The 122,450-nt window shown below is 36.9% G+C and overlaps 14 protein-coding genes, 3 long non-coding RNA genes and 1 pseudogene across 95 annotated transcripts; 12 read left to right on the top strand and 6 right to left on the bottom strand.

Moving 5' to 3' along the window:
* The first annotated feature begins 5,424 nt into the window (after positions 1 to 5,424).
* LOC137718099 (Mannose-binding lectin superfamily protein) lies at positions 5,425 to 8,777 on the top strand. The gene is made up of 7 exons (XM_068457609.2): positions 5,425 to 5,593; positions 5,818 to 6,033; positions 6,215 to 6,715; positions 6,799 to 7,026; positions 7,131 to 7,652; positions 7,737 to 7,958; positions 8,133 to 8,777. The coding sequence occupies exons 1-7, from the start codon at positions 5,591 to 5,593 to the stop codon at positions 8,430 to 8,432; spliced, it is 1,992 nt and encodes a 663-aa protein (XP_068313710.1). The 5' UTR covers positions 5,425 to 5,590; the 3' UTR covers positions 8,433 to 8,777.
* Positions 8,778 to 9,361: 584 nt separating this feature from the next.
* On the top strand, positions 9,362 to 12,623 carry LOC137718098 (pentatricopeptide repeat-containing protein At1g19720). The gene has a single exon (XM_068457608.2). It carries the CDS (start codon positions 9,474 to 9,476, stop codon positions 12,141 to 12,143), a length of 2,670 nt encoding a protein of 889 aa, XP_068313709.2. The 5' UTR covers positions 9,362 to 9,473; the 3' UTR covers positions 12,144 to 12,623.
* Positions 12,624 to 23,325: 10,702 nt separating this feature from the next.
* Positions 23,326 to 30,080, top strand: LOC137718349 (cytokinin dehydrogenase 5). The gene is made up of 5 exons (XM_068457878.2): positions 23,326 to 24,522; positions 25,641 to 25,768; positions 26,445 to 26,720; positions 27,919 to 28,181; positions 29,571 to 30,080. The coding sequence occupies exons 1-5, from the start codon at positions 23,931 to 23,933 to the stop codon at positions 29,926 to 29,928; spliced, it is 1,617 nt and encodes a 538-aa protein (XP_068313979.1). The 5' UTR covers positions 23,326 to 23,930; the 3' UTR covers positions 29,929 to 30,080.
* A 552-nt stretch (positions 30,081 to 30,632) lies between these two features.
* Positions 30,633 to 34,230, bottom strand: LOC137718743 (uncharacterized; annotated as a pseudogene). Its single transcript, XR_015965114.1, has 9 exons — positions 34,102 to 34,230; positions 33,885 to 33,942; positions 33,700 to 33,788; positions 33,490 to 33,618; positions 32,959 to 33,067; positions 32,713 to 32,857; positions 31,961 to 32,003; positions 31,053 to 31,226; positions 30,633 to 30,888 (listed from the first exon to the last, which is right to left on the bottom strand). The product of XR_015965114.1 is annotated as an uncharacterized LOC137718743 (transcript).
* A 1,881-nt stretch (positions 34,231 to 36,111) lies between these two features.
* On the bottom strand, positions 36,112 to 38,630 carry LOC137718340 (putative ubiquitin-conjugating enzyme E2 18). Its single transcript, XM_068457870.2, has 6 exons — positions 38,317 to 38,630; positions 38,143 to 38,246; positions 37,942 to 38,044; positions 37,606 to 37,669; positions 36,381 to 36,469; positions 36,112 to 36,277 (listed from the first exon to the last, which is right to left on the bottom strand). Exons 1-6 carry the CDS (start codon positions 38,344 to 38,346, stop codon positions 36,182 to 36,184), a joined length of 486 nt encoding a protein of 161 aa, XP_068313971.1. The 5' UTR covers positions 38,347 to 38,630; the 3' UTR covers positions 36,112 to 36,181.
* Positions 38,631 to 42,323: 3,693 nt separating this feature from the next.
* Positions 42,324 to 45,875, top strand: LOC137718009 (BEL1-like homeodomain protein 3). Its single transcript, XM_068457535.2, has 5 exons — positions 42,324 to 42,796; positions 43,133 to 44,132; positions 44,237 to 44,613; positions 44,711 to 44,771; positions 45,058 to 45,875. Exons 2-5 carry the CDS (start codon positions 43,263 to 43,265, stop codon positions 45,520 to 45,522), a joined length of 1,773 nt encoding a protein of 590 aa, XP_068313636.1. The 5' UTR covers positions 42,324 to 42,796; positions 43,133 to 43,262; the 3' UTR covers positions 45,523 to 45,875.
* Positions 45,876 to 48,007: 2,132 nt separating this feature from the next.
* Positions 48,008 to 50,464, top strand: LOC137718010 (BEL1-like homeodomain protein 11). Its single transcript, XM_068457536.2, has 4 exons — positions 48,008 to 49,343; positions 49,515 to 49,894; positions 49,975 to 50,035; positions 50,136 to 50,464. The coding sequence occupies exons 1-4, from the start codon at positions 48,621 to 48,623 to the stop codon at positions 50,289 to 50,291; spliced, it is 1,320 nt and encodes a 439-aa protein (XP_068313637.2). The 5' UTR covers positions 48,008 to 48,620; the 3' UTR covers positions 50,292 to 50,464.
* Positions 50,465 to 51,167: 703 nt separating this feature from the next.
* LOC148695369 (uncharacterized) lies at positions 51,168 to 54,054 on the top strand. Its single transcript, XM_088698909.1, has one exon. The coding sequence runs from the start codon at positions 51,674 to 51,676 to the stop codon at positions 52,802 to 52,804; it is 1,131 nt and encodes a 376-aa protein (XP_088555035.1). The 5' UTR covers positions 51,168 to 51,673; the 3' UTR covers positions 52,805 to 54,054.
* An 11,619-nt stretch (positions 54,055 to 65,673) lies between these two features.
* Positions 65,674 to 66,645, top strand: LOC137718048 (uncharacterized). Its single transcript, XR_015964980.1, has 3 exons — positions 65,674 to 66,097; positions 66,195 to 66,388; positions 66,523 to 66,645. It is a non-coding gene; the product is annotated as an uncharacterized LOC137718048 (long non-coding RNA).
* Positions 66,646 to 66,880: 235 nt separating this feature from the next.
* On the top strand, positions 66,881 to 72,522 carry LOC137717988 (uncharacterized). Of its 25 annotated transcripts, none has more exons than XM_088698971.1 (10): positions 66,905 to 67,986; positions 69,048 to 69,116; positions 69,370 to 69,460; positions 69,601 to 69,697; positions 69,987 to 70,072; positions 70,567 to 70,712; positions 70,826 to 70,960; positions 71,156 to 71,261; positions 71,452 to 71,509; positions 72,144 to 72,522. In XM_088698971.1, exons 3-6 carry the CDS (start codon positions 69,413 to 69,415, stop codon positions 70,585 to 70,587), a joined length of 252 nt encoding a protein of 83 aa, XP_088555097.1. In that variant the 5' UTR covers positions 66,905 to 67,986; positions 69,048 to 69,116; positions 69,370 to 69,412; the 3' UTR covers positions 70,588 to 70,712; positions 70,826 to 70,960; positions 71,156 to 71,261; positions 71,452 to 71,509; positions 72,144 to 72,522. The 25 variants fall into 25 exon arrangements, 16 of the variants coding, with proteins under 16 accessions (XP_088555092.1, XP_088555091.1, XP_088555093.1 ...); XR_015965604.1 differs by having other exon boundaries at positions 66,946 to 67,986; positions 69,601 to 69,655; XR_015965608.1 differs by having other exon boundaries at positions 67,399 to 67,986; positions 69,601 to 69,702.
* Positions 72,487 to 75,043, bottom strand: LOC137717987 (TRAM, LAG1 and CLN8 (TLC) lipid-sensing domain containing protein). 3 transcript variants are annotated; one of them, XM_088698955.1, is made up of 6 exons: positions 74,675 to 75,043; positions 74,342 to 74,356; positions 74,216 to 74,252; positions 73,188 to 73,307; positions 72,951 to 73,033; positions 72,487 to 72,849 (listed from the first exon to the last, which is right to left on the bottom strand). In XM_088698955.1, the coding sequence occupies exons 1-6, from the start codon at positions 74,891 to 74,893 to the stop codon at positions 72,715 to 72,717; spliced, it is 609 nt and encodes a 202-aa protein (XP_088555081.1). In that variant the 5' UTR covers positions 74,894 to 75,043; the 3' UTR covers positions 72,487 to 72,714. The 3 variants fall into 3 exon arrangements, with proteins under 3 accessions (XP_088555081.1, XP_088555082.1, XP_068313618.2); XM_088698956.1 differs by lacking the exon at positions 74,342 to 74,356; XM_068457517.2 differs by having other exon boundaries at positions 72,951 to 73,046; positions 74,216 to 74,356; positions 74,675 to 75,017.
* Positions 75,044 to 79,070: 4,027 nt separating this feature from the next.
* On the top strand, positions 79,071 to 81,439 carry LOC137718690 (NAD(P)-binding Rossmann-fold superfamily protein). 2 transcript variants are annotated; one of them, XM_068458237.2, is made up of 8 exons: positions 79,071 to 79,308; positions 79,410 to 79,505; positions 79,599 to 79,677; positions 79,909 to 79,987; positions 80,249 to 80,288; positions 80,381 to 80,515; positions 80,724 to 80,861; positions 80,978 to 81,439. In XM_068458237.2, the coding sequence occupies exons 1-8, from the start codon at positions 79,139 to 79,141 to the stop codon at positions 81,270 to 81,272; spliced, it is 1,032 nt and encodes a 343-aa protein (XP_068314338.2). In that variant the 5' UTR covers positions 79,071 to 79,138; the 3' UTR covers positions 81,273 to 81,439. The 2 variants fall into 2 exon arrangements, with proteins under 2 accessions (XP_068314338.2, XP_088554348.1); XM_088698222.1 differs by lacking the exon at positions 80,249 to 80,288 and having other exon boundaries at positions 79,909 to 79,991.
* Positions 81,440 to 82,055: 616 nt separating this feature from the next.
* On the top strand, positions 82,056 to 83,942 carry LOC137718414 (protein TIC 20-I, chloroplastic-like). The gene is made up of 3 exons (XM_068457956.2): positions 82,056 to 82,525; positions 82,778 to 82,950; positions 83,164 to 83,942. Exons 2-3 carry the CDS (start codon positions 82,788 to 82,790, stop codon positions 83,799 to 83,801), a joined length of 801 nt encoding a protein of 266 aa, XP_068314057.2. The 5' UTR covers positions 82,056 to 82,525; positions 82,778 to 82,787; the 3' UTR covers positions 83,802 to 83,942.
* A 3,273-nt stretch (positions 83,943 to 87,215) lies between these two features.
* Positions 87,216 to 93,019, bottom strand: LOC148695368 (uncharacterized). Of its 2 annotated transcripts, XM_088699279.1 has the most exons (3): positions 91,409 to 92,562; positions 89,452 to 91,126; positions 87,216 to 87,828 (listed from the first exon to the last, which is right to left on the bottom strand). In XM_088699279.1, the coding sequence occupies exons 1-3, from the start codon at positions 92,534 to 92,536 to the stop codon at positions 87,428 to 87,430; spliced, it is 3,204 nt and encodes a 1,067-aa protein (XP_088555405.1). In that variant the 5' UTR covers positions 92,537 to 92,562; the 3' UTR covers positions 87,216 to 87,427. The 2 variants fall into 2 exon arrangements, with proteins under 2 accessions (XP_088555405.1, XP_088555404.1); XM_088699278.1 differs by having other exon boundaries at positions 89,452 to 93,019.
* Positions 87,857 to 94,921, top strand: LOC148695367 (uncharacterized). The gene is made up of 3 exons (XR_015965775.1): positions 87,857 to 88,355; positions 88,582 to 88,675; positions 94,373 to 94,921. It is a non-coding gene; the product is annotated as an uncharacterized LOC148695367 (long non-coding RNA).
* Positions 94,922 to 96,153: 1,232 nt separating this feature from the next.
* Positions 96,154 to 103,628, bottom strand: LOC148695366 (uncharacterized). 50 transcript variants are annotated; one of them, XR_015965579.1, is made up of 16 exons: positions 103,170 to 103,457; positions 102,574 to 102,635; positions 102,240 to 102,357; positions 102,033 to 102,100; positions 101,226 to 101,283; positions 100,947 to 101,006; positions 100,794 to 100,862; positions 100,313 to 100,386; positions 100,121 to 100,170; positions 99,946 to 99,988; positions 99,762 to 99,855; positions 99,050 to 99,106; positions 98,664 to 98,796; positions 98,434 to 98,523; positions 98,216 to 98,281; positions 96,154 to 97,910 (listed from the first exon to the last, which is right to left on the bottom strand). XR_015965579.1 is itself a non-coding variant. In XM_088698907.1 (15 exons), exons 6-10 carry the CDS (start codon positions 100,957 to 100,959, stop codon positions 99,779 to 99,781), a joined length of 252 nt encoding a protein of 83 aa, XP_088555033.1. In that variant the 5' UTR covers positions 100,960 to 101,006; positions 101,226 to 101,283; positions 102,033 to 102,103; positions 102,240 to 102,357; positions 102,574 to 102,635; positions 103,170 to 103,628; the 3' UTR covers positions 96,154 to 97,910; positions 98,216 to 98,281; positions 98,434 to 98,523; positions 98,664 to 98,796; positions 99,050 to 99,159; positions 99,762 to 99,778. The 50 variants fall into 50 exon arrangements, 1 of the variants encoding a protein (XP_088555033.1); XR_015965560.1 differs by having other exon boundaries at positions 100,794 to 101,006; positions 103,170 to 103,439; XR_015965577.1 differs by lacking the exon at positions 100,794 to 100,862 and having other exon boundaries at positions 101,226 to 101,288; positions 102,033 to 102,103; positions 103,170 to 103,325.
* Positions 103,629 to 111,438: 7,810 nt separating this feature from the next.
* Positions 111,439 to 114,146, top strand: LOC148695365 (uncharacterized). The gene is made up of 3 exons (XR_015965149.1): positions 111,439 to 111,852; positions 112,539 to 112,597; positions 113,944 to 114,146. It is a non-coding gene; the product is annotated as an uncharacterized LOC148695365 (long non-coding RNA).
* Positions 114,147 to 118,733: 4,587 nt separating this feature from the next.
* LOC137717654 (bZIP transcription factor 44) lies at positions 118,734 to 120,248 on the bottom strand. The gene is made up of 2 exons (XM_068457078.2): positions 119,812 to 120,248; positions 118,734 to 119,669 (listed from the first exon to the last, which is right to left on the bottom strand). Exon 2 carries the CDS (start codon positions 119,649 to 119,651, stop codon positions 119,178 to 119,180), a length of 474 nt encoding a protein of 157 aa, XP_068313179.2. The 5' UTR covers positions 119,652 to 119,669; positions 119,812 to 120,248; the 3' UTR covers positions 118,734 to 119,177.
* Positions 120,249 to 122,450: the final 2,202 nt, after the last annotated feature.

The raw sequence follows: 122,450 nt of genomic DNA, 5'->3' as shown, positions 1-122,450 counted from the left end.
AACGGAAATTTGCATTCACACATAACACTTTGTCCTTTACATATTAATGTCACTATAGCATTTTTTTATTTTAACAATATGATATTATGCAAAAAGAAATCTATATATGACATTATAACATTAGATAAGGACGACATGGTGTAAACACGTTTTATCAAAGTCTTTCTTCATAAACTCGTGACAGGGAATTGATAAACAAAAAAAATGTGAAAGAGAGTAGTTCTGGTGTATCACCAAATAAATTATATTCCTATATCTCTAATCAGTGATGAGAAATAATAACACACGAATATATACATTTGTTAAGATTCGCCAATAGCAACTCTAACTTACGCCCGTGCATATATGCACCATCACCAAGGCAAATGGGACAGGTTTAATTCCCATCGATCTTCTTTTGCTCTAACAACTAACTATTTAACGCATTAACATTATTGTTTGTTAAAAAACTACATATAATAATAATGTTTAACGTAGTATAAATTCTGCCCCATTTTATTTTCTACCTGTCTCCCATATATTCAGAAGAGAAATAAAGGAGGTTGGATGGAGACGGAAATCGAAGAAGGTGCGAGAAGACTGAGCCCGTGGGCGGGGCCATTAATGCTGATCGAACATTGTGAATATTTTCTTTCTTTCTTCGACAGTGGTCCAACCCTTTGACTCTTCACTCGCTTTCTCTGTAATAAAAATCCTAAACATCATTCTGTTTTGGTTTTTTAGCTAAAAATGTTTGAGATAGATATAATTTCATACTTTTGAAAACAATCCTTGTAAAAATATTAGTAAATCCTAAAAAAACACTTAAAGTGTTTCATAGAAGAAGCATATAATTGGTGTTTTTTTATAGAAAGCACTTAAAGTGCTTTTGAAACTCAAAAATATTTTCTCTAAAAGTGCTTTCAGTTATTTTAAAAACACATGACACACCACGACCCGGAAAGTCCACTTGAACTCCAAATCGAGTTGTGCTGGCAGACACCAAGAGGGTGACGAAACCATAAAATATAGTGATGTAGGAAAATGTTAATAAATTTAAATTTAAAAGTGCCTAAATACGAGAGTGCGCTATGAGCGGAAATGAACTTATTTCACACGTGATGTCAGAGCATAAGTAAAGTACAATAGAGCCTTATATGTATATTCTCATCTTTATCTAGCACGAGGCTTTTTGGGAACTTACTGGCTTCGGGTTCCATCGGAACTCCGAAGTTAAGTGAGTTCGGGTGAGAGCATTCCCAAGATAGGTGATCCACTAGGAAGTTCTCGTGTTAGTTCCTTGAAACAAAACCGTGAGGGTGTGGTCGGGACCCAAAATGGATAATATTGTGCTACGGTAGAGTTGAGCCAGGATGTGGTGGGGGCCCGGGCCGGGATGTGACACACATCCAAACGAGCCCATAGTCTCTGAGTTTGTCTGTCATAAATCATTTTGATCATTTCGTGAAAAATTCTATTAAATAAGAATCAAAATAACAAATATACCATCAGTTTAATAAATAATAGACCGTAATGATATGACAAAAATTGATCGTATTATTGTAATTTTATTCTTGTTTAATTGAAAATTTTGACGAAATGACCAAAATAATTCATAGTTGACAAACTCCTCTACCAATTCTATTGATTTTTAATATCAGGAACTAACGTAAGGAGTTATGTCAATCTCAATGACCAACTAAAAAACCTTCTATTTTTATTATTTATTTTTTATTTTAGGCATGCCGATTTAACTTCATTTTCACTCTTTTGGAACTTTATTTAATACAATTGTGATTAATGTTGGAATTTAGAATCCGTAAACTAATGTATTATGTTTTTCTATAAACGTTAAACTTTAAGGTGATGGAGAGTCAATAAAGAATCACACTTTGAGAAAATATCTTTATCTTTTATCTTACATAGAATATTTAACCTTACTAGTAATAAAAGTCCTATCAATTGACGATCAAAATATATATATAAAACCCGAGTTCTATCAAAAACTTGCTTGTAAAATTGGTTTACCTTTTCTTTTGTGAATATACTATTTGTTATAAGTGGTACTAAAAGGAAAAGATACCGACACAAAACTTACAATGTGCAGATAAACGCTGTTAATTAATCACTTGACTTACAAACTTTTATCTGCCGTGTGAATACAATTGTAGTCAAACACGTCCGTATGACCTTTTACATGCAGATATGATTAAAGTTTGATGATTGATCATGCTACACCTAATAATTAAGTAGGGTTTCGATACCTTCAAATCAAACTAAACCATCACCATAATTTCAAATTAGCACTTTGAAAAAAAGATAGAACCAGCTGTCTACTCTAAATCAAAAGAAGTACGAAAAGGAATAAAATCACTGATTTATTAAAAATAAAAATAAAAATAAAATAAAAGAAAATAAGCAAATGCTTTTTATTGTAAGGGAATAACGTAATTATATTGACATGCGGATTCGAGCTCATTTTTCCCTTATAAACAACTAATAATTTAACTCACGCTATAATTAAAAAAAAAAACAAAAGATTGATAGAATTAAGGTGCACCCGAGAGTGGTGGATCTCAATTTCTTATTGCCCTTTTTTTTTGGGTTGGAAATTAACAATTTCTTTGAAGCGTGTAACCGGGGAACCGTTGACGGCCGTTTGTCTGCATGTGGAAGTTGGTCCAGCGCGCCATATCTCCGTTCCGTTTTCGTCGGTGCGACCCTTCATTCAGCTGTCGTACACTTTGGTTTATCCCGGATAATAACCTGTTCTGGACAAACAGGATTAGAAGGACTTTAATACAAGAAAATACAAAAAATTGTTTCATCGTCATTGTCACGTGTTGTTACTAATATTTGTATTAAAATATGCAATATACTATATAGTTGGTATTTCATAAACTTTTGATGTAATTTAGATATTGTAATACGAGTAAATTAATAAAATTATGTGAAAATGTGTTAGCAAGATACGATACCAATTATCCCACTTAAAAAGTTACTACGGAGAGCCTGGGTGTCTTGGCACAAATTTTTCCATGGATTGTGTTTGGTGATAGCTGAAGAAATAGAAAAGAGAGTAGGGGTGTGATATCCACACACCCTATTTTACTTCTCACACATCTTTTTAATTTTCGATCGTCGGATCAGATGAATTGAAGAAAATCAACGGACATAAATTATCAAGGGGTGTGTGAGAAGTAAAATGGGGTGTGTGGATAGCACACCCCAAGAGAGTATTTGTAGAGCACCTCTCGCAAAAGTATGAGATCATGTATTTCGGTCTTATTTGATCTCATGTTAATTGCACTCAGTGCGGGATATGTCGTAATTAAGCAAACCTATCAAAATTTCTCTCATTGCGCGTATCTTTGCGTGGTGGTGCCAACTGAAAGAATAGGAAAGAGATCATTAGTAAGGGTGTTACACAAAAGCAAGAGATGTCATGTATTTTAGTTCTACTTGACTCATACAGAAAAGTAGGAAAGGAATCATTGGGCTACAATTGGCTCTCTTGTTAAGGCTTGAAGCCCAAGTTGTATATGGGCTGGACTCACATAAGTGTTCATTCGGGCTCAAATTTGTATGTCTGTTCAGCCATTTGGGTCGGCCCATATTTCATAATTTGATCTCAAGGTTGCAAATACGATTTCAACACTGTTGGGAATTAATTTCATCAATGAAATTATTTACTTTGTATGTACTTATAAAAGGTTGAGCTACTCCCCATATTGCCAATTGGTTTTACGGTGGTTAGGGATGACAATTATAACCGTTAAACCCAATAACTGTGGATAACCGCCTGAATGGATTGGATTTGGATATGAAAATTTGGGTATGGTATGGATATGGGGAAAAACCATAAACTTTATTCGGTTATGGTTTTGGATATGGTTATAGGGGTCCCCAATTCGTATATGTCCTTGAATCCGACCCAAATATATATATATATATATATATATATATATTTGATATATAATATAATTTTATTCAATTTACCGAACCCTCCCTATACTAATTCACTATGCATGCATCAAACCCTATACTATCTTTATTATGCACCAAACATCATGCATGAGGCATACCAACAACCTCATCAATTCAATAATCTTATTGTTATACTCAACCAAATTAATTCATTGAATCATTTTATATATCAATTATCAAATATTACAAGTTTATCATATTCATCTCTCTTCAAGAGTCTCACTGTCAAGAAATTGGTGCATGTTATCATGAACAACTTCAAATATTTGTTAGTTTTTTGTAATTGGATGTTGCTATTTAATGACGGAATTAGTATCTACTAAAATTTATAATGCATCAATTGGATAAATATATATATATATATATATATATTTTTTTTTTTTTTTTTTGACGAAGATGGATATAACCGATAACTGATTGAAAATTTGTTACCCGGTGGATATGGTTATGGATAATCTCCGTTGGTTAATTTGCGGTTATGGATATGATTAATTTTCGTGGTTATGGGGATGGATATAGCATTTCCGTCCCCAAACCAAACTGTTGCCATTCCTAACGGTGTGCCTCAACTTCTTCGCACCCTACCCCCTCCTCCCCCATTGCTTTCTCAACTTTCTTCACACCCTACCCCCTCCTCCCCAATTGCTTTCTGCCCGCCACCCTGTGGGTGGACTCCATCACTGTGGTCGCGTCTCTACCTGCGGTGCTTTTCCAGCCTCCCCTCCGATCCGATATTTACCATTTTTGCTCTCTTTTTTTTTTCTGCAGAAAGGACAGAAATTGACCAAACAAATTTTCCCGGGGCAGAAACAGAAATGAAGGTGATAAAAAAAAGGATTCTGAGTATCTTAGTAGTAAAAAGCAAAAAACCAGAATTACCAGCAAAGAAGAACATCCCTGTCTGAATTCTGAGGAAATAAACAATGATTGGGAAATGTACGTACGTCTCTAAAAGTTTGACTGACATACGGACGTGTCCAATCGACCACGATGTGCCATGCATATATGAAGAGCTTCCCATATATTACAAATTTCCAAGGAATCCGAATAAAGCAGTGCTCTTTTGCGTTACTGCGTAATCTTCTGTCCTCCAAATGCTCAGTGAGAAAACTTTGCACAGGGAAAATTCTAGACCCTGTAAAATGCTCTCTAGCTAGCTAAAGATAGTACTCTTTCTTTTATGGCGAACAACTCATATGAAATGAGTCCAGGTCATCATCATGTGGCTTTCCAATTCGATATGCAATGACATGTAACGAGAAACTTACGCATAATATTATATTATTAGATTGGAATGCCACGATGATGGTAAATTCCATTCCATGTAAAGTCTTTATTCTTGATCTGAGGTCAGAACTCAGAAGTGATGGGAACAATTGTTTGATTCCTTTTGCTTTAGAAGCCATTAGCTCCGTAGTGGAGAGAATAATTATCTTCTTCCACACAGTTGTAAGGTGTAGATATAAACTATTGTCTTAATTCATGAATCCACGCACGCTTTGTGTTCCATATAAATGCGTAGCTCAGCCGTATCATTCTTCAGAGTGCAGCGTTCAAGTATTCAATCAACTGCATTCACAATCTCACCCCATCTACATCTCTTTCCTTTGGTCACTGATCCAAAATGGTAAGTAGATAACTATTTGTTTTGAAGATATTTTATGTGTTCCGTATAAACGCATATTTATAAATGTGTCGATAGCATGTTGGTAAATTTTGTTGGGGTGAATAATATTGATGAAATATTGGCGGCCCGTCGTTGTTGTGTGATTTCTTGTATTTTGATCGGAACTTAAACCCCAGTTAATTATATATGACTGACTAATTTGAGGTGAATGTTAACGATGGCAGGATACTTTTGAGGGATCCGACAACAAACCCGTGTCAGTTGGGCCATGGGGAAGCCACAACGGGCTCGTTTGGGACGACGGAGTTTACTCAACTGTGAAGCAGTTGGTGATAGCTCATGGTGCTGCCATTGATTCCATCCAGATTGAGTATGATGAGAAAGGGAACTCATTTTGGTCAGACAGGCACGGTGGCAATGGAGGCTGGAAAACTGACATGGTGAGTTAATTTAGTCCACGTTAAATATTCTCACAAAAGCATGTGAGACTTGTTTTAGTTAGGCAGCCCTATCGAATTTCTTCTCCTCCTCTTCAATTCATCCCAAAGTACATGACATAAAAGTCAGCTAGTCACGGTGTTATACAAATTAATTGTGTATATATATGTCATGCTGCTGCAGGTGAAGCTTGCTTCTCCAGAAGAATTTTTAACATCAATTGAGGGTTATTACGGTAAGATAAGCGAATGGGGACCGGTCACAGTTCGATCTCTTACTTTCAAGAGCAACAGAACAACTTATGGACCGTTTGGGATCGAACAAGGAACCTATTTTTCACTCCCGGAGACAGCTGTGAATAGTAAGATTGTTGGGTTCCATGGCATGTCTGGCTGGTATCTTGATTCAATAGGCGCTTACCTAAAGCCCCTTGATCGGAATGAACAAAACCAACACGCGAAAACTCTGCTTCAGACACAGTTCAATTACCTGACTGTTGATACTGATCAGAACCTTGCTGGCTACTCATTAATCCAAAACTGTGATGTGTTTTTCGCTATAAGACCGAAGGACAACTCCACTACTAAACCAGCTGCAGTACCAGCACCAGCACCAGTACCCAAAATGCTCTCAGGGCAGTTTTCTGATTCCGAATTAAGTGATGCAGGAACCAAACGTAAGCTGGTAAGGAAAATTTCACCTTTTCCGTTTCCTTTTCGGGTTCAATTTGAAAATACGCCATATTAACAAGTAGTTATTTATTTCAGATGACGAATATTGAGAAGTTTCCCTCGAAAGTTGAAGGGGTGGTAGCATATGGTCCCTTCGGAGGAACGGGTGGTACTGTATTTGATGATGGAATTTATACGGGGATTAGACAAATCAAGTTATCAAGAAACATCGGAGTTGTATACATTAAGGTTCAGTATGACCGCAATGGTGAAGCGGTTTGGGGAGGCAGACGTGGAGGGACTGGAGGATATAAAAGTGACAAGGTGAACAATTAGTACTTAAACAAACTTGTCTTACAGGTTAAGTGTATTTACACTATATATTACGGTGTTTTTGAAATTATAATGTTCTGTACATGTATTTGCAGATAGTTTTTGACTATCCGAACGAGATCTTGACGCATATAACAGGAACATTCGCGCCTACAATGGTGATGGGGCCTAGTGTCATCAAGTCCCTCACTTTCCACACCACGAAGAAGCAGCACGGGCCATATGGAGAAGAACAAGGAGCCTGTTTCACCACCAAGCTTAAAGAAGGGAAAATCGTCGGAATTCATGGGAGGAGCGGTCTGTTCTTGGATGCTCTTGGGGTCCATGCCATAGAAGGAAAGGTCCATGTTGTAGAGACAAAGGCACCAACTGTCACAAATACTCCCAATGTTCCTAACGGCCACACTGACCACAGAAATAAGACCCCAACTGCCACAAATACTCCTAATATTCGTAACGGTCACAGTGACCTCAAAAGTAAGACACCAACTGTCACAAATACTCCTAATACTAGCACTGCAATGGTCCCAAAGGCGCCTGCAGGGGCAATTACTGAGATAGATAATCCTCACTGGACAAATAAACTACTGATGACAAACAGAGGAAAAGTCGAAGAGGTAGTAAGTTCAATCCGATTCCGTTGGTAGATAAGACAATATTGTGCATGTACTAACTGTATTAGTAATTCTGTGTTTGGCCAGGTTGCTTGTGGGGTGATAAAAGAACCAGCTCCGTGTGGACCGGGACCTTGGGGCGGAGACGGAGGTAGACCATGGGATGATGGAGTGTTTTCCGGGATTAGGCAGATTCATTTGACAAGAGCAGCAGAAGGCATTTGCTCAGTGCAGATTGAGTATGATCGAAACGGTCAATTTATCTGGTCTGCTAAGCATGGAGGCGATGGAGGAACTTCCCCACATAGAGTACTAATGCTTAATCAACATCTTCATCAATTTGATTATTTTTTCGCGATATCATAAACAACTATAATCTTAGTAATCTACGGGAAGAAGATTTGAACCTTTGTGCAAGTGGGCGGACATACTGCCTTGACTGACTGGTTTTCTACTTACCGTTTTCATTTGTATATTCTGCAGATAAAATTGGAGTACCCTCATGAAGTGATCACCTGCGTATCTGGATATTATGGTTGCGTAAGCAATGACGAGGGACATAAAATCATGAAGTCGCTGAGTTTTTATACAAGCAGAGGGAAGTACGGTCCGTTTGGAGAAGAAGTTGGGACATTCTTCACTTCGACCGCGACGGAGGGTAAGGTGGTGGGCTTCCATGGGAGGAGCAGCCTGTATTTGGACGCCATCGGAGTTCACATGCAGCATTGGCTGGGAAGTGGTCAGAAAACAAGCTTCAAGCCCTCCTTCTTCAAGAAGTATTGATCAAACGTCTCAAGCAATAATCGGAGTTCATACAGCTGGGAAAATAAATAGTTTTTCACTCGTGAATAATATTGTTTGATTAAAAAGCACAAGAGAAGCTTTCTGATTGTTTTGGGTCATTTTCTTATGTGGTTTAGTTGGTCTTGTCATTTAAGTGAGTCGAACCTTAGATTATCTTAATCGAACTATGGTCGTGCCATTTTGTGGAAATTCTGGAGTCATCCTCGTCCTCCTTTGTGGAAAAATAAGAAAGTGACAGTATATGATGATTATTTTGGAGTTGTTAACATTTTTATTGTAATTATATGATTATTTGACGTAATAGATTGTTTTTTAAGTTGCTTATTCTTACTATTAAAAATAACCAAACATTCGCAGTTTTCTCTATTATTTTTATGTTGCACGCATTGACATTGTTGCATAAGTGAAAAACTTCAGTCATACCATATAACGATCTTGTTAGTTCAATTTGTTAATAAGATTATATCGCGTCATTAGTCATTTTCTAATAAAACTTTCATCAACAAGTATATCGACAACTGTGTACAGAAATGTGATATCGGTAATATCAACGACACATCGATAGTTGATAATGTATTCCTACACTTGTTAATATTAGATAGTTGGAAAGGGAATTGGATCCTCTCCGAACCTTAGTGTCCGGAGCCGAAGAATCGAATCAACTGGGCTACTGATTGGTGTGTAAAAGAAATAAGAGCGGTTAGTTTTGTGTGGTAGGCTAGGAAAATAAATTAATAAGGACCGTTAGATTCAATTTGTGTGGCCTAAATGAATTGATCCCCAGGCTCCGGACACTAAGGTTAAAAGGGGATCCAATTCCGTTGGAAAGGCCGTGCTTCTACGTGGCGCAATATCATTGGCTAAATCCATTGCAATTTGCAATGCGCGCGGGTTCCACTTCCAACGGACACAACAAACTCTGCAATCTTCTATCCGCGCTTTCCACCTCATCTTCCAGCCATGAACTAAAACAAATAGCGCCCAGAAAAACCCAATCCTTCAAGCTTCGAGCTTTCAGCAATGGAGAATTTTACAATCCCCTGCAAATCAAACCCTCCAACAGCCATCATTCCCCCCAAATTTAGCAACCCATCTGAATTCTCACCACGACAAACCAAACCGACAATCTCTTTTTCCAGAAAAACCCTCCCAAAATCCACAGACTCTCACTTGAATTACCTCTGCAAGAATGGTGAGCTCACCAAGGCCGTCACGGTTCTTGAATCCATTGCCAAAAGTGGGTCGAAGGTAACTTCCACTACCTACATGAATTTACTTCAATCTTGCATTGACACCAATTCTATTCAACTGGGTCGGAAGATCCATGAGCGTATTGATGTAGTTGAGGAATTGAACCCTTTTGTTGAAACGAAGTTGGTGAGTATGTATGCGAAATGCGGGTTTTTGGATGATGCGCGCAAGGTATTCTACGCAATGCGTGAGAGAAATTTGTACTCTTGGTCTGCCATGATTGGTGCGTGTCTCAGAGACCAGAGGTGGAAAGAGGTGGTGGAGCTTTTTTACTCAATGATGAGAGATGGGGTTTTGCCGGATTACTTTCTGTTTCCTAAGATATTGCAGGCTTGTGGGAATTGTAGGAATTTAGAGACCACAAAATTGATACATTCCATTGTGGTTCGGTGTAACTTGAGTAGTTGTATTCAAGTGAACAATTCGATACTGGCTGTGTACGCAAAGTGTGGAAAATTGAAGTGGGCAAGGAGGTTTTTCGACAACATGGATGAGAAGGATGGGGTGAGTTGGAATGCAATTATATCTGGTTATTGCCACAAAGGTGAGACTGAAGAAGCTCAGAGACTGTTTGATGCGATGAGCAAAGAAGGGATTGAACCGGGGTTGGTAACTTGGAATACATTGATTGCTAGTCATAACCAGTTAGGGCATTGTGATGTCGCTATGGAACTGATGAGGAGGATGGAGAGCTGTGGGATAACTCCTGATGTATATACTTGGACTTCTATGATTTCGGGGTTTGCTCAAAACAACAGGAAAAATCAGTCTTTGGATTTGTTGAAGAAGATGCTTTTGGCAGGGGTACAACCAAATGGGATTACAATCACTAGTGCAATCTCAGCTTGCACATCTTTAAAATCACTCAACAAGGGGTTGGAAATCTATTCTATTGCTATAAAGATGGGTTTCATTGATGACGTACTGGTCGGAAATGCACTCATTGGTATGTTTTCAAAATGTGGGGAACTGGAAGCTGCTCAGAAGGTCTTTGTTAGGATCCCAGAGAAAGATGTCTATACCTGGAACTCAATGATAGGAGGATATTGCCAAGCTAGATACTGTGGTAAGGCCTATGAACTGTTCATGAAGATGCAGGAATCAGATGTGCATCCCAATGCTGTGACCTGGAATGTGATGATCACAGGATACATGCAGAGCGGAGATGCAGATCAAGCAATGGACCTCTTCCAAGGGATGGAAAAAGACGGGAAAGTTAAACGAAATACGGCATCTTGGAACTCTCTTGTCTCTGGCTACCTGCAACTTGGGGAGAAAGACAAGGCACTTGGGGTATTCAGGCAGATGCAGGCCTACTGTGTTAATCCCAATTCTGTTACTATATTGAGTGTCCTGCCTGCTTGTGCGAATTTAGTTGCCACGAAAAAGGTGAAAGAGATCCATGGTAGTGTATTGCGTAGGAATTTGGAGTCCGTAGTCCCTGTTGCAAATTCCTTGATAGACACCTATGCCAAATCGGGAAATATAGCATATTCAAGATTCATATTTGATAGAATGCCATCCAAAGATATCATCACTTGGAACTCGCTAATTTCTGGTTATGTCTTGCATGGTCTTTCAGACATTGCACTTGACCTTTTTGATCAGCTGAAGAAGTCGGGCTTTAAACGAAATAGAGGTACCTTTGCAAGTATCATATATGCATACAGTCTTGCTGGAATGGTAGACGAGGGGAGACAAGCTTTTTACAGCATCACTGAAGACTATCAAATCATACCAGGTCTAGAACATTATTCAGCTATGATAGATCTTTTTGGGCGTTCAGGTAGGCTTCAAGAAGCAATGCAGTTTGTTGAAGATATGCCCATAGAACCAGACTCCTCTATTTGGGCTGCCTTATTTACAGCATGTAGGATTCATGGAAATCTTGCCTTGGCAGTTCGTGTGGGGGAGCATTTACTCGACTTGGAACCAGGGAATATTTTGATTCAACAGTTACTGTTACAGGCATATGCTCTATGTGGGATATCTGAGGATACTTCAAAATTGAGAAAGTTTGGTCGAGATGCCACAATAAAGAAATTTACTGGGCAGTGCTGGATTGAGTTCAAGAACTCAGTGCATACGTACACTGCAGGTGACAGGTCGAAGTTATGCTCAAACTTTCTAAATTCATGGTTACAAAACATAGACGAAAAAGCAAAGAGACCTGATTTTTGTAATGAGCTTTGTGTTGAGGAAGAAGAGGGGGGTATTAGCTGGGTCCATAGTGAAAAACTTGCATTTGCTTTTGCTCTCATTGGCTCCCCGAGTGTACCCCGAAGTATTAGGATGGTGAAAAATCTGAGAATGTGTGGAGACTGCCACAGGACAGCCAAGTATATATCTATGGCTTTTGGGTGTGATATATATTTGAGTGACCCGAAGTCGTTTCACCATTTTAGTAATGGTCATTGTTCTTGTGGTGACTATTGGTAGAGAGGCCATCAAGGAAAATCATCAAAGGCCAAAATTGAAAGATCAGGTGCAGCGAAACAGGGCTTGATAAAGGCACGACTGCAGCTAACATTCTGTTAAAGGCACGACTGCAGCTAACATTCAACTTCATTTTGTATAGTCACATCAACTCCAATCCGTCAACATTTTTTAGTTTGAAGCCAAACTTAGGATTCGATGTAGCTCTGTGACTCGGCCGCAAGAGCAGATTCAATACCAATGTTTAGAGAGAAGCCTTCGATCCTCTTCGTTTTCATTGTGCAGAACTCAACCTGCTCCAATTTGACCAGGCTCACCTCTGAACATTTAGGAGGGGGAAGCCAATCAAGGAGCACAGTTTCCCTAGAAGATTTGTAAGACTGTTTTGGGTTTAGGTGAGGGCCCTTTTTTCTTTCTGAAATTCTTTGTATACAAAATAAATAAATAAACATTATTTAATTAGCATTAAGCATTGCTTGGACATGTTTCACATTTTCCCTCCCCATGTAACAACTCATTCATACTGAAATGACCAATCAATGTGAAGCGTGTAGATAAACGTATGTGTCAGCTCGTGATTTGCAGGTTAGAGAAACGACCGGCTATACTGCCCTGAAAAGCACGGCATGGGCTCCTCGTAAGCCCTCCTACGCCAAGGCCGAGCTACTCATTGACTGGTTTGGATCTGTTTTGTTCTTCTATTGGGTCAACTTCTCATGAAGTCCGTGACAAACAGCATAGTATCCACAAACAACAAACTTTTTCCCCAGAATAAAGTTAATTTCTGCGTATGATCTCTGCTCAGATTAGGTTCCCTCTCCTTTTTTTGGTCACTGTTGGAGCTTGGAATCAGATTTCATTCCTGTATAAACCCACTTAATCTTTTTACGGCGTACATGCGTCGTTAATCTGCTATCGCCAGTCCACTCCAGTCCAATCCAGTCCAATCCTAACCTTCGCTCGACCTACCTTATTTGCCTTGGATTTTAATTTGATCATTGATAGATTACTGCATTTATCCTTGTTGCTGGTTGAAAGTTGAAAGCAGGCCTCTGAAGATTTGGAATGCTGAAGAAGCTTTGAAATATACATCCCAAAAACTCAAATCACCACCTGTCACAAGTTACTTGCATGGCAAGCATCCGGATGAAGATTGCCGAGGACATTGCAGAGATGGATCATCCAATTTGGTTTATGCCGAAAACGTTAACAGAAAAATTCAGATTAATCAGAAGAAAATAATGTACAAATTGTATTGGTGATCCTGTGTTTGTCCAGGTTGGTTATGGGGTGGTAAAAGAGCTAGACGGGCACTTGTGTGGACCCGTACCTTGGGGCGGAGGTGGCGGCAGATCATGGGATGACGGAGTGTTTTCTGGGATCAGCAGATTCATTTGACAAGAACAGCAGACGGTGTTTGCTCAATCCACATCGAGTACGATCGAAACGGCCAATTCATCTGGTCTGTTAGGCATGGAGGCAATGGAGGAAATTCCTCACATCGTGTAATAATCCTTAATCTATCTTCCTTCTATTTCGTTTGATTTTTTACGGGCCTAATTAACAATCCTTAATTAAGGTGATGGCTATGGAGACCTTAGGTTATTAATGGGCCAAGTTCTCTTAAAGAACTTTGGTTCAGTCGTGTCGATATTTAGCAAGGTATGTTGAAAGACAAAAAAAGAAAAAAGAATTGTATCCACTTTGAAGGTTAAAAAGCGGATTAACATATAAGGAAACTCACCTTTTCCTCATCATCAGAAAAATAGTAGGATTGAAAGATATATGTTTCATCATGTCTAATCTCCTTCTAATAATCGACAAAAAATAATTCACGTCTTCAACATACATTGAGTTTTATGCACTGAACAAGCTCTTAATAAGTAATCTAATCCAATTATAGAATTGAATGGTAATGTATAACTCATTATTCAAGTTGCACACCAATTTTCATTCGTGACGTAATCCACCATTCCTTAAATATAATAAGTTATCAAATTCAATCCAATCATACATGACAAAAGAGACATAATCGCGTCGTTGTTTTGGAAAAGTATGAATGGATTTAGCCAGCTAACCTAACATTTCAAGAAAAAGTAATGCTGATGGTGAGAATTTCAGGTAAAGTTGATTTAGAGAATGACATATTAGTGAAAGTTTGCTGCTGTTGCTGTACATTCATCAGCTCGATGCCATACACAGTTGTAAAGCCAAACTTTAATCAGAAACCATGCATGCATGTATATGATGTCAAACTGCACCACCATCACCACCACCATCAGTGTCATCACCCAACGAGTGACGCAATGCAATTGGGAGAATAATATAAATAGAAAGAAACAAATTTGAGTAGATCAACTGCTTTTGATTAATTAATTAATTAAACATTTTTTTAGGTAAGTACTTGAAGTAATTATTTATCAAAATATTTTTTTTGTTTTTTTCTTTATCAAGTGCTTTAATATTATCTTTCTTAGATTTTATACTTACATATGAAGATAAAGAGATTAAAAAAATTATAGAACTTTGGAAACCTAGCTAGAAGGTTTTCCATTTTGTGCAATAAACTATTAGGTTTGTTATAACTTCTTCCACTTGAAATTTATATATAATAGATATATGAGTCCACTACTCAACTGCTTTAAATAATAAACACCCTTTTAACAAAGCAATCAGCTTCCCGAACTATAGCACGAAAAAAAAAAAATATATATTATTATAATTAGAGTAATGTTCATTTAGACACGAGAAATTGATATACTCCCTAATACAGGTAGACCTCACATAAAATGATAATGTTCATCATCTAACTAAAAATGTACTTGTCAGACAATTTCGTGTTTCTAAATAACATTATTTGTATTTCACTTCCAACTCTTTCTCTTCATCTTAGGTTGACGGATCTTCTCCATTCAAAGATCCTCTAGATCATACACATTCCAATTGACCGACTAATTCTAATTGTGAGAGTTCCAAGTGAGAGACCTCCCTAGAATCTAAGAGTGAGCTACATGTGAAAGATACATGTAAAATGTGGTTGTGTGCATGAGCTGATCAATAACAGCTTATAGCTGACATGAAAATGAAGCGTCACTTAATTTGGTAGACCTAAGTGAATAATTAGGGTTAGGTATCGGATTATATGGCATAATTAGTATTAAAAAATGCCAATAAATATAAAGAAAAATATAAGATGATGCCAATCGAGAAGAAATGGATTTATGGAGAATTGGAGATGCATGGGACCTATGACCTATATATGTTGTGCCATATGGATAATTGATATGCCACTTGTTGTGGGAAATTCCAGAACAAGTGATGTCAGATGGCAAACTAATAATTAAATTGGATCTGGCAATCTGCTACTATGTATAACCCCCGAATGATGGACACCAAGATTCTGTGCTAGATTTTATCCTCGTAGCTGAGCTTTTTGCATGGGGCAATGCAGTTATGCACGTTGATGCAAAATGCTATGTCGACGTAGCCATTAATTATTAGAGAACTTTAATGAAAAACTCTCGATGCAGTTCATTTTAACGAAAAATTACGTTTTTACACTAAAAAGTCAATCTTGGTACTATTCACTTTACCTTTTATTTTGTTTTTATCGTTAAAACTTAAAGTTTTCAAGTTATTTTCATTAGTTTTCTTTAACTATTAATGTTCATGACCACGAAAAGAAAATTATACATAGCAACCTTTCAGGATTGCTGAAGGTCGCAGGCTCACACAGAGATGATGAATGAACAATGCTGCAAATTAACAGGCTGCATCTTCTTCCACCGACAAATAAATAGCCCCATTTTAATTGGTTTGTACCGTATCTAGGGGATAACGTCTTGCCTAGTTATTGACGTGGCTCCGCGTATATGTTGTGGTTTTAATGTGGCTTCGCTTGCTAGCGATCGTTTGAGGTAGTCTTACTTGTGTGGCGGTGACATTATATGTGCTTTCGTATAAATCTGTTGAGTTTGCCATCTTCATTTCAGATTTGTTCCGGAAGTGCTTGTGCTAGTGTGTGTGCGCCAATTAGGAGATTATTACTATTGCTTGTGTGCACGAACTACCTCCAAATCAAATATTTCTTCATTGAGGATTGTACCCATGTAGCAACCCTTATAATTGTTATCGTTCAGTACGTAATAAAAAACTGCTATCATTTCTTGTGAAAATAAAGAACTTCAATTCACTAGATAAAAGACGCTCATAGGTATGGTACTACAAATGATGAAATGGGTAATTTGTTTGTTTTTCATATATATATATATATATATATATATATATATATATATAACATAGAGGTTAAAGTTTATACATATATGGGAACTGCCTGTCTTCTTGTAAAAATTTAGAATCACTAATTGTATATGTATAGGCTACAGCCTGTAATATATAGTCGCGCGATAATTTGAAATTTCATCCATATGCATGCTATATATACATAAAAAGCAAGGCCCTTGCATAATGCGTTTATATTTTGGTCTTGTTGGTTTCTCTCATAAGGAAGTTCATGTATGCATACCTTATTTCTTTCTCGTTCAATGAAATTGTTTGGACACATAAAACTGACACAAAGTCTTTTAATACAAGTACGCTCTTTCATTATATATGAGTTTTGGCTATATTATAGATTATGTCAGTAAGCATCAACTTCGCGTGTTCAAATAGCCAATGGCGAAGCCAACTAGGGTCATTGACTGCTCATGACCCCACTTGCTTCATAGCCCCAAAGGAATATTTATATAAAAAATTGAGTCAAAAACACTAAATTACGACCTGCTACTTCTTTTGTGCAACCCTATGCATAGTTATTTGTAGCTTTTCTTATTTCTTTGTTTTGTCTTTCTACTAGTATTTCTTGCGTGCGACCTTATGGTTTGAAACAAGTGTTTGATTAAATGCTTCACTTTACAGGGCTCAACAGAAATCGATAAAATGTGCCATAACTCACCAGGTACCCACTAGGAGCTCAACGAAATGATCTAATAAAATTTTTTTAGCTTGTAACTTCATTGTTATAAAATTTTAGCTCCTTCACTACAAATAGCATCACACTTTCCAATATTTTCCACCTATTTCATATGCATTGAGTTACAAGCACTTTCATTTCATTTCATTTCATGTGTAAATTATTGGGGTATTATTTGTGCTGTTTGATGCCATGCATGCATTGATTCAAAAACCATTTACTTCATTTCTATCAATGTGTTTCGGGTAGTTGCATCTAATCACTCACTCTCTCTCTCTCTCTCTCTCTCTCTATATATATATATATATATATATATATATATATATATATATAGCATAGGCAATTATGCATAATGCCAATGCTTATCCATATCTCACTATTCGATATGCGACTTTAAGCTCCCTATTGCTAGCTAGCTATCTTGCTAGTATTGTATAATTTGTATTACACAAAGGAGACACACGTAAGAAGCAATCAGCCGTGATGGACGCCTTAATAATGTCTTGTTAGTATCTGTTTACATTTTGCGCCCTCATCAGTCATCACTGATGTGAAATGTTAATTATTATGTTATCGTTCAATCCAGGTACGAATTCGCGTACGTCGTGTAATTTTGGTAGGGAAAATGGGATTTGAATTCAAATTGTGGGAATTCTAGGGATCTTTCTATCTTAATCATTCATTATGTATCGTGTAATCATAAATCATTTAATTTTTTTATTTAAAATTAAACAAAAATAGTACGTAATGAAAATTGACCACACGATATCCGATAAACTACTAAAATGTGAGAATCTTTATTATCCCGACAAAGTGGATCCAAAGAGGATCCTCTTCCGAGGAAAATGAGTCATTTCCTTTTCTCCACTCTCGGAAACCCCCTGCATCATGGTTTTCTATACTGCACTTATGTTTACGTGTTAACTTCTTAGTGAAACTATATAATGTAGCTGACCACGTGTCAGCTCCATCGAAGTTCCTCTTCGATACGCATACAGCCTGCAAGAGTAGCATAAATCTGTTGAACAAAAAATTAAAGGGGCATATAGCATGACCACCTAAATTGGTAGCTCAGCCGTGAATAGTTAAACTATCGCAGAATGCATGTGCAAGCAAAACATGAACACCTTGGTAGCTTGGCCGTGAAGGGTAAAACTGTCGCAGAATGCATGTGCAATTTATTGAGTACACTATTTGCATGCAATGAAACGAAATGAATGGTTACAAAATTAGGTTAGCTTTGGACCTTGGCCAGCTCGTACGTACTCTGTACCATACATTAATTATCTTTTGTGTATTTTGTGAACTAGAATTGTCTCTCTACATATTGATAGATACGTTTCAATACTGAGTCAACTATAAAACTAATTGACACTATGTAGAGTAGTTTAAATTTTTATAAACACTTACAACTTCTCTTTTTTTTTGGATGTTGGATTTACTCTCTAATTTATGATGAATACACCATCACGAAGTAGTCAATACAATGATATTATCTATTCCGCTCCATGTACAGTGCAAGGGGATTCCTCTGGAAAAGACTTAACCTTTGCCCGCATGATTCAAGAAGAAATTACAAATATTTAATTTAATATAATACTATATGGTTTTAAAAAGGGACTAATTAAGCTAGTTTGCATGCACCTGCATGGTGCTTGGCAGCTTTCTCTCGTTTATAATATGGTAAAGAAAAATGGGGAACCAATAATGATAATGAAAACAATAGGGAATGAATGAGCTGTTCATCATGTAATTAAAATCATCAAGACCCGAGGAAAGCAAAATTTTTCTCACTTCTGACATGCATTCTAATCACGGTTTTAATTGCAATTAGGGTTTTAATACGCAATATAATCTGTGATTTAGCTCCCTTTAATTATAATTTTTTGAAGAAAAAAGTTTAAGAATCTAATCTAGGGAACAATTGGTGTCAGGAAGGAAAAGAGGCTGCTATGTTATAAACTAACACAAAAGCAATTGTGTTTGCTTTCTTGAGCACAGCTTTGCCTGTAAAGTGACCCTTGTGTAGGACCTTTGTTGCCTCATTGCTCTGCACTTTGAGGGAGAAAAAAAAACTTTTTGTTGTAAATTAAAGACGAGTTTAAACTCAAAAGCAAAAACAACATGAACGAATCATAAAGCAAATAGACAAAATGGCTTTCTCCTTTTTTAGACGCACAAAAGATAGAAGAAGAAAAGAGATAGAGAGCCCCCACTTCCACTTATTTGCCAAACTTTTGTTGAAAAGAGCAATTACAGCTTACAAACGAACTCCTATCGATTAATATTATTAATTTTATCATTGTCACTTTAGTTGGTGTTTAAAACTGCACTAATCGTTCTTATAGTTTAATCCCAATTGATTATATTGAAGGAGCGAGGAGAGGAATGACCAAAATGGTAAACCAGATCTCATTGAGGATTTGAGATTCCTTTTTCCTTTTGGTAAAGTGGGATTAAGTGTTACCTAAAAAATAAAGTGGATTTTTTACACAATAATGTTTAAGAAAAGAGTATAAGTTCATATATATTTTGTTTTTTTTTATTCAGCATGTTAATAGAATCACAATTCGAGCAGTTAAATTTATATAGTATTTGATGCATATCATTGAGGCTTAGATAAGTTAAGATACTAGAAGATTAAGGATGAACGTCCATAGTTTAGATTAGAAGAAAATGAGAGGATGACTGTCAATTTGCTCTATTTGCATGATTGTTTTGTTTTTGTTATTTAGTTTCCGGTTGCTTGATAATTTACATTCCTTATAAAATATTGGCGATTATATTTATAAATTTGGTTTTATTTCTAATGTTAAGATAATTGGTCATAGTTAACTCTCATTATTTATAAATTAATGGGGTCCTACTCATGCATATATATCTACGTACAGTCCAAATTGGTTGCTGACTTAAACAATTGGGCATTAAAATTGTTAGTACACAAGTTTGTTTGTGTTGGTCTTAGGACAGGACTCGTGTTGCAATCCCAAGTCTGAAGGACATTGGCACTGTTAACACACCTCTTCTTGTCGACAGATTAAACGTGGATTACTTCATTAAGCCAAATTATTTAATGATAATTGTACAACCAAAGCTTCTCATATCTAATCCGGTTGGATTTGGCTACCCGACAGAGACAAGACTTCTTGTCAAGACTCAATCTTGTGAACAGAAAAGGGCAAGTGTTGATTTGGATTTAACAATGGGAATAATTTGGAAGTATTTTCCTCGTTTACGACATTGATCTGACAAATGGTCATCAACTTCAAATGGAGGTCAAATTTCATATACAAGTTCTTTAATTTGTATAAAAATACGACAGTGTCATACATATACTTTTTTTTTTTTTTTTTTTATATCTTGTTCAACTTTTTGTTGTTTTTATTTTATTTTTTGTTATATTAGATATTAGATTAGTCATCGATGAGACTTGAATCCATGTCATTATGCAAGAGCTCAACACCTTTTTATCACTGTGATAAATAATCACTTGCCAACTTTTTATTGTTAGATTAAATAAATTTTAAAAAATTTAATAATAAAAATTAATAAAAGTATGTAAAAATTAAAATTGAGTTTGTAACTATACTACAAATATTATTATGGGAGGTTTCACAAAAGCACTGCTAGTATTGTTCATTTTTAACTAAAAACTATATTTATACATTTCTATGATACTATTCACTTTACTTTTAAAAAATACTTTTTATAGAAAGAGAAGTTTTTTTGGAGTTTTAGTTAGTTTTCCTTATTATAAAAGCAAGCAAGGTAGCTGGGTCCAACCATTCACACCAAGAAAGAAAATGAATACATGCGTCCCCATTTCATGTGGGCTTGTTTAGTGGAAGAAAATGAGATAGATTATAGGCACCACTTGATTTTATATTGTCAATGTCATTCTCAACAAAACCCCAATTTTTTGACTCGCAGAAAAATGATTTCTACGTATATCCATGTTGATTTATATATTTTTATTCAGGGTCCATATGTCACATCCCGGCCCGGGGCGGATCACTTCTCGGGCTTGCTCCACCACCGTAGCACGATATTGTCCGCTTTGGGCTTACCATTCCCTCATGGTTTTGTTTTTGGGAACTCACGAGCAACTTCCCAGTGGGTCACCCATCATGGGATCGCTCTAGCCCCCTTCTCGCTTAACTTCGGAGTTCCTACGGAACCTGAAGCCAGTGAGCTCCCAAAAGGCCTCGTGCTAGGTAGGGATGGGAATATACATTTAATGATCACTTCCCTGGACGATGTGGGATGTCACACCGTATATGGTATCTTATTGAAAAATAAGGTATTAGTATAATTTGAACGTTGAAATTATAAAGTTGAACTCAAAGTTGTACCATTTAATTTTCTTTGTACTATTTTTCTGACTCATACAAAAGAAAATTTCTACGCACTATTTTTTTCTTTATTATTTAATTCAAATTTTAGAAATGAAGAAAGGTATTAAGGTAGAAAATGAGGGTGTTTACTTATCAGAAATAGGAATTAAAATCATTTTGATTCTTGATTTCCCAATGTTACTAAATTATGGATAAGAGAATCATTCCACTCCTTAATTTTTTTCCTACTTTTACGTACACATAAGAAATTAGAAAAGTGAAAATTTCTCCCTAAAATCTGTAATAAAATACCAAAAAATAAAAAATCAAATCGACTGGAGGTGATTAGTTGTTTTGATTCACATTCCTTATTTCTTCTAATTTTAAGCTTTCCGATTCATTTTTTCATTTTTGTTGAGTAAACATATTAGACCTCGACCCACACGTATTTCCAACACCATATTTCCGTGTGCTCGGGTTATATTTTCACCATTGACCTAGTTTAATTATTATGAACCCTAATTATTCCTTACTGGCGAATGCCCATTCACGTCTGTAATAAAAGACAAGTGAATTAGACTAGCTATTATTACGTGGTCCAACAAGTGTCTATCTGTATCAAAGCTCAAAATATGCACTCACTGATTGGATAATCATTTTCATTCCTAGACAAAGGTGGAAGAGTTGTCAATTTGCAGAAAGCCCTCCTAAACAGTGACTTCTTTAACCAAACAATGGTTTTACACCGTAACTATTTCATTTCTTTGTTATCTATGGAGGTTTTTAGGTTGTTAATAGCGTAACTTGAATACTTGAACATATATATATATATATATTCAGATTTGGGTTTCAACCAATTAGCTAAAACAGTATGCACTCTCCACTACTTTCAAAGTTGAATCTTCCTTCACATAGTTTAAATAAAACTTAGTATTGAATATCATTTGGTATTAAAAAATAAAAGAAAAATAGAAACTACAATCTTGGTATGAGAATCGTATTCTTATCCAAGAAGCTGGGTAGGTGTTCCTAAACTGCAAAGACTTGACTAATATAAGGGCCACATCCATTAAATTCTTATATTTATAACCAACTAATTATTTGCGAAGACTTGATACCAATCTAAGAAAAATCCAGAAGTGGGTGCCAACAATACCCACTTGGGAAATTGACATCGATCTAGCTATGTCATCACTTATAAATTAACCTAGAAGACTGACTAATTTCCAAACACCCACTTGTTGTTTTATGAATGTTTTTAGTTTGGAAGGCATGAAAAACCATAATTAAGTCCATAATTAGTCATTTGTAATCTAAGCTTTAGATTCTGCGATTTTCCTAGAATTAATTTAATTGATTAAACATCTGGTTGTGTTGTGTAGTGTTGGTTTGATATGGATTGAGAGGGAGGGAGGGAGGCTTTCACAAAGGCCTAGAGAAACCCTAGCAGCTAAAAAGAAAGGGAAGGGAAGGGAAGGGAGAGAGAATCTTCAAATCTTTATTGGTTGCTGCATTAAGCTGAATCGAACACCGTCGCAGTGGTGCTGCACCCATGTGAAGGTTCCCTCCCTCGTGTCCCCACACAGATCCTCCGTATCCACATGTGGGCCCCCACCATCCCTTCCCTTCCCTTCCCTTCCCTTCCCTTCCCTTCCTTTCTTCCTCATCAAAGCAGGATCCCTGGGCAGTGCATTGGGTAATATGGTAATGGGTCATGAGAAAAAATCTTGGCTAGGGTTATACTTTTTTACCAAACAAAAAAAATTATTACGTACACGTGTTCTGAACTCTCTCACTTGAACAGACACGTGTCCTCGGACCCCACACCCCGCTCCACTCTCTCATAGAGTCCCTTGTCCTTTAAATTGAGGACCTGCATGTTATATCCTAGACACAAAAGAAAGAGATACAGTCAGAAACTCTATATAATTTGTTGTTTGTTGCCTCGGAAAATTGTAGAGTGAGAGAAGAAATATTAGCATACATATATTACCTGCAGTTATCTGCTAAAATATTATGCAGTATAAATATATGTATGTGAGTGTACTTGCGGTCTTGTAACGTGAAGAAATCGAGTTCTGGAAAAGAACGAAAGAAAGGGAAGCTGAGCGAATCTGTTCATGTTGCGTACAAAATCTTTAAAGCGAAATCAGCCTTACGTTATCTCCAGGACTACCCACATCCCCCTCCTTCCCTCTGCCACAAAGATTTTGTTCCTTCTCATCTTTTGCTTAATAATTTCCCACAATTTTCGTTAATTATTTCCTCTCGCTCTGTCCCTCACTATATATATAGCTAGGGTACGTATAGCTAGCTGCCACCACCGCCACCAACTTCTCTCCGCCGTTGTCCTCAGTTTTCTAATCCTTCATCCTTCTAGCCGCCGCCTCCTCCTCCATTATGTAGCCCTATACCTAATTCATCATTTTAAACCAAACAAAGAAAATCAAGATCAAGAACAAGAATAGTAACGTACTCGAATATATGGCCACTACCAAGCTTGTTTTATTAACATTCGCAATCTGTCGACTTATTGTCACGGTTGGTTTAACCGTGGACCCAACGGAGCTTCTCCGCCTCGTCGTCGAAGGACAGCTGAGCTTAGACCCGTCCGACGTGGATACCGCTTCGAAAGATTTCGGCCTGATGAGCAGAGCGGAGCCCTTGGCAGTTTTACACCCAGCCTCCGCCCAAGACGTCGTGGGACTGGTGCGGGCCGCCTACTCTTCACCGCTTGGGTTCACGGTCTCGGCCAGAGGCCACGGGCACTCCATCAACGGGCAGGCGCAGACCAATAACGGTGTCGTGATTCAGATGAGCGGGGGATCGTCAAGATCGGGGACGCCGGGTCAGGCGGCTCGGGTGTCGGAGAAGGGTATGTATGTGGATGCGTGGGGTGGGGAGTTGTGGATAGATGTGCTAAGGAGCACGCTTGAGTATGGACTCGCACCGAAGTCGTGGACTGATTATTTGTACTTATCAGTTGGCGGAACCCTTTCCAACGCCGGAATCAGTGGCCAAGCTTTCAATTATGGACCTCAGATTAGTAATGTTCATGAGCTCGACGTTGTTACAGGTTTGGATTATATATTTATCACTCATTTCTGGTATTTTATTTCTCATGGTGCGTTTAATTTTCCTTCTTACCAATATCCAATTGAATATGCAAAGGTTTATTAGTAGAATAAAGTTAGTTCCTACCACATTTAGGACTCTAAAGTGGACTCTATCTATATATACGAAATTCGACTGTCTCGTATAACAGAAATTGTCGAACACTATATTTAATAAATATGATTCAAATAGCATCACTTGTATTTTTTATCGTAGCATCACTTGTTTTAAGATAATTTGTTTATATGAACAGTTGAGCAGAACATTGTTTTAGTAAGTAATATAGGTAGCTCAGTATTTATTTATAGTTCTTAATCATTTTCCTAATTGGTGTTTGCAGATTTTATTGAATTCTAAGATTGCCCATTTTACACTTCTGGTCATCTTCTTATGTCATGAAGGATGTTTTCAGTTTCAGTTTAAACTGTACACATGACCACATGAATATCTCTTTAAAATGGTTGTTTTTATATTGTTTCATCAGCATCACGCAGAAATTGTGGTATTTTATTTTGTTCATTAGTTATTTTGTGCAAATAAATTATACCACTATTTCATCAAATGTTTGTTTTCATATGGGTTCATTTAAAAGCACTTTTAAAATGACTATAAGCGTTTTTTAGGAAAATATTTTTGGACTCCAAAAACACTTAAAAGTGCTTCTTGCATGAAGCACTTCAAGTGTTTTTTTAGGATTTACTTGTATTTTTACTAAGAATTGTTCCAAAAAAATTAGCATAAAAAACGTTTTTGATCATTCTAAAAGCACTAACAAACGATTCCCATAGAAGACTCGAAATGGTTAGAAAGGTAGTTTAATTAGTTATAAGTTAGTCTCCTTATTTAGCATATTAAACTTAATTATTATATAATTTTACGCCGTTCACATGGCCTCTTTTGTTATGTCTGTTGTAGTGACGATCTAACAATATTCTCACATTATTAGGTTGTTGTCGTTGTTGCCAATGAAACTGCTTGTCTTATATGATCTCATCATGCATGATCAATATATGGTAAATCTTCGAGTACATATATAATTGATGTATTGAAGTGATCAATATATGTCTGGTTTAACAACAGGCAAAGGCGAGCTATTGACATGTTCAGAAGAGCAAAACTCAGAGCTGTTCCACGCTGTTCTTGGTGGGCTAGGCCAATTTGGAATCATCACTAGGGCTAGAATTGCTCTTGAACCATCCCCCCAAAGGGTATATATCTCCCTTTCACATCAAGTCAATAATGATGTTTAGACACTTGTGTTTCAGCAAGTATGTTTGTTCTATGTGTCTAAATAGCATTAATCGTTTCTGCTTAATGGGTTTGAAAGTTTTGGTTGGTTTCACCTTACACTGTGTGAGTGGAGGAAAGACTTGTATTAAAAATCATTATCAAATATGCTAGTTTTGAATGTCCAAATAATGTTACTCTCAACTGCTTTGGTCGGTTTCCACCTTCCAAAGTGAGGAACTATTTCAGTGCCAGGAATACAGTCAGGTACAACAATTGTCATAATATACAATTGGTTGAAATTTTTTTTTCAGGTTTTAAACTAATTAATTGTATGATTACACTTGGTTTCGGGTTGTTCTCAATACATTGAAAAATCTCTCCAAAATGGGAGTGGGGGCACATACCTTGCAAAACTTTCCTAGTATTTGTTAATGACAAAACCTAAAAAAGCAAGGTATCATCTATCATGCATGACCTAATTAAGGGTTTTAAGTCCATGAATTGGAGCTTTTTTAACCACATTCAAACGGCTGTTCTATAGCTGGCAATGTTGTTGACGTGTCCTTTTGCTTCTTTAACGTGGTCTCTTTCCTATATCTTTTTGTTGCTACTTTATTAAAGAAAATAAAAAATTATTGTCGTTCTTGTCAATAGGTGAGGTGGATCCGAGTACTGTATTCCAATTTTTCGTCTTTTACCAAAGACCAGGAATTCCTCATCTCTCTGCATGGGCAACCCACCAGCCAGAAATTCGACTATGTTGAGGGTTTCGTTATTGTCGATGAAGGCCTCATCAACAACTGGAGGTCATCCTTCTTCTCCCCGAGCAACCCTGTCAAGATCACCTCCATTAATTCTGAGGGTGGTGTTTTATATTGCTTGGAGATTACGAAAAACTACGACGAATCGACCTCCGTTACAATTGACCAGGTATAATTATACTCGTATTTACACTCTAATATGGTTTTATTAGGCGGTCGGTGATGTATTAATTAATCTGGGTTATTAAAAAGTTGCAAGTCCAATATAGTCGTAAAGTTTAGGCATGCAAGCCTAACTAATTGAAATGGAAAGAAAGAAAGAAAGAAAAGAAAGACCTATAGAATACATAACTTAAGAGTGTTGAAAATACAAGAGTCATATATCGAAAATTTGAAGAAGTAAAATACAATATATATTAAATAGTTCTACTTATATACTTATTCATGTTGTGTAAGTGGTAAAATACAGATTATCTAAGTAGTTAGTAATGAGTCGTCTGCCGTTGATAAGAAAAATTAATATGGAGTAACAAATATGAAATATATAAAAGTAATGCGTCAGGCCATTGTGTCGTGCATGTGAGAGATTTTTTAATATGCCTGAACACAAGGCAAAACGCCATGTCTTATACAGTTAGAGGATACTTGAAAAAGAAAACTTTCCTCCAATTGTAAGAGGTGGTGTTCAGCCCCGTGATTCGGGCACACAAAGATCTCTCCGTGTATGGAGTATGTAATATGCTAAAGCAACACACCAACTTCTAGTAAATATATATTACATTAGAATAAACAGTAAGAGCGATAATTGGTTGGCACACTCGGACTTTAGAGACTAATTAAAATCGTTTATGTGGTTGTTTAAAGTGCTTGTTTAGAGTAGCTTCCAAATTCCAACCCTATCATATTGCACATACTAAAATTTAAAACCAATTAGAGTTATGCTCTGCTAGATTGATTAATTTACAAGGGTGTTCCACTAAACCATAGATTATATGATTGAGATGATTAGTGTCTAAGTGTCTAAGTGTACATAATAATTAAAGCTTGTATAAAATATAACCAGACATTCGCAAGAAAACATGGAAGATCTGTTATCTATTATCCTATTCAAACATAAGATCGAATACACCTTTATTTTTCTAATTTGTTACTAATTGTATATTACTAAATCTAAGCCACGCACCCACCAAATATTCCTCTTGTTAATTAGAGATTTAAACAGAATAATGGAACTTATCCTGACAAAAGTAACAGTTCGGTAGCAGCTTTCTTTTAAGCAGACTGTGATTTTTTTTTAATAATAATACGTGCATTTAAAACAACAAATAATTAAAAACTGTGCGTTGGGAATATTTTTCTTATCGCAGGAAATAGAGGATTTGTTGGAAAAACTGGATTTTGTACCGATGTCAGTCTTCACGACTGATCTTCCATACATGGATTTTCTGGACCGGGTTCACAAGGCCGAGTTGAAGCTCCGATCCAAGGGTTTGTGGGACGTCCCCCATCCATGGCTTAACCTTTTTGTCCCCAAATCAAGGATTTCTGACTTCGACGAAGGAGTGTTCAAGGGCATTTTGGGAAATAAGACAAGCGGACCCATTCTGATTTACCCCATGAACAAAGACAAGTGAGTTCCACAGCCTCATATGCGTACATATATGCACACGCGCGCGCACACACAAAAAACTATTATAATTATACAATGTTCTTTCCGCTGCATGCATCATGCATGCATGCCTCTAAATATAACGACATAGCTGTTTCATGCAACATGCTAGCATTCTGTTGCGGATTTAATCTTCACCGATCTTCCTGTCTTTCAATATTTAACTATTTAATCTACTAATGCTATTGTTTAAGTAAAAAAGAAGATGCTTTTAAGACATTGTTAATCTTCCTAATAAACAATACTAAAGTGTGAATCTAGGTTGTTGCATTTATTGAGCCTAGCTCTAAACAGTGGTAATTATACTATAAAGGCAAGTAGAATCTCTTGTGACAGCAGCTGCGCACCTCCTCAATAATTGAGAAAGAATGACCGGAGACTATGTAGATGATACCATAGTCTTGAGGATAAAATCCTCCAGATCGTAAAGGTTATTAGGGTTGCTGTTAGGTAGGTTGGTAGAGATGCCATTATCTATATGTGGAGGAAAATTTAGGCAGAGCAATTTGGCTGGATCGTCGTGCACTTTTTCAAAGATACATGTCCCGCTGTATTTGGATGTCATCTTCTTGTGTAGGTACTGCTGCCGATGCACACACTTTTTTGAGAGTGACGTGACAAACTAGCTGATCGAGTTGCTCTACTGACTATTTTCTCTTACAAGATTTGGATAATTTAGCATTTAATCTCCATGTCTTTTTGCTTGAGTTGAGTGCAATTTTGGACATGAAAACGTATATAATTACCTATAGATTACAGTTGGACTTGGTCCAGGATCACAGGGCTGGTTTCTGACCAAAAAAACATAGTGCTGGTTTTGTTTTATGGAAAGAGTTCTCTCGGATTCATTTTACCTAATTCTTCTTATTAAATAATCTTGACATTTAAAATTTGATCAAACGGTTATAAACAGGGACTCACTCTAAAAGTTATAATAGTTTTAGCCGTTGAATCAAATCTTAAGAGTCCGGATTGTTTGATGAGTAGGATTAGATAGAAGGGATCTTGAGGATCCTATAATCGTGACGGTTCATCGTAGATTGTGCTGTCAGTTTTCATTAGATACTATTTATATTTATTTTTAAATTTTAAATTTTAAAATACTTTTATACGATGAACGATTACGATCATATGATCCATACGATCCCAAAAAAAGAATCCGACGAGAATTCCTCTCCAAACGTAAAGATTCCCATGTTGGGAGTTTTACTGATGGGATGTCCATTGTCGTTTTAGAAGCTCAGTTCGAGAAACTTTGACGTTAGTTATCAAAGTACAATATTAACACAGCCGTTAATTCCCAAAACATGTTTCGCTAATTGTCGTTTGTATGGTTTTGATTCTGTGTAGGTGGGACCAGAGTAGCTCGGTGGTGACTCCCGATGAGGACGTTTTTTACCTTGTGGCGCTGCTAAGGTCGGCCTTGGATACCGGGGACGAGACCCGCACCTTGGAGCACTTGACCAATCAGAACCGTCAGATCCTCAGATTCTGCGATGATGCCGGGATCGAGGTGAAACAGTACCTCCCGCACTACACTACGCCGGAGGAGTGGATGGACCACTTTGGAGATAAGTGGGACCGGTTTTACCAGAGGAAGATGGAGTTCGACCCCCGGCGCATTTTAGCCACCGGCCAACGTATTTTTAGCCCTTTATCGGGTTCTTCTAGTCTTGGGGTTGGTGGTGATAAATTGTCAGTTTATTGATGAACGAAACGCACAGCTTTTAGGGTTAGTCTTGTACATGTAAATACTTTTGGATGAATTTTTTTTTAGGGAGTTTTAACGTTGAACTTCCGGTATTGTTTATTTTTAACGAAAAATCATATTTTTATCTATCAACTACATATTTATTGTCATTTCTCATTAAAACTAAATTTTTTTTTGAACTTTTCGTTAATTTTTCTACTTTTTTATGATCAAATGGGTACTTGTCGTTAGAAAGAAAACGAGAGGAATTTTTTGGAGTTGTTTAGTCTAGATGCCCGGATCACGTGATTTTCTGACCGAGGAGGGACTAGAGAGGGTGGATGGGGCTGGAATATAGTGGTGGGACTGAATGAAATGTTTTTGTGTCTTTGGTTGTAGAGGTGAGGTGGCACCACCATCCGTACTTAAGAATTTCTCGTCTTTTACGGTTGTTCATCGAGGGCGAGAAGCGAATAGTGGGCCCGGGCGGGGTCCAGGACCACAATCTGCTTGTCATGTGTTGCATGCAGCGCCCGTGATCGCGACAGCCCAGTCCGGTTTTGTTCAAGGACTTGGAAGTCTTTGTCCTCAACCTCTTCCACATAAGCTCGTTCCTGTTCCATGGCTCCATCATCCTTCATGGTTTGTAAAATTACAGTTATACCCTTCTTAGAGAGGTCTCTATGCAGAAGTAGAAGAAAACATGAAGTACAGCCTTGCAATTAGAGAAAATCAAATTTAGTATAAATTAAATTTCAGTATACAGAAATGTGAATGCAGTACACGTTAAGTGAAATCTACTCGCAAAATACGTGGTCCGGCGGTCTGCCATTAACATATAAGGTTTCACTCCTCTAGCTGTGGCTTGCATGGATCTGCATCACTCTGTGAACCAGGTTGCTTCCCGAATTGTTTCAATGCGATTGAATATATTGTTTTCCTCCGAACTGATGTCCCGTCGGCCACTAATTTGACAGCCTACATATGTACATAAGAGTTGTCAAAACCCTCAACCGCTCAACAGTTCATGATCAACAAACGGAAGAAAAGATAAATTCTTCGTAATCTTTCAAAACTTGGAAAAGGCATACACACTTCTGTGAAATAGACTAATATCCGATGACGGAAATAGGAGTCATTACCGTAGAAAGACCGTGCCCACTTGAGATCAAATCTCTTAACTCATCCTCAAGCTGGGACTCTGAAGGAGCTACAACCGGAGAATTTTCCTTTCCTTCAATTCATACTGTAATTTCACCTTTTGGCTGGTGAGTGGAATACGCTTCTGCAGCTTCCCCCAATGTACCCCGCCAAAACTGACAAGGCATCAAAATTCGACGCACATCGTAAAATAAGTCAAGATCACAAGACGAAATCAACAGAATAGCAATTATTTGTGAAAGAACATGCTAGCATTTGAAAAATTAAAAACAAAAATATCAACAGAATAGCAACTTTATCACTGAATTTGAACTTAATAGGAAGACGGCAAATAATATACGCATATCGAATTAAGTACATTCATACAAGTTGTCCAACTGACTTGTTGAGTTATTCCCCAATGGGATCTGGGTTCCGAGAGGTTCAAATCACATTGCCAAAACATTAGTCAAGTGCGATCGTCCTGTGCCTAAAATGTCGGACGAGCAATGCAGAGCCCAAAAGAAATTACAGAAACAGTCTGCTTGGGCAGAGCAAAAGAAACTGAGGCTGTAGTCTAACACATAAAGAAAGCCAAATGTGTAGAGTCTGAAACTTAGCCTAAAGACAATCTTGAGCAACAAGTTTCTACTGGCATTGGCCAGTCATGCAATTTTTTACAGAGACATTGTCCATATGATCAGTTACTAGTCTTCGGTATGCAAAAATTTAAGAAGTTATATCATCAGAAAGAAGACTTAAATACTACTCATAAATTAGTTCAATTTTCGTTTCTTGATAAATTACGTAGTGGGATTTTAAAATAGTTAATCGCATGAGATTCTTCACAAATGAAATGAGGAAAATAATGTATAACAGATATAAATAAGAGACATCACCATAAACCTACCTCTTCATGAATTTTTGTAATTTCACGAGCTATGACACATTTTCTGAAACACAATCACAAAATCACCAAATCAGTTTTTTTGTAAAACCACTAAATCAGTAAAAGTGCATAAACCTATAAATGGAAGTTCAATTTGTAACTCACCATAACAAAAACTAAAAGTTCAATTTGTAACTCATCATGACAAAAACTAATAAACAATCATATCAATGAGTTAGTGAGGGATAAAAGTATGGAGTATAGGACCTTTTAGTTTAAATACTAATTCTACAAAAAACTTTTGGCTAAAATACCATGTTTTCAGTTTAGGTACCAATAGAAAAGTTGACCAAAACAATTCTGTAAATAATACTATAACTCAAAATAATTACATGAGTGCCACTCAATCCTACCATGTTTTTTTGACCGGCCAACCTTTTCCTATAACCGGTTAATCAAATTTTCTGGCAACTGACCGATCAAATTTTCCGGTCTCATTGTCACTGTCCAACAGTGACCTTCAAAAAAACATGTTAAATAATGAATTTTCTCATAAGTTCTCTAACTTTATTGTTTGTATACATGTGAAAAAAACAATAAACTCAAACATCAAAACATAATGGGGAGAAATGCTTATAGGTGTATTTTCTCACAATTTGTGGTTTAATCCAAATAGAATGGGAAGGGATTGGAAGTTTTTATTGAAGTTGGTATTTTTTTCTTAAAACCTTTATTAAAATTGATTTTTAATCAGAAGCCTTCAAAGTATTTACCTTGAAACACCAAAAACTGAAGAAGTCTCTTCAAGAAACTGCTGAAGTTTGTGGGGAGGCACATAGAATATTTGGGTCGTCCCCTCATTTGCTGAAACCGTCAACCTCTCTCTTCTAGATCCAGCATGTTTAGAGAGAAATCCAACTGCAGAAGTATAATCAGTTCAGAGTTCTATATACATCTTGTCCCTCAAGCCACATCCACCAAGAAGAATATCTGCAACATCATTTCCATGGAAAACTTACCAAACGTAAGCTCATCCGTGGACAGGCCAGAGGCAGAGAGAGCAGCCACAAAAGCGGACGGCCCAGGTATAGGAATAACAGGGATGTTTTCATCCACACACAGCTTCGCCTGCAGCAAAACTTGATATCAATTGCACCGCTACATGATACATATATATCTAAACCATATCCGCAATAATATACACTACATTACTCCAAATTCATATTGTCCCGAATGACTAAACAATTGACAAAATCAATTCAAGCTGATACATGATGAATTGCTTGGTGTAAAAGTAAAGAAAACTAAAGAAGATGGGGAAGCACCTCACCAATTCCGTACCAGGATCACTGATGCCCGGCATCCCAGCATCGCTTATGAGCACCACAATTTCACCTTCCTTCAACCGCTTCAACACTGTACACTACATTACTCCAAATTCATATTGTCCCGAATGACTAAACAATTGACAAAATCAATTCAAGCTGATACATGATGAATTGCTTGCTGTAAAAGTAAAGAAAACTAATGAACATGGGGAAGCACCTCACCAATTCCGTACCAGGATCACTGATGCCCGGCATCCCAGCATCGCTTATGAGCGCCACAATTTCGCCTTCCTTCAACCGCTTCAACACTGTTTGTCCCCTTTGAGCTTCATTGAATTTGTGATAGCTCAGCTGTAATCTAGAAGCATAAATTAAAACCACTAAATCTAAAAGCCAACCAAAATTACCCCCAAAAACTCCCAATTCACTTACAAGGGGAGTTTTGATGCTGTAATGGTGGAGCAGCTTCCCCGAATGCCGAGTGTCTTCAGAAAGTATTACATGAGCTGATCCGGAGAGCCCTGCATTGTCGAAATTCGATTCGATATCAAATTAAAAAGTGAAGAGAAAAGGAAAACATTGTTTTGTCACTTTATATGTAGAAATTGAGGGAGCACCGTAGAGTGATATCTTCCGAGGTTTCCGATCGGAGTTTCGACTAGATACAGACCGGGTTCAAGAGGACCCTGCAACCGAAACAGCATTCAAAAAACAGAAACTTCACGGAAAAGAAGCAAAATCATGCATTTTCATCAACCAAAAAGGAAAAATTACTGATTGAATTCTGCAAAAGCCAAGAAATTGAAAATTAAATTGAAGGGGAAGGACGGTTACTTGTTTCGACGGCGGTTGGGGGATTGAGTCGGTGAGTTCGGCGGAGATTTGAGGGCTGGAAGAACAGAAGGGGATTATGCTAACTTTATTAGGGCAAACGGAGAGCGAGTGGTGAGACGGCTGCGCCATCGGAGCCATCTGGGTAGGGAAGAAGTTCGAGAGTCCGGGGCGCCGCCATGAGAAGGAAACCGCCGTGAAAGGAAGTCGTCGCGATAGCATTTGTTCCCCAAACTAAACCTCTCGCTCGTCTTTCTTAGCGGAGGGAAAACACAGCTGAAGCGAACCGTTTTGGGATATTTTAGAAACGACAAGTGAACAATGACGCTGATTCAAAGAACGAATAAGAGAATAAGAAACGATATTCAACACTAATCTACTTAATTAAGGTTGATGCAAAAAGTTTTCAAGTTTTAAAGAATTTGTAGCTCAATTGATTAACAGTAGTAAAATGCCGCCACCTTGTATCAAAAAATAGTTAACTCAGTGCGATTGCCGCCATCCCGATGTATTAAAACAATTGACTCGAGACTGATAACATACTTGAGATTTTTTTAGAATAATCAAAAGTAGACCTGACATTTCAAACCCGACCCGACCCGTCCCGTTAAAATGAGTATTTGGGTGAGTGTTTAACGGGTCGGGTGGTTAACTGGTCATTTTGGGTGAACCCGCGAAACTCGTTAACACCCATTATTAAGGGCTTTTGTGTAATTTCAATAGTCAATAATGAATCCGTCACTCTGAGTCTTTGTCTCGCATTGCACAGTCAAAAGCCCTTTTGAAACCATCTACCATAAAAACTTAGGGGCCGTTTGATAACCATTTCATTTTTAGTTTTTAATTTTTCTTTTCGCTTTGAAAACTGAAAACAAAATGATTATCAAACGATTGCTTTGTAATCTTATTAGGACCAAAACGACACAAGTCTAATTGATCAACCAAACGGAGCTCACTATTTGTATAAACAAGGATGGAGACATGATATTTGACACAAGGCCAGAGCTAGAATTTTTTTCTTTAGTGGACTAGTTGAAAATAGTATCATAAAATCATATGTTTATTTTTTTGCTTATATAAAATTATATAACAATCAATATAAAAGAACAACAATATAATATAAACTATTCTCAAAATCAAAACCCTAACCGATAAATTCAAGGACCACATAAATAATCAACGTACTAATTAAATCAAGAATAAGTAAATAAAGAGATTAAGAACGTACCAAATGTGACATTCATTCGAAAATCGCAACTAAAAGTAAGGAATTGCGGAGATGGGGATTTAATTGTGGATAAAAAATTATTTTTCTTTTCCTAAGTAAGAAGCACAAAAGCTAAATTACATAGGATAAATGGTCCTTTTCTCTAAATAATAAGATAAAAGGGGACTAGAGATAGAACTAATTTATCATTTTTAGCATAAAACGTATTATTTACTACCTACCCTTTACTAAATATACATTAAATAATAATCTGTATTAAAATTGAGTAGGTTACAAGCATGAGTTTACAAAAGAATAGTTCTATTCACAAACCTATTTTTACCTCCAACATAGCCTTATTAATTTTTTGTTAGTGATCATCTTCAATTCATTCAATCCAAACAATTGAAAAATTGAGAGAGGCGTGTGAGAAGTAAAAATAAATGCATAGATAACACTACCCTTACAGAAAACCTCATTGGGCTACAACCCACCTTAGCCTTGTGGGTGGCTACGTCATTGAATTCCGATAGTATTCATAGTTGCAGGTACACAATCTAATTCATATTTCACCTCACTTGATATACATACACACTCTGTTAATTTTTATCATTTAATTCCCTTTCGACGGTCGAAAATTGAAAATGTATGCGAAAGGTAAAAAAAAATATGCCGACAACACCACCCTGTATTATTCTAAGCAATGGCAAACAAATATGTTTAAAGAGTTGGGGAACATGTTCCCTGCCAGCCGGCCGCCTCCTCCCTTCCCTCCCTCTCCCTCTCCCTCTCAATAACAACATTGATTAAATAGTACTCCAAATCAAACCCCCTTTTTTATATAAATAGTTAATAAACATTTGTTAGGTCATTATATTACACTTTGTCATCATGGAACCACCATCTCGTCTCCTTGGGAGATCTGCCGTTCCTGCAGTTCTTCACGTATCGATCGTTATCCGCCGGGCATTGCTGCACAATGGTAAATTGCACGAATGAGGGTTGTGAGTTTGCTTTACCGAATTAATGTAGGGTGAAGTAAGATCATCAAAATCTATGAATTCAACCACCATACCTTCTCCGTGGAACTCGATAACATGGACAGAATGCTGATACAGATTGAACTAACCGTCATGGCTGGGGACCATGAATCATATAGAATGTCTGCAAAGAAAAACACAATCCGTTACCGAAAAATGAGTTAGCTGGTGCTCATTTCATCCTAATAATCAGAACCATCAGGTACGTAACAGTTTTGTATTTCATCAACAATAAATTCAAAATAATGTCTCGAATTGATCGAACTGATCAAACTGTGATCACCTTAGCCGTGCATTTCACAGTGAATCAAAAACCAAAGCTTTAAAAGCTCAAAACAGCAATAACAAGAATAGATGCAAACATCAGGGATGCCAAATGACTCCCAGCAGGCAGCACCTAGAAGATTCTATCCGGTGACCAAAGCCTCACAACTTCAGCTGTGAGCTTGGCAGTACCTCACGCGACCATGCCTCTGGACTCATTATTGTCGCTTACAGTAACCAAATAGGAGTTGAAACTGGAATTTGAGCTCCAACTACGAGCTATCCTATTCCTGGTCCTTTCTTTATAAATTCATTTCTAGTTTATTTTCTTGTCAATCTTCATATCAAGCCAATTCAGAATATCACAACCTCCAACCAGGCACGTCCCAAGATCAAGTGTACTCACTACAGTAAGCACCAGAGGCTTGTGGGTGTGGATCAACAAAATATATTACTCTACTTCTTTTAACTCGAATCCTGATCTGTTTTTTCGGGTTATGGTTGACCGGCATTGGACTGTACTCTCCAACATTTGATGCTAATGAAAAAATTGCATGTCATGAGACATTAGATTTCTATCACAGAACGCAAAATGAAACGTTCCAAAGGGCTAGTGCTATGATCAAAACGTTAGGTGACGTTTGCCTCAAGCATAGTTGCATAGAGAAGGATACTCTCCAAGGCAAGGCCAAATTCTAACGGTCTGAAAATTCAATAGAATTCAATTAAGCTTATTATAAAGTTGCCTAACTTGCAAGCAAACATTGCGATGTAACGTTTGACCAACTTAACAACTAGTCATCATTTTGATAGAATGAAACTAACGATCGCACAGGTCAAAGCAATGACTCGAATAATATAACAACCATCTAATTGTCTACTTCCGTAAGAACAAAGTACGAATTCACGCCAAGACTTTAGTTCCATACCGGCCCAATACTGAAAACTAAAGATAGTGGAAAATACTAAAACAAAGTTAAAAGACAAGAACGGTACCTAAACAAATATGGCCATTGCTATAAATGTGAGGATGCAGAGGAGCCGGAGAGACAAAAATCACCTGAACACCGAAACAAACAATATAGAAACTACAAACCAGTCATTTAAGCGAAAAGTTTCAAATATAAATCGAACATTGTGCGCTACTAAGTTGCTAATCGTTCTGTATTCGCCAATTTTTTGAAACCCTGATAACTACACAACCACCAAACGATATGTATAAGTACTTAAACAACTTAAACCTAATAGTCAATCTTCGGTTTCGAAATAATTTTCTTGGCAGCCAAACAGCATTAAGAGAAAAGCAAACATTAAAGTCTGAATCTTATGGACCTGTGGTGCTTCCATGGGGTAATGCTCGGGGAAATCAACTTGGAGCTGATACAATTCGTTAGCGTATAGAGTTCCCGGAGCTCCGGTGACTTCGATTACCCATCTTAACACAAAATTTCAAGGAAATAAACACTAATCACATGATTAATCGCAAAACAAAGGAGATTAACACTTTAAATTTAAAGAAATTGGAAATGGAACCTCTGAAGATTATCAGTGACTTTGTGACTAAAACCTGCCGGAGCATTCACCTGCCACTCCACCAGCTCTTTCTGCAGACGATTGCAGGCGATCTTGCTTAAAGCCTACGCACCCAAAAAATTCCATTAAAAATAAATAAATAAATATTTAAATTGTAGAGAGAGAGAAGTAAACCTTGCGTGAAGTGGAGGAGGAGCTAGTCATCGTTTCCGGAGAAAGTGGACACAGAGGCGGACGACGACGGCTGATTCGAGTTCTCCTCCCTACTCTCCTTCCTCAGCTAGCATTTGCTCTCAATTTTCTCTGAAAAAAATTCAGAAAAAGTATTTTACTTTATATGACTGGTCAAATTCGGGATCACAAAATTTCCAAAAAAATAAAAATTAAACTATATTTTATCAAAAAGGTGGTCACGCGTGCGAGCAACCGCCACTCTCAACAGAACTATCTCCGGCGGAAACAATTTTTGAATGAATCAAAAACACGACAATAGATATAACAAGTATCATTAGAATTTTAGGAAAGGGATCCGGAGATGATCTCTTTCCACTAAATCCATCAAATTTGAAATCTAAATCGTTGAAATTTGATCTAACCGTTGCAACAGAACTATCTCTAGTGAAAACAATTTTTTAATGTGCCTAGTATCATTAGAATTTTAGGAAAGAGATTCGGAGATGGTCTCTTTTCATTAATTCCACCAAGTTTGGAATCCGAATCGTTGAAATTTGATTCAACGGTTACAAACAGAAGCTCTGTTAAAAATTATAATAACTGTAACCGTTAGATCAAATTTCAATTATCCGAACTTTGAACTTAATGAATTTGATGGAAAGGAACCGAAGAATATCTCCTTCCAGAATTTTAGTCGACTACTTGTATATAATATTTATATTTCGAATTATAGTTCCGTTACACAAAAAAATTTCTTCTTCGGCAGGACCCACTGATTACTGGAAGTTTTTGAGGTTTGGTTTTGCCACGCTGATAATATTGGATTGCGTAATCCGCGTGGTCGTTTATATATATATTTATATTTTTTTTTTTTTGTGTTGGTGCAGGTCGTTACCTTTATTTAATTTTAATTTCTATGGAACCAAAAGATATTCTTCTAATATAATTTCGATATAGAAAAGTCGCACCAAATCGAACACGTGGTCGTCTAATCTAAGCATATAATTATAGAATTAATAGTTTCTTTTGTTTCGGTGGGAAGTTTAACGAAAAGTTTTAGGTGTTGTTCACTTTAATCAAAAATCATATTTTTACATTAAAAAGTCAATTCTAATATTATTCATTTTATCTTTTATTTTGTCCTTATCATTAAAACTCAAAGTTTTCAAACCATTTTTATTAATTTTCTTTTACTATAATCATTAATTAGTTTCTTGTTTTAAGAAATATGATTACTGGTTTTCAAATGTTTGGATATGAACAATTGGGTCATTAATCTAAATTATAATTAGGTCCATTTGGTGGAGTAATATATTTGGATTATATTTCTGGTGGAAACAGTTTGGTTGGCAATTTTGAGACGAGGTTTTGAAGAGAAATAAATATATTGATGATAAGAGTGGAATTTTAAAAACAGTTATAATAAAATGATTAGACGAGACGAACTACAAATAAAGACTTGATCATTGGCCTATTAAAGTAGCCTTACCCTCCTTCCACCGGCACAAATGGTGAAAATCAAGACCCCAAAGTTTGGTCATTGAACCACCAAGCAACCTAATTCCTTCATCTAACAGTTAGTTGGTGCCGATAGGCCTCGTACCAGACTATTATAGCGTCTCCGAAAAGACTTTCTAGATTATTTTTCTAATCTCTTATTAAATTCGCCATTTGTTGGTGAATGGTGAGCATGTATCTTTTTTTAGAGTTGAATTTTTCAAACTTTTTTGTCAAGACAATTTAATTAAACTTAGAAAGCATTTATAAACAACTTAATTGCTCAAACTGAATTCAAAATTAATTTTCTCATTTCTTAAGTATAAGGTCCTTTTAAAAAAAGAAGAAGTAAAAGGTCCCAAATTTATGTTATGGCATTTATGATGGTTACCTTGAATTAGGGGTAAGCAAAAACGCTTTATAATTTAAGGGTTTTTTTTTTAGCCAAAATAGTCTATAAAATTATTATGACTCCTCATTTTGGTTCATGATATTTAAGATCGATATAATTAGTTTTTGAGATTGTTCACCGTCAATTATTTTGGTCATTCTATGAAAAATTTGTGTTAAATTGAAGAAACCTCTAATTCTATGGAAGAAAATGATTTGATGAAAATACCCTTAACTTAACAGAGATTTCTCACGGAATGATCAAAATAATTGACATTAAACAATCTTAAGACCACAATTTTAAATTTCAAGAACTAAAATAAGAAGTTATACCAATCTCAGAATTATTTTTCATAAAAAGCCTAATATAAGCTTTTTTAGGTTTGCAAAATCCCTAAGTAGTTGCCAAAACAGGTAAAACTGTACCTTCATATGCGCGTTATGGCGGGACCGCCAAAACAGGTAAAACTGTACCTTCGGTCGTTAATGTTTGGACCTAAACGCACCGTACTATTCGTCCGACACGAGAGCCAAGCAACCGACTACAAGGCCTTCGACTACATCTACACCACACACGGGAGTTTGCCACTTCCACGTTTTCCACCCACAACCTTTTATTGCATAATACCCCCTTGTATTTTCTATTTTTGTGCAATTGACATTTGCTCTAAATAATTCACAATCAACCACTTGTACTTCATGCATTTTGACAATTTGGTACCTTCGTCCGGTATCACTCATATTTTTATCAAATAATGATCATGTGGCATTCAAGAAGACCTTTTTCAAGAACATCCTTGCGCGCGTGTAAGGTACGAGGATAACTAAGCCTATATCTCCAATGGGAGTTTAAAATCTCAAAACCTTAAAAGCTTGCCCCTAAACTTTCTCTAATACATGTAGTTTAGGGGGCTAAAAAGTTAGATTTTGAGTTTAGTGGAGGGTTTTTGAGCTGGGATTGACCCTGGTGAAGAAATATGTAATGGAAACATGTTAGATGCGCCTCGTGCTAGCCGTTGCATCTACTGTGATTTAGTGCATTGTGTATTACAACAATGTGACGGTTCAACGGTATGGATTATATTACCTTTGTAATCCAACCATGGAAATCAAGATTTGTCGCATGCTCACTAAAAATCTAGTGGTGCGTTGGTCTCGGCCTAGGCGAGTCTCGTGTGTGATAGTTTGACCCGGATTAAGCATATAGTTCCCTTCCTGGTCTGGGTTAGTTTTACGAGTCCATCCTTACTCCTCTTCGTATCCAAAATATCGAGTACCTGAGGGCCATGATCTAGTGTGGCGCATTATAAAGTTGTGGGCTCAAATGATGAGTATCCTACCATTGGAGGAAAAAACTAATCGATCCCACACGTATAGGTGATACTCTAAGAATTTAAATTTGTGAAGAGAAAACAACCTCATTAGCACACAAATTGCCCCCATTTTAGTGCATGTTGGAAAATGTTGATACCAATTCCAATCAAGGCCGAATAAATTGGCCGAGAAGCGATGTGCAAACTTGATCGTTTCAAAGAACTCGACTGATACGTGAATAGTGTGAAGCAAACCTCCCACGCAACTAAGTAAAGACAAAACTTAAAAAGTCACATGGCTGGAGTTGAAAGACAAGAAACGGTCACAATTTACCTTGAGGTGGTGCATTTCATTATTGGCTTACTACTCATCACATTGATATTGTTAATAAGTCGCATTTAACTACCTATATGAACAACATTTGTGTGTTTTATAAATAAATAAATAAAAAACACCTCGATACAATTAATAGTTTAACCATCTCATTATACATTGTATTTTGTTTCGTCAAGTTTCCGACGTTGAATTCTCACATACTTACAACACTACACTGTCACACAACCTAAAGTTTAGATGATTAATTGTAAAATTAAAAAAAATCTATACCAGTTGAAATTTTCACAAACGTAGAAAAGTCTTAAGTCATAAACTTGCAATTTTCAAAAAAATAAAAATAAAAATAAATGAAGAAAGAAAATTGGACGACATTTACTTAACTCACCAACTGGTGGTTAGTTGGCCGTTAGCGTAATAACGTTTGATTGAACTCTCTTAAGCAAACAACCACCACCACCACCCGTCACCCTTCACCCATCACCACCACCCACATTCCGCTCCCCTGCTCTCTCTCTCTCTCTCTCTCTCTCTCTCTCTCTCTCTCTCTCTCCATCGCTCTCTCTCTCTCTCTCCAAGAACTTTCTGCCTCTGTTTTCTCTTGGTTAGCGTATACATATTGCCAAACCAATATCCCCATTAAAATAATACACAAAAACAGAGCATTTGAATTTTAAATTTCTTCCGGGGATTAAAAAATTCAAGTTGGTGTTGATATTCGAATTCTTCGATTATTCAATTGGGCATTAAAATATAAATATACTCGGCCGAAGTAGGTGCCTTTGTTCCAATGATAAGGAGGTTGGTCTTCTTCGGGAAACATAACTCTCGGGATTCGTGTCCGTCTTCGATTCCGGAGAGTCGAAGAAGATAGCTCGACTTTTCTTCTTCCTCCCTTTTCTGCAACTCCCTTCAATTCTTCAAAGTTTCTCCATTTTTTTTTCTGGTAATTTCAGTTTCTTACTTCCCCTGCTGCTTCAGTTCTGACCCTTTTCTCTGTTTTCGATTTTAATTAATTATGTTGATTACGTTAGTATTTTGGCTATGAAATCAGTATTAGTTTCGGGTTTTTAGCATTAATCTCCACTGGTTTAATTAACCTTGGATTACTTGATTTTTGGGTTGGATTTTGCTTGTGTTCTGGTATGACTACTTGATTTTTGAGTTGGACTTTGCTTGTGTTCTGGTATGACCACTCTGCTTGCATACTTTCTGAATTGGGTTTTTGCTTTTGGTAATTTTTGTTTGGTAAATTTGATGAATTTCTTGTTTTTCTTGGTAGGAGTCGGTAATTTGGTTAAATGGGTGTCACCAATTCGATTGGTTTTTGGTAAATTTTGGTTTCCGTCCCTCAATATTTACTCAAAGATTTGGAGAGACAGAGGAAGAAGAAGATACTAGGCTATTAAGCCATGGCTACGTATTTCCAAAATTTGAGTAATCAAAACTTACTGAACCCTTATCAAGGGGACGAGAAACTTCCCTCGTACCCCGAACCACCCGGAAACATGATGATGTATCTGAATCAGACTTCGTATGCCGCCGGATCCTACTCCGAGGTCTTGTCCGGTGGCAACTTCTCCCCTCAGAAATATGCTGACTCTGATGGGGGCAGGAGTGAAATGATGTTTATTCCGCCAACGAGTGATCCAGTCAGGGACTGTAACGTTGGCGGCGAGTCCTTGATTGGGAAACATAGTATGCAGGATCATGGATTGTCTCTTAGCCTTTCCACCCAAATTCCGCAACCAGTTTCTCTGCCTTCGTTTCAGTACCAATATCCGAATTCAAGTCTCTCTTCGGTTTTGAGCAATGCTCCAATGATAGGGAAGGGTGAGGAGTACAATCAGAGCGAGGAGTTTAGAAACTTCGAAAGCTTGGCATCGGGGTTATATGGAGGCGGCCATGAGGCTGTCAAAACACAGGCTTTCTACAATCCGATGTGTTCATCGGGATCCAAAGAAATGCATTCGGAATATGTGTATGACTCGCTAGGTTCCACGAACGCTATGTTAAGCTCTAAGTACCTCAAGGCCGCACAACAGTTGCTTGATGAAGTGGTCAATGTAAAAAAGGCTTTGAAGCAATCTCGATTGGACAAGAACCAAAGCTTTAAGCGTAGTGGATCAGATGGTTCCAAAGAGACTGATGGGAATGATCAACATTTACCGAGGTCATCAGATCCTGGTGAATCGAGCACCATTTCTTCTGTCGAGTTATCAGCAGCAGAACGGCAGGATTTGCAGAACAAGAAGACCAAACTTTTAACCATGTTGGATGAGGTAAATAAGCGCAATTCGTAGAAACTTTTGTTAATGATTTAGTCGGAGGTCCTTTTTATGTTACTTATTTTGCAACGTCATCAATGGATATGCCGTTATTGCAGGTAGATAGAAGATACAAACAATATTACCATCAAATGCAAGCTGTGGTGTCATTTTTTGACAAGGTGGCTGGGAACGGGGCTGCTGGACCGTACACTGCACTTGCTCTCCAAGCAATTTCCCGTCACTTTCGCAGTTTGCGTGATGCAATCAAGGGCCAAATTCAAGTGACGCGGAAAAGACTGGGAGAGCAAGATAATTCATCGGATGGTCAAGGATCAGTAATACCCCGCCTCCGCTACGTGGACCAGCAACTCAGACAACAGAGGGCATTTCAGCAGCTTGGTGGATTGCAGCATGCTTGGAGGCCTCAAAGAGGACTTCCGGAAAGCTCTGTTTCAATCCTTCGTGCTTGGCTGTTCGAACATTTCCTTCTTCCGTATGTACTTGAGCACCTTTTTGCCTTAATTGAAAATCATACTTGCCAATCTTTTGTGAATTCACTGATTCTTTTGTGGTTTTTGGTGTCCCTCCAGCTACCCAAAGGATTCAGAAAAGATTATGCTTGCAAGGCAGACAGGATTAACCAGAAACCAGGTAAGATGACTTATAGTCTTCTTCCTGTTGCATCGCCGTTTATTTTTTCCGTTATGGTTTCTTAACGTGCACGGTTTTGAATTGGGATTCAACTCTCAGTCAGTTCAAAATATGAACGTTAATACTTGGTCCTTTCTTTTCAATGCCATCAACATGACTACTCAATGTTGTAATTTCTTCGTCATCATTTGAATCTCGTAGCTTACCTTGAAATATTACATCACCAAGGCCATATGGACCCTTGTTTTGTTTGCATAGTGTCGTAACTAACATTGTTCGTTATCAGGTTGCCAACTGGTTTATCAATGCAAGGGTACGGCTTTGGAAGCCCATGATTGAGGAAATGTACAAAGAAGAATTCGGTGATTTGGACACGGATGCGAAATCTTCACCAGAAAATGCACTCAAAGAAGCAGCAAGAGTTGATCTCTCAGCATCTGAGGACAGGAAAGAGGAGTTGCACGAAAGCCTGATATCCACAACTGCTGACAGCATCGAACCAGGGCAAATGCATGACTCGAAGTCGGGTCACAGTTCCACATATGACATGCCAGGGTTGGATCATTTCGCAGTTGGCAACGACGTGTCACTTGCATTGGAGTTGCGGCATTGCGAAGAGCACGATGGATTTCCTCCATCAACCGGATCCCATGTAACAGTTAGCGATGCGGCAGCTTCTTTGGATTGTCACTATGAGGATCCGGAGCAGCAACATTTGATTCAGGTTTGGCAATACCCACGCGTTACTTGATTTTGTAGTCCGAGAGGATTATAGCCTCCAAGTTTTGGGTGGTAAGCGGTCTCAGGCAATGATCGTCGAGAAACAGAATGCTTGTTTTGATGCTGTAGCAAAGGGGGTGTAGATGTAGATGTGTGTATGATACTGATACCAACTTGTAATATAACAGAGATTGGTGGAAGAAGAAGAAGAAGAAGAAGAAGAAGAAGAAGAAGCCTTAGGCATATTTGTAAACTAGTTTTGTAAAGATAAAAGGTGAAGGAATATCTTGTGCATTCATTGAATAAGGAACCTGGAAACTCTATAAGTGTGACATCAAAATAATCTCATTTGGGAAATTAGTCTGATACAAGATTTACATGAAATCGGGTGTATAATCCAAAGTATTTGTTTATATTCTCATGTGACGTGTCAAGAGAGTGTTTTTTTTATAAGATGAAAATGTAGTGTATAATCAGTGTATCACGTGTTTGTGCAACTACACATACAAAAGTGAGACTGTTTGTTTTTTTATATCAACCATGTGTATCCGTAAAAGAATGTTGCATATAGCTGGTCGTACACAATAACACATTCATATGCGTGATATTTCAAAAGAGAGTAAGATATAATAAAATTTGTGTCTCTTGTCACGTGATGTTCGATAAGAAACAAATCTAAAGAGATGTATATTGGCTTGTATGATAGTCTCTCTCATGGGACTATGAAGAAGCATATACTTATCCAAGCATTCGATTTTTCTGATGGTCTTGGAAGGAGATCGGATTGGAGGGTGGATATCCCAAAGCAAAATGATCACGGGAACAATTTTTTCTGGCAGAAATTGTTGGCATTTGAAAATTACTGGGAGGGGAAGGAGTGGGATGGGTTTTCACTGTTCAGGTTTTGCAGATAGGGCAGAGACAACTTTAATCTATAGGGTTGTGGGCCCTAGACTTTAGAGGGGAGGGGTGTGTCCTATTATTTTATAAAGTTACAAAAGTTAGAAACGAGTGTAAGAGAGTGACAAGTGGAGGAGGCCAAAGGAACAAAGATGGCAATCATTACTAAAGCATCCGATCAGACCACCCCAAAATACCCAGCAAACCAACGCCCTACTTCAACCTCAAGATAAAATTTGCAGTGTGCCGGAAATATATCGGTATACTAAGTGTAATTATATAAATAGTTGGATATTTAAAAAAAAAAATTTAAACCATTTATATAATGATACTTCGTATATCAAGTTGTGATTCTGGCATACTGAAATTTTTTTTCACCCTCAATTAATATTGACTACCTCTTTCTCAAAAACCTTGTGTAGTAAGAGCATTCAGGTCGCGTCGTATGTAGATTATTTCATAAAAACATAGCCTACTTGTATTTAGTCTCATTCGACTTCACGTTAGTTCTATTAAATGTGAGAATCGCCCCAATTAATTAGCGCTACACAAATTTTTCTTAGCGCTCTAGAAAACTTGGTATATTGGCATCGATACCGCTTCATTTGTTGGTCATCTATTAGAAAACATGGGACTCAATGCATTTTTACTCGTCTGACCACAAGCTTATGTGCTTAGTGGGAGTTTTGCCCAAATTAGTCGACCCTACACAAATTTTTCTTTCTTAATACAATGAGAAACTTATTTGCATCGAAAATGCTGCTGATTTGAATGAGAGTTCAAAATTAACTATGATTATTACCAAAATGACATCTCGTATTATCCTCATCAAAATCACATGAACGATGAACTCGTTTACATTTTCTATTCAATACTTGAAAGATTGTGAAATCAGTGTCCTTTCAACATCTCTCCCTCTCTTTCTCTCTCTCTCTATATCTCTCAATCGCAGAGTTGGATTCTCTTCCGTCATTTTTCCCTTCTCTCCTCTCTTTTTCCTCTTTTTTTTCTCTCTCTCTACTGAGAAGGTTAAAACAAGATAATGATGTGGCTTCGAATAAGAGGAGAGGGAGGGGAGGAAAAAATGGAAGCAGAGAGAATCCAGATCCATCAATCTCCATATGCATGAAGCATGAATACGATACCTAACATGAAAAGGTGAGATATTCCCATATGCTTAGAGGCTCAGAAGCTGACAATCTTAGAACTGGGAGTGTGCAAAAGACACCCCACTTTTTCCCTCCTCCTCTCCTCTCCCTCCTTTTATTACAGTCCTCCACAGCAAACCCAGCAGCACTGCATACGAATAGAACAATTTAACGTGCTGAACTAGCTGAGACCAGCTGCTGTCCTTCTGCCTTTCACAACAAGAGAGAGAAAGTGAGGAGAGAGAAAGAGACAGCGACATACACACTGTTTAGAGAGAGAGAGAGAGAGAGAGGAAAGAAAGTTAGATTTGATAGTCCAAAAGAAATGTGACTGCAGACACTAAAGCTGGAGGCTTGGATGCTTTTTGGCTGTTGGTTTTTTTAAAGTCAGGGAAAATTGGGACCATCTTTTCTCTTGTCATTTTCTCTGTGTTTACTTGCCCAATTAACCTGCCTTCGTTAAGGATCCAGCACAAGTCTATGGTTCTAGCTTTCTGCTCCGAGTAATACTAAATAGATTAACTTTTTAGATCGTATTTATAAATTGTTATATAATTTACAAAATATAATTTAAATAAATGGTACCTAGCATTACCCTTCCGCTGCTGCTTACATTTAGATAAGGCCTGTTCCCTCTGTAACACACGGAGGAGAGAGAGAGAGAAGAGAGAGGAGAGAGAGAACCATTTCTTCATTAAAGGTAGGATTTGAAACCCAAACCACGGATTGGTTCTTGCTCTTTGTTTTGCCATTTCAAGGGGTCATCATAGCTCAAATTCTCAGGTTTACATTCACCAAATTGGGTTTTTCTTCCTCTTGTCAAAAGTGCTTTTCTTTTAAGCCATTTTATGACAACAAATTCACCAAAGATTCTGAGATGGCCTTCTGCCTCAATAGCCAAGTCCTATTTATATCTGGGCTGATCAAGCTATACTTGCATTGCTTTTTTCCTTGACATACCCATCTCCCCATCTCTCTCTCCCTCTCTCTCCCCCTCTCTCCCTCCTATGATCATGAATTAGATTTTTCAGTTTGGTTTTCTCCCTTTGAAAGTTTTGAGATTTTCAACTTCTTGTTTGCAATGGTGTCACAAGACTCACCCCCAAATCCCTCCTCAAGCATTTTCCACCAGTTCATAATCTCAGACTCCATTTCTGCTCAAAACCATCATCTGGAAACCCAGCACCTTGACGCTTATCCGCCTTCGTTTCAAACTAGTACCGCAGTTCCACAAGCTCTCGGAGTCCTCCCCGGCATTCACGCCCTCGGCGAAAGGATGTCCCGCTCAGTAGACCTTGTTCAAGCTCCTACTGGCGCATCAGTGGAGAACCAAGCACAGCGGCTTTCGCTCTCCCTCGGTTCCCGCATGCTTGTTCCTTCTGTCCAGTACCGGTACAACAACTTCCTCATTGGGGAAGAATCAGGGGAGGCTTGCAACCCGGGAGTTGAGCACGTAGGCGATGAGTACTGCTTCATGGGCGGCGCACTTGCTTCGCATTCAAGGGCGCTGAATAGATCCTGCTCCACTTCTTATGGAGCAGAATCTGTAGCCGCTGTCATTGCGAATTCGAAATATCTTAAACCGGCTCAGTCCCTCTTGGATGAGATTGTTAATATTGGCGGAAAATTGATTGACATTAGCAATGAGAAACATGTTGGGAAATTGTACGGAGAAGGGCGGCGAGGCGGTATGGGGCTCTCCTCTGAGCTAAGAGCAGAGCTGTCTTGCAATGCCGGGCTCATGAACGCCGACAAACACGAATTGCAAGCTAGACTTGCAAACCTCATCACATTGTTGGAACAGGTACAATCTTGATGCTTAGTTTAAGTTTTTAAACAAGACGGTATTCTAAACTAGTTTAATCTACGGGAATGGGGGGATTAGAACATAGGTATAAGGCGTCGGACACACTGCCTTAGGGTTTAGGGAACAAATTTTGTTTTTTAAAGACTTAATTTGTTTGATGTTTTTAAGGTTGAGGACAGATGTGGGAAGTACTACCATCAAATGGAACAAGTGATATCATCATTTGAGATGGTGGTAGGGGAAGGAGCAGCCAAGTCCTACACAGCTCTGGCACTCAAGGCCATGTCAAGGCATTTTTGCAGCTTGAGAGATGCCATAGTTTCACATATCTACACTGAGAAGCGAAAGCTGCTGCAAGATGTTCCGAAAATCAGCAGCGGGTTATCGCAACTGCACTTGTTTGATAAAGAGTGCAGGCACAAAAGAATGTCCCTTCAACAGCTCGGCATTTTCCAGAGCCAACGCCAAGCTTTCAGACCAATTCGTGGATTGCCAGAGACCTCTGTTGCGATTCTTCGCACTTGGCTTTTCGAACACTTCCTCCACCCGTAAGCAATCCAAGAACTAATCAACCCTTCATTGGGATTAATCCGAATTAATTGTGTCTAACTTGGTTTTGATCATACAGTTACCCGAATGACAATGAAAAGCTGCTGTTGGCATCACAAACAGGGCTGTCCAAGAACCAAGTAAGTTCCAACAACTTGATTATGTCCTAATTAGTTTCATATGCTGTAGGTCATATGTAACGGTCCGATTTTCTGATGATCCATGTTGTCTCTGTTTCAGGTTGCGAATTGGTTCATAAACGCGCGTGTCCGGCTGTGGAAACCTATGATTGAAGAAATGTACAAGGAAGAGTTTGGGGAGTCTTCAGAGGACTCTAACTCTTTAGCCGCCGGTTCCATGACCGGCGAAGGCAGCACAGATCAGACAGAGGATTAATCGCTTGCAGTAGAAGGCATTTCAATTCTTTTGAGTTTGATGGTAAAAATTGCCGGTAGAAGTTTAACGACTGAAGTTGTAAAGATTCTCAATTTCTCAAGTCTAACATATGCAACTGTTGGTTTTGGTTTTGTGAGAGTAAATGGAAATCAGGTCTTAGAATTTCTCTTTGATTTCGGAGCATATAGCATCGCGAAATACAGAATCTCGGAAAAGCAAAACGATTTAAGATGAATGCTAGTAAGAATTTTTCACATCCTGCTCACATCTTTTCTTTGATTAGCAAATCCTTTCCTATGCGCGTCTTCTTTCTTTCGGGTGTGGTTTGTCAAACTGAATCTCCCTTGTATCACGTCTTATTTCATCCAAGGCTCGAATTTCAGAAATAATCTGTCTCCAATGTTGCACGTAAACAGAAGCTTCAGTTTTGTGGTCGAAATGCTTTACGTTGTAAACTTACACCCAACAAATGGCAGTGTTGAAACCAGAAAACCACTCTGGTCACTGTAACACAGAGCTGGAAGCCATAACATCCTCAACTCATCAGGGCCTACTCTTCAAAAAATAGGTCGTCTGCATCAGCGTCAAAACTACTTCTCGGACTCCTCCTGGACCTGACCATCTGCAAAGTGAACATGTCCAAATGACATCGTTAAATCAGCTCAATTGACCATATGCAGAATCCACTAAATTAATGCAAAAGCATCTCTCGAGTTTCTGACCAGCAAGAGTGATTTCCAAGTTTGCTTGAGCATCTGTCTTGGAGTTTCGTTCCCTTGAAGGTACACACGAACATGTCAGAATATTATAAGCAGCCTTCGTGAGGCGGTATAATACAAACCCACAGAAAGCAATACAGCACAAAAGATAAATAGACTCGACTTTGCTCACCCTCAAGGCATGGCTGATCTTGAAGGAGAGCAATTTATCCTTCAGTTTCTTCACCTCTTCATACAAATCCGACATGTTCTGGTTTTTCACCTTCCATAAACCCTGAACCTGTCCAGTTATCTTTCTCTATTAACACAGAACAAGGAGTAAAAGGAAAAGGAAAACCGCAAAACTGCTAAAGTATCAAACAACCAAAGACTGTTAAAGGAAAGAAAATCCCATGATCTGATTGTGAGCTATTCTAGCATTTGGTGATTGGTCAACTCTTGGGCTAGAGCAATTGTAGGATGTAAATACAATTAGTTTGATTGTAGACTCTGTTTACCTAATATAGCTTATAGCTTCTGTATAAATTGATCTCTATGTATCTCAATATTGATATCAATGAAATATACAATTCCACATTTTCTCTTGGTATCAGAGCACCGATCTTGGTGACTCTATTACGCTTCCGCCACAATTAGCTTTCCTCAAACACCATAGCCACCACAATGGCAGAACCAACCAAACCTGAAATCAAATCAGCCGAGAATTCCATGGAGTTCTCAGACCCGTATACCTTACACCACTTGGATCATCCGGGACTGATCCTAGTTTCCAAAACACTTGACGGAAACAATTACGGACAATGGAGCCGTGCTATGCGCATGGGTCTTAGCGCAAAGAACAAGATCAGATTTATCGATGGAACCATTAAGGCTCCAGCACCCTCAGACGTGAAACATGCAGCCTGGAAGAGATCTAACGACATGGTCACACTGTGGATTGTAAACTCAGTCCACTCAGACATAGCAGGCAGCATTATGTACACTGAAACCGCAGTTGCAGTATGGAACGATCTGAAGGACAGATTCTCACAAAGCAGCGACTCAAGAATCTATCAAATTCGACAAGAAATTGTCGAGAACCGCCAAGGGCAGCTCACTGTTTCTGCCTATTACACCAAGATGAAAGCATTATGGGACGAGTTAGCGTCCTACCATGACCCATTCACCTGCATTTGTGAAGGTTTGAAAGGGCTTGCTGAGCGAGAAGAGAAGGAAAGAGTTATGCAATTCCTAATGGGTTTGAACGACTCTTACTCAGTCGTACGAGGCTCGATTTTGATGATGAGTCCACTTCCGGATACACGCCGAGTTCATGGCCTAATTCTCCAACACGAACGACAAATGGATGTGGCAAGCCGTCGTGAATTGGGGACGAGTTCTTATGCAATGCAAGTTCAACGCCCTCCAGCGTCGTCATCATCTAATGACAGGTTTCCTAGCCCTTATGCAGGTTCATTCTCACGCAAATCACTTAAGTGCACTTACTGTGATGGAGATGGGCACTTGGTGGACAGATGCTATTACATCATTGGGTTTCCAGTGGGCCACAAGTGGCATGGCAAAAATGTGAAGCCTAAGAACAGGAAAGCAGCAGTCCATAATGCCGAGATCACCAAGCCTGCTGCACCAACCACTTCCAATGGTCCAACTTTCACTACCGAGGAATATAATCAGATAATTTCCATGCTCCGCAATGGTAATGGTCAACCACTCGCAAATGCGAAAGGTATTTTCTCACCCACATGCAATATAGCACAAAAGGATGCACACTCAAACTTTATATTGGATTGTTGATAGCGGAGCTACCGAACATATATCTCATTCACCACCAACTCACAACATCATTGCTACTCAGCATGACTTTGTTGGTTTACCAAATGGGGGGCAAGCGGAAATACAAAATATTGGCTCAATAAAATTGTCGCATGACTTATCCCTTGACAAAGTTCTTTATGTGCCAAAGTTCCGCGTCAATTTGTTGTCTGTTAGTAAGTTGACAAGAGCTTTGCGGTGTATAGTGACATTTTATCCCGATTTTTGTGTTGTGCAGGACATGGATATGAAGAGGATGATTGGCCTGGGCAAGCATTTTGATGGGCTATACTACCTTACACCAAGTCAAAATCCTCACCTCGCCAACCATATTACCCACACCACAAGTCTTTGGCATCGGCGCCTCGAGCATCCCTCATCCGCACCCTTACTCTCGCTAGCTAAGAATAATACTGAAATAATGTTTGATTCCAAACACCTTTGTGAAGTTTGTCCTTTAGCCAAACAAACTCGATTACCTTTTTCTACTAGTACTATTAAATCTACTGCACCGTTTGATTTAATTCATTGCGAGACCTCACAAAATTCAAACACATTCCGGGGCACGCTATTTCCTTACTATTGTGGATGATTTCACTCGTTTCACGTGGGTACATCTTATGAATTTTAAGTCCGACACACAAATGTTATTGAAATCATTTTTTTCTTGGGTGAAGACTCAGTTTCACATCAACATTAAGGCTCTTCGTGCCGATAATGGTGGTGAATTCCTTTCCATGCGTTCTTACCTAGACTCTTGTGGCACTATTTTACAACATTCTTGTCCTTACACACCACAACAAAACGGGGTAGTCGAACGTAAACATAGGCATCTTTTAAATGTAGGTCGTGCTCTCCGTTTTCAGGCCAACTTACCTTTAAAATTTTGGGGGGAAAGTATTCAAACCGCTTTTTATCTCATAAATCGCCTACCTACACCCTTGCTCTCTGTTAAGTCTCCCCACGAGATTTTACATGGCAAACCACCCACTTATGAGCACTTGCGAGTTTTTGGATGCCTTTGTTACGCCACCAACCTCACACCCACCCACAAATTCGACATTCGTGCTAGACGTTGTGTTTTCATTGGATATCCTCTTCACCACAAGGGTTACACAGTATATGATCTAGCCACCCAGAAATTTTTCGTGTCCCGCGACGTTACATTCCATGAACACATTTTCCCTTATACCACTTCACCACCCACGGACCAAAATGACTTTCCCATCTTACCAATCCTTCATTCACCACATTACCCAAATGAACCCATCCTTCCCAATGCACATGACTCCCACGGCCCACATGTCACCAATGGCCCATCTGACCCACATGCAAACCGTGGCCCATCTGACACCACAAATCCCACCCCTTTAACATCTGACACCACAAATCCCACCCCTTTACCTGCTACCCCCACTACCCCGATTCCCATTACCCTTAGCCTTCCAGAAAATCCTGATCCCTTATCTGTTCCTGCTGTCGCCGACCTACCTCCTGACACTGTGCCCACACCGACGCATCCTCCACCCCCTCTCCGTCACTCTAATCGCTCCACGCACCCACCCGCTCATTTCAAAGACTATGTGGCTCATCATTCAGTCTTGCTCACGCCCCCGGCTTCCTCTCGCTCCATGTCCAGCACTCGGTATCCTTTACATCAGTACGTCTCTTATTCATGTTTATCTCCTGGATATTGACAATTTGTTTCTCATATTTCCCATCTAGTGGAGCCAAATACTTATGAACAGGCATGTAAAGATCCTCAGTGGGTTGCGGCAATGCAAGCTGAAATTATTGCTCTCGAGAACAACAAAACTTGGAGTTTTGTCCCTCTTTCGCCTGGACAACATCCCATTAGCTGCAAATGGGTTTTCAAACTCAAGTACCACTCCGATGGCACCTTGGAGCGTTACAAAGCCCGGCTCGTCGCCAAGGGCTTCACCCAACGCAAAGGCATCGACTACAAAGAGACTTTCGCACCGGTCGCTAAACTTATCACTGTGCGCTGCTTATTAACTGTGGTTGCTGTTCGACATTGGCCTTTACATCAAATGGACGTCCAAAACGCCTTCTTACATGGCGAACTTCAGGAGGAGGTATATATGCTGCCACCTCTGGGTTTTAGTCGACAGGGGGAGAATGTCGTGTGTCGACTCCACAAATCCTTATATGGTCTCAAACAGGCATCGAGAAGTTGGTTTCGTGAATTCTCCACAGCTATATGTGACATTGGTTTTTGTCAATCTAAGGCAGATTACTCTTTGTTCACTCAAGTCAAGGGCAATTCTCTCACTATTGTGCTGTTATATGTTGATGATATGGTCATTACAGGAAACAATGAGGCTGAAATCAACAACCTGAAGGCATTTCTCAGCAGTCGATTTCGAATTAAGGATCTCGGATCCTTGAAATATTTTCTTGGAGTTGAGGTTGCGCGTTCGAAAGCCGGAGTCACGATTTGCCAAAGAAAATACACACTAGACATATTGGAGGAGGCTGGATTGCTTGGTGCTAAGCCTGCGAAGGTACCCATGGAACCTGAGTTGGTGTTAACACCCACAGGTAGTGCTTCACTTCATGAACCTGCTCGATATAGACGCTTGGTTGGAAAATTAATTTATCTAACAATCACAAGGCCAGAAATTGCATATACCGTCAACACCTTGAGCCAGTTTATGCAAGATACTCAACGACACCACCTTGATGCAGCATATCGACTTCTTCGATATCTCAAAGATGCTCCTGGACAAGGTTTGATGTTTTCTTCACAAAGCAACTTACAATTAACTGGTTATTGTGACGCAGATTAGGCTCGTTGTCCCACTACGCGTCGATCAGTGACCGGTTATTGTATCTTTCTTGGTACATCACTAGTGTCCTGGAAGAGTAAGAAGCAAGTCACGGTGGCTCGTTCATCCGCAGAAGCAGAGTATCGATCGATGGCTACAGCCACTTGTGAATTAAAGCTGGTTGCGGTATTTATTGGAGGATTTACATGTTAAGCATCCCCAACCAGCAAAGTTATTTTGTGACAATCAAGCAGCCTTATACATCGCTGCAAATCCTGTGTATCACGAGCGTACAAAGCACATTGAGATCGATTGTCACACTGTCCGTGAACGAATTCAAAAAGGAGAAATCAAGACTGCCTATGTTCGAACAGGGGAACAAGTCGCTGACTTGTTTACTAAACCCCTACGCGGGCTTGTTTTCCATTCGCATCTAGGCAAGTTGGGTGTCATCGACATCCACACTCCAACTTGAGGGGGAGTGTTAAAGGAAAGAAAATCCCATGATCTGATTGTGAGCTATTCTAGCATTTGGTGATTGGTCAACTCTTGGGCTAGAGCAATTGTAGGATGTAAATACAATTAGTTTGATTGTAGACTCTGTTTACCTAATATAGCTTATAGCTTCTGTATAAATTGATCTCTATGTATCTCAATATTGATATCAATGAAATATACAATTCCACATTTTCTCTAAGACAACGTAAACCAACTTAAGCAGAAGAATGTAATCACAGTACTAACCAGCCTGCATACACACGAGTTTGGAGTCGCCTTGGACAGAAATCCTTGTAAAACCTTTTTTATGAGCACAATTTAACCCTAAAATAACAGCTTGGTACTCAGCAACATTGTTGGTTACAACACCCAGACCTTAACGTATTTCACCGATCTACATGAGGAAAAGCATGGTTAGAGTCTTCGAAAGACGAGTAACTATAAGAAAAGACCACCCAGACGTAAAATGTATACCAAGCGTCCATCGTCTGCTCTCAACACAGCTCCAGCACCAGCTATTCCAGGGTTTCCGTTTAATGTACCATCAAAATGAAGAATACAGGAACCCTGCATATTTAACCTGTCCCTGTAGTATCTTTGGTAAGTAAATACGTTGACATTGTCGAATTCACATTTATTTGGTGGTGGTTTTTAGTTTCTACCCGGTGTTGATTTTGTGCATGCTGTGCTGAGAAACAAGTTAAATCAATTGACTTAAAAACATTGAATTAAGAAAGAAAAAATTATACATCAACGTTTCAAAATTTCGAAATATGCATTTACTGTCACGTAATATGAAATATGACTTTTGTTATAAAATTGTTATCGATATTTCAAAAATGTGGTTTTGCAAGTGTTGATAACAATTGCCTAGAATACTAAAGTTTCAACGCTAAGCATTTGGAATTAGCTTAAGTGATGAGGAAAGGTGGCGATATATGATGTAGAGCAGCTAGTGACTCAAATCATGGAGCGGTCAAACAAGCATAAGCTCCGTACAAATAGGTTCTTAGAAATATGAAGACGCCATGTCTAATTGCTTGCCCTTTCATGCGTTATTTTGTAGAAATAGTTAAATATGATACATGAGGTAACTTTTGAAAATGCTTTATAACTTTGTGTTTTATTCTCCGAAAATACATGAGATAACTTTCCCACCATTGCACTGCGCCTATGAAAAACAGTTTCCTGTATTTGCGTTCAGCTTTTCTCTATTTACAATTTTCAGCAAGGATTGTCGTTTGTATCTGAACTTTCCAATGAAAATGCTTCGTGTTTCGTATGAGGCTAGCTTTTGCCGCAAAGAACAGTTAATAATAATACACTACTATAAGTAAATCTCGAAACGAAGCCAAAATAAATTTTTTTTAAATTTTTAGCATAAGATACACACAATATAATGTAACACGCATGCTTCATGCATATAAACCAACCTCATTCAAGCAATCCAAAGTAACATTCATGTCTTAAAAACTGAAAAATGAACTACTACAAGGAAACACAATTGTTGATACGTGAGACTTTATTCTCCAAAACGCCCACTCACGAGTGGCACCACACGATGTCTCGTATGGGAAACCAATTCCCGCATTGGCGACGGTCAAGTATTTGACGTCAAAATGGTATAAAATCATTACAAAATTTTCAATAGATCATCCAACCGTTCAGTGATATCTCTAATATGGTACAAAATCATCATAAATTAATGCGATTTCATAAATTGACCCCGAGTATGAGTTGAAATACACAGGCATAGAAGAATAAGGAATATTTACAATAATAATTATTCAGTAAATGTCATAATGGCATTTGGAGAAGCAAATCAAAACGTACGCATTAATTGCGTAATAGGCTCAATGTTGTATATATAATGTGGTTTTGTATTTTGGAGTTGATCGTGAAAGGCTAAGGTTACATACATACTTTGTTTGTGGAACGATCAAAGATGGCAGTTGGAATGCACAAAATTTTGGTGATTGGAATCGGCATTTTTGTCAGCTGTTTGCTGCTCCAATGCGAACAAGTTGATGCAAAAGAATATGTAGTGGGGGATGAGAAAAGATGGAGCCCTGATGCTAACTTAACCCAGTGGACTGAGGGCAAGAAGTTCAAGGCTGGAGATGTTTTGGGTAAAAGTACTGAAATTTAGTTTTCTTTTCAATTCCTGTTCATGCATCCGATTCCTCAAGTTTATATATTACTATATTTGATTAGCAGCTGGTTTGTTTACTAATTCAATGTATTTTATTTGGAAAACAGTTTTCAAATATAATAAAGATCCCTTTCTCATGGTAGCTGCTGTACGGGACAAGTATTTGTTCGAGAAGTGTGACTTATATGCCGGTGCGATAAACATATACCGTTCGAGAAACGATCATGTGGTATTGGAGAAGGGCACAACCTACTTCGCACCTTATCTGACTCCCTATTGTGAAAATGGAATGAAACTTACAATTGATGTGGAGTAACTATATATTATAATTATAAACATACATGATGTAGTATGTTTATCAAACAGACTCCATTGTTAATTATGTCATACAAGAAAGACATTATATATGATGAAGAAATAATTGGAGCTAGATGTATGGGTTTATGTTCTTGTTCGTTCCCAAAGCCAGTGATTGATCGCTAGCGTCGTCAATATTTAATAAATATGTCAATCATTTCAATCATTTCAACTATTTCAACAATCAAAATTTATTAATTCCACATTCGGCCATTTCCCATGAAAAAAAAAAACACTCAGTTTTTTTATTAAAAAATAAGAAAAAGGAGGGTTTGGGCAGGAGTACAAACTTAAAAATTAAAAATTAAAAACACCAAAATAAATCAAACTCCATTTGAATACTAATTTAAACTTGTAGGTTACCAAATGCTGTATTTCAAGAACAAATTTAGTTTTTCGTTCATTTTCTTGGCAAATCAATCATATGCACCTTACGTAGTCGGGGCTTTCAATTCTTATAAATAGTTGCAGAACCATAATTTTAAGGGTTCTTTAGATATAGATCCTTACAATTCTTATTCTCTAGATAAAAAGTTACTTAATTCTAAACATCCAAATAAAACCTAAATTTGAAAAAGACTGCCAAGTAGAAAAATAATTGACATATTATTGTAAGCCATATAATCCATACTTCACATATATCAGAGAAGAAGAAGACTTAAGAGAGAGAGAGAGAGAGCGAAAGAAATAGATGAATTGGAGGGAAAGTTATATTTCAGTTGTATATGTTTTCTCAACATCACATCTTCTTTATTACAAGGTATTTATACTATCTAATGTAGTTTTCTTACTAAGCTTTCTTCTAACAACCTTATAATTGCAGATCTAATCTGTTGACATTTGGCAACAACTTAGCCATTCACTTAATACTCCTAACATCCCCCCTCAAGCTCAGGAACAGAGAAACTGAGCCGGAGATTGTGACAATGCCGCTGAAACAATGGGGCAGCCAACCCTTTTGTTAAAATATCTGCAAACTGCTCACCAGAAGACACAAAATGAACTTGCAGAAGATGGTTAGCAACCCGTTCCCGCACAAAATGAATGTCAATCTCGATGTGTTTAGTGCGTTGATGCTGAACAGGATTCAAAGTTAAAGCGATAGCAGAAAGATTGTCACAGTACAAAGTGGGCTTAGGAGATATGGGAACCTGCAGAAAATGTAATAACTGTGTAATCCAATCAAGCTCAGCAGCAGTAGAAGATAATGCCCGATACTCAGCTTCTATAGAGGACCTAGACACGGTTTGTTGCTTCTTGGAGGACCAAGAGATCGGATTAGAGCCCAGAAAAACAACCAAACCAGTAGTGGATCTCCTATCATTCGGATCCCCTGCCCAATCTGCATCACTGAAAGCGGTAAGATCCAAATCACCCTTAACATATTGTATACCACAGCCCTGTGTTGCCCGAAGATATCGAAGTATCCTTTTTACTGCCAGAAAATGAGATTCCATGGGAGCCTGCATGAATTGGCTCACTTGATGCACTGCAAAGGCAATATCAGGCCGAGTGAAGGTGAGATACTGAAGAGCACCCACGAGACTTCGATACACAGCTGGATTATTATATGGCTTGCCATCATTCTTCAACAATCTATTGAAAGGTAAACAAGGAGTGGCACACGGCTTGGAAGACAACATATCAGACTTAGTAAGAAGATCTGTGACATACTTATCTTGAGACAAAAATATCCCACCTGGTTGCTGCACAATCTGTATGCCCAGAAAATAATGCAAAGGTCCTAAATCCTTGATATCAAACTCATTTGCCAAAGCATGAATGACCTCATTAATACAGACACTTGCACTGCCTGTGATGATGATATCATCAACATACAATAAAAGGATCACAACAGAACCACCAACAGATTTAACAAAGAGAGAAGAATCAGAATAAGTGGACTGAAACCCCAGTAATGGTAAAAACTTAGTGAATCTGTCATTCCATGCCCTGGGTGCTTGCTTCAGTCCATATAAGGACTTATGAAGCTTACAGACATAATCAACATGTTTAGAATCAAGAAAGCCAGGTGGCTGAGACATATATACCTATTCTTGAAGAATACCATGTAAAAATGCATTTTTCACATCCAATTGTCGTAAGGGCCAGCAATAGTGTGCAGCCAAAGCAATAACTAATCTCACAGTGGTTGGTTTGACTACTGGACTGAATGTCTCCCCATAATCTATGCCTTCTTCTTGATTGAATCCCTTGGCAACTAATCTGGCCTTATATCTCCCTATAGAGCCATCTGCATTTTTCTTGATTTTGAACACCCATTTGCAACCCACTAAGTTTTTGTGAGGAGGAAGGGGAACCAAGGACCAAGTACCTTGAGTATGTAGAGCTGTAAGTTCTTCTTGCATTGCAGCATACCACACAGGAGACTTCAAGGCAGATTTATATGTAGCAGGTTCTACTTTGGTGAGATCAGCCCCTCCATGTTCATGTACCACAGACAAGAAAGCAATTTTCTTAGAAATACCACTCTTGGATCTGGTTTGCATGGGATGCAAATTGAATGTAGGAGCAGGGAGAACGACTTGAAGATGGTCAGTCTGGAATTCAGGAACCACAGGAAGAGAGGATACAGACTGATTTGTAGGGCCAGTAATGGGTGCAGCGTTGTTGAGATCACCATTGAGACTAACTGTTGTAGCAGGAACCGGTGGCATAGACAGACTAGAGACATGTGACAAATTATGTGGAGAGAAAGAGTGACTCCTAGTGTCCATGGAACTGGTGGAAGCAATCGGTGATGAATTAAACAGAATAGGACTAGGAGAGGAAGCAGAAGGGACAACTAGCACATTAGCATTGTTTGGCACCAAGAGTGGATAAGACACATATGAGGGAATGACTGAAGAGGAAACTGGTTTAACAGAAGACAAAAGAGTGGAATACGGAAATTCATATTCATCAAAAATCACATGCCGTGAAATATACACCCTTTTCTTAGAGACCTCAAAACAGATATACCCTTTAAACTTAGAAGTATACCCCAAGAAAATACACTTTGTAGTTCGAGGTTGTAATTTGGTACTGTTATAAGGTCTAAGCAATGGATAACATGAGCAACCAAAGGTTCTAAGATGCTGAATATCTGGAATAGCATGAAAAAGTAGTTCAAAAGGAGATGTATGATTCAATGTAGATGATGGCATCCTATTAATAAGATAAACAGATGTTTGAACTGCATAGGACCAGAATAAAGATGGTAAGGAAGCTGTTTGTAACAGGGTGATAGAAGTCTCAATTATGTGCCTATGTTTGCGCTCGGCTAAGCCATTTTGCTCAGGTGTATGAGGACAAGACATATGATGAAGGATGCCTTTAGTCAAAAGAAAGGCTTGAAATGACTTCTCTATATACTCCCCTCCCCCATCAGTTTGTAATATTTTCACAGAGACATCAAATTGAGTGAAAACATATTGATAAAATGAGACAAAAGTAGTGAAAACATCATTTTTATTGCTAAGGGGAAACATCCAAGTATATCGGGTACACTCATCAATGAAAGTTACATAGTATTTAAACCCTTCAATGGACAAACACGGAGCTGGACCCCACACATCACTATGAACTATCTCAAAAGGTTTTACAGACTTAAACTGAGACACAGGAAAAGAAAGTTTGGTAAACTTTCCTTCTAAACAGGTAGAACACAACATGGGTGTGGAATCAACACTACAAGACACATTGGACTTTCTTAACATCTGAAAAACTATAGGATTAGAGGGGTGACCTAGTCTGTTATGCCATATTCTTGAAGCAACCTGCTGTCCAAGGTAAGCAGCAACATATGCACGTTTGGAAGAAGGAAGAGATGGTGGTGAGATAATAGGATACAACCCATTATTGCACAGTCCTTTGTAGAGTATCCTCCCTGTGGTTTTTTCCTGAATCCAAAAACAAAATGCATCAAATATCAACCAACAATTATTATCCAAGCAGAGGCGATGAACTGACAACAGATTCTGTGTTAATTTGGGGACATATAAAACAAAATTTAAGTTCAGAGAATGTAAGGGAGTTTGAAGAACTGTAGAGCCAATATGAGATATGGCTAAACCTTCACCATTAGCAGCTTGTATAGTTTCATTGGATGGATAAGGAGTGGCAAGAGACAGATTCTGTAACTCGGTGGTCATATGGTTTGTTGCTCCCGAGTCAGTGAGCCATACTTGCTGAGATGGAGCAGAGGGCTGCGAAGAATGAGATGGAGGTCCAGAAGTGGTATGAGTATACATGGCATTCATTTGAGTAGTAGAATTCTTCTGAAAGCAAAAAGCAGCACTGTGATTAAGATTTCCACAGATTTGACACCCGGAATTAACCCCAACATTTCGAAAACGGCAAGTATCAGCAAAGTGATTATTTTTCCCACATAATTGACATCCTTGAGAAACAGGAGCATTTCGAAATCGACAAGTATTTGCAAGATGATTATGTTTGCCACAGATTTGACAAGGCACCAACAAAGGAGACCCAAACTGTTGTGGCGAACCAGATTGGTATGGAGAGTTTCCCAAGAGTCCAGATCCAGAATTGGAAAAGAATGGCTTGTTATGACCAAATCTATTGGTAGAATTAAACCTTTCCCGGCCTTTATTCTTGTTACTAAAACCTCGAGAACCATTAGACTGAAAATTAGAATGAGTAGTCTGAGATGAAAAACCATCAGAGGTCTTTGAAGATTGTTGAGCAGTCAAAGCAGTAAGTATAGGGGCAGAATGCATACTTTCAATCATTACTTCTTCAGCAAGTAATTGAGAACGGAGATCTTTTAAAGAAATAACAGTATCACGACCTCGAATGACCGATCGAATGGTATTGAACTCAGAAGAAAGGCCATTTAAAGTGAGAATGACAATATCATCATCATCAAAATATACCCCAGCAGCGGACAAATAATTCCGAGCTTCCTTAATTCGTTGAAGATACAAAGTGACAGAATCATTACCTTTCTTGATAGTTTGGAGCTCAGACTTCATTTGGAAAATACTAGTCCGAGTAACCGTGGAGAATTGTTCCTTCAATCTGACCCATAATTCCAAAGAACTGGTACTTCCAATCGCACAAGAAATTGCAGGAGGTGAAAGAGTTGCAGAGATGAGTTGCATCAACGCTTTGTCATGCATTTTCCAAATCTTATAGGCATCAGTCTCAACTCGAATAGCAGTAGAATCAGAAACCACTTCAGAATCCCCAGATATCACATCAGAAAATCGAGAAGGACAAGGATGAGACCCATCGACAAACCCCATAATTCCATAACCTTCCAACAAAAGTTGCATCTGAAAATGCCAGGTCAAGTAATTAGTATCATCCAACTTCATCGTTACAGACGCAGAGACAGAAGAGATGAGAGAGGTAATGGGCGATTGCAAGATTTGCAACTGAGAGATGGTCACCATTGTTGAAAAGTTGACAGAGAACAAACGTCGAACACTTGGTGTGCAGAAAGACAACCACAAATGAAGAACCCTAATTTTAGCAGAAAAAGCCCCAAACCAAAAATCAAGAAACAAGGAATACAGAATACCCAAATTTGAACAGAAGCGGAAGCAGATACAGAATACCCAGATCGATGAATCAAAAAACTTTATGCTTTTTCTGGCTCTGATACCATGTAAGCCATATAATCCATACTTCACATATATCAGAGAAGAAGAAGACTTAAGAGAGAGAGAGAGAGAGCGAAAGAAATAGATGAATTGGAGGGAAAGTTATATTTCAGTTGTATATGTTTTCTCAACATCACATCTTCTTTATTACAAGGTATTTATACTATCTAATGTAGCTTTCTTACTAAGCTTTCTTCTAACAACCTTATAACTGCAGATCTAATCTGTTGACATTTGGCAACAACTTAGCCATTCACTTAATACTCCTAACAATTATTACTAACTATTTACAACTTGTGCCACAATATTCAAATCAAATCAATAAATGTTATTACTCACCTTAATTATAATGAACAAATGTTATTACCCACCTTAATTATAATGAATAAATGTTATTACTCACCTTAATTATAATGAACAAATAATTATTGCACAATATTCAAATCAAATCAGTAAATGTTATTACCTCAAGTAGAAGTTTAACGACTGAAGTTGTAAAGATTTTCAATTTCTCAAGTCTAACATATGCAACTGTTGGTTTTGGTTTTGTGAGTAAATGGAAATCAGGTCTTAGAATTTCTCTTTGATTTCGGAGCATATAGCGTCGCGAAATACAGAATCTCGGAAAAGCGAAACAATTTAAGATGAATGCTAGTAAGAATTTTTCAGGTCCTGCTCACATCTTTTCTTTGATTAGCAAATCCTTTCCTATGCGCGTCTTCTTTCTTTCGGGTGTGGTTTGTCAAACTGAATCTCCCTTGTATCGCGTCTTATTTCATCCAAGGCTCGAATTTCAGAAATAATCCGTCTCCAAAGTTGCACGTAAACAGAAGCTTCAGTTTTGTGGTAGAAATGCTTTACGTTGTAAACTTATACCCAACAAATGGCAGTGTTGAAACCAGAAAGCCACTGTGGTCACTGCAACACAGAGCTAAAAGCCATAACATCCTCAACTCATCAGGGCCTACTCTTACTCCTCCTGGACCCTAATCATCGTGATTGAATCAATCAAACTTAAGGTTTTTTGTATATAGCAGTCGAACCCTAATCATCGTGATTGAATCAATCAAACTTACCAGAAATGACAAGTATGAAACCACTTTGAGGAGTTGCGCTGTCGTCTAGTCATGTTGTGCATCTTCTGCAAAACTGAAGCTCCAGCGGTCTACGGTTCAAAGCTGAAACTATTTCCAGTTTTAGTCTGTTTTGCTGCTAATGGCATTTTCATAGGTCACCCTCATCTATATACCCTAAACCCAATATTCCAACCGCGTAAGAAACTGTGAGGAAGCTGTGTAAGCAACTGTGAGGAAGCTTCGTATGTTTGCTTAAAATGGGATTTTAGCCAGTTAGGCAATATTACATATTGATTGATTAAAGTGATGCAAACTCTCTACAGCCAAAAGTGGAGAAAAATAAAATGTTAGAGAAATATTCTTCCTTGGAGCAGGTGACACCAGAAACAATGTGAACAGCTCTTTATCCAAAGTAGTAGGTGGGAGTGGTTCGATTTCTTCCTTTAATTCACCTCTATAAATTAACTAGTCACCGTGCAGTGAGAGTAAACCATACACTCAAAGCCTTGGACCTGAATTATCAATGGCAGTCTTCAGAGGAACTTTCTTAGGTCTTGTAGTTCTGGTGGTCTCATGAGCCACGCTTTCCGCCGCTCACCTGGAGGATTTCAACTTCGGGTCGAGTGGGTCTCACGATCTTTTCCCACAATTCTATCAATCGTTGTGCCGTCAGGTTAACAACGTTGTCATCTCCGTGTTACAGCGGGCCATTGAGATGGATCTCCGGGCGGCTGCCTCCTTGCTTGGGCTTCACTTCCATGACTTTTGCTCTGGTTAGTTTTTATCACTTTGAAATACTGTTACTTGCATATTCATATTATTATTATATTTACATTCATGGCGAAAGCTAAATATATGATTGGACGACAGGGTTGTGACGCGTCGATGCTACTGGACAACAGCACGACCATATACAGAGCGAAAAGGGAGCAAAACCAAACGTGAATTCTCTGAGAGGATTTGAAGTGATCGATGAGATCAAGGCCAAGCTAGAAGAAGCATGTCCCCTGACTGTGTCATTCACTGACATTGTCGCTCTTGCTGCTAGGGGATCCATTGTACCAGTAAGCAAACTAATGACACCCTCGACTGTCGGTTTATACATAAGGAACGAACGTCTGTTAAATAGCCCGAACTATTACTTAATTGTGACTTATTTAATTTACTAACAAGTGATCAACTTGGTTGGTGTATGTAGTGGAATGGAACAGAGCGGTGGACCTGATTGGGTGTTGCCACTAGGAAGAAGGGACTCCAAAACTGCAGTGTAAAGAGGTCAGACAGCAACATTCCAGCACCAAAACCCGATCTCTCATCCCTAATAACCGCCTTCCAGCGTCAAGGTCTTGATGAAACTGACCTAGTTGCCCTCTCAGGGTACCCAATAATTACTCAAATTTCTCCTTTGTAATCATATTATTTACAAGTGATCCCTCAACTTCGTATGTTCTTCTGATTTTCCCTTTGACTAACAAAAAATATTAGAAAGCTCAAAACTAACTTGAAAGTCAAAGGGAAAATCAGAAGAATGTACGAAGTTGAGGGATCACTTGTAAATAATATGATTACAAAGGAGAAAATCGAGTAATTATTGGGTACCCTGAGAGGGCAACCAGGTCTGTTTCATCAAGACCCTGACGCTGGAAGGCGGTTATTAGGGATGAGAGATGGGGTTTTGGTGCTGGAATGTTGCTGTCTGCCTGGCCAACGAACACTTTGCTCAATACATACAAAAATGTCGTTATGCAAGTGTTGATAACAAATGCCTAGAATACTAAAGTTTCAAAGCTAAGCCCTTGAATTAGCTTAAGTTATGAGAAAAAGGTGGTGATATGTGTTGTAGAATAACCAGTGTCAATTGAATCCGAGCAGCTTCGCTTCCACCTCCAATCTTAGTAAAAAAGGGAAAATAATAAGGTCGATTTAATGTGCCAAATCGTGACCCAAATTATGGAGCAATCAAACGTACAGCATTAGAGAATGTTTGAAAGCTTATAAAATAAATGAATTTCTGAATTATGTTCCTCAATTTCTTTGATTCCAAAATTTCCAAATATTGCCGCAAATTTTGATGGTGATGTGATTCGATTCCGAAATTTTTGAACGGAAATCTCAAGCACAACATCAAATAAACGGATGCCACCCCCCGTCGGCCGCCAATCAAATTCCGATTGGTACACAAATATGATCTTCTGAACCTTTTACTTATTGTACATACATCGGAACATAAAACGGAATGTTCTTCGCAACCAAACGCCTTTGTGACTTAAAGAAAATGGAATTGTACGTATAAATCAGTCATTACGAGGCTGCCACTAACTATCTCTGCCGCAGATCTTTATGACTCGTGTTGATGATCGTGGACAGGCAGGGGTGCGATGGTCATTTTAGTCTGTAGGGTTTCGAACCGGTTGGGTGGGTTAGCGACTTTCATTTCCTTTCTTTGTGAGCTGCAGTGGGACTCGGTGAGAGCATGGCGTCGGGAGAGAGCGAGCGAGCAGAGAGAGAAGAGAGACAGGGAGGGAGAGAGATAGAGATTTGGTGAGAGGAAGGCGTCACAGCTGCGTCAAAGGTTTGCGTGTTGAATTTCACATCAACGGCATCTCCCTATAACCTGGGAGCTTGGTTCGGATCGGGCGATTCCGGAGGCCCTGCCATCGAGGTTAGTCTGAAGCGATTCCTATCTTATTGACTTATTGCATGTCAAAATCTGCTTCAAATTTGTGATTTAATATAATTGGGCTTTAGAAAAAAATTCGTGATTTTGTCTTATCCAATTGAATGATTAGAAAAATTTTCATTAAATTTCTGGGGGGTTCTGAATCGTGATGTTGAGAGAGCTTGGTTGCTTTAATTGCTAATGAAATTAGCTTCTAAACGTTCATAATTTGCCTTTTTTTATGTTCATTCTATATTTTCTTTGAGTTCAGATATATATATATATATATATATATATATATATATATATATATTTTTTTTTTTGTGATATATTGCCGATGCCAAAATATCATATTTACAAGGACAAAGATAGCAAGGTTCTAAATCAATTTTTTAACCTGGTTCTGCTGCTGGGTTCACTATCAGTAAAAGGCACATGAAATATGGTATTGGTTTCAGAGCCTTTGATTTCTCAGAATGTCTTCATATATCGAATTTCATCTGAATTTAGTTGTATTTAATTTGTCAAAGTTTGTTGTTGTTTAGCTTTTTCAAATGGCAGTCTTAGTATTTGCCCAGTATTTTTTGTGAATTCCAAACTTTGCTTATAATTGTAGGTATGTAAAAGCTGCCAATTGGATTTGTTCCCCAGATGATAATGGCATACTAATATAATGGTTGTTCTTTTGCTTTGATGTACGAGTAAGAAGATTGTTTTGCCCCTTTTGTATCCTGCTTCTTTCTGTTCCACGAAGTTGCCAAGAAAAAAAGTACTTTGTGATCGTTTTCTTTCTTATGGTGATGTGTAGATAAAATCTGTCTTTTTTTCTTTGTATCAGCAACCTATTACCCCTTCATGAGCATGTTCAGTTTAAGAAACTTTTGATTTTTCTTCTGTTTAATTTCTCATCTGATAGGTTCAATATTAATAGAGTCCAATTAACATCCATATTGGAATGACAATCGAGAAGTGCAATGACATACTTCTAATTCCATCCTCATTAAGTGTCTTAGTAACAATCAAGAATTGAATGACATGTTTCTCATTGTTTGTTTCTGTTGTAGATCTACAAAGGATGATGAAAGCATTTCGTCACTGATCTTTGGAGAAACAGAGGCATGCATATAAAAGATGTAATTACCTAGAACCTTTGTTTCAGTTGAAGCATGTCATCAAAGAGAGTAGTCAATTAACAGTTGCCAATTGCTATTAGGTCTTAAATATAATTTTAGCTTTCAGATATGTGATTGCAGCAATAGTACATATATTTTCAATTTAAACAACATTCTATATATTTTCATACTGCATGTCGTCTGGGTAACCTCAAACAGATATGTTAAACATTTTTTTTCTAATTTGTTGTAGTGTTTCCATTTTTTGGTGCAGAGCTCCACGATTGGCTAGCGTGAATCTTGGTATCTTCGTATGCATGCAATGTTCAGGGATCCACAGGAGTCTTGGGGTACATATATCAAAGGTATAATTTTCGGTTATGCAAAAACTTCAATTTCGTTTTTTTATTTGTATGGTACTCAATTCCATATTGTATGTGTTATGCTAATGAGTTTCGGTTCTATTTTTCCCTGCATTATTCTGATGATTTGGATGCTTTTGTAGGTGAGATCTACCACTTTGGATACATGGCTCCCAGAGCAGGTTGCATATATCCAATGTAAGGACAATGCTGTTTTACCGGCTTCTTTCCATTCTGGTAGTAAGGTCATATCTCTGTCAGGCAAGGTTGCACTGAGAGTGAGAACACCGAGGGCACACTCTCTTTCTCTTACCCTCACTGACCCACATTAAAAAAGAGGCACATTATGTTTGCACCCTATTTTCGCATATCTCTGTAAATTTAGCTATTTTTTACCCAGGTTTTTTTTTCCATTAAGCTTTCATCTTGCTGTAAATTTAGGTGTTTTCTATCTGTGTTGGTCCATCTGCTTATACTTTTCAAATGTTGGTTCATCTTATGTTACTTACCAAAATGATAATTATCGCAGGAGGAGAAGCAGAGGGCATTACGGCAAATGCAGTGGAGAGTTTTGGTAATAAGCCACAAGAGGACCAAGAAGTGAATTCAAAGAAGGTTGGCTTTATAATAGATTACTCTCTCTCTCTCTCTCTCATGTATTGTTTAATCTTAATTTTAGTCCACATAAATTACTATGGCTGCGGAAATTGAACTAAAAAGTACATTTCTTTTTTAAAAATTGAATTTTTTTTCCTACCAGGAAATAGGTGGTTATAAATTTACTCCACTAATAAAGAATTTGTTAAATTAATATAAGCTATTTAAATGTTTAATTTCCATTTGAAAGCTTGGGGAGTTCTAGGTATGTTGTTTATTGAAGAAGCTCAGTCTCAAATCCCTCAAACGGTCTCTCAGTTGCCACTTTGTTTTTGTAGGTTGCGGAACTTGATTTTCTCTATCCGTGTGAATTTGTTCCTTAGGTTATGTTTATCTGCTTAGTGTGTATTTTGGAAATGCTTATTTGATGAATGCACTGGTATAATTGATCAGTAAATTACTATGATCGGTGTGTTTCCGTGGAAGTGATTCATGAAGGTTCTGGATTACAGTTTTCAGGGTTAGATTTCTGAATCTATGGGATTGCCTTATCGTTTCAAAGGGTGAAAAAGAGTGAGTGACGACACGGAAGAGGGGAGAAAGAGGACAAAAGAATGGTTTTGCTACTTTCAATGCCTTGGGTTAAAAAAATAAAAAGGTTGATTTCACTCACTTTGATTGAACTTTTCGTGTCTTAAGTTTCTCTTGCTATATCTATAGTTTGTATATTTCTTATCTATGTGTTTCTGATTCTGAGATTCTCTTTTACAGAGTATGTGGTGTGGAAGCACACCAGCAAGGCCTTACTTTCGATGTCGAACTCAAATGTGGCTGTAATCTAAACCCTCAAATTCCAACATAGCATGTAGGAATGCTAACGTTTTCCTGTGTGATCTTCATACAAAGGTACGAAGAACTATTTTTAGTTTAATGGCTTTTTATAAATTTTAGCCAAGTCCCCACATGAGGTTGATGTTATAAATTGTGACTGCTATTTTGCTTTTCCCATTCTCATATTCCTAACAAGTGACCTCTGAAATTTATTGCCTATATCTTTTCAAAGCGCTTCAGGTATAAATTCACCTCACACTTCCTTGACAGGGGAGAATCAGACCATTGAGTGGGCTATACGACCAACAGTTGCTCTGAACATTGATGCCGCCCATTGTACCATGACTTAAATGCATATATGGTTCTCTTTGATAAGGTGTTGTCTCAAATTTCCTTTCCCAAACGTTAATTAATAAAATAGAGGACCAATTAAGTCTTTGAAAAACAAATTTCTTTGTCTACGTTGCTGAGTATTTGGAGCTTGCAACTTTCATTGGTTATTATATTTGATTGAGTTAAACTTGGATTTCTGGATTTTGACTTTTCCATTTGTTTCTCTGTTGCAGAGTTGGCTTCATTTCAGTCCAGTAACTCTCTAAATAGGTCCAATAACTCACTAAATAGGTAAGTCGAGAAGAATTCAGCGTTGCACGCCTTTTTTGGTATGCTGTTTAAATCTGTCTGTCATTTTATTCATTCTTCATGTTTAACTTTGTTCTGCAGGCTTCCTATGGCTAACTTAAGCATTTAAGTTATTCATTTGTTAAAGATGTTAGCTATTTTGGAACAGTTTGAAAGTTAATGCATGACTCGAGGATAACTTTTAGCTTATCCCACTTATCTTTTACGCTCTCACTTCATTCATGTGCCGAGTCATGGTTTAACTGTCTAAATTCAAGAACTAAAAATGGCCAGCAAGCTAAAAAGTGATTAGATTTTGAGATGCATATTTTGGTTTCTCATTATTTCTTTGTTTTTTATTTTTCATTTATTAATGTTCTTTTAGGCAGCTTATTTGATTGTATTTGTGGTTTCCGGGGACGAACAAATCCTCTCCTTAAACGTCGATTCTCAGAAGAATCACATTTCTGATGACCTCTGGGAGAGAATGATCCGTTGGAGGTTTAAGCTTTTGATAAGATACAAATTGAAACATTAATTTGTGTTTGTGTGTTTATCTCTATACATATTATTATACATATGTGTAATCATTTGCTGCTCTACTTAATCATCATATTTTTTATTTGGGTTTCTGAAGTTCCGGGACGAGTTCGCCGCGACCAAAATTTATGCCTTACTTCGATTCCAAACTCTCCAAAGCTGCCTTCTTTATAGATCATCAAAGCGGTGCTGAAATTCTGAGAAGGTATATTTAGAAACAATTATTGAGTTTTACCAAAAATTTTGCTCATTTTTTTCTCTTCATTTTCTTGTGAAATTTAGGTTTTTGAGTAATAGATATTGTAGTTGAGTTGCAAATAGTGTTGAAAGTATTAGATGATCTTAGTTGCGTGAGATTATTGTGTTTCTAATCCACCAAATTCATTTCAAATATAGTGGCGATTCTTGGTGTACTTGAATAAGCCATACGTAGTTGAATGTATATAAAAGCCAAGCTGCTTATCTTATTGACCTCATTTACTCATGTGTCCCCTCTGTTCATTCATGACAGTTGGTTCCCGTCGCAACGCGCGGGCTTATTATCTAGTATCATCATCTAAGACATACAACTCCATAAATACACCCCAATTAATTGTTTGGTAACTTTCATAAAAATAATTGTAAAGTAGTACATCTTTCAAACAGATAAATTTCAATTGCTACGTGTTTTATGGGTTGTGGGGATCGACTTGTTTCCTAGATGCAGCAGCAGTAGTCGTCCTCTTGGTCAATTTGTACTTGACCATCCTCGCAATCTTGTAGAACCAGAAAGCGCTCACCAGCTGCAACCCTGCCGCCATCGCCTGAAGAACACAAACAGCTCAATGACATGTTTACTTACTTAGAATCAAAGTGAGAGTACATTACTCGACGAGCAGTTCAGTTCGAGGTAAAGGAAAAATACCTTGATGATGAATGGGTTGTTAGCAGACAGGGTTACGTAGGTGAGATAAGGCCCGCCTACCATCCTTGCAACCGTGAATATAACTGCAAATAAAATCTATACATGCTATTTTTACTAGGGTTCGTTCAATAACTATTTCGTTTTTAAACTTTAGTTTTTATTATTTGTGCAATTATATAAGAAAAATGTGTGGGAGAAATGAGGAACGATGAAGAGTTCGAGTTTTAAGTAACCTACATCGGCTGCTAGGTATAGATCGGTGTCTCTGTAACCAAGCTCTTTGAGAAGCTCCCTTATATGGAGGAAGGGGCTGGACAACTCTGTTATCCACAATGCTGCCACCATCTCCGACCCACACTAACAAATTTAGCACCGAATAAGAATATCATTGCTAGAATTCAGATTCAGTTCGAGAAAACGTTATGAGTTATGATGACTAATCTTAATTCGAAAGAACGATGCTTGCCTTGTTTATTGTTCCTACAAATCACGGTTTGATACATATCGAGAGATAAATTCAGTAAAATATGAAGTAAATAATTTATGAACACTTCTAAATCAAGAAAAATGTAATTAGCATCTACTAATCAGTCATAACCAAATGGAATCAACGTGAGATCAAGTGTCAAAATACAATGACTCTCGTACTTTATAAAACTCATGATGGGAGGAAATTAAGGGGGCTGTATTCAATTGGGATTTTGAGGGATTTTAATTTTTTTAATGAATCTAAGGGTATTCAATCAGAATTTTAAGCGATTCTCTGAAATTCAAGGTGTATTCAATTAGAATTTTAAGATAGTTTATTAAAATCTTTAGAAATCAGAGTGTATTCAATTAGGATTTGAAGGAAGTTTATAACATTCCAAGTGTATTCAATTAAAAATTAATTTTAAAGAATTTGAGAAAGTTGAGGAATTAAGGGAATTGGAGAGATTTCGTAGTGTATTTTAAGCATTCAAAAATATCACCTCTCCCCATGAGATTTCGAGGGAATTGAATTAAAATTTTATATAGAATCTCTACAAATCAATTAAACTCCATAAAAATCCATGGATTTATAAATCTATTAAAGTCTCTCAATTCTCAATTGAATACACCTCACATAGTTGTTTATAATAGGAAAAGGGTGGGCTATGCACACACCTTTTTACATCTTTCACATGCCTTTCTCAATTTCCGACTACTGGATCAAATGAATTGAAAAGAGTCAAATAATAGAAATTAACCAAGAATGTGTGGATGACAGGAAGAAACTAGTTTACCTTCTGGTAGGAAAGGCCTGCTCCAATGCCAATAATGCTGACCAAATGGTGGAAGAAATTATCAGGATTGAATTTCTTGTCAAAGAGGCAACACACAAGATCGTATATGAGATAAGAAAGGCTCACAGACTGTGCTTTCAACTGCGTATATATTAGAGCAGAAACACTTTAAGTTAGATTCTTTAAAAATACACCATGCCAAGTTTTTAACAGAAGAAAGGTTGAATTTCACTAAGCAGCCGTTTGATAATCATTTCGTTTTCAATTTCAACTTTTATTTTTTTGAAAGCAGAAAACAGTTATTAAACAAGTTTTTAGAAGTTGAAAACTAAATAGTTATCAAACAGCCTCTAACCGAGCAACTCGCATCGAGCTCTCTCGAAGCATCTTTTTTTATTTTATTTTATAAAACTTAAAGATTATTATTCCCACGAAAAAAAAAAAACAAAAACAAAATACCTGACGAGGAGAAGAAGTTGAAGCCAGAGGGCACACAGGGCAGTTCCAATCTTGAACAGAGAGGGAAGCTAAGGTCACAGCCACGGCTGCATGAACTGTGGATACAAGGCGGTTGCAGAAGTCGAACGATCGCTTCGGAAGCATCTTTCGTATGAACAGAAACGCCGTAGTCCATGAAATCACCCCCAACACCACCACACTTGCAATTTGCTCCTCCATCCTCCTCCTCCCTCTCTTTTTTTTCTCTTTTTTTTCTTCCAATTTCTGACAAATGAAAGCATAAAATGTTTGATTCTGGAAAGCTTTTAATTTAATTTATGAATTTATTATTGGTCGGAACTTCATTTATTTTAGTAGTTGGATTTGAAGGTTAAGGGAGGAAGGTAGGTCGCTTGTACCAAACTTTAAATTAAAATTAAATATGATATGAAGACAACAAAATAAGTAAATACAATTTAATTTATTTATGGCTCCCGTTCGTTCGTTCGTTTTGAATCATGTAAATTTGCTGACTTTATAAAATGACCGATTCTTAATTAATTGTTAGTTGATCAAAATCATTGGTGTAAAATACAGCACGGTACACTAAGTACTATAATATAATTGGTTGGAAATATGAAAAAAAAAATTCAACCAATTGTATTGTGACACTTAATGTAATAGAATGTGTTCACTGAAAAATTTGTCGCTTAATATTATTGTTTGTAGTCATTGTTCTACGTTCATGGAATAGACAGAACACACTCATCAACTTAATTAAAGCTTAATTTAGTTTAGTCACTCTGTTAACTATAATTATAAAATGAGTGAAAAAAATATTTTATTTTGATACAAGTTTTGCCTAGTAGGTGAATCGAACTCATTTCAATTTCCGTCATTAAAATTCTTTGATGATCTTAAATTTATTCATCCAAACATAGTGTAAATGAGTTTCAAGCCCTTTACAAGTAATAAAATTGTAGAAAAACTACGTAAATATAGTGTAATAACAGCTGGATTCAATGGTCGAATAATTTTCTCATATAAACATTTAATGTGTCAAGTGTTATAACATAAAAGATTTGGTACAATACTTATATATATTTAATACAATCACCATCAAGACGATTAGATTATGATTGTATTAAATACATATACTCAATGCTTAGATGTAATTTACACCACCTTCCCATGCCCTCCTATTTGTGCGGTCACGGTTAAGTTACGTCAACATTTTATATTCCTATTGTTTTTTGTCTTATTATCTTTATAAAAAAAATATATAAAATGTTGACGTAACTTAACCGTGATAGCACAAAATAGAAAAACATGAAAAGGGCATCGTATCAGAAGGGCGGACAATCAATCTGCCTCTGTTTTCCAAACCACCCCTGTGAACAACAGAGTGTACGTCCTTGTTCACCAAGTTGATTCTGGAAAGCCTTTAATTTAATTTATGAATTTGTTATTTGTTGGAACTTCATTTATTTTAGTAGTTGGATTTGAAGGTTAAGGGAGGAAAGTAGGTCGCTTGTACCAAACTTTAAATTAAAATTAAATATGATATGAAGACAACAAAATAAGTGAATACAATTTAATTTATTTATGGCTACCGTTCGTTCGTTCTTTCGTTTTGAATCATGCAAATTTGCTGACATTATAAAATGACTGATTCTTAATTAATTGGTAGTTGATCAAAATCATTAGTGTAAAATAGTCGTGAGTTATTAGCTGGATGATTCTTGTTTCAGAATATCCATTGTATTGCATGCACTGCATATATGTACCTCTACCTCCTGATTAAGAAATTTTTTAATGTGCTGAAAACACAACATGGTACATCAAGTATTATAATATAATTGGTTGGAAATTTGTAAAAAAAAATATCAACCAATTGTATTATGACATTTAATATAATAGAATGTGTTCGCTGAAAATTTTGTCGCTTAATATTATTGTGTTGTAGTCATTGTTCCAGCCGGGGAAGTAAATCTTCCAGATTGCCCTCACCACTTCAGTTCTCATAGAAGGAGAAGCTGTGAGCTAAGAAGAAGAAGGAAAGGTTCTATGTAATAAGAAGTTAGATTGATAGGAAGGTACTCGCGGGAAATGAACTCTAGTCAAGATGAAGTTGGTAGGTCCTCTACGTACATGGAATAGACAGAACACACTTATCTACTTAATTAAAGCTTAATTTAGTTTAGTCACTTTGTTAACTATAATTATAAAATGAGTGAAAAAATATTTTATTTTGATACAAGTTTTACCTAGTAGGTGAATCGAACTCATAACTTCGACTACAAATCCTTGAACTAATATTATATTTGGATGAGGAAAATAAATTTGAAAATTGGATAAAAGTTAAAATTTGTAAATTGACATGCACTAATTCTCTTGTTTAAATTTATAAACATAAAAATTTAGAATTTCCGCGTTGAAAAGAAGCTTAAAATTCGGGACCTCCAATTTTCAAGTTTAAATTCCATACAAATAGGTGTCATTTCCCAATTTCTATGATTGAGAGTTTAAAAATAACAAATTCTGTATCCAATTCCATTGTTCTTTTAGATTAACCAAACAAGAAAATTCTAAAAAATAAAATCCCTTCATTTCAATTTCCGTTATTAAAATTCTTTATGATTTTAAATTTCTTCATCCAACACATAGTGTAAATGAGTTTCAAGCCCTTTACAAGTAATAAAATATAGTGTAATAATAGTTGGATGCAATGGTCGAATAATTTTCTCATATAAACAATTAATGCGTCAAGTGTTATAACATAAAAGATTTGGTATAGTACTTATATATATTTAATACAATCATCATCAAAACGGTTAGATTGTGATTGTATTAAATACATATACTCAATAGACTTGGATTGTTTGCCCTCCCATCCCATACCCTTCCCATCCTCTTTTATTTTATGTGGTCACGGTTAACCCACGTCAACATTTTATATTATTTTTTTTTATAGAAATAATAAGACAAAAATGTCACATCCCGGACAAGGACGGATCACTTCCCGGGCCCGCTCTACCACCGTAACACAATATTGTCCGCTTTGGGCTTACCATTCCCTCACGGTTTTGTTTTTGGAAACTCACGAGCAACTTTCTAGTGGGTCACCCATCATGGGATTGCTCTAGCCCCCTTCTCGCTTAACTTCGGAGTTCCTACGGAATCCAAAGCCAGTGAGCTCCCAAAAAGGCCTCGTGCTAGGTAGGGATGAGAATATACATATAAGGATCACTCTCCTGGGCGATGTGGGATGTCACAATCCACCCCTCCTTAGGGGCTCGACGTCCTCATCGGCACACCACGACCAGGGTTAGGCTTTGATACCAAATTGTCACATCCCGGCCCGGGACAGATCACTTCCCGGGCCCGCTCCACCACTGTAGCACGATATTGTCCGCTTTAGGCTTACCATTCCCTCACGGTTTTGTTTTTGGGAACTCACGAGCAACTTCCCAGTGGGTCACCCATCATGGGATTGCTCTAGCCCCCTTCTCGCTTAATTTCGGAGTTCCTACGGAACCCGAAGCCAGTGAGCTCCCAAAAGGCCTCGTGCTAGGTAGGGATGAGAATATACATATAAGGATCACTCCCCTGGGTGATGTGGGATGTCACAAAAAACAATGGGAATATAAAATGTTGACGTGGCTTAACCGTGATCACAGAAATAGGAGCGGTTGGGATGGGGAGGGCAGACAATCCAAGTCCATACTCAATACTTAGATGTATTTTACACCATCACCGTATCAATGATCAGATGATGATTGTTAAATATATATATATATATATATATATATATATATATATATATATATATATATTCACATGAATACATTTGAATGATTGTATTAAACACATATATTACGAATGATTTTTTTAGTACTTTAATTGGGAAAGAATAGTTCATAGGATTCGGTTTTCCAAACAAGGAGGTACACTCTATTGTTCACAGGGGTGGTTTGGAAAACCGAACCCTAGGAACTATTCTTTCCCAATTAAAGTACTAAAAAAATCAATCAATTTAATGAAACATTTCAAAATTTTAATGAAACATTAAGCGTTCGACATATATACATTTGTATGTGACATTTAAAATTGATTGATTTTTTAGGATTAAAATATAAAGAAAATTAATAAAAAAAATTTGAAAATTTTGAGTTTTAACAATAATGATAAAATTAAAGGTAAAGTGAATAATGTGATAATTTTCAATCACAATTACGTGCACGTCATCATATGTCTGACTCCCAAAACAAAATAAAAATAAAATAAATGTTATAATAAAATGATCGGAATTCTGATTTGGGTTGGTTGTGGCCCGTTATTCATAAAGTTCATCAATTGGTTGTGGGCCTTGACTGGGCTAGTAGCCCTTATTAGGTGAGTCCAATCACTTTTTGTCCACGTCATCATCTGCAGAAATCCGATTCCGGTTCAGTGTTTCTCTGTATTGAGCTCCGATATTTCGTGATGGAGTTGTGTAAAATATCGGGTTCCGCGGCCTTCCAATTCGGCCATCTCCCGAAACGTTCCGTCTTCCGTATGACCGGCACGGAGTTCAAACCACAGAACCGGATGTTCATCGCCGGAATGGGTTTCGTCGGCCAGCGCCTGGGGCGCGAGCTCAAGAACCAAGGATGGTAATTAAATCTTAATCACTTCTGGTGCTTAATTTCACATTTCATGAACTGAATTTCAATTTTAGGGTTTCTAATTTAAGCTTAAATCTTGCTGCCATTAGGGATGTCTCTGGTACTTGCACTAGCATTAACAAGAAGAAGAAACTTGAGGAAGAAAGGAGCTTTGAGATTTACCTTTTTGATGCAAATGAGCCAGAGTAATTGTCAATTTTTTGAATTTAATATAATTCTTGTGAATTTTCTTTGGTGATTTGCTTAATTTGGGAAACCAATATCTGGATATTGGTCAGTGTGATCATCCTTGATGCTATAAAGAACCATACGCACATGGTTGTCTCCATTCCTCCTGTTCCGGGCATCGGTGATCCGGTATGATAAATTCTTGCCCGGTTAGGTTATGAGATAATCAGAACTTTTTATCGAGTTTGGTGACAATTTCTATAGGGAGCTGTTATTGGCAATCCAAAAACATAATCTTGCACACCTCTCTTAAAAAAACTACGAGATGATTGTGCGTGAAGGAGTGCAGAATGACGTTTTTAGAATGTATATGACAGTTTCCGTCTTTAGGGGCAACTAATGTTGGCCTTGCTTTTGTAGATGCTGCATTATGAACAAATTCTAAGGAGAGAACTTGTGGGTGGAAATCTTCAATGGCTTGGTTATCTGTCATCAACTAGTATGTATGTTTTCGTTCTGATATAGATAAAATATGGTCGACAAGCGTTCATATCTTACGCTTAATCAGAAAATGAAATTCTAACATTGCGATTTTACTCGAACTAGTCTTGTTATGCATCTCACTTGTTGCCCCCTTTCATGGGAAGTGAGTCAAGTGACAATGTTGCACTCTCCGTTTCTTAAAAAATAGTTGTGTATTGTTTGTTTTCTCAAATGCTTGCCAATGTTAGTTTTTCAACTATGGAATTGCTTCTGCTAGGTGTATACGGAGACACTGGTGGTGCATGGGTAGATGAGGAGTAAGTGAGTGCATCTAAGTTAACGACTTTGATATGCAAACTACTACTCAATATAACAAATTGTCTCAGAAACTTTGACTATTATTTGGCAGTTATAACCCCAACCCCGCAAGTGAGTCGGGCAGGTTAAGGTTAGCTGCTGAGGAAGGATGGTTCAATTTCGGCCAGAGTCTTGGCATCTCAACACAAGTATTTCGGCTCGGAGGCATCTATGGTCCTGGTAGAAGGTTGTGATAAATTCAAAATCATTATGTTTAAATCCTGTCTTTTCTCTTCACTCTATAATTAATAGGAAGCCTTCCCCATTTCCGAAGTTTCAAAATTGAAAAAACATTTCTTCATAACAATGCAGTGTCAACTCTCTGCTCTAATTGATAAATTTTTCGCTTCTTTCTCAAGCTAAAAGTTGGGTTTCTTGCAAACTATTTTCTGCAGTGCTGTCGATACAATAGTCAAGCAGGGAGTGTTATCGGAGAGTCAGAGAATGAGAGGGCATAGGCAATTCACATCAAGAGTTTCTGTTGATGATATTTGTCAAGCAATTATGGCCAGTATATGTACACCGTCATCCAGGTTGGCTCTGAGTTTCATTTTTTCTTAACTTTGTTCGGCTCCTTTTCAAAACCATTTATTCTAAGGGTGTGAAATATAGTTTATGCAGACTGAAATGATAGGGTTTGAAATCGCAGGCGAGTTTACAATATTGTTGACGATGATCCAGCCCCAAGGGAAGAAGTATTCGAGTATGCAAGAGACTTGGTTGAGAAAAAGTGGCCTGGCTGGATTAAACAGCCTTCAGAGAAAAAAGAGTCTTCGAAACTTATCGTTAAGAAGACAGGTTTACGGGGAGAGAAGAGAGTTTCGAATGCTCGTATGAAGAAGGAACTAGGAGTGAGGCTGCTGCATCCAAGTTACAGGTCGGGATTGCAGAGTACTATTGATCAAATGGATAGCCCTTTTCAACATGGCAAATTGAATTCATGAGTAGCGGAAGCGGAACTCTCCATTCATCGAACTGTATTTCCTCTTGTTTTAAACATTTTTAGATGAAAACATGATTTCCGTACAACCTTTTTTTCTGTTGACAATCTGCTGAAAAATGCTAGATCTTTAAATCAACGCTCTCCAAACACGATTAATTCTTAACAAAACTTATGTGCATACATTGTCGTTTATGGCGGCCAAACGGCTCATCTGCTCTCTCACATTGCTCGTTTTAGCCGTTACATGCAAAAGTCGTAACACATGAAGAAGCGTGTTCCACGATTGTGTTTTTTCAAGTCTGGGAATTACCCCTCGCAGAACTGACTTGGGCTGAAGTTATTGGGCTACATTGAGTCCAACTGACCCAAGTGGACATAAGGCTTATGGATAACCCAAATCATCTAGGAAACGGCCGGGTTAGCTCAAACAATCAATTGAGAAAACTAATAAAAATAGTTTAAAATTTTGAAGTCCTGAATAAAAAGTAAAGTAAATAGTACTTAAATTAACTCTTCAATGTAAAAATATAATTTTTCGTTAAAATAAACGTGAGCTTTTCGTTAAAGCGTCATCCTTTTGTCTCTAGGCCCTGTTTGGCAGATCGGATAAAGGATCGGATATGATTAGTTATACGGACTCGGGTGTTTGGCGTTCCCTCGTACTAAATAAGCGCCAGATTAATTTAACCAGTCAGATAGGATAACACGGTATACACCCGCTTAATAAAACCAACCAAAATGGCCAGATTATTTAGTCGGGGAAGAAGAATATGGAAGAGAAAGAGAGGGAGTTTGGGGGGTGTGGCGGAGAGAGCTGGGGAACAATTATTTGGGATTCTTCTGCAGTCGGGGAAGAAGAAGGGAGAGAGAGGGAGGGTGTTTGGGGGGTGTGAAGAGATCTGGGAACAAAAAAATGATTTCACTTTTAAATTTTTTTTTTTTTTGTTCGATACTGCACAATATAAATAATACGATCACTAGTCCAATACTGCATCAAATACCTGACTAATTTAGTCAGTACTATTCAGTGATTATTTATTCTATCCGACATAAATAGTCGGTAAAATCCAAGCTGCCAAACGAGGCCTATATGGCTCGTTGCTTCCATTCATCTGCCCTCTTCGGAACAAGATACGGTGTCTCATCTCTTCTCTACCAACAAGAAACTAATCGGAAAACCCTAAAAAATTCGATTGAAGTGGCGCAATCTTAAACGGGTGCTGCGGCTCTGGTTCCCCAGCTTCTCTGTTCTAGGTAATTTATCATATGAAATTAGGGCTTTTGGGCAAAAGGATATTTGATTTATGGGATTTAATTGTTTTTTGTCTGGAATTAAATTTAGGGTTTTGGAATTTATCTTTTTCCTTGTTCAAGCTGAGGGATTTGTGCATGTTTTGCATTTACTGTGCTGCATTGTAAATTAGTAGGAGGAGAAATTGGAGAAAAATCGTATCCCTTTATCTGGATTATGTTTTCGACTTGTGAAATTGGGTTTTATTTAATCAGGTACCTGGCTATGGTTCCGAATGGCTGCGCCATGCCCGCCGGGTGCAGTTCTGTGAATTTCGGAGTGTGCAAGCCATCGGTTTCTGGTGGCCCTGTCTTGTCTTGTGCTTCCCGTTTTCGAGCTAAGGCGGCTGGGTTTCCATGCTTGAGTTCATGGAGAGCACAGCAGGAAGGTAAGTCTCGATTGTATGTTTAATTCCGGTATGAAAAAGTAAATCACTGTGTAGTTCTCAATCCTATCTGTTAATGTGCTTGACACACACTTTACCGGCTATCATTTACTCGCACGAAAATACATATTTGCTCAAATAGATTTTGATGTATTATTTGCGAACCCATATGTTGAGCTGAGTGCGAGTTTTGATTCGACATTACTTTTGTCGTAGATGTGCCACTTTTGAACCCCTGTGCTGCGTCTAGCCCATTTTTCAGCGGGGATAATGGTAGCTTGTTGCGTACAATCCCTGCATTGAAAAGTAGATGCAAATCTCGTATGGCCCCTCAAGCATCTAAGGATGTTCCTTACAGTTTTCGGTTCCCTCCAATGACCAAGAAACCAAAGTGGTGGTGGAGGACTTTAGCCTGTCTCCCCTATTTGATGCCCCTACACGAGACATGGATGTATGCTGAGACAGCGTATCATCTACACCCGTTCTTGGAGGACTTTGAATTCTTAACATACCCGTTCCTTGGAGCCATTGGGAGGTTGCCCAGCTGGTTCTTGATGGCATACTTTTTCGTTGCATATCTGGGAGTTGTGAGGAGAAAGGAATGGCCTCATTTCTTCAGGTTTCATGTGGTGATGGGCATGTTGCTGGAGATTGCCTTGCAGGTGATAGGGACCGTGAGCCGTTGGATGCCCCTTGCTGTCTACTGGGGTAAGGTTGGGATGCACTTCTGGACTGCCATTGCATTTGCTTATCTTTTTACCGTGTTGGAGGCCATACGTTGTGCTCTTGCTGGCATGTACGCTGATATCCCCTTCGTCTGCGATGCTGCATATATTCAAATTCCATATGACTAATAGAGTGAACGAAAGCACAAGAGAAACTCGTAAAGAATGTTGTCTTTGCATTGTTTGGATTTTGTTGTACGAGGTGAAAACTTGTTAGCCGAAGTAGTTTTTCGAAAATCCGAAATTTGAGTAAATGCTTGAATTGAATCAGCTAGGTTTGTGCTGTCGCATAATTCTCTTTCAGGTCTTGTTTGCTTATTTCATTGTTGATCAGAATTAATGTGTTTTGTTCTTTTTCTTAGCTGTGGGAGGGTGTGGGTTTGGGCTGATTTGCATCCTGACCTGATATTATGAATGGACCTCTTGCGATAGAAACATAAAGAGTGGGCCTCACTGTAAATTTCATACCAAGCGGTTTGGTTCAGGCAGAGAAACTTGTTTGCACCTGGAATGCAATGGTAAGGGTACAACTTGGGTCGAGACAACTTGAATGTGTCTTTACTCAACTAGATTTTTAAACTTGATCCGGTGAGTTAAAATTAACTTAACCCACTCGAATCCAACACGGCTTTAATTTCATTTTATATTGAGGTGGAGTTTGATTGATGTCTTAGGTCTCGTTTGGAAATAATTAAATAATTGAAATTGCTTTCAAAGGAATTTTTTTTTTTGGATTCAGTTATGTGCTGCTTTCATCAAGCATTTTAAGAACTAGTTTGATGGACCCAATTAATTGTAAGGAGAGAGAGTTAATGATTTTGCAACAAGAAAAAAAAGAAATTAATGTTAAAAATTCGTTGCATATTACTTGAAAAAAAAGCTTTGAATTGTCATGAAACTAGAATTCGGTTCAGTTTGTTTCCCTTACTCTTGAATACTTTTGAATTTATCCTTTTTTTTATTAATATAGAGAACACTCTGATTGGTTAGCAGTGCGGGGTTCAATTTATCCTTTTTTTTTTATTAATATAGAGAACACTCTGATTGGTTAGCAGTGCGAGGAACCCCGTTCCTGGCAAGAAGTGGACCCTCATTTGTGGAGCATGTGATTGGCACATGATCAATTTTGACGGAAAATAGAGAGAAAAGTTTGAAATTCTAACAGCATGGTGGCAGTTGAATGTTAATAAAAGTTTAAAGGGATAATTGGTTAAAATAAAAGTTTAATGAATAAATTAACAGCAGGGTACAAGTTCAAGGAGAAAATTGACAAGTGTCTCTTCTCATTTACCCTACCCTATAAGTTTATTGCATAATCAGTTTCTCAACCCGTTCTAAACAATATCAAGTATACTGAAATCAAATGCAAATTTTCTCTCAAATGATTTGATTATTAAGATTCTCAAACGTGTTAAGTTTTGCCATGGAAACTTTATTTGGGCGGTACAATAGGATTTGACCACAATATATTTTGGGATGCATTCATAATTTATATATATATATATATATATATATATATATATATATATATTGTGAGATGCATCGGAAGACTAATATGGACTACCTGTAATTGCAACTGCAACTGCCACATCCCGATTCGGGTTCCATCACATCTTGGGTTCGATTCCGCCGTAGCACGATATTATCCGCTTTGGACCCCAGCCACGCCCTCACAGTTTTGTTTCTGGGAACTCACGAGCAACTTCCCAGTGGGTTACCCATCTTGGGATTGATCTAGCCCAAACTCGCTTAACTTCGGAGTTCCAATGGAACCTAAAGCCAGTGAGCTCCTAAAAGGCATCGTGCTATATGGAGGTGGACATGTACATATAAGGCACATCACTCTCTCTCCGTTGGTCGATGTGGGAAGTTACAATCCATCCCCCTTAGGAGCCCGACGTCCTCATCGGCACACTCGCACTGAACTGCAGAGTGGCTCTGATACCAAATTGTCACATCCCGACCTGGGCTCCACCATATCCAGGGCTCGACTCCACCATAACACGATATTGTCCACTTTGGACCCCGGCTATGCCCTCACGGTTTTGTTTATGGAAACTCACGCGAGAACTTCCCAGTGGGTCACCCATCCTAGAAATGCTCTCGCCAAAACTTGCTTAACTTCAAAGTTTCAATGGAATCCGAAGCCTGTGAGTTCCCAAAATGCCTTGTGCTATAAGGAGGTGGGCATGCACATATAAGGCACATCACCCCTTCTCCGTTGGTCGATGTGGAATGTTATATTCAATTTTGGGTTCATTTTTCCTGTATATGTAATGATACATGCAAAATAATTTACTTATAAAATAAAAAATGTTATTTGATTCAAAATAAATTTATCTATATTTTATATAATAATATAGGTAAATTATTGCACACATACATATTAGTAGTAAAATGTGCCCAATATATATAATAATGCATGAAAATAATTCACCTACAATTAAAGGAAATTTGATTAAAAAATAATATTTCTACTACTTTTTGTTTATGAATTTCAATTTCTTTTTCTATATTACAAACATAATGTACCTACAATATAATTTACCTATTGTTTAATACTATAAGAAAATAATGTATCTACTGTTTTACTTTTAGTATTTTTTGTCGAATATCTACTATTTTATTTTAATGGAGATAGTTTGTCTTGGTTTAATTTTTACGAAATAATTTAGGCATTGTTTAACTTTACCAAAATAATGGAACTACTATTTTAATTTACCTACAAAATAAATTCTATTTGATTCAAAATTAATTTACTTATATTTTACATATAAATATATATAAATTATTTTTAACAAGCATATATGATAACAAACAAAAAATACCTAATGTATGTAATAATCTAGGTAAAATAATTTACCTACAACATAAAATAATATTAATTGGTTCTTGTTGTTTTTATCAAACAATATTATTATTTGATGCAAAATAACTGATTGTACAAAGGATTTTTTTTCCATACGAAAAATGTGCCCATAATACAAGAAAGGTAAAATTTCCATATGGGGTTATTGCTAATCATAATTAGGGTGAGTAATAATATTTATTGACATAATTAGGGTTTTGTGGCATAAGTTGTAAATATGTGATAATAATTGGTTACATATTTGTCTACATGATACTTTATTCGAAATTTGAGTTTTATTTGGATGTTTAATATTAGGTGGGTTTATGATTGAAAAATAGGAGTTTCAAGAGTCTTTTTCTAAAAAACCCTATAAGTTACCCTATATAATATAATATGTTGAAAAAGTTATACTCTAGCAACTTTACCTTGCGGCAGTCCCCAATTGTGTGATGCCCAACATCCTCCTCGAGGGATTTTTTTGTAGAGAGAGTGGTAAGCCTGCCTTGCCACAAGCAATTCATGTGAAGACCTACTGCATGCTACTTAGGCCAGAACCTGATTGCTTTTGGTTGACTTCTTGGTTGCTTTTCTCTATAACTCTACGTCTGTCCGTATACATAAATAGAAATAGTAATATAAGCATGGCCATTGCATTCTCATCTTAGCCAGTCATTACCCCTATGCATGAAAACCAATTCTTTGTTTTATTAACTTCTGTTTCTTCCTCACAAGCGTAAACACAATTTTAACTGAAAAACATTAAGCGTTCTGCATAAAGTGAATAGAGCCCTAGCAAACTAGTGCATAACAATAAATTACAATATAGAAAACATCTACAAAGAATCTTTCTTCTAAAAGAAAGACTCGAAATTTATTTATCGGAAACAAGCACACTCTTTACTTCTCAGGCCGTCAAAGGATCTAGAGCAAGCAATTCACCGCAGGTTATCATATGTATTGGCTTCGACAAATGCAACTTTTGAGTTGAGAGGAATTGAGAAACTCGTCTCATCGTAGGGCGAGAATGCGGACTGAGATTCAAGCATGAAAACGCAATCTTCATAAGAGAGAGTACTTCCCCTGCTTCTTGATGCGTTGGAGGCAAAATGCGTTGGTCCATAACATCCACAACTGACATTTGATGGGGTGGTAATGTTGATGCTAATGACGACGTGGACGAAGAAGGCATTGATAAGAATGATGAGAAAAAATCACCAGGATGTCTTCCCATGATTGTTTCCATAGCAACCACTCCAAAGCTATAAACATCGCATTTTTCGTTCACTTCCATGGTATATGCAAGTTCTGCTCAGAATAAGACCATAGCAATATTGGGACTATTACTTTGTATATATAATACCTAAACCGAAGATAAAGAGTGAAAAAATTGAACAAAACTAATTTACAACTAACTTTTAACAAAAACTAGATGATAATAGAGCTGGCAAAGTGGACCCTGCTAACCCGACTCAATTTTCTTGCAAAATTTTAATTAAATGGGAAAGACTTAACAAGCTCAATTAAAATTACAGTTGGCTTCGAGTAATCCCAAAAAACCCATAATCATAAATCACCCATTAAGGAGGGTTAGTTTTGTAATTTTGGAAATCCTATATGAGAGGTACAGTCTGCAATCTCTCTCTTACTCCACCGACTCACTGCCCTATTCTCTCACTCTGCCCTCTTACGATCTTACTCTGCCACTCCGCCCCCTCCCCTCTCACAATCTCTCACTTCGGCATTCGGCCCTCCGTCCTCTCACAATTTCTCACACTCTCTCTCATTTCAGAACAATATGAAGCAGCTCGCGCTCTCTTCGCGTTGAATCAATGGTAGTCATCTAGAGGTGGTTTTACTTTGTCTTTCTTGTTGGGTTAGTGGACTATTAGCTTAATTTGGGTAATGAAGGTTTCATTTTGGCTTAATTTCGATTTTCAACTATAGTTGAATATTGGGTTTTAGGGATTTCTTATTAATACGAACTATTAGCTTGCTAAAAGTTGCTCATAGATGCATCAGAATAAAATTTTCATATTGCCTTTCAACTTTATGTGTAAGGAGAAATACTGTGAAGGAATTGAAGAATGTTGGTGGTACCTTGTCATCATTCAAATCCAATGAATCAGACCTTGGGTCAAGCTAAACTTTTGAGGTAATTTTAATGTTTGTTGTTGATGTTTTTGTACTTTTTATATGCATCTATATTGTATGTTGGTATATGATCGGAGGAATATCGATAAACGTTACAAAAAGGGCTCAATTTTAAGTACAAAATCTGAATTACGTAAAAATCTTGATGAAGAAAAACTTGAGAGAAAACAAGAGTTAGATATTCTTTCTCGGTGGAAAATAGAACAATTTCATTATCCTGTCATTTCTCGTTTGACTTGTGATGCATTAACAATTCTTGTTTCTACTGTCACCTCAGAATCAATATTTAGATTGGTGCTAGAGTGATCGATCAATATCATAGTTGTTTATTGCCTAAAATTGTACGTGCATTGTTATGTACTAGAGATTGGCTTTTTGGCAAAAGAGGTAAATCTTACATGGTATTTGTATTCTTACTACAGTTTTCATGTTTGTTGCATGTTGTTTTAATTAGTTAGTTTTTAGTATTTCATTAACAAATGATTGGTATTACTTATTAAATTAGATGCTTTGTATGGTTTGCAAGTTTATAATTGATTTTTTTTTTTTTACAGTTTATTTTTATGTTTTAGCTTTAAGGAAAGAGAATGCTGACTTGGAAGAACATACAATAAACCCAAGTATGGCCTATACTTTATGTGAATGTTCTCTTCAAAATCAAAGCATGTAACATGGTATGTTTAGTCCATCCTAATGTTGAAAAGAAATAAATTTGGCCAAAAAATTAATCATAAACAACACTAAATTAATAAGGTTAAAAGGAAGAAAACATGTTACCTGGTGCAACATACCCATATGTGCCTGCAACGGTAGTCCAAGTTGTTGAGTCTGGATTCAAAAACTTAGCAGTGCCAAAGTCTGAAATAGAGGCCTCATATTTAGAATCCAACAAAATATTCTTGGTTGATATGTCCCGGTGCACAATTGGTGGCAAGCAATCGTGGTGCATGTATGCCAAGGCATGAGCTACACCGTTAACAATATTAACCCTTTTTCTCCACCCTACTTCTTTAGCTTCTTCATCTTTGCTCAAAATTGCAGCCAAGCTACCTCTTTCAACAAACTCGTACACCAAGAATGAGTGTCGATGGTGTGAACAGAAACCATAAAGCTTCACAATATTCCGGTGTCTTATCTCTGTTAGTGCCCTTATTTCATTCAAGAATGCTGTCTCCAAATTCTGCTTGCCATCCCACAATTGATGTAGTTTTTTCACAGCCACTATGCTGTCACTTGACAAATTTGCTTTGTAGACGCTTCCTTGTCCTCCACTCCCAATGCAATATGTGGAATCAAAATTTTCTGTCGCCCTTATGATTTCCTCATACATTGACTTTCCATCAAAATTTAAAACTGAAAACGATATTTCTTCATGCAAGTTTTTTTCTACTTTTTCTAAACCTTTCTTTTTTCTTTGCACTACGAATTTAATTGTAAAGAAAGCAGAAAGAAGTAAAATTGCTGCTATAAAGGAGAATGTGATTCCAAATACCCATTTGTGGTCCTTTCTTGGGCCAATTGTGCAAGATTGCAAACCTTCAACGTTGCCGCACAGTCCTTTGTTTCCTTGTAAAGCTTCTGGCAGAGCTTGTTGAAATGCTCTGTTGTTGGGAAGGGGACCTTCCAGTTCATTGTAAGATACATCCACATATGACAAGCCATGCATGCCTTCAAAACTTGATGGTATGAAACCAGAAAGATTGTTGTGAGAAAGATTGAGCGTTTCCAGACTCTCCATATTACTGATTTCAGCGGGTATGCTACCTTCAAGTGAGTTGTGACTTAAATCAAGTTCGTTCAACTGAACTAACTTTTCCAACTTCAATGGAATTCCTTGGGAAAATTGATTGTTGCTCAAATTTAGATGGTACAGTTTGAGAAGGTCGCCTAATGTGCTCGCAATTGACCCATTTAATTTGTTTGATGACAAGTCAAGATATTCAAGATCAACGAGTAATCCAAATTCCGAAGGTATACAGCTTGAAAGTTGATTTCCATTTAGCATCAACTTCTGCAAAGAAGTCATTCTCCCGAACTCCTTCGGAATGGCCCCAACTAAGTGATTTGAAGAAAGGTCGAGTTTATGGATTTTGTCAGCATTGACAATCTCGGGTGGTATGCTACCGGTAAGGTTGTTTCCCACAATTAGTAAGGTTTCTAATTGTGTGCATTGTCCCCATTTTTGTGAAATTTCACCATAAAACTTATTGTGACTCATATCTATGAAATCAAGATTTGGATAAACACCAAAGTCTTTTGATATATTGCCTGTGAATTGGTTCCCTTCAAGATGAACTCTAACTAAGCTCTTGCATGTTTTCAAGCTTTTGGGGATTGGACCTGTCAAATGATTATCGTACACTGAAAGGTTTTGGAGTTGTCCACAACAGCAAATATTTTGGGGCAAATAACCTATTAATTGGTTACTATGCAAGTGCAGTACAACCAACTTCTTCAAATTCTTTATCTCTGGGGGGATTGAACCGCTGAGCTGATTTTTAAACAATATTAGGACCACAAGAGATTTCAAATTCCCTATCTCTTTAGGAATAGTACCAGAAAGATTATTACCAAAGAGACAGAGAGTGGAAAGGTTTGTGAGCTGACCTAGGGATGTTGGGATTGAACCAGAAAGATTATTATCATAGAGATAGAGAGTGGAAAGGTTTGTGAGCTGACCTAGGGATGTTGGGATTGAACCGCTGAGCTGATTTTCAGACAATCCTAGGTCCACAAGAGATTTCAAATTCCCTATCTCTTTAGGAATAGTGCCAGAAAGATTATTATCATAGAGATAGAGAGTGGAAAGGTTTGTGAGCTGACCTAGGGATGTTGGGATTGAACCGCTGAGCTGATTTTCAGACAATCCTAGGTCCACAAGAGATTTCAAATTCCCTATATCTTTAGGAATAGTGCCAGAAAGATTATTACTATACAGATAAAGGGTGGAAAGGTTTGTGAGCTGACCTAGGGATGTTGGGATTGAACCGCTGAGCTGATTCTCAAACAAACCTAGGTCCACAAGTGATTTCAAATTCCCTATCTCTTTAGGAATAGTGCCAGAAAGATTATTACTATAGAGAAAGAGAGTGGAAAGGTTTGTGAGCTGACCTAGGGATGTTGGGATTGAACCGTTCAGCTGGTTCTTAGACAATGCTAGGTACACAAGAGATTTCAAATTCCCTATCTCTTTAGGAATAGTGCCAGAAAGATTATTATTATTTAGATAAAGAGCGGAAAGGTTTATGAGCTGACCTAGGGATGTTGGGATTGAACCTTTGAGCTGGTTATAAGACAATTCTAGGCCCACAAGAGATTTCAATTTCCCTATCTCTTTTGGAATTGTGCTAGAAAGATTATTACGGTAGAGATAAAGAAGGGTAATGTTTTTGAGATCACCGAGGGATGTTGGGATTGAACCACTTAGCCAATTGTTAGAAAGATCAAGAGAGATGAGTTTGGAGAGGGAACTGATCTGAGCTGGAATGACATCAAAGAAATTATTGTGGCTGAGATCGAGGTATTGAAGATTGGGGAAAGACAAGAATGGAAACTCATGTAGCGTACCTTGTATCCCGAAATTGGTAAGGTTTATCACACTGACACTTCCAATAGCATTGCATGAAATACCAGTCCAGAAGCATGGGGCTGCTTTTGTATAAGCGGGTACGTAAGTCCACAAGGTGAGATTTTGCAGGCGGGTATGGTTTTGAAAGGTGGCTTTCCATTTGAGAAGCGCTTCTGCTTCCATGGTAGAAGTAGTAGAAGCAAAAGCAGAGCAACTTGGTGGTGAAAGAAGTTTTACGAACAAGACAAGGCAACAAGCCAAAAGGCAGAGTTTATGAAAATCTAAAGATGTCATGGCCGCTAGTGTTTAATTTCGTGTACATATTAGACTCTACTCCTAGGGCTTATTTATAATGGCATCCATGAGCTATTGTAATTAATTCAATTCAATAGGGGAGAAGAAAGATACAAGACTTGCAAAATGTTTTGTACGTACAAGATAAGTCAAAGTCTTTGTCCCAAATGCATGTAATTGTATGGGGCCCACCCCTCTCCTTCTAACACTTGTTTCCTATAATATACAATGAACTTGGTCCCAAATGTGTGTAATTGTCAATCCTCAGCCCTGCCCTCTTGTTCACATCTCATTTATTTCTGTTTAAAGTTATTACGTTTGGTGTCGTAAGTTCAAACTTATCAAATAAAAGAAAATTTGGGAAATGCTAGTGGACTTTATGTTTTATCTCTTTGGGGCAATCATCTAAAGATTATTAAGAATTAGTTGTAACACGTAATATGTAGTGATATTTATCTTTTTATTTATAAACAAAAGGTATTGTGTTCAACTTTTACAAGCATTAATAATTTTGAAAACTTAATTATGGCTAATTTGGGGTTGCTCAAATTTTTTAAAAGCAACTTTCTTTAAAAAGTTGGGTCCTTAATTGTGTTTGGTAAATCAAAAATAAATTTTTTTTTTTTTTCTCTCCAAATCATTGGTCTAAAACAGCTGAAAACAGAAGCAACTTTACACATGCTTCTCAAAAAAGCGTTTTTTTTTTCTTTTTTTTTCCAAAGAACGCAGGCGAACAATACCAATTAATGAAACTTTCATATTGGCAATCCTACCCGATCTTTTTTTTTTTTTTTTTTTTTTTTTTTTTTTTTTTTTTTTCTAAAAGCACTTTTAACACTATAACTAGTAACTATGCCAACAACCAAGACCACAAAATCTTAAGTTCACATGACATATTCAACACCTAGCCTACCTAGCTTACAACTCTTCTCCCTTTTCCATATTTTAATGGATACAAGAGAAAGCATGCACAATTGCATGCAATCCCACAAGGTCAAGACCTGCTTCCAACTTTGCTCGTGGCAGTCATCATGTCTTCTCTTGAACGAAAACTTCCACGCCACGACCGAAGGCAAACACAAAGTCACAAATGGCTGCTGTCATTTTCTTGTAGCATTCACAAAGTTACACATACAAAATTGTTGCTAACACATAATTAATCCCTAATTTATGAGTCAATCACAACACAACCATGCGAATTTGAGTTTAAATTTCAAAACAACACCAAAGCTTCAATTAAAAAAAACGTAAAAACAACATTATCATTCATTATCCAATTGAAAACCAACAAACTTCAAATATAGTCATCGCAAAACTTAGTCTTAATTTTTAGTTGATCTTTATACTCTACATTCTATAATGTCTCACTTTACAGCCTTTACTCTTCTTAAGACGTGTTTTGGATGTAAACGGAATTTGTCAATGAAGAAACATCCCTGAAACCGATATCATGCCCTCTCACCATTAAGAAAGTTACTAGACACAGACATTAAAGGTGACAAAGTCCCCTCCAAGAGAAAATGATCCTCGCCGGATCTTTTTTCCTGGGGATTATAAGGATCCCGTGATCGTGACCGTTCATTGTACATCGTACGGTCATAAATCATTTCAAAAATTAAAAATTAAAAATAAATATAAATAGTACCTAACGAAAACTGACCGCATGATGTACGATGAACAGTTACGATCATGGGATCCCTATTATCCCAAGGAAAAGGATCCAGCGAGGATCCTTGATGAGTCCATATTATGGCATATATTTTACCCTATTCTTAGTTATAGTTTATTGGTTATTTTAGTGGAATTTTGATATTTTGTTATATAATTTCAATGTAGGACATTCGACTTTCTCTGAAGAAAAAAGTGATCAAACGGACGAATTTTGGAGTGATTCCTTCGTGAATCTTTCAATATGATTGTATCAAAATTGAAAATTTTTCTATCAAGCCGTTTGACCGTGGCGATGAAATAAAGGCCCAATGTGCAGCTTTCTCGAATTGACGTTTTTGGACGTTTGGGTATTTTGGAGGTCAAGATGGCATATTTTGAGGAATATTCCTTTTGAGGATTTGTTAGAGACATCTCAAGCTTTAAAAAGAGATCTTTTGGGACCAAATCAAAGTTGGTTTGGTCGGTCAAAAGTCTGATTTTCTGAGAAGTCAGAATTTTAGTTTAAATAGGAAACATTTTGTTTCCTAGTTATCTTATTCTATTATGTTTCTTAGTTTTTAGAAGATCTTTTCTAAGTAGGATTTTATTTTGTAGTAGTATAAATAAGGTTTTTTAGCCATTAGGAAATAATTCATCAATTTGGGGGAACAAAGACATCAATTTGGAAAACTTAGCTAGGTTTTGATGATTTGTATTTCAAGGTGTTTTCTATTATTTTTCTATTTTGATAAAATTGCTTTTGTTTTATGGTTGTTCGTAATTAATTTCCGTTTGCTAGGGCGATGCCTTGAGACTTAGCATGAAAATGTAGTCTTTATTTAATTGCATATGATATTATACATGCATACTTTGAATTATTAATCAATATGTTTAAACTGTCATTATATCTTAATGCTTAGCTACCATTAGGATGCAATTCAGTCGGAATGCCACCTGAGGATTGAGTATTGCTTCTTGTGATTAATGGTTGTAACTTCACCTAAGGCGAATGTCACATCTTAGGGGTTGCATGGTTTTTCAAAAGGTTTTCACAAAGCGTGATGAGTCATGCATGCTTATATTTGATCTGAATGCCACAAGTAGAATATGCATAAGAAAAACCTAACCTTTAAAGTTGCATGTGTAATTCATAAGTAATTAGTAAAACTACATAAGATTGTTAAGTGGACGGCGTAACCTTAGTGCTCAAATTTATTTTCAAAACTATTTTCTTTTGTTTTCTTTACTTTGCCAATTTATTTGTTTGTTTTTAATGTAATTCGTTTTTAATATTCTGGGTCATAAAATCAACATTTTCAAAACGTTTAAATAGTTAATTAAGAATTAGTTTAAACATAAATTATTTATTCAATCTTTGTGGAAACAATCTTGCTTGAGTTGTTATACTATGATAACCTTGTACTTTTGCGAATCTTTTTAAGTATTTTTATCCCTACTTTTGCAGGTTGTAAAAATCTCTATCAATCCTTTTCCCCCTCCAAAATAAGATTTCATAATTACACTGAGACTAGTCCCCTCCAAGATAAGATTTCATAATTACACTGAGACTTTAGACTTGAATTTGATTGAATTTGAAAGCAGAGAGAGATGGAAGTAGAGAGATTACAAGTGGTAAAAATCTCTATCAATCCTTTTCCCCGTCCAAAATAAGATTTCATAATTACACTGAGACTAGTCCCCTCTAAGATAAGATTTCATAATTACACTGAGACTTTAGACTTGAATTTGATTGAATTTGAAAGTAGAGAGATTACAGGTGGTAAAAATCTCTATCAATCCTTTTCCCTCTCCAAAATAAGATTTCATAATTACATTGAGACTAGTCCCCTCCAAGATAAGATTTCATAATTACACTGAGACTTTAGACTTGAATTTGATTGAATTTGAAAGCAGAGAGAGATGGAAGTAGAGAGATTAGGAAGAGTAGTGTGTGTAACAGGAAGAGATTAGGAAGAGTAGTGTAGATTTCACAATTACACTGACTTTATAGATAAACAGTGTCAACCCAAAACTGGGTTTTAGTATATATAATTTACCATTACACTTACCTGCTTTTTTCACAGCTATTTATTCTCACAATATATCAGAAGCAGTTTTGGAAAAAATAAAAAATAAAAATACAGCAACCTCCAGCTCCGTGACAGTAGGAGGGCCCTGAAAGGGAATAATAGCTAGGTCATCAATTAGCATCTCTTCAGAGTCAACGCCCTCATTCAAATCAGGCAAATCAATTCTGCCGTTATTGCTCATACGTTCTTGATCCCACCACCACCACCCACACCCCCACCCCCCCCCCCCCCCCCCCCCCGCCCCGGCGTGAACACCGCCGCTCGACCCATCAACCTATTCATCTCCGTCCCCAAAAACTGAACCACAGAGGAGACCGTATCATCCTCATCCTATACGTCCATTGGGGCTTTCATAGACCACCCTTGTGAAGGATCCAAACCAAACCGTGTACCTTGAGGTCTACGGTAATTGGCATCAAGTAAGTCGTTCCGGAACCAGCGACCATAGGGTTTCAATAAATCATCATCGTTCTTCCCTTTAAACAGCCTACATTGTTCTTCCGTATGACCAACTATCCCACATAAAATAACAAGTTACTAGGAGCTTCTCATAACAGAAGATCAACACTCACCATGGAACCCTCAATATAAAGTAGCAAACTACGTCTAAAGGGTTTCGTAATATCCAAAGCCACATGGATACGCAGCAACCTACCCTCATTCTCTCCCTTCCTACTTTGATCAGTAAGAATAGGTTCACCTAACTGGTTCCCAATAAATTGTCCCATGTGTCGAGTCATATACGCAAGAGGCAAACCCTTAATTTGAACCCAAAATTCCTGTGCATAGTAGCCAGGGTATCTGTCTCTGCCAAGATCAGTAATGCACCATCATACAGCCAAGGGCCGCCCTTAAACACCATCGCTTGCTCGCTCTTATTCTCGAAAACAAACGAGAACAGATGATCATCCAAATCTACAATCATAACTTTGGCCTTTGGTCGCCATAGATGCATAATGCGTCGCTTGAACCTCTCCTTCACAACTGGCTTACGAGAGAGAACTTTCCCAACTAATAAAACTTTAGTCGTTCTAAGGATTGAACCTTCCTTAGCATCAACCACTACCACCCTCTGCTCCTCGGTGGTAAGCGCCAGCCTTGCTGCAAAAGTCTCCACCATGTCTTCCATTATCCTCTGCACAAACTGCACGCTATGTTTGAAAAGCCAACAACACTTTTCACCAACAAACTGGAATTTGCAGACCCACATCCACTTATCAGCACTAGGCTAACAGTTCCATCAGAGAGCACGATCCCCCGAGACACAAACCAACTCGACACTAGCCGCCGAAATAACCCCGTCGTCGCTTTCCTAGAGAAACCTAAGAAAAACCGAGGAAGCCCTAGAGAGCATCACCTTATTATTATAATTACACTCTTTTGTTAATAGCTAATTACAACCCTGCCTTTAGATTTCCAAACTTTCTATTTGTTTTTCTGTTAAAAATTTATCACGTGCCATGCACATGAACAAAAAATATATCATCCTCATCTCTCTCACCATAGCGTTTCATGTTGAGAGTTGTCTCACATCAGTGAGGCACAAGATTTGTTATGTGCTTATATAGTCTTGAGCTAGTTCCCATTCCCTGAGTTGTTGGCTCCATGTCTTACTGTAACTTCCCCAAATTGCCCTGCTACGGAGAAAGGAGAAATTCAGGAAAAGTCGAACCCGAGATCGACCTGCTAGTCTCAATTTGCAAGATCAGCCGTAGATTCAAATGGCAAGATCATCACTACACCAACTCTCAATCTCTCCAATCAATATTACGGTGTACGTCTCTCTCTAGATTTCCAAATTTTGACTGTTTCCTATAAATAGGCTAGACTAGTAATAATGCCCGCGCGTTGCCGCGTGTTTAAAAAATGTATAAAATATATGTGCATTCATGTTAGGTGTATTATTTACAATTGTATTTATACACATAATAATTTGTACCTGAAAGTTATATTGACTGTCGCTTCCCAATTTTTTTGTTTTATTTGTGATGATGTACATGCTTCTCTGTTATGATTTGAGAAAATAGAAGCTGTTAGTACAAATAAATAAGAATGTTAAAGAAGAAGAACGATTTTTATAATTGGTAAAGAAATTGGGTAATTTTTGCAGTTTTTAAATAAATTTAATAATATACTACAAAGAAAACTGCAAGGTACCTATTATTTCGATCAGCAATCTTCTCCAATAGTAACACTGGATGATGGCATAAACTGTCATAGCCTTCAAAAATGACAATTGGCAAAAACCTGTTTACATCGGATTAATGACATTCACAGGATAAAACCTGTTATTATTGTTCTAATATTATTGTATAAAAAATAAAAATAAAAAAAATAAAAACATAAAAAAACATTGATTGCTTTCTTTGTAAATTGAATTTACATACCATATGAGAGGTTAATCTAGCTTTGATCTAGATTTGTAGTACATGCTGAAGTTTTCAATCATTGACGGTGATGGTATACAGTTGATTGACTCGTTTCGGATGAAGACAACTGTAAACATTTCTGAGCCAAAAGCTGTTGTGGAGTTTGTTAGAGAATTAGGCAATATATGTAAAAACTGAGAATTGTTCCAAGTGATGAACTATGGATATAAAGGAGTTTTATTTTATAGTGGAAAACAATAGAAAACAATAAAAGAAAATCTTACAAATTCGTTTGAATTTCCTATACCATATGTTACTGGGTTTTCAATTTTAGACACCAATGTGCCTATCATATTTGCAGCATGAAACCAACATTAACAAATAACAAAAGGTTGAGTGTTTACCTGCCAATCTAGCAATAGGAACGAACACTATAGCTCCAATTCAAAGGTCAAACCTTTCTGTAAATAAACCAATCTATGTTTCACCAATTTATTCCATCTCACCACGAAAACTGAGCAAACACAAACCCACATTACAAAATTAACATTTAAAAGAAAATGGAGCTCGTCTTCTTGGAAATTTAAGCACCAATGCATAAAATTGTCCACTAATTCTTAGTTCTTCTATGCATCGCGGGATCATATGCTAACTTGCAATTGACGTTATAATTTGTGAATTTTATGTAAACGACCCTTAAGTTTATATCTTGACAGTTAAGACATAAGAAAAGCTAAAATATATTTACTCTGATTGATCAAATTACTTAGTCTAATTCCCAAAATATGTAATGTACAACATGGTCATCTTTACACATGTATTATGGAACAAACCAAAACCAAATTAAGGAATTTTAATTTAAAAACAAAGGTAAAACATAAGGTACAAATTACACTAAAGTATGGACATTGCATCCAAAAATAGAATGGATCATTTACTGTCAAGTTAATATTGTAATCTCTTATTACATTATTAAGGTCTTCTTCGTACTGTAAAGATAATAAACAAAGTTTAAGTCCACTAATCTTGAGGCCAAATAAGAAATAATATCATAATTATAAAAAACTAAAATAGCTGACAAATAATTTGATCAAAGTGAACAGAAGATGAGCTTACAATGCTATACGCTACGATCAATGAAAATTTGATACAATGCCACGTGGAAATTCCTTAGCCCATCTACTGAAGACTAAATGTGTGAAAAAATAGGCTGCAAAAGAAGAGTAAATGAAGCATAAGTTGAAAAAGAATATTTGGTCACAAATGACCTTACTGTTAAAAGTAAATTATAAGAACTTACCATGGGTATTGATAGAAGCAGAAGACTGTTCACAAAGATTTATCTATTACCAAAGAATTAGTGAAACACATGACTAACATATTCCTATCAACCCAAGTCTTTATACAACTAAAAAAAGTTGGGAACATTTAATCATAAACTGGAAGAAGAATTCATTTGGTGCTTTGATTCAAACCTGGCTGAAATCTTCGAGTCTTCTTACGATTTCAAACGTCTCCAAACCACCTGGTGTTTCAAAAAAACATCAAGCCCAATAAATACTACTCACACAACAAAAATTAATAAATATAAAAACCGATTTTGTTCAAATCAACACAAAAAACCAAAAACTCATAGGAGCTTCCTTCTGAGAATCTCAAACTCTAACCATTTCAAAAAAAGTTCTTCGCATTTCCTCAAATACGTGCTAAACTCTCTCCTGCTCAAAATCCAAATGAGTACCTAAGATATACAGAACCACATTTAAGTTAAAGCTATACTGCACTAAATGACATTCAAAACCACAATACACCAAAACAAAGATGAATTCAACACCTTGAATGTGTAATATTCATATCTAAATCTAATTTGAAACATAATTTTCGCCCTTAAAAAATTTTTCAACAAAAGAACAATCAATTTAGGAAAGCAACTACAATGCAACTGAAGAGCTGTTCGACTTAGCTCCATTTAGTATGGCCAAAAGCTTGAAAAACAGCTTAGAAGCACAATTCCAAATATTACCAAAAGCAAGCATCTTTGGGGTAAAGAGCCTACTCTCCCAAACAGAGCTTTAAGTTCATGCCACTTGATTCGAATTAATTTATCACTAATATAAGTTCTAAAATGGTAAAAATGAGGAAATACACCTATCACCCTGTTCACTGTGATCTTTGAAATCCAAGTTCCACTACATAACCCTCTGCATAGCTGTGTAACTTCCAGTGATGAACACGGTTTCAGAATATATAAACTTCAGAACTTAAATCATTCTATAAAATAGAATAAAAAGGATGATTTACACTTGTAAGGCATGCTCCAATGTTGATATAAAGTTGAGTCAGTTGATTTGTGACCACCAACTGTAAACGAAAAATGTAAATGCTAAGTTAGTTTACATGTTTAAATCGTTTGGTAAATGCTAAGTTATATTATTATGTATGATGGCATGCCAAAGACCAAATAAAAAAAAATAACAGTAAAGAGTTAAAACTCAAAGTTGAAATACCACCTTCAATGTACCATCATATGCCAGCATTTAAAGTTGAATTGTTAAAATTTAAATCCTATGATCAACTCACCTTTCTTAATCTTTTCTGGAGGAATAAACAGAACGTTTCTTGTACTCTTCTTTAACCACTGCACTAAAAAAATATACTAATGTTTAAATATTAAAATTGAAGATCTTAAATTCACAAGTCATAAACTTAAAAGCTAGTTAAAATAAACATCCATCACAACAATAGCACGGAAATTAAGTTGTTTTATTTCTGAACATTTTTTGGCAATCAAACGGAGGAAATCTGTGTTAAACTAAACAGGCAATGGTTGTTAAATGTGGTTCTTTAAATTTATAATTTTTTAACATGTGAGTTGATCCGTACTTTTTAATTTGGTTTGGAAATGGGGTAAGATCATTTTGGTTTAAAACAATTGTTAGCATGTTATGGTGGAATATATTATACCAAGGATTAAACAAATAGTTGTCATTTATTTCTTGCAATGCATTCACTGTTAATGAATAGTGACATCAAATTGATAAGTTTGTAGCTACATAGGAAAAAAGACTAATAGGTATTATGCACATAAGTAAGCAACCAAAACCTCTTTCCACATCAACTAATCAATAGCTTGAACTGTATAAAAAATAATAATAATAATTGATTCGAAAACCTCTGTAACTATTGTAATTTTCACTTTCTATCTCATTCTTTTGATCAATATCATCTGAATCAGTGTAATTTCATCAAATTCTGATCCATATGATCACTTGTGTGCCTATAAACTAATCGACTCTTGACAGCAGCACAAAAAAAATACTTGGAAAAACGAAGTTGTGTGCCTAAAGGCTTCGTTTTAAAAGACAGAGAAGGGCATAAGAACTTTACCTTAGGAATTTTTCCAACTCTGCTCAACCTTTTTACCCACCCTACAAAATACTTCAAATCCGATCCACCTGCTAAAACATACCCAAAAAAAAATAAAAAATTAGCAAACTAATAAACGTAATTATATATGATCATTTCACCACATATTTCAAATTAATTGGTGAAAAAATTAATTAATTAAAATGAGTTTAAAATAAATATAAAAACCAATAATAATTGTGATTGTCCATTTTCTGCTCCCTGGGCTTTCCAATTGGAGTTCAAGATAAAAAAAAAACTATTCAATTTCTGAGACCAGCGAACAAAACCAAGCAAACACCGCCACCTGCAACAGAAACAACATAGTAAAACAGAGTTTTAGAGAGAAAAAAAAAAAAAACAGAGGACTTTAATTTTACATCGATCGAGCAATCGATCTAGACGAAAACCCTAAATCTCGAAGACCAAGATTTCCTAAAACGAAAATTCGAATTAGATGGAACAGCCACACACAAATCATCGAAAAAAAAGAAGAAAAGTTTTGAAGAAAAAACTCAGAGACCTTAATCAGAAGGGGTTTGCAAGGTTGTACACAAAAACCCTAAAATTCGCACACCAATTTTCCTGAAACAAAAAAACCCAATCAGATCAAACATTCACACTGAAAACACCAAAAAATAAAAAGAAAGGAAACAATCAGTGCAAAACGCAAAGACTTTAACTTTACAGCGATCGATCTGCAAATTCATCTAATGGTCAAGCAGTAGATATCAAACACTTAAATGTCATGAAACCAAACCAAATTTTGTTCAAGCAAAATCTAAACACTTCAATTCAATCTGAAATCGAAAACGAATACTTCAATCTTACAAAAGCTGCACAGAGAAAAGGAAAAAAAAAAAAAAAAAAAGACAAAAGAAAGTCTCACAAAGGGGCATAAAGACAGCAAAGTTGCAATAGAAAAAGGAAAAATGCTCAATCAAACCATTGGATGACATTTTCTCAGGCACCAAAAAAATAACCCACAAACTCAAACTACAAAAATCCAATCTAAAACACCAAATCACATATTCGGATGCATAAAAAGATAAATTAACAAATAAAAAATGAAATCAAATTTAAAAACACATTAAAAGCTGAGATCGATGAAGACCGTACCTTGAAAAGGGTAAACACACAAAACTCTTCGAGTCCGATCCCAATTCCGCCGTCGAGAAAAAAAGGACAAAAGATTTGAGAGCAAGAGAGACGACGATGGAGAGCAACAAAAGCATACATCTGTGAAGGAAAGGAGCCCAAACAGAAGAAAATATCTAGAACACCCAGGCAAAGGATACGATTGAACGATGACCGACGCGTGGCAAACATGGGCAAAAGCGTCATCTCACTGTACCAAGCAGGTAAGACCACGGGAAACAAAGTAGACACTAAGGGGCATTTAAGCCATTACACTGCTCGTGAACAGTGTTTTTCACCGGGTTTTAGTATATATAAAATTTTCTAGTTGGTACCCTTTGTTTCTTGCTTTCATCAATGAGCAAGATAGAGATTTGGGGAGGATTCGGGGTCGCCTGCTGTAAAGTTTGGTTTGAGTGACTGGGAAGCCAATCTGGGGAAAATGTTTGGGATGGATTGTGAGGAAATTGAGAGATTTTATAGAATTTGTGCTAAATTGAAGTGAAAGGAAGAAGGTGGTGGCAAGATTGGTGTCAATATGACCCCTTTACCCTCATTCGTGGAGCATGTGATTGGAACATGATCAATTTTAACTGAAACAAATAAGAAAAGTTTAAAATCTAAGGGCCTGGTGGCAATTGACTATTAAAAAAAGTTCAAGAGGTTAATTGGTATTTTTATTGCATTAGTTCATTGAATAAAAGTTCGAGGGGAAAATTAACACATACCTCTTCTCAATTACCATACTCTATAAGTTTATTGCATAATCAGTTTCTCGGCCCATTCTAAACAATGTCAAGTGTATTGAAATCAAATGGAATTTTTCTCTCAAATGATTTGATTATTAAGATTCTCAAACGTGTTAAGTTTAGCCATGGAAACTCTATTTGGACGGTACAATGGGATTTTATCACAATAAATTTTGGGATGCATTCATAATATGTACACACACACACATATAGGCCCTATGCAAATGAATCTCCATTCTTTTTAAAAAAATGGAGATTAAATGTGGGGCTCACTTCACATCGAGCCTCAACGATTTAAATTGTTTATTTTGTAAGTCTCGATTCATAGATCATCCTTACAATAATCAATTCAATTTGAAACCATTTGCCTATTTTATTATATAACAAAGTAATCGTTAATTTCTTTAAACCTAATTAGATGTCTTAAACATTTTCGATTTCATTAATTTTGATTAAGAACATATAAATTTTGAGATATTCACTTCATTATCAAATACTCAACATCCCTCAAATATATCGCATTGGAACAATGTTCTGGGACGATAATGTTTTGCATCATTGTTTGCTAAATTGAGTTGTCATGAGAGCGCATATATGCTAAAACTAAAGCAGAGATATATAGATGTGTAAACTGTATCCCCTTTTTTTTCTCTATCTGGGGATTTGTTTTGTTGCATCAGGTTATTGGACAAATGAGAGTTCTGATGGCGGATGATTCAATCAACATGAACATGCCCAATAATTCCTTCGTGCTTGACGTTGATTCCAGGTAATATAATATCAGCCTCTACTCACATACAATCTCCAACACTACCAGACCTGAGTTACACACTAAAAATGGCTTGCATAATTGATTTGCAGCATACCTTTTTCGATGGAAGAAATGTGCACATCCTTCATTGATATCAACCTATCTGATGTGGATCCACGGGCCATCATCCACCAAAGATTTGACTTCCACGTCCTGTTGCAACAAACAGATGAGGCTACTTGAACTAATCAGTGCATGAGTGTTCAGATAAATATGTATTGAATTTTTCCCTTCTATATTCACACCATCAACAGTTGGAATTTGGGAATGACAGTGCTACTTTCGATTTTCCTAGAGTGCCCAAGCTCATTACAACAAAAATGGTTGCAGATAACATTCAATTTTTCCTGAACCGCAGAATTCAGTTACACCCTCACCACTCAGAGCAGATATGCAAATCACATCATCTCTCCTTTCTGCTTCCAACTTTATCCTTTCAGGATCGCTAAACTTAATCAACCTGCAAAAAAAGTAGCCGTGTGTCATCAATCTTGTGTATACGCTTCACAAATGAAATCCAGTCCATGATCATCGGTATTTAAAAAAGAAGACCCATGCACACTCCATGCAAATAAAAGAACAACCAACAACACACAACTCACCGATATGATGATTAATATTAATCCCTCATTCACAACATTGGATTAAGTAACCGAGCCATCAGGGAAATTCGCCCTACCTTGTTCCACACCATGAACTTTGGAATTGCAGACACGTGTATCTGTTGCTCAGCTAGTGGATGACTGAAGTCGATATCAACATATCTAATAAGATTCCAATGTCCACCATCGCGAATGCATCGTTTAAAGGTTTCCAAAATTGTACCTGATATCCACCACATGCACCAATAATGAGGACTCTGATATCTCCTCCAGTGTTGCTCCGAAGGCAGCAAACTGTAAGATGCAGTTAGTGGAAAGAAGTGCAAGACATAATCAGCTTGACTGACATTCGACTGACATTCGTCAAAACATTTTTCTTGCAATACAGTTGAAAATGAACAATAGGAGACGGAGAAATTAATCTGCGCGGTAGCAGCTTCATGAATAAATTGTGCAAGCATTTTACCACTGTAGTTGGTAACTTCTGAATGAAACCAACAGTATCTGTGAGAAGAAACTCTTTCCCATGCTTCGTCCGGAAGAAAACGAAACACGCATATGTCTTACAACTAAATGGAAGGAAAATAGCACAAACTAGCATTACAGACATATTATAACTCCTCCTTGAGAACACCAATCTAGCATTACCGACATATTTACAAACGAATCGATTTCCAGACAAAAATTTTCGTTAAGTTTGTAATCTACAATTGCTATAGAACAGCTCCACATTACGATAAACATCCATCTCTATTATGCAATCAATTACTAGAATATTGTCGACCAATTAAAGGGCCTACTTGAGTGCGTAAGATACGCTTATCCGCTTCAATTTGCTTCTCGCCCGTCCTCTTAACCTGTCTGTCCTCCTGCTTAAAGCTCAAGACGGGTCCACACTTTTGTTTGCCGAGGTAACTGGTATTCCATTTGTGCCGATGCAACCTAGAAGATCACGATTGAAATATTGTCAGCATGATAATTCTGAAAAATTTGTATTTTGTTGTTACGTTACTAGTTACTACGACTGTACCAAGTAAGCTGTTGCCGTATATTCAAATATAACGAAACAAATTATTACTTAGAATTATAAGCACAATGATAAATTGCCTGTACAGCTGCTTCATGTGTTGCAGCCCGCTGGTTAAACTATCCAGAACGAGGGCAGTGAAATCACAAACTCTAACCTCCCCACCAAAAGCCTTTTTCCAAATTGCGCAAACGCCTAGTAACATTTGAATACGAAGACAAAAACTTTAAACATTGTAGTGCTTGAAAGGTTCTTGGAGAAAATAAAATTTAAACGGAAAAATCTCCGTAGGTCTCAAATCAAAGCTAAAGAGAAGAGAGTTCAATTCTAATCCAAATCATCCAACAGGCACAGCCGCACAACAAATTGATAGATGCGGGGGAAAGGGAGTCAGTATCGGCAAAATAAAACTGCGCAACTCATGCAAATCAGTCTACAGTGACCATAAGCATGTACGTAATAACTATAAAGTCATGTTTCATACCCTGCTGAGAGCTCATCATCAAATATCACATTCTCAACTCCCGAAGCGTTAATTTTGCTCTTGATTTCTGCAACCTTGCCGGATCTAATGTATGTCCTCGAGTTTGGAGAAACGAGTCTGCATTACTTATAGGCATTAGCAATTTGAAGATAGGTGATCAGCATCAAATAATTGAGCACACATTGACACAAACTAGCAACTAGGTTGGACAGCACTACACTAGCAAAGAACATGAAAGCATCGAAGACTAATCACTTTTTATGCGTGGAACCAACAACCATAAGTCCAGCAGTATCAGCTAGCTGAGTCAATTCCTTGAGTGATTTCTCCACGCCAAACAAATCCGCTGTATTGCGCTTATGCTCAACACCCACAATGTAAGCTTTAATTTTCTTCGAAAACCTGGCGAAAAATGGCAATGAAGAAACACAAAAGAGATTGCTCAGCCTTAAAAGAGATTGTTCGTATTGAAGCAGCAAACAGCTGACAAAAATGCCGATTCCAATCACCAAAACTTCGTTCATTCCAACTGCCATCTTTGATCGATCCACAAACAAACTATATATATATATATATATATATGTATGTATGTATGTATGTATGTATGTATGTATGTATGTATGTATATGTAACCTTAACCTTTCACTATCATCTCCAAATACAAATCCATTTATATTACAACATTGAGCCTATTACGCATTCAATTCGTACGTTTTGATTCGCTTCTCCAAATGCCATATGATATTTCAATAACTAATTATCACATTTATTGAATAATTATTATTGAAAATATTCCTTATTCTTCTATGCTTGTGTATTTCAACTCATAATCGGGTCAATTTCTGAAATCACATTAATTTCTAATAATTTTGTACCATTTGAGAAATATCATTGAATGGATGATTATTGAAATTTTGTAATGATTTTATACCATTTTCTGAACCAACGATATTTTACACTAAAGAGGTAAGGAAGTGGGCTAAACCTCATAATGAGCTAGCTATAATAATATGGTTCAAATTCACTTTTGGCGAGAGCCGAGCCTAACACCTCTTACTTACAAGTGAAGATGAGTACCACTAGACCGTAGTACTAAGTTGACGTCAAACACTTGACCATTGCCAATGCGGGAATTGGTTTTCCATGAGACGCCGTGTGGTGCCCCTCGTGAGTGGGTGTTTTGGAGAATATAGTCTCACACATCGGCAATTGTGTTTCCTTGTAGTTCATTTAGTTTTTCATTTTTTACTCTAAATTTTTTAGTTTTAAGACATGAATGTTTGCTTAGATGTGTTGGATGATATTGGTTTATATGAAGCATGTTACATGATATATGTTGTGTGTATTTTGTGCTGTAGTGATTAGTGAGTGAGTGTGTTGACTATTTAAATGACCTTGTGATGCTAAAATTTAAGAAAATTTCGTTTTGGCTTCGTTTCGAGATTTGCTCATAGTAGTGTATTATTATAAATTAGTTGTTTTTGCAGCAAAAGTTAAGCTTCATGTGAAGCACAAAGCAGTGTCATTGGAACATACACATAAGGTGACACCTTTATTTCATTAACTCGTCTCACGATGGTGTCTCGTGTGATTGTGGAGATCTACATTTGTGGTTATGGAGTCTGCAGGCATTGGATTGGTTTGTAGGCCTTGTTAGCTCAATGTGAACGGTTATATCTATAACTTTGCATTTTTTAAAACGGTCATAACTATGAATTTTAAATGGACGGGTCCGTACTCGCAAATATTTTGCACATCTCTACCTGCGGCCAAAAACATAAAGAGCGGGCCTCATTGTAAATTACATACCTACGTGGTTTGGTTGAGGCAAAGAAACTTATTTGCACCTAGGTGCAACTAGGGTCGGGACAACCTGAATCCCTTATACTCAACTAGATTTTTAAACTTGATGGGAGAGTCAGAATTAACTAAAAACGTGCTCGAAGCCAACCCCACCTTAATTTCATTTTTGTTGGGCTGGAGTTGGGTTGATGTCTTAGCTAGCCTTTACTTACCTATGGCATTCAAATCCAACTCGATCTACAGCCTGAGTAAATACTACGAGAAGATCTTATGTGCATGAAATTTCTTCTCATGGTTAGGGCTTGCAAATGGATGATGAGGTGTCCATTGTTGCCTATACCCAAGGAAGATGATCCTTTTCGGATTCACTTTGTGAGGATTCTACGGATTCTCATATCTTAATTGTTCATCATGCATCGTGCAATTAGTTTTTGTCAGATATTATTTGTGTTTAATTTTAAATAATAAAAAAAAATCAAATGATTTTTTAACACACTATACACGATAAATGCTTAAGGTATAAAGATCTTTAAGATCTTCACAAAGTAGATTATGATGGAATCCAATTCCTAGAAAAACCAATATCGTGTAGATTATAAAACCATTAATATATGTGATGATGTAAGATGACGTTTCTAGAAAAGAAAACATTACATATTACATGGAACAGTGTCGATGACTTCAATTATGTAAGCATTAACCTAATAAAAATTTTGGTTGAATTAACATTGTCCCTAATAAAGATAAAATATAAATATTATAAAATAATAATTATAATATTAAACATAAAATGTTTGTGCTCTGATTTTTAATATTTTATCCAATTAGTTGGGCATGTCATTTTTAGTCTCACACCACACACAGTGTTTTTGTGTTGCCCTTCATGCTTGCAACGTTGCAATCCATTTGAAAAAGACTTATTTATCGATTTGTCATACGAACTTGTATAGGGCTGGTAATTTTTTTCCTAGCATTAGATTTTGAAATTTTTTATCCAATTTCCATCCATCTTGATCACGTGAACAATACATAGTAAATGTATGAGGGCAAAAGGATAAGTTTGTTTTGATAAATTGAGCACAAAGGCAAGACTTTGCAACTTCTAATTGTACTCTCATGGCTAATTCAAACATAAAGTTTACAAAATCAGCTAGGGGAAAAGAAGAATAAGAAATGAAAAAAAAATTGTTGTCCACATTGTGGATAAAGTAAAATAATTCCGCATTGTGGATAAAGTTACTTTATTGCCCTCAAACATTTGTCATATGATCAAAATAGATTGAAAATTGTATTGAAATTTCCAAAATCTAAGAGAGAAATTTTCACTAATTATTAAAGCTCATGAGGCTATCGGTTAAAATTAAAATTTAAAGAGAAAATTAACAACTCCTTATAAATTCGAAAAATAAAAAAAAATCGACAAATACGGTAAATACCTTTTGAAGAAAAAGCAGACAAATTGGAAAAACCCAATAAAACCAAATCTTACGTCGGATGAGGTGGCCACTACGTCATTTTCATGAAATTAGTTTAATGGGCTAAAAGAATCGAATGCGAGTTCCTAAGTAGTGGGGTGGAAATGTATGGTTGGGTTTTATATCACGTAATGTAAAACCTAACTTGTATAAATTCAAATTAAAATAGACACACTAGTAAATTAGTAATTGATTTGAATATTGGTTACATTACACTAGATAAATCTTAGAGCATTAATTCTAAGGTGGAATGGTCGTGCACATGCATTTTCTTTTACATTTACTATCATCTTATTGCGTGAACAACACGTTTTCATTTACGAAATATGATAAGTTTAGTCATTTATTTTTACAATTTAACTTCTCTCAATTCAAGGAACTAAAAGTTGATTTTTTTGAAGTGTTAATAACAACTCCTTATATACGTCATATCCTACTAAAGGTTTTTTTGTTCTTAGAGGAAATGTGGGATGCTTTAGAGCCTGTTTAGCATTTTAATTGAATTTTACTTTTTGGACTCCAAAACAATTTTTTAGTTTTACACTTTGAATATTTGTTTGGTTGGACTTTTAAAAAAAAACTAAACACAAAACTAACTTAAAAATAGCCTACTTCTAACAAACACAAAAAGTGAGTTTTTTTTTGTTTTGTTTTTTTAACTCCAAAGTACTACTTTATCTCTCCTTTCTTCTCACTTCCGATCTGTTTTTGCTAACTCTCTATCTCAACCATATCTTTCTCTCCTCTTTTTATCTGCTCTATCCTTTCTTTCTCTCTCCTCCCTCCCGAATATCCCTCTCCTCTTTCTCTCTCATCTCCCTCTTCTCCGATGCTCTTTTTGGATTTCTTTGTCTGTCCAATTGAATTTAGTAATAATTTTCAAATTTACGGGGAGTTGGTGCAAGGTAATTTTTATTATTTTCTTTTTAACTATTAAAATTTAAATTTTGAATCTCATACCAAACATGTGACAACCCGTTCCAAATTTTACGTTTTTATTTTATTTAAAAAGCGTGAATTTACGAAATTGCCCTAGAGGCAAGGACTTTGACTTCTGTTAACCATCGTCTAGAGAGACGTATGACTTATTCTTTTAACATATTCTCGTAATACTCGTGGATGTGAACGCATAGGCGAAAGCCGTTTGCGAGTCCGGATTATAACGGTATAGTTACGGACGTTCGAAATTGGTTATTCAAGGTTTAGTGTTGATTAAATTAAATCCCCAATCAGAAATTGGTTATTTAAGGTGAAGCCCAATCAGAAAAAGGAAAGAAAAGAAAGAAAAAAAAAATCCCAGCTTTCCCGTGGGTTTTTCCCACTCGCGACCACCCACTTTCCAAGGCCGATTCCGGCCAACTCCGGTGGAGTTTTTCGATGCCACCACCACCATCTTGAAGCTCTCATTCCCCTCTACAAAACCCACCCAAGAACCACCTTGATTAACCATGGTATGAGGCGGTTTGAGGCCACGAAAGTTGACGAAAATCAATGGTGCTCCGGCCACCCTTCTCGATTTTCCGGCAAATCGGCAAAGCAATGGCCGATGCCACCACTTGGGCTTTGTAGCCCATCATCCCAGGAGAAAAACCCAACCAACCTTGACCCCGTTGGACCACCGTAGACGACGAATCGATGTCGGGAAGTTTTAGGCACCCGCCGGCTTCGTGGGCAAACTTTACCATCTTCCGTCCACTTTTGGACTTCGTGGCAGGTATGAAAGTTGCTCCACTCACTGAGATCTTCATTTTTGTGAAGTTTGAGAATTTTTGGAAATAGTTGAATTTTCCGGCGAGTCGGGGCGGCCGACCGCCACCCGCGGCGGCGCGTGGCCAGTGGGCCGCCAATGCTATTTTTAAGCTATGTCAAATGTCTTGAATTCAGTTTTATCATTTGAATGACGTAGGTTGATAGTTGGAACCTAAATTCATTACGATACGTTACTTGATAAAATGTGAATCGATGATCCGACCGTTGGATCGTCACCAAAATTGGATACATTATAATACGTAATATTTAAAGATTATAGGAATTTACGGATCGGGAATCCGACTTACGGATCTTCCTGAATTGGATTTGTAAGTTAGTAAAATAAATGTTCACGGCCACTTGTTTTAGGCAATTGGCGGAGATCTGACCGTTGGATCGTAATGAAATTTTAATATGTTATTCTAGAAACATATTGTGGATCGTTGGGAGTTGCGGATTGGAAATCTGATATGCGGATTTTCCGGGTCAAGTTATACAGGGTTGTAAACCCTACCGTCGATCTTTGATCGACGGTTGACTTGTGGTCAATGGGTATCAAACTATTTTAGAATGTCGTTGAGGTTGTGTTTTATGTGAATTACATATTCTACGGATAAGAGTTCTGAGATGTGATTTGATAATTGGTCACAGGGACCAATCATTCAGGACGTCTCGATGCGTGCGCTAGAGAATCATAGCGTGGACTCCAGGTGAGTGCATCTTTTCCTTTTTATCGTACATATTATTGAGAGTTCTATCGACACTTTTAAATTGATTAGGCATATTACTTTCATACATATTTATTGTGAATGCTTGAAGTACTATATGAACTACAAATGACTTGATCCATGTCTAGGGTACGTAGGCAGTCTAACGAGACGTTAGATGCAGCCATAAAATATTTGAGACAAAAGCCTTGCTTGGGAAATTGAGTAATGCGAAGGAAATTTGTAAAGGCAAGTTTTAGTTTTGTGAATTAGTTAGTTAAATTAGAGTTAATTAGGTTGTCATGGATAATTATCCCTGAAAATAAGTAGTTTGAGAGTAGGGCGTTACTGATTGTACACTTCACACCATATTGTTTATAATTGAAAATGCTACAACATGGTTAAGTAGTAGATTGCATCATGATATATCCATATGTATATTACTTGCATATAATTATTGGGAATGCTTTCAAGTGCAAAGGTGAACTCAGGACACCCAGGTAAGTTCAGGTGAGTTTATGGTAATAGTTGAATCGATTGCGTTATAGCATGACTACAGTTATGAGTTAGGCAACTCCGATATTGTCGTACTGGTTGTCATGAGTTGCACATGTTATATTGAAATGCATTGAGAGCTCATAAACCTGCACCCGGTGTTAGTGCTCCCGCCTGTGGCCAGGGCACAGTCATTCACGTGATGTTCACATCCCGCACCTTACGCTCACCTTGGATTCAAGGTAGGTGTACAATCCTGTCGTACAGACCACTTTAGGTGGTTCCGACTCGTAGGTGACCCGCGACTATTCGCCCAGTCTTCACGTGATCGTAGCACTTGAGCGTATTTATTTACACCCAGTCCTGTCGTACAGACCACTTTAGGTGATTCCGACTCGTGTGCAGGTATACTTATTGAGCTATTGGCTAGCCAGGATTGATGAGATATGGATAAGTCGTACAGGTCACTATAGGTGACTCCGACTTATATGCTAGCCATGATTGATGAGATATTGATAAGTCGTACAGGTCATTATAGGTGACTCCGACTTATATGCTAGCCATGATTGATGAGATATGGATAAGATGTACAAGTCATTTTAGATGACTCTGACTGATATATCACTTTGTATTGATTTAGTTCATTTGGCCTACTTATTAATGTATGGTGGAGATGATGGCAAACCGTGGTTTTGGTCATTTCTGAGTATGGTTTGGATATATGTATATATGTTGTACTTTCTTATGGAAAACGATACGGGTTTTACATTTAGGGTCATTACTTTTTGAGAGGTAGTAACTTTGGGAAGCTTGGTTTTATTGCTTACTCACACCTTCTGTTTGGTGCCCTCCAGGTTTTAACTGCTGAGTTTGTATCGACAATAATCTGTGGCGAATCTTAGTGTTGATGGATATTTTTGAGGGTATGATTCTTACCCACACTACTGTACCTTACTTATGCTCTGACATCGCGTGTGAAATGGGTTCGCTCCCACTCGTAGCGCACTCTGGTATTTAGACACTTTTAGATTCAAATTCATTCACTTTTTATACACTATCACATTTTATGGCTTCGTCACCTTCCAGGTGTCGGCCAGCACAGCTCGATTCAGGGTCCAAGTGGACTTTCTGGGTCAGGGTGTGTCAAAACAAGTTTTTTAATCTTAAAAAAAAAAATATTAAAGAAGTTCTTAAGAAATATTTTGAAAATTCTAATTTTTTTTTTATTACAATACCAAACAAGCCCTAATTGTCACATCCCCGCCTGGAGGGAACCACTTCCCGGGTCCGCTCCACCACTGTAGCACAATATTGTCCGCTTTGGGCCCCGACCACGCCCTCACGGTTTTGTTTCTGGGAACTCACACGAGAACTTCCCGATGGGTCACCCATCATGGGAATGCTCTCGCGCGCTACTCGTTTAACTTCGGAGTTCCGATGGATCCCGAAGCCAGTGAGCTCCCAAAAGACCTCGTGCTTGGTAGGGATGAGAATATACATATAAGGATCACTCCCCTGGGCGATGTGGGATGTCACAATCCACCCCCTTAAGGGCTTGACGTCCTCGTCGGCACACACGCAACCAGGGTTAGGCTCTGATACCAAATTGTCACATCCCGGTCCGGGGGGAACCACTTCCCAGGTCCGCTCCACCACCGTAGCACGATATTGTCCACTTTGGGCCCCGACCACGCCCTCACAATTTTGTTTCTGGGAACTCACACGAGAACTTCCCGATGGGTCACCCATTTTGGGAATGCTCTCGCGCACTACTCGCTTAACTTCGGAGTTCCGATGGAACCCAAAGCCAGTGAGCTCCCAAAAGGCCTCGTGCTAGGTAGGGATGTGAATATACATATAAGAATCACTCATCTAGACGATGTGGGATGTCACACTGATATTCTAATTTGCATGCATGTCATAACAACCGCTGGTTTATACTCTGCCTTAGCTTCTTTCTTTTTTTGTAATTTACCATTTTTTATAAAATGTAAACAACGATTAAAAATCCTTTCTTACAAGTAGATTTTGTTGCATTTGTAATCATGAAATTATATTCTTGATTGATAATGCTTCTCGTTCCATTTGATTAATCAAATATTTATTACCTTCAATCAGCCATTAATTTATACAAATTACTGGCTTCCCACTACACCAAAAGTCGTCTAATATGATGGGGAAAATGACAGTCTCCATTTTCTGAACTCACTCGTGGCTTTTAAATGCTTTCATCATCTTCCTAATCCATTGTTTAAACTTTAATTAATTTCTTAATCCATTGTTTAAACGTTAATTAATTACAATGTTCTACAACATTCTATTTGAAAAATAACACTTAGAAATTGGAAAGGCGTGACAAATGATTTCATCATCCTTTTTTGTTTTTTTTGTTTCCTCTTTTAGATATTCCACCATTGTTAAATTTATTGTCGACCTAATCAAGCCACTCACTTCACTTCTTTTTATGACCCTATTTAATTTCATTATTATTTACTTTTGGCATAATTTGAATTTATATTGTAAAAAAGAATTAGGTTAAGGCATATAATAGTAATTAAAATAATTTAGTATCGAATTCGTAATATACCAAATTCAAATTACAAGTGAAAAACAATATTATTATATCGTAGTACTAAGAGACGGCATTAGACTTGTTAATATATTAGATTTTGAACCAAATCCGATTTGAATACGATGCAATTAATATGATATGGATCCCGACTTCCAATCCAATTATCCGAATAAAATCCGAATCCAATAATCCGATTATAAATAGATCAAAATTGATCCGATCCGATAATAATATGATCTGTTTATAAGTCTAGACGCCATCATAATATTGAGATTACAATACAATATAAATAACATATATAGAGCTGTAGAATTAAACTTTAATTACTACTGGTTTTATCTTTGGTTAAATTGAAAGGATGAAAGCTCCTTCCCTCTTGTTGTAGTTTTCTTGTTTTCTTTTTCTATAAATAATTAATGAAAGGAACAAAGAAAAGAAGTAGCATCCCACACACTATATCAAAATATTTTGATATATGTAGAAATTTCCTGTATAATTAAGTGTTTAATAAATTAAAATAAAACAAAGGGGACATTCCATGTCAACCCATGTTAATCGAGCAAACATGCCAAACAAGTACAACACATCATGTACTTGATTGTCCTCTCCATATGTAGGCTGTGTGACAAAAAAGAAAATAAAATCTGGGATTTCCTACTTGCTTCTGAGGAATCTGGCGTATGCCAGAGTTTTTTTAGGAACTAATGGTGGCTTCGCCACTTCAATTCATCTTTTAGGATTGAAAAGATTCACATAGGTATTTTAATATTTTTCTGATCATCATGGTGTGATTTATTAACATTAAAAATTAAATTCAGATCATGCTGTGTAGAATACATACATGAAATTCGTTGTTGACTACTGTGTCACCTCATGATTGTTGCATGTGCTCAAGTTTGAAGTTCTTACTTTACCTACCGCCAATTCCAATTTTGTCCTGCTGGTTTATATTATGGTCCGATCAAAGTTTGTTGAGGTTATAGGTGCATCATGAAGTATTATGAGTGAAAAAGTCACAAAATTACGTGATGTTATTAATTTAAAAATTATATTAAGTATTGATGAACGTTAAAGTTAAAATGTCATACAAATAGAATATGATATTGATAAATATATCTAATATTCCTGGAAATTGTCAATGTCATATATCAATTATATGTTTTTTAAAAAGCATTTCAAGTGCGTTTTTATTAAAGATTGTTTTCAAATATATTTTTCCTAAAAACGTTTACAGTTATTCTAAAAGCACTTTCAAACGAATCATAAATCAAAAATAAATTGAACCAAGGCAAAATCATTGGCCAAATAATCAAATTGGAGCTATTAGCCAGCACCAATTGGCACAACTATCCAAACATGGGAAAAGAGGTCGAGGAGAAAGGGATAATTTTTTCATATTTTTCTCTACTAAAATAACTTTTTTTTTGGTCTCCTATGGTAGTTATTTATCATATTATTAACATATATATCACCAAGAACAAAGCAGTTAAATATGCATGAAATTGTAGAATAGTGAATTGTTTTTAACTTCATTTTGTTTATTGGGAGTGTGCCCCCATATTGTTTTGTGATTAGATTCACATAAACCCTCTGTCAATCTGGAAATCCATCGATCTAATTCTTTAAAATATTCAAAATACCTAATAAACTATTTAAAACAAGCCAAAAGAAGAATCGAGATCTCTTAGGATCTCGAAGCTTACTAGCGCGTCCAGAGATCTGAACCGTTCAAGAGAGATTTGGACCCTTAATTTGTGAAGTGAAACCCATAAAATAAACTAATGAAAGTCGTATAATTTAAAATGAATGATCTAAATCTCTAGGTCCGTTGACTGCAGACACAGAGATCCACAGAAGATTTCAATTTCCAAAGGAAAAACTTTATTTGAATGTGCATAGAATCTCCACCACCGGTATTTGAACGTTCGAGTAATTTAATGTTTTATAAAATAATGAATTATACAGCACCAATGGGGGACCAAAAACAGATCAATAGATAGAAAATTCATTTAATATGAAGCAAAGCATCTCTGTCTTCTTTTCTTGAGGAAGATAACATGGCGTAGGCGCAGGAGAACCTCAAGTTCTGGATCTTTATTTTCTCTTTTGGAATCTTTTATTTGCATAATTTCATCAACACAACATTGGCTTTACATATTTTTAGACATTGTTAAATGTGATGAAGCTTTATATGTACATACTATTTGAAAGACACTTTATGGTGCTCATTTTGTAATTTTTTCAACTATCCAAACTGTTTATGCTTTAATATATCATTCATAGATCATCCTTGTAAAAAAATTAGACAAAACCATTATGACATCCAATTGTAGCAAAGAAAATAGATGAATATGATTTTTCTAAGAAACAGTAATATGACTTTCATTTAATCCAACGGTCAAATAGTTTTGAATGTGGGTGATTCCAGGTAAAGATGATCTTTGACGGAAGGCCTAAGCGATGAACTGCTGAATCGTTGAAATACGATGTAGAATCATTGAAATACGATGTAGAGTAAATCATACAAAAGATCTCTCAGATAAACTTAATTGAGGAATCCTTCAACCAAGAGGACTATATGCATGCACACAGAGAAGTGCTCGAATGCAATCCAATTGGTGACTTAACCACTCCATATCATGATATTAACCACATTTTTAACTATGTCGTCATTGAAATCTGGTCCTAGCAAAACTCGCTCAAATCATAAAAGCGTTTAGTTTTCTAACTGTGACCTAAATAAATAATCAAACACAATATTATTGATAAATTGTGAATGTACACGCCCTTAATCAATAAATCAAGACTAAACAATATGATTTTGTAGTGCCAATAATAATACACCATAATGCTAAAGCATTGAAAATTCAAGTAATAGACTATAGGAGAAACTAAATAACGTGTAGAAGTGTTCTAATTACTTGTTTCAACTTGCGAACTCTATGAAAGCAACCAAAACTTTCGGGGCTCGTTTGATAGGTCGGATGTGATTGAACGTATTTTATAAACATTTTGTGTGTTGATACTTGTTTAAGTCAAAATAAAAATAATACACAAACAAGTGGCAAGACATTTAAAGTCAATAGAGCAATTTACATCGATAATTTAGCATTCACACCGTAATACTCATTACAAATTCCAGAACCCACTTCTCTGGTCCCTCTCAATTTTGCCCATTTCCATCGCAGTCATCATATATTGGATTCTCCTAATATTAATATCTGATTACATAAACAAAACCAAGTTGTTCTTTCCTCCGCCAATCATTTGAGACTGTGATGCAATTCCAAACACCACCAACACCAAAGACTAGGCAACAAAACGAACTGACCAATCACCCCCTCTTACCTTACACTCAGAACGTCACTGTAACGGTGTTTATAACCAATAACATATTACCAAATGAGATAAGAGATAATTAAAATACATAATAGTAAGTTAAGGTTTTGAAATACCGAAACAGTGACATTGTGGTTAAAGGTAAAATTTTCTATTGTCATCGTTGCCATTGGTTAGTTAATAGTATTGGTCAAGCATGTCGGCAGTGGCCATGATTGGTTGGTTAACATAAAGCATGTTCCAAGGGTTTATGAAGTTGTTGTGATCGGCAACCGGGGTGGTTTCAAAGTCTCCGCCGTAACCGCCGCCGGCGTCGATGTAACCGAGGATCTCGTTGAGTGACTCCAGTCTCTGGCTGAGTTCCGCCATCTGCGCTTTCAAGACCGAGTTTTCCGACTCGACATTCATGTAGTGCTGGGTGGTGATGTTTATGCTGGTCAGGATTTGGTTGTTCTCCTTCCGCAGTTGGGTGACCTGCGCCGTCAGATCGTCCAGGTGTTGCTGCTTTCGCATCCGCGACCGCCGCGCCGATTCGCGGTTCGACTGCATCCGTTTTCTCTTTCTTTGATCCACCAGATGATGCAGATCCCCTTCGGAGCCAGAGTTCTGAAGCTGAGTGGAACCAGAGGAATTTCCGCTTGAAGAAGCCATAGAAACTTAGATTAAACCCTAAACACGAAGAACCAAATACTAATTATTCAGATAATTAAGCGCGATTATATATATATATATATATATATATATATATATATATATATATAATATAGGTATTAGGCTGTGCGGGGAGCTGATTTATGAGAAAACGTAAAACCAGTAGAGGAAGATGACGGAGAAAGATTGGACGAGGTGGGTTCTGCGCCGGAGGGAGGAATCTACCATAAACCCCGAACGGAGGATTTCACTGAGAACCGGCGACATGAATCTCAAACATTAAGATCCAGATTTTCAGCATTTAATTTTCCAGAGTTTTATTTTCTGAAACAGAGAAATAAATCTCAGCAGAAACGCAAAATTAAATTCAGATTTCAACTTCAAAGACTAATTGGATCAGAAAATATATGGGTTTTGGGTACAGGATCCAAAGACCCAAGATTCAACAGCAAAAACCCAGAAATGAAAACCCAAAATTAAGCAAAAATAAAAATAAAAAAACACCCAGAAATTCTTGGAAGAAAACACAACAGAGCCTCGGCCCTCAAGACAAAGAAAGAACTCAGGGGGAGAATTTAAGCTCTCAGAATGATCTGTAAACAAAAGAGGAGGAAGAGAAGAGAAGAGGAAGAGGTTTGCAATGGAATTGAGGGGTCAATTTATAGAAGGAAAATGCAATAAAATACTCCAAAAGGCGAAATCAAAGAAATTGGAAAATTGATTAAAAAATTAAAAATGAAGAAAAATAGAAAAAAAAGTTGGAAAAGTAAAGGGCTTTGGAATCTCATCCCAACTCTTCCACAAAATGGGTGCATTTTTACGCAACTTACTGTTGAATAAATTTAAATTTTATAATATATGTAATATTTATTACACATATTTTAAAATTTAAATTCGTCTAACTATGATAAAGAGGGTGATGAGTATTATCATCTAGTGAGGATGGTGAGTACAAATATTCCCTCTATAAATAGATAAATTATTCAATGCCTTGGAAACACGATTTGTATAATAAATATAATAATACAATTAATTAAAATTGTAAAAATAAAAAGAAAATTTTAACGAAAAGCTCTCGGTACTATTCACTTTACCGAAAAATTACATTTTTACACTAAAAATTCAATAATAGTATTATTCATTTTATCTTTTATTTTATCCTTATCGTTAAAACTCAAAATTTTCAAATAATTTTCATTAGTTAATATAAAATAAAATTTCTCACAATTATGTTATTACACTTTACGTATGGACCGTGTCCCGGCAAACTGAATATCTCTCCCGCAAATGAGGAAGGGTTTGTTGGGGGAGACGCTGGTAAGGCGTGTGAAGTATGTACGAAATTTCCAGAGCCGTCCAATTCCAGCTGGTGAGCAGAGAAACACTCATACATATATATATATATATATATATATATATATATATTTTTTTTTTTTTTTCTATAAAAATGTAATGATCCATTTTATGTTTTTTTTTTCTTTTTTTCTATTTTTTGGTTGAGAAAACTACCCGGTATATGACAGCATATTTTACTGTATAAATGTCATAATTTTTACAATTAATTTTTTTATCAGCATTTAATTACTTTAAAATTATTAATTTAGATATATTTTAACATTTTTTCGGTCAGAAGAGATATTTTAACATTTATTTTTGTTGAACAAATAATGGATAATTACTTAAAAAATATTTTAATACAGAGATGTTTTAACATTTATTTGTGTTGAACAGGTAATGGATTATAATAATAATAATTAGTAACTTCATAATAAATCGTCAATTTTATTGGATTAATTATCAACTAAAAGATTTTCCTTTTTGTCAAACAATAAATATTAGATTACGGAGTTTAAACACACGCCATGATGTAATAAAAATATTTTTCTTCACCACTGTAATAGAAGATCATTTGCATCGACTAAAAGATTTTCGGATCAAATAAATTTATTGATAATAAAAAAAAACGATGATTTTGTTTATTTAGTTTGTACATATTGTAATTTTTTTTACCTCTCTTTCACCGTCAGACTACCGGATGTAACCATTTCGGTAGAAAGTGACAGGTTGTGCCCTTTTTATTGATAAAGAATGTAACAAGTGACGCCTGACCGTAGCAGAAGGAATCTCAGGGACGGAGGTGGTATAAAAGTAGTAGGACAAGGACAATACCGTCTTTTAAAAATATTTTGTGTTGGGTTCAAATCTGAAAGGATTGTCAGCCCGTCACCTTCGTTTCCAACCATATAAAAGCCCTACAAATTATGTTTTACCAAAAAAAACAAAAAAAAAAGCCCTACAAATTATGTGTGTTTAAATTTACAAATTTAACCATGTTTGTGTAAATCTTATTGGGATTCTATGATATCTTTTAGATAGTTTCTGTTTGTATGTTCATACCTAAAGGATGCGAAATTTACTTTCTATAATACTATAAATGAAGCACAATGAGATGAGAAATCATCTCAGAATTCACCAAATTGTCCTCTTTGTTGCGCTAACTCTCTGCATCTCTCTATAATTCTTTAGTTAAATAGAGCTACAACATATATGATTATTTAAAAAAAATGGAATTAATGGAGCTTTATCTGAATGAAAATTAAAATTAAAAAAAAAAGGAAAAAGTTGGAAGCGACAGAGAGTGGAGGAGAAAAACTATGATTAAATGTGGGCGAGGGAAGACAAAAAACAGCAAAAAATTACTTTTATGATTTTTTTTTTTTTTTCATGATATTTCTTTCAGTTTACACATGGAATGGTTCGTTTGATTTTTGGCTGATAAAGAAGGCTTTATTAATAAAT

The sequence above is a fragment of the Pyrus communis genome, chromosome 8, assembly GCF_041283825.1.
Source record: "Pyrus communis isolate YQ-2024b chromosome 8, ASM4128382v1, whole genome shotgun sequence".
Taxonomy (NCBI): Eukaryota; Viridiplantae; Streptophyta; class Magnoliopsida; order Rosales; family Rosaceae; genus Pyrus; species Pyrus communis.
This window is presented reverse-complemented; position numbering and strand designations above follow the sequence as displayed.

Bases quoted from the DNA above. Each gene is read 5' to 3' on its own strand.
- LOC137718099 (XM_068457609.2), top strand. The intron at 6,716-6,798 runs GTAAGGAAAATT...TATTTATTTCAG, and splicing joins CAGGAACCAAACGTAAGCTG to ATGACGAATATTGAGAAGTT. The intron at 7,653-7,736 runs GTAGTAAGTTCA...GTGTTTGGCCAG, and splicing joins ACAGAGGAAAAGTCGAAGAG to GTTGCTTGTGGGGTGATAAA.
- LOC137718098 (XM_068457608.2), top strand. From the start codon at position 9,474: ATGGAGAATTTTACAATCCCCTGCAAATCAAACCCTCCAACAGCCATC.
- LOC137718349 (XM_068457878.2), top strand. From the start codon at position 23,931: ATGGCCACTACCAAGCTTGTTTTATTAACATTCGCAATCTGTCGACTT. The intron at 24,523-25,640 runs GTTTGGATTATA...GTTTAACAACAG, and splicing joins TGAGCTCGACGTTGTTACAG to GCAAAGGCGAGCTATTGACA. The intron at 25,769-26,444 runs GTATATATCTCC...TCTTGTCAATAG, and splicing joins TTGAACCATCCCCCCAAAGG to GTGAGGTGGATCCGAGTACT.
- LOC137718340 (XM_068457870.2), bottom strand. From the start codon at position 38,346: ATGACTAGCTCCTCCTCCACTTCACGCAAG. The intron at 38,045-38,142 runs GTTCCATTTCCA...TTTTGTGTTAAG, and splicing joins GTCACTGATAATCTTCAGAG to ATGGGTAATCGAAGTCACCG. The intron at 36,278-36,380 runs GTATGGTGGTTG...ACCATTGTGCAG, and splicing joins TATCGAGTTCCACGGAGAAG to CAATGCCCGGCGGATAACGA.
- LOC137718009 (XM_068457535.2), top strand. From the start codon at position 43,263: ATGGCTACGTATTTCCAAAATTTGAGTAATCAAAACTTACTGAACCCT. The intron at 44,614-44,710 runs GTATGTACTTGA...GTGTCCCTCCAG, and splicing joins TTCGAACATTTCCTTCTTCC to CTACCCAAAGGATTCAGAAA. The intron at 44,772-45,057 runs GTAAGATGACTT...GTTCGTTATCAG, and splicing joins CAGGATTAACCAGAAACCAG to GTTGCCAACTGGTTTATCAA.
- LOC137718010 (XM_068457536.2), top strand. From the start codon at position 48,621: ATGGTGTCACAAGACTCACCCCCAAATCCCTCCTCAAGCATTTTCCAC. The intron at 49,895-49,974 runs GTAAGCAATCCA...TTGATCATACAG, and splicing joins TTCGAACACTTCCTCCACCC to TTACCCGAATGACAATGAAA. The intron at 50,036-50,135 runs GTAAGTTCCAAC...TCTCTGTTTCAG, and splicing joins CAGGGCTGTCCAAGAACCAA to GTTGCGAATTGGTTCATAAA.
- LOC148695369 (XM_088698909.1), top strand. From the start codon at position 51,674: ATGGCAGAACCAACCAAACCTGAAATCAAATCAGCCGAGAATTCCATG.
- LOC137717988 (XM_088698966.1), top strand. From the start codon at position 69,413: ATGCAATGTTCAGGGATCCACAGGAGTCTTGGGGTACATATATCAAAG. The intron at 69,698-69,986 runs GTAAGGTCATAT...TAATTATCGCAG, and splicing joins GGCTTCTTTCCATTCTGGTA to GAGGAGAAGCAGAGGGCATT. The intron at 70,073-70,825 runs GTTGGCTTTATA...TCTCTTTTACAG, and splicing joins AAGAAGTGAATTCAAAGAAG to AGTATGTGGTGTGGAAGCAC.
- LOC137717987 (XM_068457517.2), bottom strand. From the start codon at position 74,893: ATGGAGGAGCAAATTGCAAGTGTGGTGGTGTTGGGGGTGATTTCATGG. The intron at 73,047-73,187 runs GTAGGTTACTTA...TAGCATGTATAG, and splicing joins ATCTATACCTAGCAGCCGAT to ATTTTATTTGCAGTTATATT. The intron at 72,850-72,950 runs GTATTTTTCCTT...TGTGTTCTTCAG, and splicing joins ACAACCCATTCATCATCAAG to GCGATGGCGGCAGGGTTGCA.
- LOC137718690 (XM_068458237.2), top strand. From the start codon at position 79,139: ATGGAGTTGTGTAAAATATCGGGTTCCGCGGCCTTCCAATTCGGCCAT. The intron at 79,988-80,248 runs GTATGTATGTTT...TGCTTCTGCTAG, and splicing joins TGGTTATCTGTCATCAACTA to GTGTATACGGAGACACTGGT. The intron at 80,862-80,977 runs GTTGGCTCTGAG...TTGAAATCGCAG, and splicing joins ATATGTACACCGTCATCCAG to GCGAGTTTACAATATTGTTG.
- LOC137718414 (XM_068457956.2), top strand. From the start codon at position 82,788: ATGGTTCCGAATGGCTGCGCCATGCCCGCCGGGTGCAGTTCTGTGAAT. The intron at 82,951-83,163 runs GTAAGTCTCGAT...CTTTTGTCGTAG, and splicing joins ATGGAGAGCACAGCAGGAAG to ATGTGCCACTTTTGAACCCC.
- LOC148695368 (XM_088699278.1), bottom strand. From the start codon at position 92,536: ATGACATCTTTAGATTTTCATAAACTCTGCCTTTTGGCTTGTTGCCTT. The intron at 87,829-89,451 runs GTAACATGTTTT...TATTCTGAGCAG, and splicing joins ATATGGGTATGTTGCACCAG to AACTTGCATATACCATGGAA.
- LOC148695366 (XM_088698907.1), bottom strand. The intron at 99,989-100,120 runs GTTTGAATCAAA...CTTTGGTAATAG, and splicing joins GACTCGAAGATTTCAGCCAG to ATAAATCTTTGTGAACAGTC. The intron at 99,856-99,945 runs GTAAGTTCTTAT...CTTCTTTTGCAG, and splicing joins TGCTTCTATCAATACCCATG to CCTATTTTTTCACACATTTA.
- LOC137717654 (XM_068457078.2), bottom strand. From the start codon at position 119,651: ATGGCTTCTTCAAGCGGAAATTCCTCTGGTTCCACTCAGCTTCAGAAC.